Source organism: Adiantum capillus-veneris, chromosome 13 (genome assembly GCF_014529385.1).
Source record: "Adiantum capillus-veneris isolate H3 chromosome 13, ASM1452938v2, whole genome shotgun sequence".
Taxonomy (NCBI): Eukaryota; Viridiplantae; Streptophyta; class Polypodiopsida; order Polypodiales; family Pteridaceae; genus Adiantum; species Adiantum capillus-veneris.
The window spans coordinates 152,746,904-152,891,082 of NC_140943.1; the positions used below are offsets into that span (position 1 = coordinate 152,746,904).

General features: G+C 44.4%; 2 protein-coding genes and 1 pseudogene across 3 annotated transcripts; 2 read left to right on the plus strand and 1 right to left on the minus strand.

Annotated features, from left to right (window-relative positions):
- Positions 1-6,023: 6,023 nt before the first annotated feature.
- LOC147445104 ((S)-coclaurine N-methyltransferase-like) lies at positions 6,024-9,213 on the plus strand. The gene is made up of 8 exons (XM_086527582.1): positions 6,024-6,260; positions 6,656-6,764; positions 6,949-7,173; positions 7,264-7,363; positions 7,479-7,589; positions 7,742-7,825; positions 8,582-8,640; positions 8,714-9,213. Exons 1-8 carry the CDS (start codon positions 6,089-6,091, stop codon positions 8,901-8,903), a joined length of 1,050 nt encoding a protein of 349 aa, XP_086383708.1. The 5' UTR covers positions 6,024-6,088; the 3' UTR covers positions 8,904-9,213.
- Positions 9,214-21,321: 12,108 nt separating this feature from the next.
- Positions 21,322-121,208, plus strand: LOC147445105 (putative mitochondrial import receptor subunit TOM20). 2 transcript variants are annotated; one of them, XM_086527584.1, is made up of 6 exons: positions 21,322-21,479; positions 21,798-21,876; positions 22,081-22,250; positions 70,842-70,889; positions 70,994-71,092; positions 120,287-121,208. In XM_086527584.1, exons 1-6 carry the CDS (start codon positions 21,372-21,374, stop codon positions 120,416-120,418), a joined length of 636 nt encoding a protein of 211 aa, XP_086383710.1. In that variant the 5' UTR covers positions 21,322-21,371; the 3' UTR covers positions 120,419-121,208. The 2 variants fall into 2 exon arrangements, with proteins under 2 accessions (XP_086383710.1, XP_086383709.1); XM_086527583.1 differs by lacking the exon at positions 120,287-121,208 and adding an exon at positions 71,544-71,783.
- LOC147445106 (uncharacterized) lies at positions 83,607-109,355 on the minus strand (annotated as a pseudogene).
- Positions 121,209-144,179: the final 22,971 nt, after the last annotated feature.

Consider the following 144,179-nt stretch of genomic DNA (forward strand, 5'->3'; position numbering starts at 1 on the left):
TCCTTGCGGGAAAGGGTCAAAAAGGGACTTGTTGAGTGTCACTCTTGCTTTAGCATTCCCCAGTAGGGTTTGGACGAATTTAATCACCTTGGGGCCGAACCCCATCATTACTAGATAGTCGAGTAGAAAAGACCATTCCAGCCTGTCATAAGCCTTATCAAAATCCACCTTGACAAAAACAAAGTCCTTCCTTGACTCTTCAGCATATTCAATCCCTTCCCACATTGCAATGACTGCTTCCATTATTCTTTTGCCTTTGATGAAGCCCTTTTGTTCTGAGGACAGCCATTCTGCGAGTGTTGTCGATATCCTTGGTGCAATTACTTTGGCAAAGATTTTGTAAGCCGAGTTAAGCATAGTTAGGGGTCTCCAGTTGGATATCTCTTCTTTTGAACCTTTCTTATGTAGCAGTTTGATGACACCAGTCTTCATCTGGACAGGGAGAGCGCCATAATTGACTGATTCCTCCCAGATTATGACCAAAATGGGGGCAACCACATCTTTAAAAGTTTGGTAAAATTCTGCAGGGAGCCCATCCAACCCAGGGGTTTTCTTAGGTTTGAGAGAGTCAATAGCCCGTTTAATTTCCCATATAGAGAGGTCAGATTTGAAGTGGGAGGCCACTTGAGGGGGGATAATTTTGCTCTTGTAGCTTCTGATGGTTTCTCTAGCAGAGGAAACAACCTCTTTGTGCTTTTCAGGGGGGCTGAATAGGTCAGAGAAGTGGATCTTGGTGATTTCCAGGTTTTCCTTCTCCGATGTGGTTGTACCGTTGGGGCCAACCAGGAGAGGAATGGCTTCCCTTTGATTCTTTCTTCTGAGGTGTCTAAACATCTCCTTAGTGGGTTTGTCCACTTTCGTTGCCCACCACTCCCTAAAGAATTCTGCAGTGTGCTTCATGGTAAGGTCCTCTTCCACACGAAGCTGATGGCGTAGTGTGGAGATTTTATCATGGGTGTTAGTGTCCTCTCTATTGGAGGATTCTAGGTCGATGAGGTCATTGTAGATGTTGTCTTTCCTTCTCCTTCTAATCTCCATGACTTTTTTCTTGTACCTTATAAGGGTCTGTTGGGTGTTGGAGATTGCCCCCGCCCAGACTTTGATTGGGTTGAAGCCTCTTGAAAACTCTTGAACCCAGACAGATTTAACACTTTCTTGTACTTCCCCTAGTTGAAAGAGGGAGGGGTCTGTGTGGAACCAATGGTTTTGAATTTTGTTACACTTGTCGTCCAGGGTGATGATTAGCGGATAATGGTCGACATACACGAGGTTAACCTGGGTTTGACTTTAATCCGGTTAAAATTCCAAGTTAGAGGAACACTAATGTAGCATCTATCCAGCCTAGCTTTTCTAGCGTTCTCCCCTTTTGAATAATTTTGCCATGTAAACTCCCCAGATGTACCTGCATCCCATAATTCTAGCTTGGATTTGAGGAGCTCCCATTCTTTATGTTCTGTGGATGCTATAGTTTGCCCCTTCTGCTGATCTCTATCTTTCGTGGCTTCTACCATGTTGAAGTCCCCAAAGAGGATGACATTCCATTGTAAGCAACCAAGGTGGCTCCAAAGTTGAGTTCTGTCTTTGAAAAATCCACCTGCATACACTGAAACCAGAAGGTCGTGGTCACGGGCTTCGATAGCCACAACCAATCAATACTCTCCTATTGATGAGAGTTGAGGATTAACCTTCCAATTTTGAGGGATCCCTATGGCAATGCCACCAGAGTCTCTAGTGTGGGTTGAGCAGTACCAACTGTGTTCCTTAGAAATAGTAAGGAGCCTCTGGTCTAGCCACCAGAGTCTCTAGTGTGGGTTGAGCAGTACCAACTGTGTTCCTTAGAAATAGTAAGGAGCCTCTGGTCTAGTTCCGCCCCCGTTGTCTCGATCTCTTAGAGGCCTATAACCTCAACCGGCTAGTTGCTAAGACATGCCTTGATTTTCTTGGCTTTGTTAGGGTCAGACAACCCTTTTATGTTCCAAGATAGACCTTTAATCTATTATTGCGACGATCTTTGTGATTTTTGCTCTAGGTATGAGGTGATGCCTGCATCACTGAGTTTTGAGTCCTCTTCTTGTCCTTGTGTACGTCCATGGGGAAGGGGCTTGTCTCAGAGGTCCCCTTTTGTTTCGAGACCACATTTTCTTTGTTGTGAGGGATGGGAGAGGCTTTATTGAGGTCAATAATAGTCTCTCTGTCTGCCTTATTTACTCGTGTCTCTAACTGAGACTCTGAGTCCTCCTCCCCACCCGAGTCATGACCGATTGAATCAGCAACCTCCGAGTCTTCCCACTTAGGTAGAAAAGCTAGAATAACAAATCTATTGGGAGCCCCGGGCTTATTTCTATCATAAAATATAATATCTAACTTTACCAAATGATTTTCTCATATTAAATTGATCAATATGGGAAGATAAAAGGGGAACAAGAGTTAGGATATATATATGTGCTTCTAGACCTATCTCAACAGGGGACCAAAAGGAGAAATGGTTGCATCTCAATAGGGGTCCAAAAGGAAACCATCTACCAAAGAGCAATGTGCAATAAGTGCTTCTAGATCTACCTCAACAAGGGACCAAGAAGAGAGATGGTTGCATCTCAATAGGGGTCCAAAAAGAGGTAGTCTATCAAAGAGCAATGTGCATCTAATGAAGATTAAAAGACCTTAGGGTTAGCTTCATTAAAGACCTCCAAAAGTTAGTGTTAAAAAGTCCTTTGACCTTAGGCAAGCTAGGGTTGACCTTGAGGTGGGAATCCTACTCAAATATGAGGTGCTTGTCGGCTTGCTAACTAAAGTGCTTAAAGTATTTGTGGGAACCTTGCCCAAACTTGAGGTGATTCTCATGCTTAAATGACTAAGGTTCTTGAAGTGTTCAATTCAAAGATAAACTCTCAAGAGGCATAAACCGTTTCCATGCTTAATTGACCAAGTGCTTGAAGTGTTCAATTCAAACCAAATGACTTAGGACGAATAACAGACACATGATGTGCTTGAATGCTATTGGATAGGCTTTAAAGGGGTCCAATGAGAATTTAGATGCACAAAAATAAATAATTAAGTTCTTTCTCTCAAAGAGGAAAAAGAGGACACATGTTCAAATGATATAATTAAACAATAAGAGAGAGAGAGAGAGAGAGAGAGAGAGAGAGGTGGACCAAGCATGAGAGGGGGTATACTCTCCCACACACACACACTCTCTCTCATTGTGTGAAGTGCAAAGTGCAAGAGCTCCATCTCCTTCTCCAAGCTTGTTAAGAAGTTGAGAGACTACACCAACAATCTTGGCTATGGAATGCAAATCCAACCAAGAGATCATGATTCAATGCTTAAGCTTGCCATCTTCTTCATCTTCATTACTATGCTATTATGCTATGCTAAGCAAGAAGAGTGATGATAAGTGAGGAACTATTTCTTTCTCCTATGAATGATTCTTCTTCCTCTTCCCTACCCTCATTCCCCGCTAGCTCTCTCCACCTTCGAAGGTGTTTGAAGCCTTGGGACTGAGGCTTGGGATAGTTAATGCTTTTTGCAAAGTTTATGTTATGCTCGGGTGATGCATGAAGCTTTCCATCTTCAAAGCATCACCAAGGTCATAAGGAACACAAAGATTGTATTGTACCAAGTCTCTCTTGATGGGAGAATCTATAATACAAAAGCCTTTTGGAAGGGGGACCAGCTCCTAGTAAATCCGGTCCTCAACTGTTGTTATGTTCTCTAATACTCTCTCTCTTGCAAAAGTATTGTTCATGCCAAGTTAATGAAGTACTATGTTTATGTTGCTACCATCAATTAAGTTCACCCTCTATGTTCTCAAAGTGATCTCACAAAAATGCTCACTCTAATTCTCTTAATTCTGCTATTCTCAAAGTTCATAGGCCGTTTCGATTACAATTTCTCTCGTTGGATTGTTTCTCAGTCGGAGGATTGTAGTCCTTAGCTGGTTGGAGGAGGGTCGTCGATGGGCCTGTAGACCTCTACTTGTTGTCTGTTTCTACTGGGGTGGTCGGTTTTTGAGCTAGTTTGGGATTCTTGATCGGACGAAGTGCCCCTTAATGCCACAGTGGAAGCATGCGTTTGGCAGATATTTGTATGAGAGTGACTGAACGAAGTATTCTCCATCGTCCACCGCTATCACCATCTCTTGTGGGAGGTCCACTGATGTTTCCATCTCTATGAGAGCCTGCGGATGCCAAGCAGGGATGTAATCGCCCCTGGGTTGCCCCCCTAGCACCTTTCTGAGTTGAGCCCCTATAGCCCGAAGGTGATTATGGAAGTGCAGAGGGAGGTTAGGGAACTCCACACAGACAGGGAAGTTTGAAAGAGCATCACGCTCTGCGTTGTAGTCCTTGTGCCACTTGAAGAGGCAAAGAGGGAGGTTCGAAGCTGCCATTGGCTAGAGCTAAGGACACATAATGCCATATCAGAATTTTTGAATACAAATACATATTGATTTTTTGGAAGGGCTTGGATGGTCTCTACCTCTACCCCTATGGGACCCTAGTGGTTCCTGATCCACCCTCTCAAAACGTCACAGCAGGGTGCGGGGACCAATCTAAAGACCTATTAGAGCTCTGTTCTCTAGATCTGCTTGAGTCTTACGAACTTGGGTAGCAGGAAGGATAACAAGAGGCTTATCGTCTGAAGTTTGTCCAAAGCCTTCTGCATCAGCAGCACTTCCGCTTCCTCCTTGGTGAGGGTATGGGGGAGCTGTAGTGGCGGTTGGAGCGATAGGGCCCTCATCAGTCGAAGAATGAAACCCTGCTGTTGGGTTGGAAGCAGGTGTCTGAGAGAAGAATCACGCACCATGTCGAATGAGACGGGTTGCTTGGAGCCTGCTCACTCAAGATATTCGCCTCCGTTTAGCAGCGCGGTTAAGTGGTTGTGGTGGGTTAGCACTTCATGGTTTAGACCATTAACTCCCCCGATGTGGGCGACAGGGGAGTTATTGTGCACGAGGGAGTGGTGCGGGGGGTCTTGAGTCGGGGCCTAGTGCGGGTGAGAACACGTGGGAGGTCATCTCCCCGAGGGAGCAGTTGAGGCGACGAAGAGGCGGAGCTTTGTAGACCTCACGCCATCGCTCTTAGGGTTACTTCAACTTAGGCCTGTGTCACATTGGGGCAGGCGGCCACCTTTTTCTCTCTGACCCACCAATCAGGTGTCGCGCCCAAGGATGCCCTTGTCACACTGGGTTGTTGCCCATGGTTGCACGGCTGACCTGGCTCTCCACCTCAGCAGCCAACTTTTCCATGAAGTGTGTCGGCCTCCTTTGCCCGCCCAACCTCAGCTCCAACACTAAAGCTGCAATTTGATTCGTTGTGCGTTAGCTTTTCCAGGTTCTGAGACTCCCCCAATGTGACACCATTCCCAATAGTGGCTGGAAGCCAGCACCCTCTCATGCACGACTATGGTGGTCAGGCCTCAGGACTAAATAACACATAGTATTAATGCGGGGGGGGTAAGGGGATCGAGGGCAGAGAAGTGCGCGCACGAAAATCGGAGAGGTTGCAGCCGTAGATGGGCACTTAAAAACTAAACCCGGCCACAGACTAAACCCGACCACAGATTAAACCCGGGCAACGCCTATATTTTAAATATAAAACCCCAAAAACCCGGGCCATGGGTACAACATGTGCGCGCGGGTGGGATGGTTACCCCATGCATCACAATCTGGGCGACGAGGCCCTGGGTTCAAATCGAGTCGCCGCCCGGGTTCTTTTTCGCGTTGACTTGCCGCGCGTCCGGGTTTAATCTGCCTCGAGCTCCCCGCATCCACTTCCGCGCCGTCGATCCCCTTACCCCCCCCTCTTTAATGTTATGTGTCACTTAGTGTCGTGGGTGGTCAGGGGCCATCCACCTCAGCAAAGACGTGCGGCCTAATCTGAAAGGGGCCGTAGGGTTACCTCTCGCTTGACGTGACGCGTCATTTTAAAGACGCGTGTTCTTTAGACTTGGGGTCCCCGTGGGAGATAGGGGGACCGGACATCGTGTCAAAATTATTACGTGGAACATCCAAATCTAGAAAGCGTTTTTGCTGAGATGAGCTCTGTGAGTCTGTACTAGGCCTACAGTAGCCTACTGCAGAGTGGGCAAAATGAACCTCTACGATGCTCTGGTGAAGGTGGGCTTTCGCGCCCACGAGGCCAACATGCTACCAGACTTCATCATTCGCCAAGGCACCAGGTCCCTCCTCGCCTCTCGCCTCCGTTGCTCCTCCAAGCCGTCCGCTGAAGCCCAATTGCAGGATCTTCGCGACTTCGTGAAATGTAAGCTCTCTCTCTCTCTCTCTCTCTCTCTCTCTCTCTCTCTCTCTCTCGCTCGTGCTCGCGTGCACACACACGCACACTCGCTGCCATTCATTGTGGACAGAGATGTTTGAAGTCCTAGACACCATATGAGTTCCACTAGTTGTTAGCATTCAGGAGTTTCCCTCCTTTGTCTCTCGTGTAAATGTACAATGTGGGTTTATATCTGCACGCTTTGACTTCTAAGATTGGCACTTAAAATTTCTCTATTGATGTTTTAACTACATAAGAGAATCACCTCCTCTCTGCTCTTTTCCTTTTTTCCCTTCTTGTTCCGCAAACAAGTGCTGCATAAGTACTACAAGATCATTTTATGAATGTGAACTTCTAAGTATGGATGTTGTATTATATGGAAGCTTTGAAAAAACTTCCAATTGCGATCCACACAGAGGCTGCCAATGAGCAACACTACGAGCTCCCTGCCGAGTTCTATCAGCTGGTCCTTGGGAAGCACCTCAAATACAGGTCTCTAAGTCATGTTTTTATTGAAACTCTTTAATGTAGTCGCTTTAAATTCTGTACCTCACCTGATTAAACCATCAAAATGTATTGTTAGCACACTAGATCTTTAATGACTTAAGTGTTGAATCAGTATAGAGCATTACATAAACACGAGGTTTTAGAAGTGTGCTCGTGTCTCTTTTCGCAGCTGTGCACTCTTCAATTCCAAATTAACTACCCTTGATGAAGCAGAGGAAACAATGCTAGCTCTTTATTGTGAGAGGGCCTGCTTAAGAGATGGGCAGACAGTATTGGACCTTGGTTGTGGTTGGGGATCCTTGTCTCTATACATTGCAAAGAATTTTCCAAATTGCAACATTACAAGTGTTTCCAATTCGACAACACAGAAGAAGCTGATAGAGGATGAGTGCCGGTGACGTAATTAAAACTGCTTTTTGACTAGAAGGTCATTTTAGAATGCTGAACACATTTTAAAATACTGAAACGGGATTGTTGGCTGCAGGCGGAATGGTTTTCTCAATGTAACTGTAATCACATGCGACATAAACTCGTTTGAGGCAAATGCTACCTTCGACCGCATTTTTTCCATTGAAATGTTTGAGGTTATGAGAAATCCTCTCCCTATGAAGATTACAGTGCTATGCCCACTTTTCTACCCTTTACACGAATGCACTAACAAGTTGGTATAAACCTGGTTTGTTTGTTTGATATTTTCAGCACATGAAAAATTATGAAAAGCTTCTGTACAAAATTTCAACCTGGATGCATTCAGAAAGCCTTCTCTTTGTTCACATTTTTTGTCACAAAACCTTTGCATATCACTTCGAGGTAAGACTTTTAATCGTCCATATGTCGTAGCATTGTTCTTCTTTTTTCACTAGAGGCAAGTTTGTTGCTGCATTTTTAATCTTTGTGGCTCTTAACAATGTATGCATGGTGAAAGCTGCATGCTTATGCTTTAAGCCTAACAATTTTGACAGGATAGTGGTGAGGATGACTGGATGGCAAGGTACTTTTTTACTGGAGGTACCATGGCTGCAGATAGTTTACTTCTTTATTTCCAGGTGTGCTTTGCGAGACCAATCATGAAATTGTATGCAACTGTCTGTTGTTTGATAGAAGTATGGAGGTTTTCCTTGAGGCACTGCCTGTGTACAATTCGAAATCAAGGCTTGGATAGTTTCATGTCAAATTTAGAATGGATGTTGTGGCAGGTTGCATCTTCATCTTGAGGTGTACTTTATTTTTAACACTTTGAAAAGAACTCATGCACTCCATATGGTATGCACAGATTGTCAGGCCATTCGCAAGTGGTGTGACACCATAAGTTTGTGGATTTGTGAGTTTGTAATTCTCGTAATCATTTTTTCAAGGGAGTATTAACATGCAAGGCTTACAACTAATGTGTGTAAGCAATTTAATGGCCTGTTTGAACTGTAATTGTAATTTCAGCTTTTGAAATGAAGCACCAACTTACTAGTTGTTAGTGACTTCATAAAATTGGGGCAAACACTTTATGGTTCTAGTTCTAAAGGATCAATCAGTCGGGCAGAAACGGGAAGAAAAACAGAGTTGATTATCAACTTTAGATTTTATTTTTTTTGGTTCAGGACCTTCAATATTTAAAACTAAAAAAATTGTGTATAGAAATAAGATGAAATATAACCTAGGAGTTGGGAAAGACTGAAAATTCTCCTTTGAAATTGAGACTGTAATCCCTGCATGAGCCACAAAGGCTTTGATTTTTTGATGCTGTGGGCCTGTAATGCTGGTTGCTGTGGAAGGCTGCTTGAAAGTTCGTTTTACTTTTTTCCTGGCAGGATAATGTGAGTATAGTGGATCATTGGCGTGTGAATGGAAAGCACTATTCGCAGACAAGGTATTTGGGAACACGGATTAGAGTTGTGGTATTATTTTGTTCCATAGCTCTTTTTGATATGACCTTTATGTAGCGAGGAGTGGCTGAAAAAGATGGACTCAAATACGAAAGCAGTGAAATCCTTGTTCGAGAAAACATATGGGCCTGCAGCAGGAAAATGGTGGGTGTATTGGAGGACATTTTTCATTGCAGTTGCAGAGCTATTTGGCTACAATGATGGGGAAGAATGGATGGTCTCTCATTATTTGTTCAAGAAGAAGTGAAAGGGTTGCCAGCTGTGAACCGTGATTTACAAATTTTGGCACTCAACGCGATCGTTCTTGATTTCTTTCATATCACTCAAATGAAAACAGTTGTTCATAATCAAACCTGATATCTGCCATATAGGATGGAAATGAACCGGATGAGATTTTTCTTTACCCTTCATGCTATTCTTTAGAGGACTATCCAAATGATATGACCTTCAAAACGTTGTACATTTGACTGATTGGTGTAAGCATCACAAGTCATCTAGAAAGAAGACTACATATTGCAAGTCCTAGACAACAATCAGATTATATCCTTTTCTGCCAATCTTACAAGTAAGTTTGTCATTAAAGTAGATGTCAGTTTTTGGAGGTTACTGGTTGGAATAACACTTGATGAGAGTTTAGTTGTTGAAGTTGGATGTTCTCAAGGAGACGATCTCTAACCATGGGATTTGTGATGACTCAGGCCAAGGCCCACATGTCATTGATATCTACTCATTTTCTTGCAACTTTTTCCGCCTTTTTCAATGGTTGGCTGCTCTCCCTCTACTTTGGTTGCAACTTTTTTGCTCTTTTCCTTTGTTGTGCACTGTCAATGATATACTCTTGTACGCCTCTTTAGGTATCATCTTGGTTTTTCTGACCACCACTTAGTGCATTGCCTATGATGCTCCTCTTCTTACTTGGCTATGGCCGAGCTTTTGGGATTCTAGAAGTAGAGTGGTCTCTCTGCCTTTGTACTAGCTTGTTTACCTCATGTTTGTGACAGTAGAGTTTTAGTAGTGCTGGAACAAACACCAGGATGTTCCGTGAGTCATTCTCTCGCCGATGTCGTGACTGTTCTTGCAGTTTGGGGTGTTGGGAACCTATTGGTGGCCTTTAGTATGGCTGGGTGCAGGCACATCAAGCTGGCATTTCTTATGTGTGTTGTTGTTGGGGGGTGGGGGGTGGCGGGTTGTTGGGACCTCGATATAGAGAAACTAGTCTTGCTTGATAGGTGTTGCTAAAGAAAGGTGTTGGGCTACTGACATAAAAGAGCGGATTTAATAATGATGAAGGATTTAGTAGACATGAAATTGAGGACATTGTAACAACCAACAAGCAATCTAAAATATATATATAATTTAGAAGTACTTTAATAGAGTCGATGATCTCTTTGATCAAAATTAAAAATAAACAAGTATGCTAGTGCATAGCTCTATTTAGTAAAGTAGTGATAGGAAAAAAAATACAATTGTATTGATGGGTGTGTGGACTTGATTTGTTGCTCTTTTGGTGCCCATCGTTTTTTCCTTTCTGCATTTCTCTTTGGATTTGCTTATGAATGATCACATTTCCACAAAGTTTTCAAAACTCTTAATGTAAGTGACTGAGCAGCAGCCTGTAAGATGAAGCAACATCATTTGCTTTTCAGTCCAGATGCTCTCATGGTTATGGTTGAACTCTAGATTGTTTCCTTAAGGCATTGTTGGTATTGTCTGCTTGCAGGTAGTGATCTGGGCGTGGTGCCTATCAAAATTGTGTACATATTGTTTAGGCACTCTTTTAGGCTTTTTAGTCTATTTTTTAGGCTTACTAGTTAAAATAGCATATCTTTCTCTCTCTCTTACTCTCTCGCTCAAAGCAATCAAAAGCAGCGTTTTGAAAACTTTCCCAATCCTCGACGTCCGCTCAACCTCCCTCTGCAAAGCATAGGCCACCAGCACCTCTTTGAGCTCCCTCTCAGCCTATGCACGGGGTGCTCTTTGAAGCCGTACCCAGCCAGCTTGCTCTCTCTCTCTCTCTCTCAGCAAGCAGTGCCGTCGTCTGCGCGTAAGTGTCGGCATTGTTCTCCTTTAAAAGGTCATGAAGTCTTTTCAAAGGCATACGATGATTATCATTAGTAGGTACATAGGCACGCATGGAGTGCACATCATATCATGTAGTATGTTTTATACACTAGTATATACATCTTCAAGTTGCTCATTTTGTTGAGTATACACGTTGTCTGGAATGGTGATATGATAAAATTCTTCAAAATCCAAAACTAAAAGGATGTGAAAAGAGTAGAATAACTACTTACGACAATAGAAACAAATCAATTTAAAAAGGGAGTGAAAAGAGTGAAATCTAACAGGACTTTCACATGATCAATTAATTATATAACGATTGTTGCATAGTTGTTTCCAAAATCATGGACGAATTGAAAGAATTATGCAGACCACAATTTGAAATGATTCTATAGAATTACGTGGACAATTTTGAGTGGAATAAGGTGTAATACATCTATATATTTGGGGTGCGCATGGCAAGAATTGTAAGGTTTTGACAGAGTCTATGATTCGTGACAACATCACATGAATAAGACTTGGAGCAAAGACATCTGTAGAAGGACCCAATTGAAAAGTCTTGTGCCTTGTGCTTTGTGTCCAATCATGGTATATGCCCACCGAAGTCTATTTGTGCTTGGTTTGACGGAGTGCTATTTTTTTTCTAGTGCATAAATTAAGGAAAGTAATGCACTTATGCTTGATCTTTTGTTGGCACTGCCTGCTTGCACTTGCAGGTAGTGATATAGGCATGGTGCCTATCAAAATTGTGTACATATTTTTTAGGAACTCTTTTAGCCTTTTTAGTCTATTTTTTAGGCTTACTAGTTAAAATAGCATATCTTTCTCTCTCTCTTACTCTCTCGCTCAAAGCAGTCAAAAGCAGCGTTCTGAAAACTTTCCCAATCCTCGACGTCCGCTCAACCTCCCTCTGCAAAGCATAGGCCACCAGCACCTCTTTGAGCTCCCTCTCAGCCTATGCACGGGGTGCTCTTTGAAGCCATGCCCAACCAGCTTGCCCTCCCCCCCCCCCCCCCCCCCCCCCCTCTCTCTCTCTCTCTCTCTCTCTCTCTCTCTCTCTCTCTCTCTCTCTCTCTCTCTCTCTCTCTCTCTCTCTCTCTCACAGCAGGCAGTGCCGCCGTCTGCGCGTAAGTGTCGGCCTTGTTGTCTTTGCCATCCCATTGATAGTGCTCACATCGATTGCTTGCTAGGTCAGTTATCATGCAACGATCGCCAATTGCAATTGAGTCCAGCTCCTTGAACTCAAGGTCTACGCGCCATTGTTGGAGTGCTTACGTCTCACATTTCTCTCATCTCGCCTTGTGTAATTTCAACCTTGATTATACGACTTATTCAAGGCAAGGGTGATGTAGTGTTATTCGTCTCATCTATGAGTACAGATTATTGTAGTGGAAGGATTGATATAGTCATGTACATTTGCTTCATTTATAATACATGCGCTCAAGGTATAGTTGATTTCATGCACTGTTGGGTTTGTTTCACAAATGATGGTTAGGAAGTTCAGCAACTCGGGGTCATTTGTTACTCTACGTAGCGAAACTCTCCCAAAATTTCCATACAATACATACTCTTTGAGGATGCACACACAAATCAAAGAATATTGGGTGTAAGTGACCTCAATCATTGTCTTGAAAGTAGAAGCTCAGAAGTCATGTTGTCCTCCCAAAAAATCACTTTACATCGAGAAGTCAGTGAAGCCTCTTCCTTGTCTTATTGGGTGGGGAGGAGGATTGTGTTTTCTTTATTCTATATGCATTTCGAAACCTCTCTTAGACCATACTTTGTTGATGATTTTGATATTTGTTGTGATATAATTGCTAGCACTAAGAGGGAAAGAGCCACATGAGATTGTGATAATTAGAATTGTATAGATACTATAGTTTTTACATAAAAATTACCAACATTACCATCACAATTTTATGGAAATCCCCAAAATACCCTTGAAATTTCCAAAAATGTCTTATATCAAATTTTGAATGAAAAATTAAGGAATTGGGACTTAAGAATAACGCAATGAAGCTTAATCCTTATACATGGCAAATATTAAGCTATACTTTTTAGGGAAAAAATAACGACATGGATCTTGGTTATTGAGTGATGATTGTGACCAATGATTTTTTATATATTAGGATATGACACATACTTCTTATTCTAATGGTATGTGACATAAAAATATGCAATATCATGGTCGAGTAAATGCTTAAGAAAATTACATTTAAGTTTTACTTTAATATATTAGGTTTTGAATATATCATCTAGAGTGAGACTCAAAAACAATATGAACCCATCATAATTTTCCGCCACATGACACTTTTGGTTCTGTATTGGACATTTGATGTTGTTCCTATGCAAGGCTTGAGGCTGCTCTTGTAGAAAACATCTTTCTTAGAATGGTCAGAACTTAATGTCCTTCATATGAAAATATTGAGAATACTCGAACTCAAATGTGCCGTTGATTGTCTGTTGCTTGTATGTCTGATGAAACTCTACAAAGAAATGTCTTGCAGAAGCCAGCCACTCTTGGAATGAGAAGCTAGGGTTAAATATTGCGTTCATTTCCTACTCCCACTGCTCAAACCCAAATTGGTAGAGAAAGCGGAAGAGCTTCTTCTTAGGTGCTTCCTTTGAGCAAGGCAGCTTCTCCTCTATCTCGATCTAGAAGGGATCCACTTGTGGAAGGAGGCAAAAAAATCTTCAAAGGCAAGGACGGGAGTAAGAAGGATTTGGCTAGGACTAGGAGGGCAAAGAAGAATCTCATATTTATAAGAATTTCATGATGTCATTTTAGCCGCTCTAATAAAGGCAATAACATCGATGCATTGAAAACATCACACAGTCCGAGGCAAGCTCAACCACACCATGACACGTGTCTGGGTTGGGTGAGCATCGTGCTTATATAAAGCACATTGAGTGCGCAATCCTAGACTCGCCCACATCTACACATATCGGGTATGGAGAACAAGAAGAGCGGTAAAGAAGCGGCTCTCTCATAAGATGATGATGGATATAAAGGAGGTAGAGAAAACGCTAGCCGAAGCAAAAGCAATTCAGAAGGAGCCAAAGAAGAAAAACAAACCAAACAAGAAGGGAAAGTCTTTGGGAGAAAGCAATGCAAATAAGAAACCATTGAAGATAAAGGAAGAGGGAGATTAGTAGGAAGGGATAAACGAGATAGTGTATCGATCACCTCTTGAGCTTGTCTTTCTTTGAAATTACATAATTGTTATACTATCTTGTTCCTTTACCTGCACCTCTATATTTCATTTTTGATGCTTGGTAATAATGTCAAACTTAGTGTCAATAAGTGTCGCGACATAACGCAAGGAGGAGGTCTACATTCCGCGACCGCTCACTACTTAGCGTTGTGGCATGACAACTATTTCTGTGCCACTATGGATATTCACATAAGCTCTTTACTTATTTATGTCATGCCAAAATACAAGACTATGTTGTGCTTACGAGAGAGATAAATGTCATGCTATAATGCGAATAGTGCATGAGGCCACTAGTCGCCCCTCCATATCACGTTGTAAGTGTCGCATCACAATGTGATATGGAGGGACTTCCATCGTAGCCAACCCCCATATCGCGTTGTGGTGTGACAAAGTGTCAAGTGTCGTGCCACAATGCAATATGGAGGGACGTCCATCTTAGTCACCCCCCATATCGCGTTATGTCGTGATACAATGAGATATGGGGGGATGCCCATTATAGTCACCTCCCATATCGTGTTGTGGCACGACAAAGTGTCGTGACACAATGTGTTTGAGGATTGAACGAACGGGCGTCCACCTGGCCGGACACATAGCTGGACACCACATTTGTAGTTTATTATTTTGATGAGCTAGTGTAGTGATACTCTATGTAAATCTAATTTTAGAGTAGCAGGTCAATTCCCTGAGTTATAATTCTGTCATGACAATTGTAAAGGTCCATGTGAACCAGCCACCATTGGCCATTTAGAATGTCCTAAGTATAAAGGTCAATAACCTTAATGTGAAAGAAGGCTTATCTTTAGAAAAGAAAGAGCTCTACTGTACCTACGCTCAAGCGACTATGAAGCTCCAACTTGTAACCATCGCAGCTAATGATTGGGTAATCAGATTTTAGTTTTGAAACTTGCACTATGTTCTTCTTTTTTTGCTCTTTTATTTAAGTGTAAGCATTGTTAGTTTTGCTGTGGTTCGCGACTACGCGTTTGTGAGCCTTAATTGCAGATTTGAGTGCTTAAATTACTATTTTTAGTCATTTTGACCATAGGAGAGTGTTCTTAGACCATATGGCGACATTCCTAATATGTTTTGTTGCAATTTTCAGGACCTTTTTCACGATGGATCGTGATTTTGGTACCTTGTTGGATTGCAACTAGGCTTGGTAGGATAGTGTCCCTAGTTGTCCTAGACCTCCTCCTAAAGTTTTGTTGCATTTCGAGTCCGTTCGAGTGTCGAAATGGCGTGATGACCTAGAGCTGTGAGAAAGGACATAGGCAGATTTTCCTGATCATTGAGTGTTGGTTTGCTTGTTGAGTTGGTGTGTTTGCTTGTTAAGGTTCACTTCTTGAGATTGACGATCTCAAAGAGTCTCCGTGCCCCATCCGAGTCACTTCCCCGAGTATTGACATTATGTTTGTACCAAAAAGCTATGCTGTAGACGTCTGTCGCAGCAACCCGCTAACACAACGCGATATGGGAGAATGTCCATTGTAGTTTCCCACTGTTGACCCGTGGGTCAACAACACGACATAACTTAACAAAGCCTTATTTTTTAAGAGTTATGAAATGCTACGGATTATGGTTAGAAACATCATTTAGCTAGTCTAGTTGCAGAAGCCAAGGTGCAATGGCACTTCCAGATTGTAAATACAAAGCCATTTGACCCCTTGAACTCTATTTTAGGTTTAACATATGGAGGTCATTTTGTAATGGAGAACTTTTATCATGATCAAGTTTTAAGCTGCCGTCGACTGTGTGTGAGAGAGAAAGAGAGAGAGTGTGAGCTTCTTCCTGACGCAACTCCCTGCTCGTTCATCACATTGGAGATCCGACAACACCATCGTGCTAGGCTCGGCAAGAGCTATGTATGCGTGGGATAGTCTCAGCCCGACAAGCTAAAGACATTGCCTCTGTGCGCCTATCGGGTCATCTGTGTCCTAGATTGACATTATGTTGATCTAGGTTGTGTTGCATGCACCTTATAGGTGTTGTCATTCACTCCCACAACATTGGCGCCATTGCCGGGGACACAAGGGCTTGAGTAGTTAGTCCTACTAACACTCGTGTGATGGTTGCTAGCTTTAGTTTTGGTTAAAGAAAGCATTTTTCTTAAGTGGATTGGGAAGAGGTTATTTCAAGATCAAGTGGATAGCCAGGAAGCCTGTGTCTTGCCGAAGGTCTACGATTAGATAGATTTAGTTAGGATTTGTAGTATTAGTGGTAGATTAGAGTAGTTGCTAGTGGTTGAGTGATTTGTGAGGTGATAAAAGTGTTTGCTAGTTCGTGTGTGGCATTGAAGCGTTTTTCTATTCATAAATGCAAAATCCCATATGATGTGTAGGAGTAGCTTTAGGTAGGACATGTTGATTTTGATCTAGAGCTATTCATCTCATTGATTTATTTGCTGAAGTATTGTTTACATTTAGAATCTCTGAAAAGTCTGCTTTTGAGGGAAAAAAGCAATAAACAGTTTTTTGTTGACATTTTTTGATGACTGATTGGTGTTGTGCATATAAGAGGGCATATGCAAGGGTGTTGTGAAGAAAAACTGAAATTCTGTAAACTTGGACTTCATACGTGTATGCTGTCTCAACAAGCATTTGGAGACCAAATTTGAAAAATTTGACTGTACCAGAGGGTTCATAAGGAGGGTTTTATCCTAAGTACATCTTGAAACTAATGTTTTGACCAACCCTGGACACCCAAAAGACAAAAGACGGAGTGTCGAAAACACAAAAAAGAAAAACTTGTGATTCTGAGCACATTTTTGCATGAAAACTGGTAGAAGTGCTTGAAAAGCAGTGCTAGAGGCTTGGGGATGCTTGTGAATGAATTCTATAAAAAAATTCATCAGCAAACATCATATGCATATGATGTCTGAGGGGTGATTCTGACAGCAAATTTGAATTTTTGACTTTTTACCTATCTTCTGCATGTTGTTGTGTTGAGTACATACACCAAATTTCATATCATTTGGGCTTATAGATTGAGTTTTGAGGAGATTTTACTCTTTGAGGGGATTTCCTTGTCAAAAGTGATGATTTTGTGCATTTTTGAGTACCAAAATTTGCTATGAGCACATATTCTTGCTGTACACATCAAGGGGCACCTTGGGTAGAAACAGAAGTCCATTTTGAGCAGATCTGAGGTCAAAAGTTACATCTGAGTGCACCGTTGTGATCTACAGCATTTAGAAAGCAAATAGGCCAAATTTCATTAAATTTGAAGCATTTTTGGGTTTGCAAAGACCACAGACAGATCTAGGCAAAGTGATTGCTTGGAGTGATCATAAATTGCACAAAAAGTGGTTAAATTCAATTTTGAAAGTTGTTGTGAGTTGCCAGTGTAGTGAGGAACCTCTAGAGCAAATTTCACTTCAAACTGACCAGTTATACATCATACGCGTATGATGTCTAAAGGGCACTTTTAGGGATCAAAATTGAGATATGAGCTTACCAAGGTGTTAAGCACCGCAAGACAAGCTTAAAGACCAAGTTTGGGCCAATTTTGAGCACATAGACATCATACTCGTATGATGTCTCAAGGCCAGATCTGACAGTCCAATTGCACTTTTGACCACACAGGGGGTTGGGGAATGAGGAGGTTAAGCTTGCTTGCAAAATTTCATCTCATTTGGACACATGTTTTTGCATTTAAAGAGATTTTTGCAGATACAAAAAGGCAAGGTCAAAAAGTAGTGATTTTGAGCAATTTTGACATCCAAAATTTGATGTGATCACATATTGTTGTATGTATCAAGGAGTACCTTGGGTAGAAGCATAAGTGAAATTTGAGCAAAAAGACATCATACGCACATGATGTCTTAGGAACCAAATCTGGGTATCCTAGTGTCCTAGAGCATAAAAGAAGACCATTGCATTTGGAGCACATTTGGGCTAAAAAGTGCCAAAAGGCAGAAATTGGACAAGGTTCTGCTTGTAGTGACCATAAATTGCACAAAAAGTGTTCAAATTGAAATTTGAAAGTTGCTAGTTGCTTGAGTGATAAGGAGTTAGTGGGACAAAAATCACTTCCTTTTGTACATCATACGCGTATGATGTCTCAAGTGCCAAATTAGAGGTTAAAAGTTACATCTAAGCTCACAAAAGTGTTTTCCATCACAAAATAGGCATAGAGACCAAGCTTCATTATATTTGGATCACTTTTGGCTTAGTAAACCTTCCCGAGAAGTTGCAGACAACAACAAACAGAAAAAGGACTGATAGACTTGTCTAAAAGTGTCAGAATCACAAACTGAGACTGGTTAAGACTACATCAAGGAGAGTCTACAGTTAAAGTTTGGAGCAATTCTGAGCCAATAGACATCATACGCGTATGAAGTCTCCAGGCACATATTGACTATTTTAACCATAACTTGAGTATCCGATATCGGATTTAGAAACTTTTTTTTATCAAAATGAAGCTCCAGAGTAGCTCTACAAGATTTAGTGTAAACCCTGGACAACAATTAAAGACCCTATGGGTGAGTGTCAACCCTGAACAACAATTAAAGACCCTATTGTTGTTCAGTGTCAACTCTGAACAACAATTAAAGACCCTATGGGTCATTCATTATTGGTTAGCGCCAAAAAAACTTCGTTTAAGGCCTCAAAGTTCATCCGGAAGTTAAGGGTGTCTAAAATCAACAATTTGAGAGAATTGTGAGAAAACGGTCGCGGTTTTGGACATAGTTTCAACTTTTCCATAACCAATGCACTTCAACACTTTGGAATAAGCCTTCTTACATCAAGCTAGATCTGTTAAGACCAGAGATCATGTTCTCTTTAGAGTCAAACTCACCTTATACAAGCTTCGAAATCCCAGTGATAGAGGAGCATCCACCCACAATGGATCTTCCAAACTTGCAGTTGATAAAGACCAATTTTGTTGAGAGAAGTTGGATGAACGATCATGAGAGTGAAGGACTGAATAGATATGTTCGACGACAATGAGGTCAACCTTTACATGTGCTCAGAGCCATACCCAGAAGAGTTGACAACTTACAAGCTCTTATATGTAGATACATACGAAGTCGATCATCAATGGAAGTCTATAGTTGTTGACAAGTATGGATGAGAATACAGAGCTGTAGAAAGCACAAATCCATGGACTGCATTAGACATAGGTGGATATTTGGTCAATAAAGGACCACAAATGCCTTCACCAAACATGAAAATTCCTATGAGAATTCCAAAAAGAGAGCCACCTGGATTCCCTTCTAGAGCGATAACGAGAGATCAAGTGATCATAGAGATGGTAAACATGCCTTCTCAAGGACTAATTTCCAACAGAACGACTAATCCCTTCGAGGAAGAACCTAGGCATAGTAGAAGAACTGAAGCGAGAGAAGGATTGGGAGAGTCTATGGTTAGACTTGTAGATAATCGGTGAGTTAGACCGTCCCAAGTCCAGAAATGGTAAACAAGAAATACTCCGGAGATAAATACCCGAGAGATCACGTAGCGGCTTTCAGAAGAGTAATTACTGAGCAGAGGACGTTTCAGATTTTGTGACGCAATTTGCGGGATTTGAACTGACTCTGGAGGATGAGCGGCTACATGGTTTGTTGACTCAGTGGAAAGACCTATATGTCTAAAGTTCCATATGCTGCAGCGGTAGGTTCTCTAATGTATGCTATGGTCTGGACAAGGCCAGACATTTTAAGACTCTAGACAAGCTGTTTGAGGAATTCATCGAAGCATTATCGCAAAAAGGCATAGCTCACAATATGGTCTCACAAATCCACAGATTCAAGCAAAAAGAGAGTGAATCAATATGCAAAGTGGCATTAGGGCTCAAGAAATATGTCAAGTTCTGACCAAGAGCGGGACTTCCTACGCAAGCATGGTTGATGCTGATCTTTATCGAGGGAATGATGCATGTGGGTCTTCAAAAGGATCTACATATGATAAGGAGCAAGACGCTAAAAACGAATTGATCAAAGAAGCTCTTTATCTGGTGGATAACTATGAGAAAATTACGGCTCAAAGATATATGTCAAGTTCTATCCAAGAGCGAAACTTTCTATGCAAGCACGGTCAATGTTGATCTTTATCTAGGGGATGAGACATGCGGGTCTTCAAAAGGATCTGCATATGATAAGGAGCCTGACGTTAAACGAATTGATGAAAGAAGCTCTTTATTTGGTGGATGAACAACAAAAGTCTGCTGATTTAACCTTATGCGCTCCCTGGTTCCAATCCTTGAATGCTTTCACCTATTGAGGAGTAGGATTCTCCTCGAGAAACATTGGTGCATCTTCATGCTCACATTTGATGTACTCTCAATAACCTTTACCTATTAGGAAATTGGTCATTCAAAAGTCTAAGCATGGAAGTCGTTCTTGGTTAGCTTCTCACTGACATTACCATTGATTCCATCATTGTTTGATTTGTTTGGAGAAACTCAAAATTTTGCACAAAATCCAAAAGCATCATGTATTTGTCACAACCTATGGCCACACTATGTGTACATGCACCCAATGTATTTGTTTGATTTGTTTGAAGAAATCAAATTTTTTGCACAAAACCCAAAAGTAGCATCTATTTGTCACAATGTATCACTCAAAGCACCCAATGTATCACTCCACACTACTATAGAGTAGTTGTAAAAACTGTATCACCCGCCAAGCTTCGTGCTGCACCAAAGTGGGAGACCTATAGAAAACCATATCTTCGCATTCTTGCACCCGAGCCCACTCTAACTCTTGAGAAGAGGCCAAAGCATGCTCAAAACCGAAAGCTACTTGTTGCAGAAGTTCATTCCTAAAGATGACACAAAATCTCGAGCCACATAATCTCCCATAGAAATACCGAAATCAAAGATTATTGCAATTGCCTCCTGAAAATCCCAGGGGTGAGTGTAGTACCTATGCACGAGGAAGGAGAATGAAGAAACCCTTAACCCCAACCGCTTCTTTTATTGCTCCTGCTTGCTGCCCATAACTCCTTAGCCACAACTAGGCTATGATACCATGATAAGAGATACAGGAGGGAGCTTGAGCTGCTACTTCTTCTTCACTAGAATGACGAATTCTACAAAACATAAGTGGAAAAGACAACAAAATAAGAACTATGTATAATGGTCAATGTGAAATTAATAGTTAGTGAGCAACAAGACAAGAGGCCATCACCCATTGTAGGTAAACCTTGTCAATGACGTCGAGTTGTAGTGTCACTAGCGATGATTCGCATATCCACTTGAAAAGATGCACCAGTGCTTGAAAAAAAACCTAGGTTCAGTACAGTCCAACCTACAATGTTTGAGGTTTACCTCCAAATTTTAAATTTGATATTGAGAAAACCTACAAAACTCAGAGAAATTGAATGTAAACACCTTTAAATATAGCAAATGTTTAATTGAAGAATACAAACTGGGGTGACGTGGCAACGACATACCGCTATTACGCAGGAGGAACGTCAAAGTTCAAATCAAGGCCGTTCATGGAGGACATGTCTTTGCCGGCGGAGGAATACCAGAGGCTTCTCTTCTTTGAGTCTGCTCGCGACAAGGCTGCCGAGACTTATCAACATGCTCCAGAAGACTCTGATGTGAGTGTAGCGTTGTACGGTCTTTCCGGTTTTCATCTGGTTGATTTTTGTTATTCTGCTAGCTCTATCTAATTCTGGAGAGTATCAATGCGCTAATTTCTCCGCTGGAGTAAGCTGATTGATGCTGATGCAATGTGGTTGTACAATTGGATGTTCACAATGGATGTAATGTGTTTCTGTGGACACCATTGCCGTATTGAGCTTATTTCTTGTACGTTTGTGACTGTTCATTGCATGCTGTTGGGTCCAAAAGCTTGCATGTCCCTTTTTTGTGTCTCTTACAGGGTCATAGACTTACATGGAGTTGTTTTATCTCAGAACTTGACGAGATGGGGAGGAGCTTTGTTGGAGCTATCTCAGATTCAACAAGGCCAGCACTCTTTGGACCTGGTGAAAGGTTATTTTTAACCCTATTGGAAGTTGAGTCCAGCTTGATTGATGGAAATGTATGTGGTATTATTCTTTGTATGAATTTTCACTAACAAATGGTCATATGTATACATGCACATTAACCTTTTTTGCCAGCACTGCCACAAGCTTGTGCTTTAGGTGCAGTTGTTTAATGGGGTGAAAATTTAATACGGGCTGCTCTGCTGTGAAGATGCTGTTTCAAAGCTGGAAGAGGCTCGAAATATAAACCCACTGAAGTCTGACACACTATGGTGTCTGGGAAATGCTTATACAACACATGGTTTTCTTATTCGTGAAGGAAGCTTAGCCAAAGATTACTTTCAGAAAGCATCAGGTTGTTTCCTGCAAGCATTGGAACTGGTACTCAACATAACTATATTGTGTTAATGAATTCTTTTCTGCTTCTTGAGAGAGGAATGTATGGAAAATTTTTCAAAAAAACTTGAGGTTCATTATGAGAAAACACTCTCTCTCTTTCTTCTCCTCTTTTTTGTAAAGCCCATCGGCAGCTGCGAATTGGCTGACTGAAAAGCTGTATCTTTTTGAATGTTTTTTTTCCTGAGAAAAAGATCATTCCATTAGTTAATAAAACTGCCCATAGAGCTACAAACCACCTCTATTAGAGAGAGCTACATCAAAAGCATGGGGAGACTCTCTTAGTGAGTAAACACAATATGTACAATGAGGGCTAAATCACAAAATGGGAGGAGGAAAAAGCCACACTGGTGGCCGATAGTGCCATCTAGGCATAGCCTGGACCATGGTGAAGAAAGGCCCTAGGCACCAGAGTCGTAGGAAAGCCTCTCTGCGCTCCTGCATGCGGTCGGAACTATCCTAGAGTCTCTTGAACTGAGCCTTGAGAGTGTGAATCAGCTCCAGCCAAAGGTTGCAAACAGTCTCTGCCGGTGGGACAGGGTGAGCCTCGAAGGTGCGGAAGCAGCAGGCGGGCCCGCCAAATGAACCAGAGTGTCAGGCCACAAACGATAACATAGTAACTCTCCTCGGCTGCCTGCAATCCCACAACCGCTCCAAAAACTTGAGAAGAACAGCTGTGAGACCCTCCTCCTGCCAACAAAGTGTTGCAGCAGGATGAGCCTCTCTCCGTGCTGCCAGTATGTGATGCCCCAGTTGTCACGTGACAAATCCAACCCTATGTGTCCATGGACAAGCTACTTGATGACAAGGGTTCAGTCCAGTTCAGTCAGTCTAGAATAGGAAGTGTTTTGGCACTTTTGTGAGTTTGTTCGCAGACTGTGCATGTCCAGGCACTTAGAATAGATGCATATCCTCTGGTTGCACACATTATGACCATCAGATTCTAGTCAGAACCCATGATAAGCATTTTTACAGTGCATAGACCCGTTTTTCCTATTTTTGACATTTTTCACTTATTATTTTTAAGTGACTTTTGTTGGGAACTAGGTAGGGCAATTTTGCTAAGTTTCTATTTATAGAAACCTAGCGCTAGCACTTTCTGGCAGAAGAGGCAACAGGAGCGTTTTCAGCACGTCGTCGTCACATCGTCGCCATCGACATAGAGTCAGAATTTAGCAGATAAAGATTTGCAGATTTCAGCCCTTAGCATTTACAGATTTCAGCCCATCTCGTCGTCGTCCTCATCGTCGTCGACATCGTTGGCAAGTCCAAGCATTGTACACCTTGCCATAGAGAGTGGGGCCCTTGGAGGAGGGTTTGACAGCTTCCCGGTGTCATATTCTCTTCTCTCTCTATCTCTCAGTCTCAGCACCTTTACGCACAGTGTCTATCCACTTTGTTTGTGATCACTTGCACTCTCTCATTAAGAAACGGAAGGCTCTCCCTTCCGTAAGTAAAAGGAACCCTTGAGCACAGTTCGGAGCACTCATCTTGAGCAATGTAAGGATTCTAGGTACTAATCCTTAATTAAGTACTTAAACTCATGATTAAGACTTAAGAAACTTGAACTGAACTCAGAAACAAGACTCAGAAGACTCTGTGTCGATTGATTGAATGATTGACTTGTTGAAAACTGAGTACAATAGGCTCCTTATATAGGATAGACATAAATGAAAAGACATGTCTCTTGGTGAAGAGACATGACTTTGGACGTAAAGACACATCCTTTCGGCGAAGAGCTACAACCATTGGGCGAAGAGTCGCACCCGTAGAGCGAAGGGGTGTGACCAGTCGTCGAAGGAGTGTGGCTTTTGGCGAAGAGGCACGACTCTTGAGCGAAGGGCCGTGACCATCTAAGCGTAGGGGTTCTCCATGGCATGGCACTTTTCGTATCTGCAACTAGGAGTAGATGTAATACTTTTAACATAGTCACAATCATGACATTCCCTCCCTCTTTAAATAAAACCCAGGGTAGTTGTAGAAACTCTGGGAGAAGGTATTGTTGTTGTGCTTCTGCATCCAAAGCTCTTTCTGTTAAGTCCCACGTCATGGCACTGTTATTGACCATGACTATTTTGCCAAACTAAAAACTGATGATATCTGCAACTTGATAAGTGCCTTTATTGAAGTCATTTGTAACTTCGAGCTTTATCGAAGAAAAGATTGAATCTGTATCTGCTTCGAGTGAAATTATTGATAAACTGACTTGAGTTTTCTGTTGAGTGATGACTATTGGTTGGAAATTTGTAAGGTATTCCATTGGTTTGTCTGGGACAGTAAAATCCTCCTGAAGGGATGTCTTAGATTGAGGCAGAGTAGTGTTTGGAGGTATATCCATCTGTAAAGGTTTATCAATAGAACAAGTTGTGTCCAAAGATTCATTTGCAGCGACTAAAGGCATGTTGCAAGAGTTTGCATTTGTTTTATCCTTTGCATCATTGAAGGAAAGGAATGAGTCTTCAACTTTGAAGAATTATCATTCACCATAGCATCTGTTATCTGTTTAGAGACAAAGACTGTATTCTTCAAGGGCAGTGACGAGGCAACTTTTTCTGCTTGGATCACGGCCATAGAAGGGGTCTTGTGCTTGTACGTTGTCACACAAGAACTGGAATCTTGTGAATCTTCAGCTTTCTGAGCGGGTATTAAGGCTTCCAATTTAAAAAGGGGAGGTCGAGGGAGCTGTTGCCTCTTAGACCTCTGAAGGATCCTCTTGCACAAGGAAAGGATCAATAAATCTTCGACTTTACCACCATCAGATAAGAAAGACTTAAATATAGGGCATGGCTCGCGAGGGGGAACTTGTCCAGCGTCGTGGCATTCACGACCGAGTACTCGACTAGGGTCGGATATATGTGCCACTAAGTAAGCCCATATTGATATCACTGATGATCCTTTGGAAGCTTCATATTGCTAGCTTTTGTTGCTGATGATTCCAATAAGAAGTTGGCTACTTAGAACTGTAGCATTTCCAAGAATATTCATGATGAGACTTTTGCGGCGTCGCACGAAGGTACTTTGTGTCTAGTTGTCTCTGAGAAACCATGCTTTGGGTGAGAGAATTTGAGTTCCGAAGCCTTTGATTTGAGTGGTTCTTCCTGGTCGACCACTGAAGCGTCGGTAGAAGATGGTAGAGAAGTAGCATTCGTCTGAGAAGCAGTAAGACGACTTCGGAAAGCGTTTTGCGTCTTCATCTGAGGTGACTCGGCCAAGGATGTACTCAAAGTGCGGCAAATGGAGTGGTTCGCACGTCAAGTAAATATGCCACACCACCCACGTCTGGAACGGGTTTTGGTTATGGTGAATCTGGAATCACGATGATGTCGGGTTCTGGAGTATCCCGCATAATGATCACCTCGCGTGGAGGGTGGTTTAAATAGGCTCTATGTACTTGATGTAGAGTACATGAAGTCCGCCATCGGCCATGTTGCACATAAAGGGAGAGTTCCAGAAAGTTCAGCACTGGAGAAACGAAGGAGCGCATGCGGGTTAGCTAGCTGAGCGTGAAGGATTACCATTCGCTGGAGTTTATTTGTTTTTGTTAAATGTTTTACGCTTTGGAGCTGTTCACATTATTGAGTAGTAAGTTGAAAGGCTTTAAAAATTTAAACCCAAATTGTATATGGGCTGGCTGCCAGCGTAAAAAATGTCCAGCGTTAAGGAAAAGAAGATGCGCTGCTGGTTTTAATAATTGGGTGTTGCAGATGTTTTACGTGAGGAGGCCACTAAAGAAGTATTAACGAAGGGGTCTTCTGAAGAGGTGCTATTGGATATGCTGCTGGCCGCAAATGTGCCGTTGTGCGCTGCTGGCTGATTGGCCGTATTGTGCTGATTGAGAAGGGCACACTGGCTGCAAATTACCCCATGCTGGCTGCAGGGCATAGGTGTGTGGAAAACCGCTAGGACGCCAATTGAAGGAGGGTGGGTACCCGGGTGAAGAGGTACGAGGTGGTGTCTCTTCACATCAAAGTGTGCGAATCAGTTCCGAAAGGACACATCCCGATGAAGAGGTTCACGAATTGGACTCCAACGCATACTCTGGGGGTATGCCATGCTTCCTTTGCCATGGGGTGTGTGGGGAAGGGTGCCACGAAGGGGCACATCCTATGTGCAACCCTTGAGGGGGCAGGGTGCCTTCTCAGTGTACAAGGTTTTCCGGGTACGCCACGCACACCCGTCTCTCGTCTTTATATGTGTAGAGTATAGAAGTGAACAAAACAATTCAAGTTACCTCATGCTCGTTTGTGTGTGTGTGTGTGTGTGTGTGTGTACCACCTTTCTTCTGCTTCCATGCAACTTCGGAAAGGGGGTAGAGTGTAGTGGCAAGGATGAGAGGCTCAAAACCTTCGGGTCCTGGAATTTTTTTTGCTCTGATACCACTGTAAGGATTCTAGGTACTAATCCTTAATTAAGTACTTAAACTCATGATTAAGACTTAAGAAACTTGAACTGAACTCAAAAACAAGACTTAGAAGACTCTGTGTTGATTGATTGAATGATTGACTTGTTGAAAACTGAGTACAATAGGCTCCTTATATAGGAGATGAATAGACATAAATGAAAAGACATGTCTCCTGGTGAAGAGACATGACTTTAGATGTAAAGACATATCCTTTCGGCGAAGAGCTGCAACCATTGGGCGAAGAGTCGCACCCGTAGAGCGAAGGGGTGTGACCGGTCGTCGAAGGAGTGTGGCTTTTGGCGAAGAGGCACGTCTCTTGAGCGATGGGTCGTGACCATCCAAGCGTAGGGGTTCTCCTTGGCATGGCACTTTGCGTATTCGCAGCTAGGAGTAGCTGTAATACTTTTAACATAGTCACAATCGTGACAAGCAAAGTTCAACATTCACTTCCGCTGCACCTTACACCAGTTGAACTGTGTACTGGAAAAAGGAGATCCCAGGGTGATCGGCTGAAGAGAAGGGAATCGGGATCCCTCCAGAACCACTTTCCAAGATCCCATTGTACTCGTGCCAGAGGGCAGCTCTCCCAAGCCCAAAGCTGCGAGTGGCTTGTCTCAAGGTCTGCTGGGTTGGGATCTATAACACAAGTTCTCCCACAAACGCCCACAACTCGTATCCTCTTAAAGCAACACTCTACAACCTGTGGAGCCTCTACCGAGACTCTGTGAAGGCGACCCTCTCCTTGAACCTCAAAGAACATGTGGGGTACGGACTTCGAGCAAGCTTGAACTTCGATGAGGACCTCCAGTCGCGTGAAGCCCCCATCCATCTAGGAGTTGTTGCCTCTAGAGGGGTTAGCCACTCAGGTGGTAAAGCCTCTGTAATATCTTGACACTTGCTCTACACCCCCCTCATGCTCGTAGTTGGATGCTTTGAACCTCCTCGGACAATCCTGAAAACTGAAGCCAGTCGCTGTGAGTGCAGGTTGGACCCTCTGCCATATGGGACCCCAAGAAACATGAGACCTACTACCAACCAGGTGGCCTTTCTCAGTGCTAACCATGGGGTTCCACAGAAGAGGCTGCCTCAAGCGCTATTTCGTGCAAGTGGGCTGATGCTGCTCCAGGCCACTCCTCAACTGCTCGCAAGACCTAAGCAGGCTCGCAGCAAATTGATCTTCCAACCTCTTGCTCAGACCAGCTCTGCACATCTCTGTAAAAATCCACTCGATGGAAGGGCTCCTAGGGCCGTCCGCATGCGGAACTCGAGCTCGAAGCCAGTGATAATGACTCCTTCCAGGGCTCCTAAAACCGGCCCGTAGGGCGGTAGACGTAGGCTTTCACCTGAAACTTTACTTTAGACTTTAGGACACAGAGAAACTTCACGAATAAGCCTGTGACTGGAATTCAACACTGCAAGACCACGGCCTGGCAGCTAGAGCGCTACCAAGCAGACAACAACACCCTATTGCCCCCAAAGAGTGGCGCCCCTTTCGGTATTTCTTTATTCTTATTATACTTGAGAAAACCCTGTAAACTTCTGTCCCACTTTTATCAAGCTGAAATTCCTTTACTCTAACCCGATTTCGGCAACATAACCACAATTGAAGTCTCCACGTACAAAATCCCAAGTAAACATTGACTTTCCACGCACTTTAGAGCTCTTTGCAAAACGTGGCGAGAAATTGCAGCTCGCTGAATTCTCTGTTTTGCGCTCCGATCCGCGTGACGATCACTTTTTTGGGTAGCCCTTGAGCTCTCGCACATGTAGGGTCACTCGCCTGTTGAATTAGACGAGATTCCTCACGGGAAATCTCTCTAAATTGTCTTGTACAAGCACCCAATGCTTTCCCGAGGCTCCCCTAATAAATAAACGATCCGAACGCTTCCACCTAACGCTCACCAAGCTGTCCAAACCTGTCCATGGCTGCAATTGCAGGTGTTTGACCCAATTTCGCCAACATATCGACGCAAATGGTTCGTCCCTTTCTGTAGTCAAAGTCGCTTTTCTCGCCCGATAGTCGACCACGGCGTTGTTCTCATGGTACGAGGGAATTCCGAGGAGGACATCGCAACCTTCCAAGGGCATTATGTAGAAGTCCTCGTGTCTCAAATACCCCTGACACTGCGACCGAAGTTTGCCAATGACAGGTGTAATGGCTACGTCCTTGCTGGGTGCCGCTAGAATTGCCTCTGCTAGTGGTCCTATCCGATCGGGTGTAATCTCGAGCCGCGCCGCCAATTCAGGTGAAATGAAGTTGGCCTTGGCTCCTCCATCAAAGAAAATCAGGGCTTCTTGATCTTTCACTTTCTCCCAAGCTCAACAAAAAAGTTATGTACTCTCATCAATCGTGCTTGGGTCAGTACCCATGAAATCTGGAACCAGTCCTGCTTTCATCTTGCCTTACCGTCCACGTTCCTTAGCTGCTTTTGAACTCTCTGGCCTTTCTTCATCTTGTTCTCTCTGTGCCTTTTTAGGGCACTTCGCAGAGATGTGTCCTTGTTGCCCGCATTCAAAACACTTCCCCTCTTTAATGTAGTTGGCTCTCTCCCGAGGAGTGGGCCGGGGTCGTGCATCCTTATCTTTCTGATCTTGGGGGCTCTTCTTCTTTCTACTTTCATTTTTAGAAGTCTGTTCTGTTTTCTGCGTCATGATCTCATCTGTGGGGTAAGTCAAACCGCTTGAGTGTATGGCAAAGCCCGTTTCTCATGACTCATTAGTTCTTGAATAGAATCTGACTTTTGCTCTAAGCAGTGATCTCGGATCTCCGTAGGAAGTCCCAAGGTAAACTGCTCAATCTGTTCTTTAAACGAGATCTTCTTAAATGAAGAAGCGGGTAGAAAAGAGCTTCAAAATCTCTCGCAATATGCGTCCAAGGTATCTTTCTTGGTCATTTGGAGATGATTCCAAGCAGTTCGTATATCACGTTCGTACTCTCGAGTCAACCAAGAAGGAATAAAAAGCCTCTTGATTTTCAGCCATTTAACTGGCGTTTTCTTGTTCAACAGAAGAGTGGACCACCATGTTCAAGCATTTCCCTTGAAGTAAGAGGTAGCCCTCCGAATCTTGGGGTGCTCTGAGTAATGCCCTCTAGAGAAAGCTATATCAAACTGCTGTATGAAGGCCAAAGCCCTCGAAGCATCTCGAAATCCAAAACAAGTGTCAAATTTAATTGACTGTCCACCTTCTTTAGATTCTCGAACTTTCTTGCTTTTATCCTCCAAAAAGTCATACTGGTTGGCTTTACAAAAATTCTTCTTCTTTCCATTAAATTTGTGATCATCGAAGTCCGAACTGTCTAAAGACGAGTCCTTTGTTCTTTGCCTTTTTCTTACCCTTTCCAAAGCTTTGTTTTTCGCTTCGCTTTTTCCCTTTCCTGTCTTCTTCGCTCAAGTCAGAAGAGCTAGAAGACTGGTCAGAAGAAGAAGAATGAAGAAGAAAAACTGGATACTCCTTCAAATCTGACACGCTTCTTGTGTTTTCTTGCCGAGGCAAAAGCAGATTGATGACCCAAATAACCCGGGAAGTCAGTTCCTTTCTTCTGCTTTTTGTCGTGCTTTTTGTCTTTGTTGGTTGCGTCAAAAAGCTGGGTAATCCGTGTATCAACGACCTCTTCTAATTCTTGCTCTGTAAACATCCTCGGAGTAGGAGGTTTCTTGAGTGCCCATTTAAGGGGTAGTTTTAACTTTTGTGGCCTTCCGCCACTGAGAGTGCACTTCGTCGAAGAATGTGTGCGTCAAAAATTTTGCAAATTTGGGATCCTTCGCAAGATTTATCATCTTTGTCGCATCGTCAACCAATCGTCGACGCTTCATCTCTTTAATCTCTGCCTGAGTAGGCCGTGGCGGGCCATACTCCTCGTGAGAATCTTCTTTGCGATCTCTTCTTGCATCCGCAGATGCAGAGAAAGTCGATTGATCTCTGTTTGAATCCATAAGTGTCGCGAGAAAAGGATCGGATTTCCCGGTAGAAGAGAAATTGGCCGTGCTCTGATACCATTGTAACGAACTTGGACACTCCAAGTCAAGATTCTATCGTGACATAGCAGAGATTCACTTCAAAACAGTTCACAGTTCACAATTGATTTGACACGGCCTGGCGGAGTTCCGTGCCTAGAGATATTGGCCCCAAAGATTGGCGCCCCTTTCGGTATTTCTTTTTTGTATTAATCTGCAAGTCAAAGTACAAGGAGTGGGAGGGGTCTCACTCTCAGACTCTGCGTCCAGATGCTCTGCAGAGTGGGAGCCCAACCACTTATTTAAATGTTTTACAAAGGATGCCAAAAGCAGAACTCCAAAAGCTGCCATATTTTAAAAGCATTTAAAAATAAAGCAATTTTTCCCAAAAAGCTGCCCAAAAATTGCGTAGATTTTCAGCCTTGCCTTGTGTAGAAAAAGCAGGTTTTCCGTACAATTTTTGCTACATCAGCAGTCCGTACGTTCTACCGCAAATTGCATCGTAAATCATGGGGGTCCGTACAAGTCACGTCAGCATTGCAGCGCGTTTTCCGGGTTTCTGCAGCCAGCCAGCCAGGGGGTGTGTGTTTCTGCTTCCCAAATGGCCACACCACGTCACCGGTTTGTGACAAGGATTGTCTGGGTGGTGCTCTTGCATCCTCTGTAAGGAACCAATGCCCCGTCGGAGACGCTTCTCCTCCTCCTTGGCTGTAGCTAAGTGAGCTACAGACTCTTGGACGAAGAAGCGACTAAGCGTAGCAAGTCCAGAGGCCACTCTACCAACAGGGGTGTCCTACGTGTCCAAACTCTTTGTCCAAAGAGCCACCACCCGCTCTCTAAGCTTTGGGTCAAGCACGCTCTTAGGGAATGCCAACAACGTACTCCCCCTCCTCTGTCGGTCCGTCGCAGTGACAATCACTAGTGCATGGTCGGAAAAAGCATTCCTTGCCAGAATGCAAACATATCCACGCGTCACAGATGTGGTCACTGACGTAAAAGCAATCTAACCGAGATAGATACACTCCTACTCTGCGATCAGAGCGAGAGAAAGACAAGCTGTTTGGGGACGCACAAAGCCTGTATGCTGCTAGATATCAGAAACTCTCAAGGTCATACATAGACGCTCCCAAGTTCCAACTCAGCCCCGTGCTCAGTAGCATGGCTACCTCCAACCCTGTCTGAGGGGTCCTCCAACATGTTGAAGTCTCCCCCAACACACCACTACTCTGCATGCGGCAAAGACTCTACAATATGTGACCAAAACTCTGATCATGCATTTGCCACTATGGGCGTATATATGTTCAGGAAGCCCATGAGGCAACCCTGGACCTTCATAGTAATCCACTGAGCCTTGCTTGGCACAATAATACCTCTGCCCACAATGGCCTGCTGCCATGAGTCCGCAATAGTCATACATACCCCTCCCTGGATACCTCCAGGCCCAAATGCAGCTAACCAAAATGTCTCATAACGACCACGCAAAATCTGATCACATCGTCTAATGCGGCTCTCACAAAGATGATGCTCTTGAAGCATAAGAATATCAATCTCACCACCCACAAGGCATCACTGAAGCTCCTGACGTAAGCGATCCCGCTAACGCTGAAACAAGGGTCCACCTAATCCATGCACATTTCATGAGACAATTCTCATGGAGTTAGTGAGAGAGAACCGATGCTGCAACCGCAGCCAACCTCACTATTTCTGAGGCTTGGATGGGGAGTAATCCGTATCCGAGTGACCCGAGATAGTCGTGACTGTAGAGACTGTCCAACCTAGGCCCAGAAAGAGCGTTTCGTCCGTCAGACTACCTCTTCTGGGAAGGAGTCCTCATGTACATATGCTTAGCATGGTGGACTCTGCGTGTCAACAAAAAAGTGTACCACAATGTGTCTACATACTGATTTGTCCGGAGGTGTCACCGAGAACTTTGCCAACGGCCACAGAGTCTGTACCAAATCTGTCACCCCCAAGTCTCCCGTGTGATGAAACTTGAAAGAACTCAAGAACCTGAGCCTGAAGCTAGTTCGTCACCGAGTCCAGAGTCCACTCAGTCTGGTCCCCGCCACTATCCCTCTAGCTGCTATAAACAGTACACGGAGTCTGAAGCAAGCCGCCTGAAAGTCTGGTGTAGAGTCGCCGAGGAATAGTGTGAAGTCGTAGGCGAAGAAGTCCCACCAGCGACGGATGTTGAAACTCGTCAATCCTCGAGGGGCTGCGGAAAAAGGTGACGTCTGCACAAGAAGGGGGGTCCGCAGGTAAGTTTGCTCCTCTCTCACAGGCGGCTCGTGGCAAAAGCGTTGCCAAGAGACCTCCTAGCAGGCGATGAAGGTCCTGTCCCTTGAGCCAGCTGTGAGGTAGGAGCGGGAGAAGTTGATGGAGCACGGGGGCTAGTGGGTGGAATGGGAGGAGAGGGGGCGGTAACTGGGAATGGGGGGAGGTGGAGGTGGGACGGTGGGTGGCGCGGTAGGAGGAGGGGTTGTTGGTGGTGCAGTTGAGATGGAGGGGGTATTTGTGGGCTCGTCCTGTTGTAAGGGGTCGAAACGGTACCTTGTGGGAACCCAATGCTGCTGGCTTGGTGTAGGACAACCACTAGGTGGGGCAAACTGGCGACGTCGACCACATACCTGCTGCCAGCTCTCCTCTGCCTGGGCATCAGGCTTAGAGGAACCTGCCTAAGCTCCCTGTGTCAGTCTGCCGTGTCTGGGCCCAGCCTTACGAGGCTGGGTCTGGGTCTGTGCCGAAGGTTTGGGCCTCCTTTGTGGACAGGCCTTCGCTAGATGACCCATCTCTCGACAAATGAAGCACTGATTCAGGAGGCCTGAATACGCCACATTCTGACGGAGCCACCCACTACTCACCTGAGGTAGTAAAACGACCTCAGAAGGGTGTGGGTGTCCCGAATTAGAACACGTACTGTAGGTATGCCATCAGCCTTGGCAGCTATTGAAGTTGCGGTGTGAGGTGTCTCCAAGACAGTCCCAATCTCTGAACCAATCCTGGAAAGGAGGGGGAGGTACTCTCTCCTTAGGTCTGGGAAGTAGACTGAGATGAGTAGGTCTGCCTCCTCGACGAGAGCATCGGTAGCCGGATCAAACCCATGGCGCCACTGTAAAAAATGAGCTCTAGCTGCTCGGATGGCGAGGGGGCTCATTGCAATGACATTGGACGCCATCTCGGAAGTCTCAAACTATATCTGATAGTAGTCTTGGCCGAGAAGCTGAACGTCAATGATCTTGCCCACCTCTGCTAAAAGGCGGTCCTGGAGGAGATCACTCACCTTTCCTCTGCTAGGTCGGGTGCCCATGATCTTGCAGATGACGGATGTTGCCTGGAGGTGCTCCACCTCTGTTGCGAGGCTCGCTTGCTCTGTCGGCGAGAGAGCAAGTCGGGTGGTGGGCTTTGTAGGGTTGGACGAGGGGGATTATTGAGAGTCCCTTTGGGACGGAGCATGAGCCTGCATTTGTGTCTACTGCTGTAAAGGATAGGGGGTGAGTGAAGATAACCCTCTGAGGAAGCAGCGGCGAGCAATGTCAGATAACCATCATTGTCGAGGCAAAGGCAAAGCGTAGTCTCCCGGGGGGGGAGGGGGGGGGGATGGACGATTGGGAAGGAAGCGGGCGGGCAGGGGGGCAGTGAGGGGGGAAAACAGCTAGGGCTGCATGCTGGCAAGGGAGAGGGTGGGCTGAGGATAAAAGGGCAGCAGCGGGTGAGCTGGGTGGTGCAGCACGAAGGGAGAGGGAAGGGGGGGCAGCGCAAGGGGTTGGAGAGTGAGCAACGCGAGGGGGACTGTGGGGCGGGCGAAGCACAACAACAGCGAGCGCGTAAGTTGCGTTCCATCTTTTTGAATGTTGAGGAGAGGTGGAACTGGTCTGTCATTTGACTTATAGCATGGACATGTGCTGTCTAAAATATTTTACTATGTGCGAGTTGTGACCAGTTGATACCGTAGATACTAATCTGGTAGTGAAAAAACCCCTGGGATATGACAGGATTACACTCAAAGGGGAAAACCCACAAGCGATGCAGATGGATAAAAAGGCAAAGCTAGAGGCAAGGGAGTCATGGAAGATTGGAGAGAGAGAGAGCTGTAGTGGACACAGGCAACCCCAATCTTACAACTAGGCAGCCGAAAACTCCACCAAAGAATCTCTAAGAGCAGACTCCAATCTCCACCACACAAAAGCACTACATCAAACACCCTTGCTACAACCACCGACTCGGTATCACTCGAAGGAGAGACTTCATCAATCTGTATAAGCGACAACTTATAGCAGGGCAAGTTGATGAGAAGAACCCACCCCACCCCAAAACCACCCAACCCCAACGCCAACCCCATCTCTTGACAAGCCACCATCAAATAGGGGAAACAAAAGCAAAAAGAAACAAGAAAAATGGAAGAAACAAAGAAATCAAAGAGAAGAGAAACACATCCACACCCACAAACCCAAAACATAAAAACATACAAGGGAAACACAAGAAAAGGCAAAACGCAGAATGGCCTCTATCAAAAGAAAATGAAATCAAAATGAAAAAGGACGACAAGACAAAAGTGTATAGTAGCCCAACAAGAAATTTGGGGGGGGGGGGGGAGGGAGAGCAAACTCTAACAGCTAGGATTGAACATGGCAGGCATGCGCAGGCACGGCAGTATGCACTCTCGTCACTGCATAAGGAATCGACATGGGTGGAGGACAGCGTGGGTGCTAAGAGGAAAGGTCGTTGTATACATGACAACATTCATGTGGATAGGTCGCTTTTGTCTATTGACTCTCTCTCTCTCTCTCTCTATCGCCCTCCTCTTGTCCCCATCGTCCCATCCTCCATTGCAAAACATTGATAGACGAGAGGGTTCCTCCACTACGCTATCGAGCTGGCTCTGGTGGGGGACTACTGTCACCAGCGTGTGACTACTATCTATCCTTTTTGTTGATTTCTTTCTTATTATCTATTTACTTTCACTTTTTGGAAACACCCCTCGAGAAATCTAACTGCCCTGCATTGCATAGCTAGTGTGGAACTGTCCAGAGGGAGTCCAGGCCTGAGGGCAAGAGAGCACTAAGGTTGGACAAGGACTATGGTTAGCCAAGTGGGGTCATTGACTAGCCAAAGTGGAATCCTTTGCTACAGAGGCTACATTTCAGTTCTGGATGTGGCCGCAGTGTACAAAGAGGGTCGGATGACCTAGAAAGATACAATGGCAGCATCTCCTAAAATTTAGGGAACTGCTATTTTGGGACCTGAAAATGTGTTGACGTCATTACCTCCGGAATGACAAAGGGAACATTTTCTTACTCTGCCGTGAAGTCAACTGGGCAACCGGTTGGGAGATTTTTAGGCGGCAACCCCGAAACGGGAAAATGCTTATAAATGTGCCAAGTGGCACCTTTTGGTGCACTTGCCTCATGCAACAAGAAGTGGCGCTGAATTTAGGAGGGGGAGAGCCTCATTTTCAGTTTTTGTCACAGGTTAAGAGCTATGGAGTGCTTGCTTTCCCTCTTATGCACAGTGCGGTGCCAGGAGTGATGCCCGACACGCTACGCACTGCCCTCTCTCTCCCCTTTGGCAGTATGTTATGCCCCTCTAGTGGGCTCTTCATTTGACCAATGTACAGTTGTGTGGGTTCATGCGCGATTGCCGAGGCAAGAGCCTCTTGCACAGGTACTGGATTAGCTAGCGGCTAATTCCCCCGTAGGTACATGTGAATTCGGAGAGGTTTCACGCCAGAAATCTCGTCCGATTCAAAGGGCAAGTAGCCCTACAGGTGCGGGAGCTCGAGGACTTGCTACGGATGCGACCGGCACGCGAAACGGAGCCCGAAACAGTAAATTACAGCCTGCTGTGTATTTTTGCAGGTTTAGGGTTTTGGCCCTAAACGGACCCTAATACCCCCAAGAGGTTCGGGGACGCAAGGGGACCGCTGTACAGGTGATCTGGCGCATTTTCAGGGCTGAAAACAGAGAATTCAGCGTGCTGCAGATTCTCGCCAGGTTTTGCAAAGTGCCCGTATGCGTCGGGAAAGTCAGTCAATGCGTGGGAATACTGACTGTGAAGGGTCCTAGTACAATTATGCTGCCGAAATCAGGCCGGAACAGTTGAAATTCAGTCAAGTTTGTGCGGGGCAGCTTGTAGGGATCCACAACATTTATTCCCTCTTTTAAAGAATAAAGAAATACCGAAAGGGGCGCCTAAGTTAGGGGCCAATCTGGTGTCAGTCTTCTCATACAGGTGCATTCTAGCATCTGTATCCCATTCCTCTCTCTTGTGTCTTGAAAGTACAGGTAAAATAGACGACTAATAATGGGTGAAAGCTAAATCAAGGTTTAAAGTAAAGTCTACCGCCCTTTTTGGATTGAACAGGCCGGTTTCATGGTTCCATCGACGGGATTAAATCACTTTTTCCCATAGAAGTGAGCCTTGGTTAGTTTTGGGCTTGAAGACACAGGGGATCATAGACCAGACACAGGGAATTGCAATTATGGCTGACAGACCAGATGATGTGACTGAAGAGGTTTCCTCTTCACAGGGTCAACAGACACATGAAGTGGGTGAGTCCTCAAGACCACCACAGACAGATGACGATATATTCAGGACCCAGTTGGCTACTGCTGTGGCTATGTTCACACAAGTAAGGCAGAACCTAAGGTTTTTAGCCTTTCTGCAACCTCCTGTTCCGTCTCAGCAAGTTGGGTCACTGGATCATATTCAAAAGCCTGTTAAGGCTCGAGCACAGGTGATTCATACCGCACAGTCAATGGAAACACCTGTACACTTGACGGAGAACATGCAGTCTCCACAACCTATGCCTAAAGTGCAAGAACCGGTGGCTGAGATGCCAGTCTTTCAAGCTGTACCAGTTCAGCTCGCCACCTTTCAGCAACCTATAGCTGGTTCTAATGGGCAGGGAAGCAACTTACAGGCTATGCAACAGGTCTTCCCACCACCTTCAGTACACCCTGGCTATTTTGGAGGTGGATCGGTATTCTAGAGCATGGCTGGTCATGCACCTGGAAATCAGTTTTACACGCCAGGAACAGTGTTTGGGGGTGCTCAAACGATGATGCCTAACCCCATGTACAATGTCATGGGTATGCAACCAGGGTTTCAGAGCACTCAGGGCCAATTTGGGATGCCCCAGGCAAATTTTGGTATGGCTGGAATTACAAATCAGCAGCCAAATATGGCATTTCCAGGTCAAGTTAATAGCGGCCAAGGAACACAGATGAACCCTAATAGTGTTCCCATGTTTCAGTCACTTCCATATGACAATTTAACGCCGCTGGAGAGGCCAACTCCGTACAAAGAAGGTGGCAAAGGTGTGTCATTCACGACCTTTACATGGTTTGATGACAGGAAGAAGGCTCTCTCATTCCTCCAGCAGTTTGACAAGGCCTATGCAGGGGGAAACTTTACAGAGGCTTCAAAGGTCCGCAAGGCAGCCACTTTCTTGACAGGGAATGCGGGACAATGGTGGACAACTTTATTGCTTCAAGGGCAAGCTCCGTCCACATGGATTTACTTTAAGCAGATTTTTGCAGCAGCATGGTTATCTGATGACTTTGAAGCAGATGTCATGACAGAATGGCACCAGCTAAATGCTGCCACTTGCAGAAATCTGGATGATTACAATCGGAAGTTTTGGAAAGCTCTACTTCCAGTAACTTCCTATAGGTTTGTGCCATTGACAGAACAGATTGAAAAATACTGTTGTGGCCTACCCAAAGGATTGAGAAAATACTGCACGAAGACAAAAGTCACTACTTTGACGCAGCTCATCGAGGTAGCAAACACTGGCAATGGTTTGCTCAAGGGAGAAGATTGTGAATTTAACACTGGCGTCAAGGCAGGATCAAGCAAGAAAAATTCAGCCAAGAAGCACGTTCCTAATGAGGCTTCTAAAGGGACTCAGGAGGCAGCCAACTCAGGGAAAGACAAAGCTACGGCTGAATCAGAAAAAGGACCAGCAAAGAAATGGAAAAGACGTTTTCCTCGCAAGTCAGAAGAGCAAAAGAAGGTCCTGAGGACAGAGAACAAATGCTTTATATGTGAGCAGCGTGGCCACATTGATTACAATTGTCCTACAAAGAAAAGGCCAGCTGATTCTGATGACAAGGAAGACAAGAAAGGAAAGAAGCCCATGGCTGGTCTAGTGCCAGATATGGTGGGCGACAAGCCAAATTCAGATGCAAGTGAGCTTTGCAGAGCATGGGGAAAGGTCAGGGATCAAACAGTGCTTATCTTCTTTGATCCAAGTGCCAAAGCCAACTTCATTTCCCCAGAATTGGCTTCAAAGTTGGGAATCAGACCTGAAGAGATGGTTTATACAGCAGAGGCAGGTTTGGCATGTCCTGGCCATACAGAGACTGTGACACCCATCATTGGAAAGTTGCGTCTACATATCCAGTCCTATGTAGATGTTGAAGAATTTTACATCATGCCACTGGACGGATGTGATGTGTTGTTAGGTATTCCTTGGTTGTTTCGTGTACAGGGAATCATGGATGCCTACAACAAAAAGATCACTGTACAGAGCAGGGGAAAGACTCATATTTTGGATGTAAAGCTTAAAGGGGAGTCTATTCCTACTGTATCAGCTTCTACTATTACTTTTGTAATGAAAAAGCATCTTTCTGCGTACTTGGTTTTTGCACGTGAAGTGTCAGATTGTGATGAATCAAATTTATCTGTGCTAGATAAAGAAAGGTCAATGTTTTTACAACAGTACAGTGACTGTTTTTCCGATTCATTACCGTCTCAATTACCGCCAGAGAGACCCGAGGACCACGCGATAGATTTGGTGCCAGGCAGTAGCCAACCAAATAAGCCTCGGTACAGGGTTAGTGCAGCTCAGCAGAAAGAGATAATGGGCCAAGTACAGGAGCTGTTAGAAAAGGGGCTGATTCAGCCGAGTTCATCTCCATTCTGTTCTCCAGTGTTGTTGGTGCAGAAAAAGGATGGCTCATGGCGTATGTGCATCGACTACCGTGCACTGAACAAGAATACCATCAAGAATAGGTTCCCTATACCTAGAATTGATGATATTATGGACAAATTAGAAGGAGCAGCTATGTTTAGCAGGATAGATCTAAAGAGTGGGTACCATCAGATCCGCATTAGATCAGAGGATGTGCACAAGACTGCTTTTAGAACGACGTTTGGCCTTTACGAATTTTTAGTGATGCCCTTTGGTCTCACAAATGCTCCTGCTACGTTCAATAGGATGATGGACAGAATTTTCCGTCCACACCAGCAGTTTGTTGGTACATTCTTTGATGACATGATAGTCTACTCAAAGAATGAAGAGGAGCATAGGCATCACTTGGCCATTGTGTTCAAAGAGCTACGCAGTCATAGGTTGCTCATCAATGCAAAGAAAAGTGAGTTTTTTCTGGAAGAGATTCACTTTCTGGGACACATTGTCTCAAAGGATGGTGTCAGAATGGTTCCTGCAAAAGTTGAAGCGATCAAGTCATGGCCAAATTTGAAGACGGTGCATGATGTCCGAAGCTTTTTGGGACTATGCTCCTATTACAGAAGGTTTATCCGAAATTTCGCTGAGATTGCTTCACCTTTACATGCTCTTCAAAAGAAGGCAGTCACCTTTAGATGGACACAAAAAGAGATTTCAGCTTTTAATCTCTTAAAGGAAAAGATGACTTCGGATCCAGTCATTGTGTTGCCAGATCTTAGGAAGTCATTTGTGGTCCAGTGTGATGCGTGCGGTAGTAGCATTGGTGCAGTGCTAATGCAAGATGGAAGGGTAGTAGCCTATGAGAGCAGAATTTTGCAAGGGCCAGAGATGACCATGCAGGTCTATGAGAAAGAGTTACTATGAGAAAGAGTTACTGGCTGTGATTCATGCGCTCTTAAGTTGGAAACACTACCTGCTAGGTGCAGATTTCGTTGTCCAAACGGATCATCAGACCTTGCGATACTTCTTGACACAAACAAAGTTATCTGAGAAGCATATGCGATGGGCAAATATCTTGTCCATGTTCCATTTTTAGATTGTGCATGTGGAAGGCAAGAAGAACGTTGTGGCTGATGCCTTGTCAAGGAAGCCACAAATTTCAGCTGTGTCGATTCCTTATCATCATGAACTTGATGATATGAGAGAACAGTATGCAAATGATGAAGATTTTGCAAGGGTCTTCGAGCAACTAATGGATGGACAACGTCATGAACACTATCTTCTTAAAGACGGGTTCATGATGATGCATGGCAGATTGTGTGTCACAAAGCCATTGCGACGCAAAGTTATGGAAGAGAGTCATGTCCCACCGTATGCAGGGCATCGTGGTATCGATGCTACAATTAAAGCAATTGAGACATTCTTCTATTGGCCTACATTGAGAAGGGATGTGGATGCCTTTGTGCGAGAATGCCTAATATGCCAAAAGGTCAAGTTTGACAGGCAAAAGGCACCAGGGTTATTGCAACCACTACCTATTCCAGATAAACCATGGGAAAGTATTGCTATGGATTTTATCTTTGATCTTCCGAGAACGCAGACAGGAAACGATGGTATTTGGACCATTATTTGTAGATTCAGCAAACAGGCTCATTTTATTCCTGTCAGGAAGAAGATAAAGCCAGATCAGATGGCACGCTTGTTTATGAGCAATATTTTCAAGTATCATGGCATGCCACAGTCGATTGTTAGCGACCGTGATCCACGCATGACAAGTTTGTTCTGGAGAGGCTTGTTTGAGAATATGGGCACAACGCTCAAATTCTCTTCGTCATTTCATCCTTAAACAGATGGGCAGTCAGAAGAGGCAAATTCTATTGTCCTAGATCTGGTGAAGTGTTATGTGTCAGACCATAAAGGAAAGTGGGAGCAGTATTTGCCATTGGTGGAGTATGCATACAATAATACAGTGCATTCATCAACTGGCAAGGCACCTTTTGAGATAGTTGAAGGTGGCAAGAAAGTTCCTCCCATACTGCATACAAAGGACAAGATATTTGAAGCAGATAAGTATGTTCAGGACATGGATGAAATGTACAAGAAGGTCAAAGTGGCCTTGGAAAAGACTCAGGCAAAGCAAAAGAAAGCAGCTGATCGTCACCGTCGTGAAGTGGTATATTCACTTGGTGATTGGGTGCTTTTACGCTTTGAAAAGGCAAGGTTAAAGAAGATGAAGGGCAAGGAAAGACTGTTTCCAAAGCTCAGCATGCGTTACTATGGGCCTTTTCAAGTATGCAACATAATCAGTGATGTTGCATATAGGCTGAAATTGCCTGACAGTTGGAAGATTCACAATGCGTTTCATGTGAGTCTTCTCAGACCCTATGTGGGTGATGTGCCAGAAGATATGCCAGCTGAAGATCAGCCGGAAGTCGAGGAACTTGACGAGATCTTGGTCCCTGAACAGATTTTGGCACACAAAGAAAGGAAAGTGAAAGGCAAGGTTGCTAGGCGTTACTTGGTAAAGTTCAGAAACTATCCACCAATGGATGCTAAGTGGATGGAAGAAGGTGAACTTGCAGAATCACCAACTGTGTTATCACTTTACCTGGAAGCCTTCGATTTGCAACCTACCTTGACCCCTTGAGTTTCAAAGCTAAATGGATTGTCAGTGTGACAATGGCTTCTGAAACAAATGATGTACATGGTATTTAAAGTGAGCTCAAATCAAATACCTGTTACATGAATGTTAGAGCTGTACAGATTGTCAGTTTGGCAATTGCTCTTATGGAATGTCCAAAAGTTTGGTTAGTGCTAGAGAAGTGAGTATTTCTTGTCAGTTTGTCAAGGATACAGTGATTGCTTCTATTGAAGAGTACATGTGTAACTGCATTCTTAAACTGTCGGTTTGGGTATGCTTGAAAGTGTTACGGGATCCAACGTGTACTATAAGACAGTGGCAAAATGTGCAGCTACCATTTTGTCATTGGAAAGTTAGTGACTCAAAGCAATGGCAGAGTGCGAAGCTACCACTATGTCATTGGGACAGGGTTCACACGCAAGCAATACATGAGTCGACGAGGTGTTGAATACACCAGGGTTGACAATGAGCATGTATGTGTCGTACATGTGTCGACAGGTGTTGAATACATCAGTGTTGACTAGGAGCATGTACGACATAGATGCAAACGAGGACGTTTGAGATTTCAAGAGGGGGGTATGTCACCAGCGTGTGACTACTATCTATCCTTTTTGTTGATTTCTTTCTTATTATCTATTTACTTTCACTTTTTGGAAACACCCCTCGAGAAATCTAACTGCCCTGCATTGCATAGCTAGTGTGGAACTGTCTAGAGGGAGTCCAGGCCTGAGGGCAAGAGAGCACTAAGGTTGGACAAGGACTATGGTTAGCCAAGTGGGGTCATTGACTAGCCAAAGTGGAATCCTTTGCTACAGAGGCTACATTTCAGTTCTGGATGTGGCCGCAGTGTACAAAGAGGGTCGGATGACCTAGAAAGATACAATGGCAGCATCTCCTAAAATTTAGGGAACTGCTATTTTGGGACCTGAAAATGTGTTGACGTCATTACCTCCGGAATGACAAAGGGAACATTTTCTTACTCTACCGTGAAGTCAACTGGGCAACCGGTTGGGAGATTTTTAGGCGGCAACCCCGAAACGGGAAAATGCTTATAAATGTGCCAAGTGGCACCTTTTGGTGCACTTGCCTCATGCAACAAGAAGTGGCGCTGAATTTAGGAGGGGGAGAGCCTCATTTTCAGTTTTTGTCACAGGTTAAGAGCTATGGAGTGCTTGCTTTCCCTCTTATGCACAGTGCGGTGCCAGGAGTGATGCCCGACACGCTACGCACTGCCCTCTCTCTCCCCTTTGGCAGTATGTTATGCCCCTCTAGTGGGCTCTTCATTTGACCAATGTACAGTTGTGTGGGTTCATGCGCGATTGCCGAGGCAAGAGCCTCTTGCACAGGTACTGGATTAGCTAGCGGCTAATTCCCCCGCAGGTACAGGTGAATTCGGAGAAGTTTCACGCCAGAAATCTCGTCCGATTCAAAGGGCAAGTAGCCCTACAGGTGCGGGAGCTCGAGGACTTGCTACGGATGCGACCGGCACGCGAAACGGAGCCCGAAACAGTAAATTACAGCCTGCTGTGTATTTTTGCAGGTTTAGGGTTTTGCCCCTAAACGGACCCTAATACCCCCAGGAGGTTCGGGGACGTAAGGGGACCCCTGTACAGGTGATCTGGCGCATTTTCAGGGCTGAAAACAGAGAATTCAGCGTGCTGCAGATTCTCGCCAGGTTTTGCAAAGTGCCCGTATGCATCGGGAAAGTCAGTCAATGCGTGGGAATACTGACTGTGAAGGGTCCTAGTACAGTTATGCTGCCGAAATCAGGCCGGAACAGTTGAATTCAGCCAAGTTTGTGCGGGGCAGCTTGTAGGGATCCACAACATTTATTCCCTCTTTTAAAGAATAAAGAAATACCGAAAGGGGCGCCTAAGTTAGGTGCCAATCTGGTGTCGGTCTTCTCATACAGGTGCATTCTAGCATCTGTATCCCATTCCTCTCTCTTGTGTCTTGAAAGTACAGGTAAAATAGACGACTAATAATGGGTGAAAGCTAAATCAAGGTTTAAAGTAAAGTCTACCGCTCTTTTTGGATTGAACAGGCCGGTTTCAACTACATCTACTTTTGGGACAGTACATAGAGATCTTATGCGGAGGAGACTCTGAGTCGTAGCACAGGAATTTTGCAACTGGTGTCCTTGCCCTTGCTGAGAAGATTAGAGACCCCTTTCGATGGGAGTTTGCTTGCATCCTTGAAGCTTGGTTTGTGCGTGTCTACAGAGGATTTCTTTGTGACCTTGTGGCACTGAAGAAGTAGAATGTTGCGGAGAGTTCTCGTGATGGGGACACTGAAGAAGATTTTGTAGATACAATCGATGATGCTTTGGAGCGTTTGCAAAAGTTTACTCATAGCAAGGAGTTGCAACAGTTACTTGAGAGGAAGATTCCGGTGTTGCCCGTGTTTCTAGTGGAGGCGGTATATGAGACCAGCGACCTTATCTTGATGGTGCATGGCGACATTGAGCGGCCAAAGGCTCCTACAAATAGGTCCTGCAAAGAGGTTGGAGAAGCTTGTAGAGCTTCATTGGGCGTGAGATCAGCTTAATGCAAGGATCATGTCTTTTATCTTTCTCAATTATACTTGGACATGTTCACTGTTCAGAGTAAGACTAATGCTCGAGAGATCTTGAACCACTTGGAGAAAGTTTAGAATAGGATGATGCCTATGAAGAGAGCGCACTTGGAGGTATAGTTGTGGACTTTAGACCCTCGGCGGTCGAAGTCCATAACGGATCACATTGAAAAGATGTAGGAGATGGAGAAGGTGATTTTTCAGGCAGGGAAGGGGATCCCTTCGAAAGATATGGCTATAATCTGATGATGCATTTGACTGTCAAGTGTAGTGCTTTCTATTCAGATTACTTCGGGGAGAACTAGCGATTTGACATGGGAGGAGCTTGTTCCCATAATGTTGGATTAGGAGGACCAATTATGGAGGTCCAGATTTAGAGGGGGCCGAGAGGCCTTTACTAGACAATGGTAAGAAAGGAAAGCAAAAAGCAAAAGGCATAGAAGGATGATACTTCTGGTATTGATGAGAGATCCAAGGAGGTGATATATCGTAAGTGTCTAGAAAGAGGCATATTCAATGGCATTGCCTGAAGAAGTTAGATTTGGATTCGGGGGTCTGATGAGGTGGTTATTGTTGCACTTGTTCCGTCTTTTATACACTTGGTTCAGCTACCTTTGTCTTTGTCAGGGACTTGCAAAGACTTGCGGTTGGATACACTCTTGTCAAATTTCTTTCTTAGTACCAACTTTAGGCAGTAGCTCCTACTTGCTTGGCAGAGCCTGGAGGATCTATTCAATCTATGGAGGATGGCATAACAGACGAGTCAAAGATTGCACATCTTTGTGATACTCGAGCATGGGATATGTGTATGTTGGCTTCTGGTATTATAAGTTGGACTTTGGAGTAGGATGGCTTGACTAGTTCGAGGAGGAGGGGTCTCCAACTTTTTCTAGAGCTTTATTGATGACATGCCCACACATCATGGTACACAGGCGGAGGAGCTCTAGCCTGCACGGTTGACATAGACTGCCTGAGCCCGGCGGACACTGGTGGTGGTTTCTCTAGAGAGGTGTGTTTGATGCAATGGTGAACTGGACTTGGAGATTCCTTCTTCACTCTTGGAGGCTGCAAATCCCTGGTCATGTGTACCAAGGATCTGAGAGGGGGTGTGAGTTTTGGAGGTCATCTCATGGGTTTTCCCATCTAGATCTTGTGAGTGAGGGCTTCTATGGCTGTGCCAGGCCTTGCCTTGTGAAGCTTTTACAAATTCTAGGTATATTTTTTTTGGAGATTTTGTCCGTCCAGTTGCTTGCGGCCTTTCTTGTAATGCTTAGCGGAAGTGATCTATGGTGAATGATAAGGATGACTGCCTTGTGCGTGCTCAAGGTTCCTTTTAGTTCCTTATACTTCCTTTTATTGAATGAGAGAGTTCCTTTTACTTCGTGAGATAGATGCGCAATAGACTAGAGAGAGAAGAGAGAATGATATTGTGAGTGAAAGAGAGAGAAAGGAGATTTAACACCAGATAAGGTTCCAAAACCTCCCTCCAAGGGCCCCCCTCTCTATCGCTAGAGAGGTATTTGCTTTAGGTTTCACAAATGCTGATACAATGGTCCTAGATGCTGAGGTGGTGGTGGATCTGCAAGGCTAAGGCCTGAAAATGCAAAATGCTAGGGATGTTGAATAGGATCTGCAACTGCGATGAGGCTATGGGCTCATTTGCTGTCACCGATGTCGGTGATGGGCTGAAAACTGAAAAAGGTTGGCTGATCTAAGGGCTGAATCTGAAAACGTTGGCTGATCTGCTCTCTTGGGCTGAAAAATAGTACTGATGGCTGGATCTGCGAAGGTGCGGCGAGGTTATGGCTGAAAACTGAAAACGCTGGTGCTGATGGGGTGATTTGGTTCAAAACACCAGAGATGTTGAGGTCTTGCGGATACTTGGTACTGGTAATGAGGGTACTTACTTATGTTTGAGAAGTCACCCCTAGGGTAAATTATATACGGGATTAAAGCTGGGTCGGGCAATGCCAATAAAAATCCCACGATTTCTAAAAATGTCACTTATTAATGACTTTATAAACTCACTTATAAGAGCTGCTTCACACACAGATAAATACCTAGGCTGGGTACTGATGCAAATGTATGGGAACACTCTCCAATGCCTACACCTAGTAGACATTGGCTGTGCTCATGTCCAATTAGAGGGTATGCAACTACTCTAGAGTGTCTTGGCATGCAAGTCTTGCGTATAGGCTCACAAGGGTGCTAGAACACTTCCTAGACTGTCCTTAACCCTAGAAATAGGCACATAGGGTTAGATATGCACGTGGCATTTCTGGTGGGTGCCCTATTTTTTAGCCTATTTTCCCAAAATTATGAGTCATGGGGTTTTTAGGTTGGGTAGGGCATTTTTGCAGGTTCCTTGCATAAGGAGAGCATATGTCACGTGACACATCCCAACCCTATGTGTCCGTGCCACCGTGGACAAGCTACACCACAACAGGGTTCAGTCAGTTCAGTCAAGTCTAGATTAGCAGTGATTTGGCACTTTTGTGAGTCTATTCGTAGACCGTGCATGCCCAGTCACTTAGCAATAGATGCATATCCTCCGGTTGCACACAGCATGATCATCAGTATTCCCTTCAGAATCCATCAGATTCAGTCAGGGGAATTTTCCAGTGCATTTAGCCTATTTTCCTATTTTTGGTTATTTTCACTTAATATTTTTAAGTGACTTTCCAACAAAAGTATAGGGCAATTTTGCTAAGTTAATATATAAGCAAACCCAAGTTAGCACTTTCTGGCAGAAGAGGCAGCAGGAGCTTCCTGCTCAACAGGCAACTTCTCAGCAGTAACCCCCCCTCTCAGCACCCCTAACGTTTTCAACCCTAGGCCATCCTCTCATTGGCGTTTTCTCAGCATTAGCATCGCCACCAAAGTCCCCCCCTTTCCTAGCGCTTGTTCCCCCTTCAGGCAGCCCCAAAGCCTAGCGTTTTTGGGATTGCAACTATCAGCAGGTATCAGCGTTTTGGCCTCAGCTTTTCAGCCATTAAAACGCAGCCTTGACTGCAGTGCCTCAGCGTTTTTACAGCAGATTTTCAGCAAGGAAAAACGCAGCCTTTGCTAGCGTTTTATCAGCAGGTATTCAGCCCTAACCATCAGTAGTTCATCAGCAATTTCAGCAGGATCATAGCCACAAAAACGCAGCCAAAGCTTGGCTTAATCAGCGTTTTTATTCAGCAAAAGCCCCTTGCCAAAGACAGGAAGTTTCAGCCATGAGAACCAACCCCAAGATCACCCCGAACCTCAGCATTTCCCCCTTTGTGGACAGCAGATAGAAGAAGACCCAAACCAGCCCTAAAGTCATCGTCGTGATCGACATAGACCCAATTGCATCGGTCCATTGCATACGCATTGTACACCTTTGTGCAATCAATGTAGACCACTCTCACCAACGAGAGTGGGGCCTTTAGAGGAGGGTTTTACAACCTCTCGGGTGTCGTATCTCTTTTCTCTCCTTCTCTCAGTCTCATCCACTTCACGCACAATAGCCACTCACTTTGTTCCTGATCATAACACTCTCCATAAAGACGGAAGGCTCTCTCCTTCCCTAAGAACTAAAAGGAACCTTGAGCAATAAAGATCACGAATCTTGAGAAAAAACAACATTCATTCCGTTGCACCTTACATTGATATGAGAGCTTTGGAAGCGTTTTGCATTACTCAAGGAAAGAACCACAAGAACCACAAGAATTTTTTTTGCTTGTTGCGGTCGCACGAACCCAAGTTCACTTGGGCGTGTCGATTCCTAATTGTGTTTGTTGAAGAGTGATAGGAATCCAAGGAAAGAAGGGCTTGTCCAGCCTCCCCTTGTGTCTCTTTTCACTCATTGAGAGCGGACCGTGCACTTAGCGGCCAGCCAATCAACGTGAGGTGGGAAAAAGCAACCTTGGTGTGAGCGCAAGGCCGCCAAGGGGTGCGCCTCGCAGAAAAGGGTAGAACTCGGGTGAAGAGAAGATCCTTCTCCAACGCGATATGCAAGCGAAAGAAAACCTCAAGACCCTCAAGAACTCAAGAACCTCAAGAACCTCAAGAACCCACAACCCTCAAGAATCAAGAACCTCAAGAACCCAAGTTCCTCGCGAACTTAAGAACCCAAGATCGTAGTGCATGGTCGTCACCCGAAGCGGAATGGATACTTCGCATACAGGTGGTGAGCATGAGAGAGGTGACGGAGATTCGTCCCCACCCGGAGATGATTTCTTCAACCCTCCCCCTTCGCCATCTACGCCACCAAGTGCACCAAACCCTATGGAGGCAATGGTCAAGCAAATGATGGCCATGATGGATAGACAAGAAGCAAATCGCCTTGCTCAGGAACGTGAGCGCGATGAAAGAAACGCAAGACTTGCCGCAAACAAGAAGACAATCGACTTGCTTTAGAACGTGAGCGCAACGAACGCAAAGAAAGGAAACAACTCTGGAAGGCGGAAGAGGCGGCAAGAAACGCGGCCTTGGAGACCGAGCGTGAAGCTCAACGCGAGCTACGCACTCAAGAATTGCTTCGACAAGCACTAGCCTCGAAAACCGAACCACCCAAAGATCGTGGGAGTTCATCAAGTGGCGCAAGCCACGATGCGGATTCCAACCATCCAGTCACAGAAAAGTTGACTTTCAGTAAGTATGGCGGTAAGATGGATGCTACAGTTATTCATTCTTGGTTTCATCAATTTAATGCTTATTTTGCGACAACTAAGAAGACAAGAAATAACAAAGTTTTGACGGCAGCTATGTACCTTGCCGGTGATGCCATTAATTGGTACCAGGTATGACAAGAGGCACAGCTAGCCGCGCACCTAGAGGCAGCCGATGATTTCACGTCCCCCTCTTTTAGTTGGGCTGATTTCCAAGACAAGCTCAAGGCGCGGTTTATGCCACCTCAGTACCTTGCACGATTGAAGGACGATTGGCGCTCTCTCAAGCAAAATGGTATGCCAATTATGTCTTTTTCTAATCGTGTTTTGCAACTAGGCACTCAATTACGAAAATCGGATGATGAGCGCAAAGAGGCTTTTCTCTTTGGATTGGACGAGTATATCAAGTACGATGTCGAAGTGCTCGATCCAATCGATCTCAACAAGGTGGTAGCGATTGCTCTCGCACAAGAGATGAAGCACAACAAGGGAAAGCCTAAGGAGAACAAGACTTCCACAAGTACCTAGCAGACTTTTTAGAACCCTCCGAGCGGTAAGAACGGTAAGAATGGTAAGAATGATAACTCTTCTAACCAATCTTCCAACAGTCTCTCAACAAAGAATTCTTCCAATGAATCTAAGGGTAAGGCTAACACAATTGCTAAACCTAAGCTTACTCCATATGAAAAGGTAGCACAAGGAATTGTAGGAGGATACATCACGTCGGAAGAACAAAGCACTTATTCTAAGGAAGGTCGTTGTTTTCATTGTCACATTAAGGGTCACATAAAAAGAACATGTCCTAAGCTTGAATCGAATGAATCTAAAGAACCCACAACACCCACTACATCTGTCAATGCAATGAATGATAACACGATTGTGCCCATAGTTTCTCAGAACCCTCCCATTGATGATTCTCTCATTAAATGTTATGGTCGTACTTGGGGCACCGTTTTGTCATATTGTTTGACCCAGGTAGTATGCATGATGTGATCAGTTCCTCTCTTGTTGAGAGAGCCCGCCTCGAAGTTAGTCCGAGATCTCCTATCGAGGTCTTTGGCTTTCGTCCTGGTATGGACGCTCTCATCACGGAGGAGTGCCTTGATGTGTTGTTTGCAATTCAACAGACTGCCTTCACTAGACGATTTGTTGTTTCTCCTCTCTCAGGATGTGATATGATTTTGGGCATTCGATGGTTTCGTGATAATGACGCTCTCATGAAATTTGCGGCTAACACTAAAACTCTCAATGCCGACTGTGATTCTCCTATTGTCATTCATGGAGAGGACATTACTCGTTCTCCATCTCTCATTGCTAATATGCAGGACAAGGTTGAAAGGATTCGGGATACGGAGATTCTCTTAATCTCTTTTTCTCCACAGCATGACACACAGGATTTGCATGATTATGAGAAGCATGATGATTTGAAGGATAATGATTTGCATGATGATTTGGATGACAGTGACAAGCATGATGAGTTGCATGAAGATGATGTGATTGTTCACAAGGATGATGTGTTAGTGGATGCTTTTCCTAGCGAAGCTAACTTCGTAGTAGATTCGATCAATCACGAAGATCCGATCTTGGCTTTCGAGTCGAGATCCAAAGAACCCCCACAGGACGATTCGATCATTCAGGACGAGCTGATATTGGCTCTCGAGCCTTGGTCCAAAGAACCCTCACGGGAAGTATTATGTGTTCGCATGATTGATATACACGCATTTTCGAATGTTTCATTTGTGATTGTTTCCTGTATTTTAGTCAGCATCGTTATGTGATCCCTTTTCCTAGGCATGACATATTGTATGTTGAGCACGTTTCTCTCATGGATGAGCACGAATGTATGCGGATTTTTCATGAAAAGTTGAAAAGTATGTATTCAAGGAAGTCACATTCCATGTCTCTTCCTTGGCATGACATAGTACCCGGAAGAGCACATGACACTATGAGCACCAAGCATGGGCATTTCCATTGTGATTTGCCACAGTTGATTGCTTTCGATCAAACAGAAAAGATTCGATTTCCTTGTTTGCATGTATTTGATGAACGGGTTGTCACTCCATCTATTTGTTCATCTACATTGCATACACAGTCTTTAGAGAAGACAAGATTTTTTTCCTTCACTTTACATGGAATGGGTATGTTCATGGTTTTGTGTTGGAGATGGTTTCAGGAATTTTCAGCCATGGAGATTCTTGTAGACGAAAGAAGCAAGACTCTAGATGAAGTTGAAGCATCGAAGGAGCCACAGAAGACTTTGTGTCGCTTTCGGCGCGGCCCAACGAAGCAAGCGTTGCAGACCTTTATGAAGTTCAAGTACCGCACGACCCACACATCAGAGTGGGCCGGCGAAGAGTCCCTTCCAGGATTCCGGATGCTGTTGGCGATCTCCCTCGAGGCCATACAGTTCGGTACCAGTACCTCACTTTGAAAAGGAGGGGATGTCACGTGACACATCCCAACCCTATGTGTCCGTGGACAAGCTACACCACAACAGGGTTCAGTCAGTTCAGTCAGTTCAGTCAAGTCTAGATTAGCAGTGATCTGACACTTTTGAGAGTCTATTCGTAGACCGTGCATGCCCAGTCACTTAGCAATAGATGCATATGCTCTGGTTGCACACAACATGATCATCAGTATTCCCTTCAAAATCCATCAGATTCAGTCAGGCGAATTTTCCAGTGCATTTAGCCTATTTTCCTATTTTTGGTTATTTTCACTTATTATTTTTAAGCGACTTTTCAACAAAAGTAGGTAGGGCAATTTTGCTAAGTTAATATATAAGCAAACCCAAGTTAGCACTTTCTGGCAGAAGAGGTAGCAGGAGCTTCCCGCTCAACAGGTAACTTCTCAGTAGTAACCCCCCCCTCTCAGCACCCCTAGCGTTTTCAACCCTAGGCCATCCTCTCATTGGCGTTTTCTCAGCATCAGCATCGCCACCAAAGTCCCCCCTTTCCTGGCGCTTGTTCCCCCTTCAGGCAGCCCCCAAAGCCCAACGTTTTTGGGATTGCAACCATCAGCAGGTATCAGCGTTTTGGCCTCAGCTTTTCAGCCATTAAAATGCAGCCTTGACTGCAGTGCCTCAGCGTTTTTACAGCAGATTTTCAGCAAGGAAAAACGCAGCCTTTGCTAGCGTTTTATCAGCAGGTATTCAGCCCTAACCATCAACAGTTCATCAGCAATTTCAGCATAGGATCATAGCCACAAAAACGCAGCCAAAGCTTGGCTTAATCAGCGTTTTTATTTAGCAAAAGACCCTTGCCAAAAACAGGGAATTTCAGCCATGAGAACCAACCCCAAGATCACCCCAAACCTCAGCATTTCCCCCTTTGTGGACAGCAGATAGAAGAAGACCCAAACCAGCCCTAAAGTCATCATCGTCGTCATCGACATAGACCCAATTGCATCAGTCCATTGCATACGCATTGTACACCTTTGTGCAATCAAAGTAGACCACTCTCCCCGACGAGAGTGGGGCCTTCGGAGGAGGGTTTTACAACCTCTCAGGTGTCGTATCTCTTCTCTGCTTCTCTCAGTCTCATCCACTTGCACGCACAATATCCACTCATTTTGTTCCTGATCATAGCACTCTCCATAAAGACGGAAGGCTGTCTCCTTCCCTAAGAACTAAAAGGAACCTTGAGCAATAAAGATCACTAATCTTGAGAGAAAACAACATTCATTCCGCTGCACCTTACAGCGTAGTTGTGCCTCACAGGGCTTTTCTACTCTCTCTCTCTCTCTCTCTCTCACACACACACACACACACACACACACACACACACACACACACACACACACAAACACCCCCCCCTCGGTGTGTTCCCTTGTCACCACACCTTCCACTGTACTTTGATAGAATCAACATGATGAATATAAAACACAGTTGTGCAGTAGACAATTTATTGGTGTGGCAAGATTGTGGACAAGATGTGCTCCAAAGTTCTTTGTCTTGAAGAGTTCAATGAATGGGGATTTTTGCATGTAGTGTGGTTTACAATTTAAGTATCTATAAGGCGATTGATAACAAGTTGATGGTTGCAATATCCGAGGTGTATCCTATAGGCTATATTGCAGGTACTATTGGGTTGTCCATGGTGGGTTCTTTTGTGGTCTTCGTGCATATGTCCAATACGGGCTACAAGGAGGGTGTTAAAAGTTATGCATCTCAAATGAAAGCTCAATTGATCCTATTTATTAATTTTGTCATTTTTAGGTATTGTTAATGATGAATTGGGTTGGGCAAATTCAATTGAGAGGTATATAAGCCCCGAGCTCCCATCATGGGTGATTTTGTCAGTTTTGAATCTCTCTCTCTCTCTCTCTCTCTCTCTCTCTCTCTCTCTCTCTCTCTCTCTCTCTCTCTCTCTCTCGTAACCCTAGCCTTAGCGCCTTCTCTTCGGGTCGTCCTCTCCAACCTCCCCCTGGGCGAGGGGCCGCCTTGTGGGAAGGGCGCCAATGCATAAGCTCTGCCCCATCCAGACGTACTGCTGCTACCCGCCAGCCATTCCCTGCTCGCGATTATCTGCACTACATCTCTGCCTACAACTCTCGGCCTCCTACTCTCCAGCCTCAACTTGGCGGCGCGACTCCTTGCCCCCTACTCTCCAACACCGACCTGAACCGTCGACTGTCTGGCCCCGAAGTGATTCACAGACTGGCCCCAAAGTGAGCCTCTAGCTCTAACATCAATCCCGAGTCCCACCATAAGAAGCTACAAACACACAAGCATGGCTACTAGGGCTTCGTCCCGCAGCAAACTCACCTTCTCCAGGGTTGTGGCAACGCCCCCAAAGCTAGACAACATTGCCTGCCTCCAAAGTGAAGTTGAAAGACTCCGAAAGGAGAACGACGAAGAATCGTTGCCATTGAGGCTCGGCTCACCACAATGGAGAAAGACAAGAAGGAAGAGAGAGAGAAGATGGAAGCCAAGCTCAACAAAACAAAGGTAGAAGTAGAAACCACGCTCACAAAGGCTGTCAAGAATCAAGTGCAAGAGGTCATCTCGCGAACGACCAAGACAAGAGGATATCGCCCTCAATGTTCGCATTGGCGGGCTTCCAAGCGATCGGAAAGGGGAGGAGGACCTCAAGTTCCTCGAGTCCCTTGCTCGCATCCAAACGACAACCCACATGATACAATGGGATCTAGCAGCAATTACCTCTCTTAGACACAAGCATCGCACCAACCATGCAATCCTTGCTTTCAAGACAAGGCGGACCGAATTAAACTCCTTGAGCAATCGAGGCTTCTGAAGGACACTAAAATGTGGTTTGCAAAAGACCTTACACATGTCCAACTCAAACAGAAGAAGGCAGAATTACAAAAGATGCGAGAGGCACGCGCGGTAGGAAAATTTTACCGAGGAGGTAAAGCCATTATCCAGGAGTTCCAAACTCTCAAACCAGCTTCCCCCTTACCCACCCCTCTTTAGGTTTTCATATTTTCTTCTCACACACCTCGTTGGACCCTCAATTCTTAACTGAGATGTATTTGACAATCCCGAACCCTTTGTAATGTTTTACTTTCGGTCCCATAGGTCATATCTGACCTTTGTGGACGATAATTCAATCTATCTATCAATCTATCTCTTTGGGGAAGGGCTCCTTAAAGGAACATTGTTGCTAGAAACAAATCAAAGAAATTTGTTTTTATGTGTCACACAGCATGGTACAATTAGATAATAGCATTCCTTTCTAAAGGAAAGTGGGAGATCAGAGGACCCGACGGCATTGTTCTATGGCAGGGTGGACGCGATCAATCAAGTAGCTTTCCAAGATTGAACAATAGAACTTGATCTTATGACTAAAAGTCCCTAACTAGCGGCCATGCCTCTGAAACATGGGGAAAAAGGTGACAGTATAGGATGAACCAAGGGGGACAATTGTTGTGTGTAATGTACCCATCACTAACCTAACCCTAAATTGTAATAATTGAGCAATTAATGGACTCGAAAAATTAAAAAATCTCTGAATGAGAAAAGGAGAAAATACCTGGTTTGTTGATGGTATTTACCGAAGTCTTTGTCGTTGGCGAAGGTGCTTGGATTCTCCCTTAGTTTTGGGCGATCCTTGTCACTGCGGAAGTGTCCGGTTTCATGGCAATCATAGCCTCAATTTTTCTTCTAATCATTGGTCCGAGAGGTCTTGCCTTTGCCAAATTCCTTGAATTTCTTCTGCGAAGACTGTGAATGCTGACTCGAAGCTGCTGATGTTGCGAGACGCTTAAAATTTGATGAAGAGGTGCCACAGTTTGAGTTATCTCCCACCGTTGCGCCGCTTGCAGAAACAGCCAAAGTGTTGTCGTAATTCTTTTCGAAGTTGTGGATGCCCTTGAGTGATGTGACGGGATTGCGTTTTGGTACGCCATCGGCAATCCAAAAAGATATAGAATTTGTAGAGTGACTTTTGGATCCTCCAAGGCCTTCATTTTGTGGACGAGGTTGAATTCTTGAGAGTAAGCGCCCAAAGCTTTCTTTCCTATCTCCAATTTGAACAATTTCTTGAAGCATTCCATCTTACCCATGTCAAAGGTGCGGTGGAAAAGGGTGAATCAGGTGATGATCTCATTTGCAACCGCGAGCAAACCTCCTCTCGAGACTAGCCAATAGATCTCGGATAGATTTCCTCAAACACGTCGTCCTATCGCGTACTGCCCATCGAATGAACACTGACAACAAATTTGCAAGATAAGCTGTAAAAAAGGGGGGTGTAACAGGCTTGGACACTCCAAGCGAGAAATCAATAGCAACACACGGACATAAACTTCAAAATCATTGAACTGAGAGAGAGAGAGAGAGAGAGAGAGAGAGAGAGAGAGAGAGAGAGAGAGAGAGAGAGAGAGAGAGAGAGAGAGAGAGAAAAACCCTACTGCTTGCATCCTGCCGCAGACGCGTACCCCCCTACCTGCAGCCTGCCGCCGCCGCGTCTCCTGGCTGCAGCCCGCCGCCACGCGCTCTGCTGCCTGCAGTTTGCCGCCACGCGCTCAGCTGCCCTGCGCGTCACACCCTGCGAGTACCTGCAGTTCCCCTCCTCAACCCCTTCTTTCGTGAAACCCTAACCCTAACAGTCCCATCTGTCAACCCTAATTCTGTGAAACCCCAATACCCTGAAACCCTAATTCCCTGAAACCCTAAAAGTCCGCCAACCCCACCTGTTTCAAACCTTCACCATGTGCATCTTTCTACTGCCTGCAAGGGAAGGAGAGAGAGAGAGAGAGAGAGAGAGAGAGAGAGAGAGAGAGAGAGAGAGAGAGAGAGAGAGAGAGAGAGAGAGAGAGAGAGAGAGAGAGAGAGTGTTCAATCTTCACTTCGGGTCTTGCTTTTCCCGTTTGCCAGTCTCGCCCATTCTTCATGGCGGCTTTGCCGGTCTTGAGCGCTACACACGGCGCTCCATCACCACTTGCCTGTCGCGTGGATTGTACTGGTGACCTGTTGACACGCATTGACTCCAAAATTCAACACTTGGCACAGCATGCCTTGGTTGGACGGATGATTGGACAGCCTCCACCTCGCTCTTCTATACATGATTGGTGTCAGACTTCATTGGGCACTACTCAGGGACGGGTCTCGGAACTTACATTACTTGGCAGAGGCATATTCATGGTACGTCTTTCAGATCCCGCCACTGCCTCAACTCTCCTAGCTTGCTCTCCGATACTCTCTGATCGCAGAATGATATACTTGACGAGGTGGTATCCCGAGTTTACTACTGAGGAGTTTGACAGTCGGCATCTTATTCCCAGATTCCCTCTGACACTTTCCTTCCCGGATATGCCTCTCCATTTTATTGATGAGCATCTCCTTCAAATGATTGCTGCTCATTTTGGCACAGTAGTTCCAGGATCCTGCATCTTCTCATCTGGTCCACCTCGCATTCAGGTCCTAGTGTTTGGGGATACTTCATTACCAGATACAGTTACTGTGGCTGTGCGTGATCGAGATTATTCTTGCCGAATGGTAGTCACTGGCCGCCCAGGACAGTGCTTACGTTGTCACGAGATGGGACACTTGGCACGCGATTGCCCCACTCAGCCACGCCATCGGCAACAACAACAGCCGGCTCGTGGCACCCATGCTTAGCCACGTGGTCAGCATCCACAACCGGTTCCTACTACTACTACTCGAGCACCTCAGCAGCCTAAGGGTGCTCCCAGAGCTTCAACCCTCCATGTTCCTCCCTCTGCTTCAGTTCCTACTGAGAATGCATGGCAGACAGTAGGTCGTAACCATTCCTTCCGTCCTCGTCAGCAACCCACCCCGCATGCAACCCCCAGTGTTAACTCTCCTGCTCCCTCTCAAGTTTCAGCCACTCCCTTACCCCTAGCTTCTCCTCGCCATTCTTCTTCTTCAGCCCAGGATCACTTACCTCTGCTACCAGCTCCTCCTTCACTTGCCATTCCCCTGCCCGCTCCTTCCCCTATTCCCGAGGTCCCTATTCCCATGCAGATGGATCATTCACCGCTACTACCTCTCCCTTTTCCTCCCCTCCCTCTCACCCTTACTCCCCCCCCTCTACCTTCTGGTCCACCCCCTCCCGCAGCCGCTCATACTTACGTCCCACGCAGTTTTCTCAGCTCTTGCCCTCTTTCTTGGGGCACGCATCGGGCTGAAATGTGCGGTGACTCAGAAGGACCATTGCGGGTGCAGTTTTACCTTATGCATCACAAGCCAGGTTGTGTTCCCTCTTTAATAGGCAGTTGCTCTCAGCCTACCCATGCCTTTTTCCTTCCATTCCATGCAGCTCAGGAATGGTCCGAGGATCAGGTTCTGCATTTTGTGCATGCACAAACTATGGCTCAGCTTAATTTATGGTTGTCTACTTCCGCTCCAGATGTATTGTCTCCACACTTCCCTTCATGTATTGGTGCAATGGAATGGAGTGATGTTTATGCTTGCTATTCATTGCCTATGATCATTCATATATCCTCAGATGTGGTGCTTCCTATGTCTATGCGCATTTGGGGTGTCAAAGCTGCAGCATCGGTAATGCAATGTAAACAAGCCGAGGTCCGCAGTTGGTGCAATGAGACACCATATTTTAGAGAGGGCTTGCGGGTTGCTTTCCTCCCGCCAGAAGCTCATCCCTTGGATGGCGCAGCTGCCTCCAAGAAGATGCGCAGTTAGTCAGATGCTTTACCAATTCTTTCATGCAGACTATGGATTTACATGTAGTTTCTTGGAATGCTAATGGTTTACAGACTTCTCGGGTAAGAGGTTCACGTAAGCTTTTACTTCGCAGAGATTTACACGCTCATGTAGTAGGCACTGTGGATATATTACTAGTACAGGAGCATAAGATTGCCACTCCCTTTGGTAATCTCATGCCCTCGGGCGCTCACACTTTTTGGGAGCCTACCCTGGGCATTCATGGACAGAGTTGCGGTGTATGCATTTCAATGGGGCCACGATACTTGGCATCAGTTCAACAGCATGGCACCCTTGTCGCTGGCATAGCAGTCTATGTTTCTATCCGGATTCGGGACTCTATCATTGGTTTTATGTCAGTATATGTACCCACTACTCCTCGGGAGAGAGCTACTTTTTGGTCCTCCTTGATTGCTGCTCTACCTGCTTTAGACTCTTGGGTTGTTGGAGGCGACTTCAACAACGTCGAGAGCGATTCTGACTGGTGATCGATCACTCCTCCAGTTCTATCATCCATTTCTCCAGATGAGCAGCCAGCTTGGGATCGATTTCTTCTAGCTATTCAAGGTGTTGACGCCTGGCACATACCCTCTTTTGGTCACCACCCTGCTACACTTCATTGCTCGTGGGGGTTTCAGAGACAGCTGGGAAGATTATTAGAGCGACTTGATCGTTTTTACATTGGCCCTTGGGCAGCAGCTCTAGGTGGATTTACTACTATTTGGCGAGGGACCAGCCTCTCAGATCATTTACCCATATCATTGTTTATCTCTTTCACTAGATCCGTTGCACAGAGACGAGGCTGCCGCATCCCTGACAGTGTTCTCACCACTGAAGTTTTGCAGCAGCAGATTCATGACTTGTGGTCCACGGGTGCTTCTTATTGTGGTCCCCCTGGAGAGTTCCTTGCCCATTGCATTACTCAGTCTAGTATTTACTGCCGTGATCAGACTGCTAATATTCATCGTTAGTTGAGAGTACGCGAGTCTGACCTCCACATTCCTCTTGGTTCCACTCAGCGCTTGCTTGAGGAGTGGCCTCAGGTTGCTTATCTCGCTGCTAGACAGACAGAGCTCACACAGGAAATTCGTCGCGTACAGGAGGCTAGGTCTGAGTTCACTCATCATGCTTCAGTATCTCATTGGATAGCTAAAGCTGATCGAATGAATAAGGACTTCTTCGCTGCGCATAAAGAGCGCCCTCCTGGCACCACCCTCAGGACTTTGTGCGATGCTCAGGGAACACTTCATATGCATCCGGATGTTATTCTTGATTTGTTCACTGCTGATGTATGCACTACTGAGGTTTTACTTGCCCGTGAGCAGATCTGGCATCACACCCACCGTTGTTGTACAGACACTATGGCAGAGATCTTGTTGGCTCCATTCACACTTGTAGAGCTTCATGCTGCTATCGAGAGTCTAGATCCATCTTCCTGTCCAGGCGAGTATTGCACTGCTTCGCGGTTGTCAGGACATCTTTGCATCAGGATATATGCATCCGGATCTTTGTTCAGGTCTTATATCTCTTATTCCGAAAGGGGGTGAGACCACTCAGCTCCGCCAGTGGAGACCTATTACCCTACTCCCTTCGGTCTATAAGATATTAGCGTTACTGATCAGCCATCGCTTGCGACCGTTCTTACCAGATATTATTCATACTTCTCAGACAGGCTTTGTCATGGATCGATGCATATTGGATAATATCTTCACTTTTTATGAGGCAGTAGAGTAGGCCAGATCATCTTCTGAACCTCTCGCTTTTTTCATCCTTGACTTCGAGAAAGCATACGATCGTGTTGAGTGGGAGTTTCTCGAAGGATCATTAGCCAGGATGGGTTTCCCTTCGAGATGGATCTCAGGCATTTCCGCTCTCTTCAGGACTGCCAGCAGTGCTATTACTATTGGTGGTCGTGTCAGTCGCAGTTTTGAGCTCTCTCGATCTGTCCGTCAGGGATGTCCTTTAGCAGCATATTTGTATCTGTTTGTAGGAGAGACTATGTCCGACTTTCTTCGTGCTCAGAGTCATGCATTTCGTGGCTTGACCATGCCAGTACCTTCAGCTCCGGACCTTATCGATTAGGAGTTTGCTGATGACACTATGCTGATGTTGCGCTATTTGCTAGCAGCTCTTGATGCCATGCGGGGAGCTCTGGAGGTTTTTTGCATTGCCAGTGGTGCACGCATTAACTGGCATAAATCCTACGGGTTACTGGTTGGCAGTGATGACATACCTACTTGGGGGGTAACTGATGGTTTCACATGGCTACAGCCAGGTCAGACATGCAGATATCTGGGCTTTCAGGTTGGATTTGACGTTTCCTCACAGCAGCAGTTTGCACCCGTACTACAGTCTATTCGCAGGAAGCTATGTCATTGGTCTTCACGTCATTTGTCGTTGGCTGGTCGTGCATTGGTTGCCAACCAGGTCATTCTGGCTACAATATGGTATACGGCCTCCTGTTGGATGCTACATTCTGGTGTGATAGCTCAGCTCCACAGACTCGTGCGGAACTTTTTATGGAGTGGCACAGATGGGACTACTAATACTCGTGCTCGAGTTCGCTGGTCCACGATTATTCGTCCTAGGTCAGCGGGTGGCCTTGGCATTATTGATCCAGAATTACAGAGCCTCGTCCTTCTTACCAAGCTTATTGTTCAGGGTCTTTTTCCCGGCCAAGAACCTTGGAAGATGCTTCTTCAGGACGCTCTTTCCACAGCGACTCCACGCCTCAGCACTAGAGATGGCCATACTTGGCAAACAGGGTATCGTTTTCTCTTTACAGATGCCCCCTTATGCACCAGCACTCTCTCACCCTTCATCCGATCACTCCTTCAGATTTGGGTATCCATGCGACGAGCTATCATACGCTCACCTCCCTCATGCCGTGAGGAGATTGAGTGCCAACCTCTCATTTGGAATGATGCAGTTCTTGATTCTTCGGTTAATCCACCCCGTCAGCTTGGAGTTAGGACTCACATTGACTGGGTTGCTTGGGACACTGGCCCTGCTGCCTCTTTGCGGTTGTTTCATGAGACACGTATGCTGGATGTAGATTTTGTGGCAGAACATTATGACATTGGTCGCGGGGTAACAGACAGACTGCTTGAGATTGACTCTGCCATTCCTTCACACTGGGACGCAGTCATGCGAGGCACGGTTTAGATGCCTCCACATTGTGGCTGGGAAGGCCTCTGCTAAGAGCACTCTCTTATTAGTTCATTTAGACACCATGCTGTTCACAGTTGATACTGACTACTCTTCGGGGATGCATGCTAGATTGACATGTGCTACTACCTCTCCGCACCTTGTCTACCTCGGCGCTCGATGGGAGGCCATACGAGTAGTTGGCTCCAGCGGGAAGCGTCGTTGTGTTGACCCCTGTTTCGCTTCCGCTGATGCTGCACTTTGGAGGCTTTGGGTGTGGGAGGGTCGTGCCCTATCTCAGCTTTATTGGGACCCATGTGAGGTCTCTCCCATGCCTATCTACAGCAGTTTTGGTCAGCCATCTGGGATTTACGTGTGGCTCGTCGTATTTCCTTTATCCTGTGGATGATTGCACATGCAGGACTTCCAGTTGGGACTTGGTTAGCTTCTATGGGGCATGATCCGTTATGTACTCGCTGTTCTTTGCACCTACGTGAGTCACCTGCACACTGTCTTTGGTCATGCTCGTCTTCTCATATAGTGTGGCTAGCAGTTTGCTTTTTACTTAGCAGAGCTCGTGTTCAGCATGGATTTCTCACTTGGGGATCTGTTTCCTGGTTGATGCCGATGCCCGGACCGCATCTTTTCTACGAGGGCTCAGACACAGATCCAGCTCTTATGCTTACCTCGACTGGTTACCGGCGAGGGACTTTGGCTATGTTACCACAGATTGCTAGGCAGGGGGATCCTCAGACACGTGATGAAATTTTCTCAGTCATCACTAGCATTGCACTCTGGAATGTTTGGAGAGCTCGTTGTCTTCACGTTCTCAGTGCGGCTCCACAGCTCCTTCCGGATACCCTCACTGCCATTTGGCTGGACATCATTCACACCCTCATTTGGCAGTGGGATTCTTCCTCAGGTACATCTAGAGCAGCCGAGGCTCGTCGATTTGACTTCCTTCGGCGTTGGGCCCGTTCTCCACTCTTCTTCACACTTACCGGTGGACAGATTACATGGCATTATGCACCTCCTCAGTGGTTTCTCCTCCACTCATCATACAGACCACCATGAGATTGTTCTAGTCGAGTTGTCACTATAGTGGCTCTCAACCTTACATTCCGCTTGTACACCCCACGTGATAGGCTATTTTGGCATCCGCTGGGGATTATATTGTACTTAGTAATATACAGCCTTGATTTTTCCAAAAAAGAGAGAGAGAGAGAGAGAGAGAGAGAGAGAGAGAGAGAGAGAGAGAGAGAGAGAGTCGACACTGCACGACGGAGTTTCGTGCCCAGAAGCAGTGGCCGCAAAGATTGGCGTCCCTCTCGGTATTTCTTTATTATTGATCACATCAAGGTACAACTCTCGAGGGTCTTCCTCTCAGACTCTACGTCCAAATGCTCTCCAGAGTGAGGCCCCAAGGGCTCATTTAAACATTACAAGGGGTGCCCAAAAGCAGAGCCCCAAAAGCTTCAGGTTCAAAAGCATCATGGCCCAAAAAGGCTAACGCTAGGGCTGCGAGCGCAATAGGTGGAAATCCGTGCGGCCTGCCACGTAGGCAACGTAAAACACGGGCGTCCGTACAACTGCCACGTATTAGCCTTCACACAGTTCTTTTGTCGCTTGGGCCCCATCGGATAGGACCCCATAAGTCTATCCTTTAGGTCATGCCATGTCATCACTTTGTGACATAACCCCCACTTGAAAGAATTGTAATCGCCCTCGATTACACATGCAAAACCAACATAAGCCTTGAACCACTTTAGTAGACAGTGACTCTAAGTATCGACGCACTAGACAACACATATCTAGTACTTGCACGAAGACGACAATCACTAAACATTCACATGATCCTCGTCAAGATCTTAGATGAGAATCATGATCATCGCAACGTATATATCAATCACATCAAGATCTCACTTATCTTTAGCGGATGTCGGGATTGACTAAATCTTGTGTTTCATATCTTTTCATTTCACATTCCAATCAAGCAAAGCGTGCCCATGACCATCCCCACAAGACAGTGCATCCACATAGCATACAGTTCACAAATCACACACTTAGTTCACACTGAACACGTGTTTCAATCATTCAATCTGGGCATCTCATCCTTCCGGAACTCTTGATGCACTAGAATTTCATTCACTTAGGCATCACATCGAGATCTCATCGATCTATAACAGATGTCGAGATGCACTAAGTACTTAGCCATCACATCTAGATCCCACCGATCTATAGCAAATGTCTAGTTGCACTAAGTTCAAATCATTCATGAGACAAAATGCTGCAGACATTTCACCTTTCTCTACATGTCTCTAACGCATGAAAGAGCACATGTTTTCAGTTCAATTAAAGAAATTTCCAATTCAGTGTCCTTTAACTTGTTGGTAGGCTTGCTGGCCTCCCTATCCTTGGCACCTCAATTTGGATCTGTGGAATTCTTTGATCTACCAGCTGATTCCATTTCCTTTCTTTCCTTTTCCTTTCTTTCCTGGTGCCGTAGGACCTATGGGTAGCCTCCCTAGATGCCCCTATCCATCAGCAGGTCAGTCTCAATCGTCGGGATCCCATTTGTAAGTATTTTTGTTCTTAAAGTCATACAACAGCATACTGTCAGCCCATCAGTACCCCTGAAATATGAAAAGAAATCAGTGACTCTAATCCATCTGGGTAATCTGATGTGGTATTTGCTTTTGATTGCGTAAATGAAATGTACACACATGCAATACCTCAAGTGCAGACTCTTCTGACTTGAACGATGACCTTCGCCGCGGTAATTCCTCAAGACGAGGCACCTCCGGGGCTGATTTGATGCACCTTTGGATCCTTCTCGATGTGGGATTGCGGATGGCCACCAAGGGGAAGATCTGGGGCTGATTTGCAATCCCGATGTGAGAGGAATGAAGGGCTAAAATCTGGCTGCAAAAACGTAGATTTGCGATGTAAAACACAACAGATCTCTTGTGTAAAGCAAGGATGAAAATGCAGATCTTGATGACGGTGATGATGGACAGCAGTGCAACACTCGATGCCGGCGAGGGAATGGCTGAGGGGAGGCTCGATGGGCTGCCGAAGTGCTGGACTGCAATGAAGAGGCTAGCGATGGCAGATCCCGTGCACTTCCGGTGACGGGAGGGTTGAAAACTGAAATCTCTGGCTGATCTGCTGCTGTGAGGATAGCGCTAGGGCTGCAAACTGAAAATGCTGGCTGCTTGGCTGCAAAAACGCTAGCTGCTGCTGATCTGCAAAATGCCAAGGCTGGTTCTGAGCGCTACCTCATCTGATGGAAAACGCTGGGCCTCTTGGTCCCTTTATAGGCTAGGATCATGGCTTATTAACTGGTTTAGGCTTAGGTAGGGCAATCCATCCACCACACCCAACAAATAAATGATTTATTAATAAGTTTGGCTAGGTAGTTCAGTTTTGAGTAAAACTGTTGCACATCTGCCCACCTGGGAATCCGACCGACTCGGGGAATGGCTCGTTGGATTCCTCTAACCTAGAACTCCATGCACGTCATGTTAGATGCCCACCATAGTGTAACAACGTCTGTCAAACGCGTATACAAACCATTTATGCAAGAGGGTTTGAAACTCGGAAAACCTAATCTAATGGACTTGTCCGGACATGCAGGTCCTGTGAACAGGCTCACAAAATTTCTGGTACTAATCCTCCTAGGATTCTAGACACTCCTATCTAGGAAAAAGGGGAAAATTGGCTCTGGCAGACGATGAAGCATGTCCACGTGGCACACAAAGCGATGTGTACGTGACACGATCTCTAATGGACACTGCATCCTCTATGAGAATCACCTCCATGCCTAACTTGCATACCTTGTGCACAAACATAAGACCGAGGTTTGGAGCCTAAAGAACCTTGGAGATATCCATACCCCCTTTGCCATATGGAATCAACTCCACTATACCTGGCTATGAACAAGAATCTCCGATTTGTCACCAATGAAAATGGGACCATAGTGTCACCATACGTTGGACAACTTATCTTTTGAAGGTGTCATGTGCCATGTAGCACCACTATCAAGAATCTATTTCTCCCATCTTGGACTACAAGACTTCTGTCAACTTTCAATGTCTGTGGAGAATCCTCTGAAGTTAGTATCTTCAAATGAACGAAGGTTGATGAGCGTACTACTACTGTAGAAGTAGAAGCATTGCCAACTCGCTTTGGACACTCTTACCAATCCTGACCATCTTACCCACAATCATAGCAATGCCAATTTGCTTTCAAAGCATTCTTTTTAGCATTACTCTTCTTTGAAGTGTTGTTGCTTTGCCTCTTATCCTTCTGCTTGTTGTTGTTGGAAGAACTGGCCAAGGCTTTGGGCCCGACCTTTTCCCCACATTGAACCGCTCCGTCCAACACCATTGAAACAATCGCGTCTTTAGAAATAATATTCAATCTGCCTCTCATAATCAGCAAAGAATAGAAATTGGAATACTGAGGAGGTAACTCAACAAAAAGTTGTATAGCCATATTCTCTAAACTTATCAGCTTTCCCATTTGAAGTATCATGTGTTGGAGTCCTACATCTTGTTGATATGGTCCCTCATGAATGATCGTTTGGCATCCACGGTTTGCAATTGCACCTTCAAAGCAATCGGTTTCATTGGAGAAACTCGATCATATAAAGATGAAAGACAAATCCCAAATTTGCTTCGCGTCCTCGATCAATTGGATGTGATTGATGACCGATGGTGTACTAATGAGAACAATAAATGATTGAATCTGAGCATCACACCCATAGCTTCGCTCTTGCACTGGATCCTTTAGCTTTTGGAAGTTACTGTTGACAAAACCTCCAAGAACGTAAGAGTCAAAAACCTTTGTCATGGTGGTTGTCTAATGGCATAGTTCTCGCCATTCAATTGTTGATATGAGGGAAAGGTAGGCATCTTGATTGTTTAATCACCTACGGCACATACCAATTTCCCCACTTCTCATTGACATGTGCTCCATCATGAACTTCCTCTTGTTGTACTTCTGCATCATGGACAAGTTAAAATCAAAATCATCATCCCTTGACATTATCGAAGCAAACTTGGACATGTGACGAAGCTAGGATAGGATGGATGAAGGGAAACCTTCAAAGCAGCCCAAATCAGCACCAAGAGGGTGAAAAACAGAAAACCGTCTCGTTTCCGAAGTTTTTGTCACAAAAATTCAGCACTGAATACTTGGACATGTGTTGCTAGTGAATGATTACAGTCGCCTCACTTGGTTATTATTTCTGCATCACAAATCAAAGGCATTTGATCTTTTGAAGAGTTGGCGTGCTTTTGTGGAGAAGGAACATAGCAAAGCGTTGAAGACAATTTGATCGACAAAGGTAGGGAGTTTACCTTCACCGCTTTCATTCAATTTTGTGCAGACCATGGCCTCTAGTGGGAACTTGCCAATACCAAGTCGCCCACAGAGAATGGAGTTGTGGAGTACTGGAGTGGAAGAATAGGACAGTGTTGAGATGGTGCGGACTATGCTCAAGCATCGTGATTTGCCAAAGTCTTTGTGGGTGGAGGCGGTTGCAAACCGATATTTGACGACTCTGTTTGAGGCTTACTTTGGTTTTTTGGATGTTTGAGAGCGATGCATACGTCCATGTATAGAAGAAGCAAAAAGGGAAGTTTGACCCCAAGTCCAATAAAATGTTCTTTGTCGACTACAATAGTCTTTTTGAGGGATATTCACTCTATGATCTAGTGAAGATGGACGTTGTACTAAGCCGCGATGTGGTCTTCAACGAGCAAATCCCTTCAGAGGAGGCTTCTGCTCCCAAGTCTTCGACGACAACCCCATATTTGCCGATATGTGGAGATCTCGATGATGATGTTCCTCTTGAGGTCGATGAATTCTCTTCTTTAATCCTTGTCTCTAAGGCTCTGGAGGAGAAACCGCCTATCTCTGATGATGTAGATGACAGTGGTTCTCACCATGGTGGTGATGTCCAAGAGGATGTACTAGTAGCTCCCTCTTCCCGGGGTATACCTGACAAGTTACCGAAATGGCTATTGGAGACTTTGCGAGATGCCTTCAGATTTTTCACCAAATTGGCATGATGCCCGACGCAATGTTCTCAACGAGTTCGGATTTCTAAGACAGATTAGACTTTATTGTAGGTGAACTATGCTTTGATGTCTACAATGATTAGAGACACATATCCTGTCACAACCAAAGTGGAAGTTCGCTATGCAGAAAGAGCTTGATACACTTCGGAGTTGGTTCGACAACAGGCCAAGTAGGGGTCTTCAAAATCAAGTACAAATCTGATGGTTCTTTGGATAAGCACAAGGCATGAGTCGTTGCCAAGGGATTCTCTCTTAGAGAGATGGTGTGGACTACGACGAGACCTGCACCGGCTGCGAAATTGGCAACCATTTGGATGGTTTTTGCCCTTGCTGCCTTTTTGGGTGGCTCGTCTTTCAGATGGATGTTGTCTCGGATTTTGTTAATGTCAGCTGAGAAGAGCAGGTGTACTTGGAGCAACCTCTAGAGTTCTTGGATCCAAATTTCACTAACATGGTATGCAGGTTGTGGAAGGCTCTTTATGGCCTGAAATAAGCCTCTAGAGGATGCTACCAAAAGATAGACTCTTTCTTCCTACGACACTCCTTTCGTCGTTCTTCTACAGACCCAGATTTTTATATTTACAGTGACGAAGGATTGCTGATTCTTATTATCCTCTATGTGGACGATCTTGTGATTACAAGTAGCCATGTTTAGCATATCCGTAGTACTATGGAGACCTTGGCTAAGGAGTTTGAGATGAGTGATCTCGGCTTGCTTCATTACTTTCTTGGATTGGAGTTATGGCATATAGAAAGGGGCATCTTTCTCTCTGAGCAACACTATGTCCAAGAGTTGTTGGAAGCATTTGGTATGACTGAGTGCAAACCTATCTCATCCCCTATGGATCTAAACCAGAAGTTGTCACAATATGACCCGTCAGATATAGCAAATGCTACAAATTATTGGAAACTGGTAGGTTCTCTTATTTGGGTACTCTTAACACATGGTTTAATGTCAGTTTCCTAGTGGGACTTCTCAGTTCGTGTATGGAGAGACCCGGCAATTCACATATGGAGGAGGCTGTGTGGACTCTACGGCATGTAAAGTAGTCAAAGTCGTTAGGCATTTTCTATGTAGCTAGAGGTATGGACTCCAAGATCATTCTTCGAGGATGGAGTGAGTCAGATTGGGGCGGAGATCCAAATGGGGGACAATCGACTGTAGGTTACACCTTTTCTTTTGGCTCAAGAGCAATTTCATGGAGCAGTAAGAACAACCTACAATTGCCTTGTTGCCTTATCATCGACAAATGTGGAGTATAGGGTTGTTTGCAATGCTGCATGTGAGTTAGTGTGTAGGTTACACCTTTTCTTTTGGCTCAAGAGCAATTTCATGGAGCAGTAAGAACAACCTACAATTGCCTTGTTGCCTTATCATCGACAAATGTGGAGTATAGGGTTGTTTGCAATGCTGCATGTGAGTTAGTGTGTAGGTTACACCTTTTCTTTTGGCTCAAGAGCAATTTCATGGAGCAGTAAGAACAACCTACAATTGCCTTGTTGCCTTATCATCGACAAATGTGGAGTATAGGGTTGTTTGCAATGCTGCATGTGAGTTAGTGTGGTTACGGAGGCTACTTTCGAAGATTGGCTTGCCGCAACAGACAACCACAATGTACTTTGACAATTAGAGTTGTACAATATATATATATATATATACACAATCCCATTTTGTCTGTGAGAAGATAAGGATGGCTCTATTCGAGTAGTGTATGTTCCGACTTCTGACCACTCTGCTGATATTTTCACCAAATCTCTACTAGAGGTGGCATTAATCCTCTCATTTTTGCTCCCTTGGATTGGTTCCCCGTCCAGGAGCTGAGAGGAGCTGAGAGGGGATGTTAAGAGTTTTAGATTCCTCTCTGGTGGTGCCTTTGGTATCTTCCAGGAGCAGATTAGGGAGTGGGGGCTGCCCGGGCGTACCTAAGGTAAAGGTGCATTCCACTGAATTTCTCACTCGGTAGGCTGGCATGAGGTGGAACCCCTGTTCCTAGGGTTTCCTGGGGTCAGAGCCTCGAGTGTTTTGCATTTTCCCTATTAAATGTAGGTAATATGTCACTTTCAGTGACTTTACATATTTATTAGGGGCTAGACTTATATTCTTGGTCGTGGGGTTTTATTAGTGGGTAGGGCATGTTTTTGCAAGGCCTATATATGCAGGTACCCCCCAATGTATTGTCATATCAGTTAGCAGATCAGCCAGTGTTTGGGGCCAGCACTCTGTCTAGTGTTTTTCTCTCTCTATTGTTTGTGCTATCTGGCATTTTCTCTCGCTAGCGGTTTTCTCTACACCAATGTTTTCTCTCTGCAGCGTTTTCGTCTGCGGTCTCTCTCCCTCTCTCTAGGGCTCCTACTTTCCACTGCCCCCCCTTCCCAGTGTGCAGGTTGCATTGGAGATTGGCTACCCGTGCCCGTTCATCGGCGGAGCACGATAGGAGGATGATTCTGTGGAGATAGATCCGAGATCCATTGGCTGCACAATCCAGAGAGGAGGTTTGCTTGCAGTTGCAAATGAGATCATCACCCAATTCTCCCTTTTCCTCTGCACCTTTGACACTGAAGTGTCATTTAATGATTTTGTTTGTCTCATAACAACAATTTTATCAATTAGATTCATATATTGTACTCTTGCCTGCTTTCCTGTAACCTCCAATATAAGTGGACCCCCAATGTCAACAAAGGGCACGGCTTTTGTCAGTCATCTCTGAGTGCATCTGTATCTGCAATATAGTTTTGTTTATCTTCTTTTGAACCTCCCTTTTGTCCAACCATCTGAAAATCCCCCAACCTTGATGTGTGTTTTGATCCATCTTTTCCTTTAAGTGCTGACATAACCTCTTTAACAATTTTGTAGAAGCTACCTTCCCTAAGGTGTCTTTGTGTTTTTTCTCCTCAAACAATGGGGTCTCTTCTTGCTCTCTTTGAATGTTGTCCATACTTTGCACTTGTGCTTCTAACATTGTGATTCTTTTCATCTTTCTGCCTGATGTCTGTTTTCATAGATAGGTCCATGTGTCTTGTTTGGTGAATGTGTTATATTAATGCTGTTTGTGTTACTGAGCACGGGTCTTGTACAGGAACCAAACAATGAGCTGTTTCAGAAGGCATTAGAAATGTCAGCAAAGGTTAGCCTTGCCAGAATGCTTTCAAAATTTTGTTTGTCTGGATGCCGGAGTTGCTGTTTCTCTAGGCTCTGCTTGCTGTTGACTTCTTTTTGTTGAAAAATCAGGCTCCAGCTCTCCATGAAAAACTTCAATCTCAATTGACTGCTCAACCAGACCATTTTGATGCAGCAGCAGGAGTTCCTGAGCGTGGACACACTGTGAAGGTATGAAACCCAAGGATGCTGCATGGTGCAATTGAAGCCTGTCATACGTGATTTGAAATTGCTGAGAACCAGGCATGCACGATTTATACGCAAAAAGGAAAGAAGTGTTAAGACTGCTGTATTGATGTTTGTGATCTACATGGATTATTGGTTTGATGTCAGGGTTACATAACTTATGAGAAATAGTGCTTGAAGAGCATTTTTCTTGATTGGGTATTGACCATTTGTAGATAATGTTTTCACATATTGCTGATATTTGGGTCTTGCATGGATCTCAAATACCATCTCAACATGAAATTTACCTGCATGGCATGCTCTCTCTCTCTCTCTCTCTCTCTCTCTCTCTCTCTCTCTCTCTCTCTGCGTGACCATGGCGAAACCCTAAGACGTAGAGGGCTGACCGTAAAAACAGCAGCACGAACCCTAATTTCGCCTGCGCGTGGTGCTGCAGCTGTGCACGTCACCTCTGCTGCAAGAATCGCCCCCAGATCTGCTGCGCAAACTGCTCCTGCCTGCCCCTCTGCGCATTGCCCTGCTCGCAGCCAGTTTAGGGTTTGCTACCGCAGTCATTACCCCTTGCTGCCTACAAGTGCTGCAGATTTTGTCCTTGTTACAGGGGCTCACAACAGCCTTTTGCAGCCTACTGCTAATAGAGGCTCTTCGAGTTTTGGGCCCTTGCTCACAGCTATAGGCTGCTCTCGATTACCTGTGAAATCCCTCTACAGTCGATTTAGCATATGCATTACTTTTAGAGCATGCAAATGCAGAGAGGGAAAGAAGTCCGCCCGCCTGTTGTTGCCAGGTGCGTTTCGCTCCTGAAGCGATATCTAGTAAGTGCGGGTTGGAGCAGCAGAACCCCATCAGTGTTCAACAATGTTACTAAACACGAGCAGAACTGAGGGCCTGCGCTTCAGAGGCCGTTATGATGGAGGTCATGAGCGCTTCACGAGTTTGCAAGTCCCGTACGAAGGCAACCTTCATGCTCACAAACAAGCGGAAAACACAAGTGGAAAGGGAGATGAAGGAATGGAAAGCAGAGATGAAAGGATGGTGGAAAAAGAAGGCCAACCTTCTTCAAATGTTCCTCAACGAAGGCACGCAATGGAGGAAGGAGAAAGAGGATCGCACGCAAAGATACAAGCACTTAAGGCGGATTCATAAGCACTCAAAGAATAGGTCTCAGCCCTCAAGCAAGAGCTTGTTGATAGAGCAAGCAATGGACTAGAGGAAGGTGAATTACAGCCCTCGGTGATAGAGGAAATCAAGGTCATCAAGGAACATGTACGGATATCAAAGAGGAAGAGAAACAGAATGTGGCAAAGACGTCTTCATGGGTGGATGGGATTACGAAGACATAGAAGAAGGCGGACGATGCCGATAAATGGATAGAAGTCGCTAAGAAAGGGAAAGGGAAAGAAACCACATCTATTTCCACTCCTACAATCATCAACATGACTTTAGAAGAAGAGCAGCAAAGGAATACTAGAGCTTTGCATGTACGAGTAACCGGTCTAAAAGACCGAGATGATGTGGAAGGGGAAGTCAAAGAACTTCTCCACATGATGGGTAGTGAGGCTACTCATACAAAGGCATGGAGCGTAGGGAAGAAGACACAAGGAAATGGGGAGACTTCAAAGGAGAGAGCTCTAATCATGCGTTTCCCATCCATGGAGGCAAAGGACTTCTTGAAGAAGCGTCCTGCATTAAAGAAAACGGGTATATTCCTTAAAGATGACCTCACACTCTCACAACTTGCTCATATGAAAGAAGTTATGCTCGAGATAATGATAGCTCGAGAGAAGGGAAAAGTGGCCTTCTACAGGGATGGACGAGTGGTTATTCTGGAGAAGCGCCCCGCATGATGGGAGCAGAGTGGCTACATGGAATTGTAATGGATCTTTGCGCCTTGATGTAGAGGCCTTTGAGGATAGTTTCACAAGGAGAGACATCATTTTCTACTCTGAGACGCATTAGGCCCGGGGCAGTCCATGCCATATGTGAGCGGCTACAGATGGGAGACAGCTTGCAGATAGGAGATTCGATCAGAGCACAGAAGACGAGGTTCAGGAGGAGTGGCAGTCTTATTTAGAGAGGAGCTACAGCCTCTGATACATATAGCTCGGAGGGATGAGCATGCTAGGTACATGTGGGTGAGACTGAAGGCAGAGACATGCAGATACCTTTGCATCGCTATTTGCTATTTCCCTCCTAGTACGTCGGTATATGCATCACCTAGAGGACAGTCTCCCTTCTCTATTTTGGATGATGATATATGGGAGTTTTCCTGGGATGGTGACATTATTATCTTGTGGGATTTCAATGCTAGGACTACCATCACCAGACAATATTCTATGATACCTTAGAGGAGTTGATGTGGAAGCTTGATATTGCAGAAATGGGACTGCCTAGATTATCACAGGATGAGGAGCACATTGAGTATGGCAGATACTTGATTGATATGGGGACATCACATGGATTGGCCATTTTGAATGGCCTATAGAGATTCCCTTCAGTAGGTGGTTTTACATGCTTTCCACATCGGCATGGCGCTAGTACAGTGGACACCATGGCATGAGGATCTATTGTAGCTTTGTGGATTTCCGCAAAACCTTTGATACAATGCCACAAGCGAGACTCATATGCAAATTGCAGGACATGGGGGTGCCCACAGAGCTAATTTGGGGATCTTAGCTTTATATAGGATAATGATAGGACCGGGTACGCAACACTCAGGGTATGTTCGACATGGTTCACTCCACCATTGGGGTGAAGCAGGGATGTCCCCTATCTCCGACTCTCTTTGGGATATATATAAATGAGTTTTCAGATTATGTACAGACAGAGGGTGATAGAGGTTGTCAGCTTGCAGGGACATGGATTTCGTTGCTATTATATGCTGATGATGATATTGTGCTGATCTCAGATTCACGATAGGGGATGCACAGGAGAGTGGATTGTCTGTGAACCTTGGTAAGACCAAGGTAATGGTGTTTAACACTACGGCACAGTGGGTAAGGAGGTCCGCTTCCACTTTTACATATGGTCGAGAGACTGTGGAGTATGCAGATACATACACTTATCTTGGGGCGGTTTTCAGTGGTCCAATATTTTCCCTGAGATGTGCAACAGATACGCTATTGACCAGAGCCTATGCAGCATTGGGGAGACTTGAGAGGATATGTGTGCAGGTTCAGTTCCAGGCACCTCAGACAAAGCTTTGGTTCTTTGACACTTTGGTCACTTCGGCCATGCTGTACGGAGTGGAGATATGGGGTCGATAGTTGGCCAATGTGTGAGGATTAGTGATGCTAATCCTATAATTAAGACTTAAAACTTCATACTTAAGATCAAATCAAGACTCAAGTGATACAATGTGTGTTTGATTGATTGAATGAATGCTCTTCTTATATAGGAGACGAAGAGACACAAATGAAAAGACACGTCTCATGGTGAAGAGGCACGACTTTAGACGTAAAGACACATCCTTTCGGCAAAGAGCTGCAACCATTGGACGAAAAGTCGCAACCGTAGAGCGAAGGGGTGTGGCCAGTCGTCGAAGGAGTGTGGATTTTGGCGAAGAGGTATGTCTCTTGAGCGAAGAGTCGTGACCATCCAGGCGTAGGGGTTCTCCTTGGCATGGCACTTTGCGTATGTGCAACTAGGAGTGGATGTAATACTGCAACATAGTCACAATCGTGACATTCCCTCCCATTTAAAATGAGAGCCCGTCTCAAAGAAATGACTTCTGATGTTGATAGAATTCTGGAAAAGCATTGAATCTTCGAAAATCTTTAGTCTTTGAGTTATTTGAAATCTTTGTCTTGAACTTTCGCTTCTTGCGAAACCTTTTTGCTTTGACTGCTAAATCCAATGTCATTGCATTGTTCAAATGTTTTTGAGAAGCTTCTGGCTTAATTAGGTTGACTGCAACAAGAGATTGACCTTTAAAATCTCTCATGCGATGTAAGATTTCTGGTTTAAAATCTTCCAGTAACTGTGAAATATTTGGGGAAGAGGAAATCTTCTCAAGGTATTCTTCAAAGAGAGTAACTTCATCTTTACAAATCATTGGAGAGGATTTTGGCTTGAGATTGTAATCATCTTCCAATAATGAATTTCAAAATTCTTCAGAATCATCTTCAGAAATTGCCACTTCATGACTTGCAATTGGCATATCATCATCCAACAAAGAATCAAAGAAAGCATAGTCGTCTTCAGACTCAGAATCTGCAACTATGTCCTTATCTTTGTCTGGTAGCGAAGTATCACTTGGGAAAACTTCTTCATCAATAATAATTTCTGCATCTGCATCGGAGATCATATTTGTTTCATAATCCAGTGTATCATGCTGTTTGACTTGTACACGTGAGGCTTGAATCACTCGTTCCGCATGGTAAAGGCCGTGTAAAATCTGTTCACGTCCATCTTTGAACAAATTGATAGTATGTCCTCGAAAGCTAATTGCGGGATCGTACTGGAATAACCAATGCTGACCAAGAATCATGTCGTAGTAAGATAAAGGCAGGACTTCGAAATCCAATTGATGTGCATAAGTTTGAATCTCGAACTGTAACTGTCGAACTGTTTGATCACAAGTCAAAATTGATCCATCTGCTAATTCCACGTCATATAAGTGAGATGTCTTCTGAGTTGGCAACCAAGCTGTTGAACTATTTGAGTGCTGACGAAATTATTAGAGCATCCGCTGCCACCAAAATGTTGATGGAACGACCGTTGAGGATCCCAAGAAGACTCAAAACTTGCTTTGAAAGACGCTCCAAAAGTGAAGAACCACATTGAGCATGCTTCATAAGAATAGTTGTATCCTCTGAGACACGAATTGTATTGACCATAGATTTTCCTCTTGAGCAGAAGCCGGTTGTTCATAAATTCGATGATGTTTCCGCGTTGGAATTTCTTTTCAAATTAGACGGATTTGGTTTTTTTGCACAATGATACCATCAATGGTCACCACCGCAAATTGTACATAATCCTTCCTTCTTTGAAGTCGAAGAAGCATTTGACGAAGAGCCTTGCTGAGTATTGGAACACCGATCTTGAGAAAAATCACGTCCTTTACCACGATCAAGTGGAGCATTTGAAGATCTGCTTTGAGATTGTTGATCTTGAGAGTAGAACCTTGAAGTTGAATAAGACGCTGCGGCTTGCTGTCTGAACAGAGATTGTTGCTGTTGACTTCGGCTATAGCTTTCTCTGCGATCGCGCTGTGAAAAGAGAGCGCTATTTGAAGATCTATCACCAGGGAGAAAATTCCTTGTAGGCCGTTGATTATCGCCAAGACGCTCCACATAGGCAATTGCAGCATCCAAGGTGGTAGGGTTGTATTTGTGTACATTGCCCTTCAGGTTAGGGTTCGAGTCCGTCGATAAAGCTGTGAATTTTATCAGAGGGGCTGAGATTCTCTATCTCCTAAGTCAATCTCTGAAACTCTGTGATATACGCGGCCAAGGAACTTGTTTGGCTCAGGCGGCGAAGACAGGACCGGGCATGAATATCCGCATTGGTAGGTTTGAACGCCTTGCGAATAGCACACTGGAATTTATCCCAAGAAGGTGTGTGTTTACCATCAACAACCCGTCGTTGCCACCAAAGAAATGCTGCGTCCTTGAGTAGAGAACTAGCAAGCGCAACTTTTTTACTCTCTACTAAGTCCGTGTTGGATTCCATTTTGAATAGCCATTGGTTGAGCACGCGCTTGTCGCGGCAGCCATTATACGGTTCCGACAGTTTAACATCAAGATTTTTTTTCTATGTAGCATTAAATTTTTTATAAAAATTGAAGTTCACGATTGTCTATCTCATCAGTTGGATCTGGTTCGTTTGGTTTGTCTACTGAAGCTTCGGAAGAAGGTGTGGAAGATGCTGCATGTGTAGTCCGAGAAGCAGTAGGACGAGTTCGAGAAGTGTTTTGCGTCTGCATCTGATCCAAACGAGTGTGTAGTGATGCGAGGCTTGTGGAAAGTGTGTCCATCTGTTCCTTGATAAGAGTAAGGGCATCGTCAGATTGACCACCTCCGTCTTGAGAATTTGGCATGGTTACGCCTCAAAGGAAACTCGAACATGTGCAGGTTTTGGGTCCGGAACAGGTTCCGAGACGGGTGCTCCGAGAGTTGAAACTATGTCTGGAACGAGTTCGGGCTTTGGAGTCGGAAAAAAAAATCGGAGAGAATGACCACTTCGGATGCAGAGGTTTTTCCGGGAGAACACCTTTGGGAATCTCGTCTATGTACAAGAGGTACGGCACGGGCGCGTCAAAGAATTCGTTTGCCATCTTGCGCGCAGAGTGGTTGGCGGAGAGTGTGCCGCTAAGGGAGAGGGAACAAATCGGCTGCCGCTCGTCATTTTGTGATTTTTATAAGTATCAAATTATTGTTTTGTCCACATTTTATTAAATTTGGGGCGAGCGGGCCAATTTGGGGATGACCGGCCACTTTAATTAAACCTTTGTGGTGAATTTTTTTTGTTGAAAGTCTTGAGTTGCTGGTGTCTTACATAAAAACAGCCAGTGCTTCAGCTCAGCGATTTAAGCAATTCAGCACGTGTGCAAAGAGGCAAGTTACAGGGGAAAATTTTTGACGCTAGGGCAGCACATGGCACATGAAGGCCATCAATACTACCGCGAAGAGGCACCATCTGGTTGACGCCAGCGAAGAGGCACGCAAAGGGGCATGTCTCCAACGAAAGGTTTGGAGCGAAGGGGTGTGTGAAATTTTCAGCAAAGCAGCCCAGTGATTGCAGCCCATTGATTTGCACAAAGGGGCATGGCTCTTCGCGAAGAGGTGCGAGCACCGGCGAAGGAGTGTGCTAAGGGGCACGTCTCCTTGGGGAGGGTGCAAGCAAGGGAGAGAAGGTGTGGCTGCCAGCCGGGTCAGTAATGTCTCACATGAAGGGGTGCAAGCACACTGGTGCGAACCTCTATGCGGTTGTTTCATGAGAGGCGTATGCTGGATGCAGATTTTGTGGCAAAACATTATGACATTGGTCGCGGGGTGACAGACAGACTGCTTGAGATTGACTCCGCCGTGCCTTCACAGTGGGATGCAGTCATGCGAGGCACGGTTCAGATGCCTCCGCATAGTGGCTGGGAAGGTCTCTTTGCTCATAGCACTCTCTTATTAGTTCGTTTAGACACCATGCTGTTCATAGTTGATACAGACTACTCTCAGGGTATTCATGCTGGATTGACATATGATACCACCTCTCCGCACCTTGTCTACCCTGGCGCTCGATGGGAGGCCATACGAGTAGTTGGCTCTCGCGGGAAGCGTCGTTGTGTTGACCCCCGTTTCACTTCCGCTGATGCTGCCCTTTGGAGGCTTTGGGTGTGGGAGGGTCGTGCCCTATCTTAGATTTATTGGGACCCAGGAGAGTGGCATTGGCCTCACTCTAACCCCACCGGTGCACCTGTATCATTCTTTGAGTACACTGTCAGAATTGGAAGATTAGCATTGATGAGACAGCACCCAGAGCAGCCCACTCGTATGTGTTTCTGGTTACATTCAGGTCTCTCCCATGCCTATCTACAGCAATTTTGGTCAGCCATCTGGGATTTACAATCGGCTTGTCGTATTTCTTTTTTCATGTGGATAATTGCACATGTAGGACTTCCAATTGGGACTCGGCTAGCTACTATGGGTCATGATCCGTTATGCACTCGATGTCCTTCGCGACTACATGAGTCACCTGCACACTGTCTTTGGTCATGCTCCTCTTCTCATATAGTGTGGCTACCAGTTTGCTTTTTACTTAGCAGAGCTGGTGTTCAGCATGGATTTCTCACTTGGGGCTCTGTCTCATGGTTGATGCCGATGCCCGGACCGCATCTTTTTTATGAGGGCTCAGACACAGATCCAGCTCTTATGCTTACCTCGACTGGTTATCGGCGAGGGACTTTGGCTATGTTACCACAGATCGCTTGGCAGGGGGATCCTCAAACACGTGATGAAGTTTTTTCAGTCATCACTAGCATTACACTATGGAATGTTTGGAGAGCTCGTTGTCTTCACATTCTCAGTGCGGCTCCACAGCTCCTTCAGGATACCCTCACTGCCATTTGACTGGACATCATTCACACCTTGATTTGGCAATGGGATTCTTCCTCAGGTACATCTAGAGCAGCCGGGTCTCGACGATTTGCCTTCCTTCGGCGTTGGGCCCGATCTCCACTCTTCTTCACACTTACAGGTGGCCAGATTACATGGCATTATGGCCCCCCTCAGTGGTTTCTCCTCCACTCATCACACAGACCACCATGAGATATTTCTAGTCGAGTTGTCACTATAGTGGCTCTCACCCTTACATTCAGCTTGTACACCCCACGTGATAGGCTATTTTGGCATCCGCTGGGGATTATATTGTACTCAGTAATATACAGCCCTGATTTTTCCCAAAAAAAAAAGAGAGAGAGAGAGAGAGAGAGAGAGAGAGAGAGAGAGAGAGAGAGAGAGAGAGAGAGAGAGAGAGAGAGAGATGATGATGATGTATTATCGTCCGCGGGGGGCCAAAATGACCCATGGGACCCATAAGAATTACAAGCGGTCTCCCCTCCTCTAGGCGAGAGGGGGGGTGTCATGGGTGTCTTGTAGTAGTTGTGTATGGAGCTCGAGTATTCGGGCAAAGTACATGCCTAGAATGGTTGGAGAGGGTTGCATGCGGCTAAGGAGGTCCTCTAAAGTGGTGCATCCTTGTATGAGGGGTCCAAAATCCCCTCGTATATGCGCATAGGCATGACATTCTAATGCTACATGTTCTTCGGTTTCTGGTTTCCCCATATCACAATTATGGCATAACCTCTTCTCCTTATCAATGTGTTGCCACCATAGTCACAAGGGGACGCATTCCGGGACGGGGAACGGGGGACGGGTCTCAAATGGATTTTTAGTGTAAAAAAGAGGGCGGGACGGCAAAAGGGGACGGAAAAGTGGGGACGGGAAGCCCGAAAAAGGGAGTCCCTTGTGACTATGGTTGCCACCCTCCTGTTTCAATTCTTAGCATGTGCGATCTCGTACGCATTTGTGTAATGGCTCTCCGTGCTTGCCACGGCATGGGTGTTCGGATATGGGTTTGCGCCAGGGGGAGTGAGACCTTGTAATTTCCCAATATTGCGGGTTGATATACCTGCAATAGTATACTATTTTGGACTTGTGCCTGGCTGCTTTCCACTTCTCATGTAGCGCACCAAGGATGTCTATATCAAAATTCAGCAAAGCATCAGCTTCTCCGCCCTTGGGTATCTGCATAGTTATGTATTTGTCCACCTTCCACTTTGCAAACCATCTCTTGATATCCTGTACCCAGCTTGATGAAATGATTTTGCTTTTGTATGTTTTTTGAAGTAGACACCTCTCTTTCCATGTGATGTGGGGGAGACGGTGTGTAGGCATTAGAAGATATTTGAACACTCGTTGGAGGGCTGAAATTTCGATCGGTTTCCTGCCTGTTTCTAGTAGTAGCACCGAGTATGGAGTGGTGTTCTTTATCCCCATATGTCTACATAGAAACCGTTTTTGTGTCTTCTCAATGTCATTCCATGTGTGAGCTGAAATACTTCCTCCACATACCTCGACTCCGTAGAGTACGGTTTGCACAACACATGTGTCGAAAATGATGGACTTGAGCTCCCATCTTTGCTTAGTACTTTGATGGCACAAGTTTTCAAATTGGTAGTATTTCGCCTTCCCCGCATCTATCCTTTTTTGTGCGCACTTCCCCCATGCATGGTTGGAAGATATATCAATGCCAAGGTATTTACACCTGTCCACGACCTCAAGTTCGCGTCCGTTGTACATGATAATGGGCTGATTCCCTGTGTGATGTGTCTTGATGACCATGACTTTGGTTTTTGTGACATTGACGGCGAGTCCACTAGTCTTGCAAAAGTCGGACACCGCATTCATCATATTCTGTAGTGTATTTGCATGATGCGAGAGTAGGACGACATCGTCTGCGTATATGAGAAGTAAGAGGATGATGGTTCCAATCTGTGGCATGTCTACCTCCTCTCTCATGCATTGTGTTATAACCTCTTCTAGTTGGTCTATGCATAGCCCAAAGAGTGTTGGCGGGAGTGGGCAGCCCTGTTTAACCCCCATGTTACTCATGAATTCTCGAGAGTACCCTTCTTGGGTCTTGATTTTACATCTAACCTCGCGGTACATATGTGCCACTGCTCTACGAAGGTAGGTAGGTACCCCGAGCCTTTCCATTCGAGCCCATAGATTGGCTCTCGGAATTGTGTCGAAAGCTTTCTGGAAATCTACGAAGCAACAGTACATTGTTTGGCCCTTTAGCCTACATTTCTCTGTTATGACTCTGAGAGTAATGAGGTGGTCAATAGTGCTATGCTTAGGTCGAAAGCCAGCCTGCCCTATGGCTCGCTTGTTGTTGTTTTCAGCCCACTTGCTCATTTCTCGTTCCACCATACTTCCAAGCAATTTGTTCATGCATGCCCCAATCATGATCGTGCAGTAGTTTGATGGCTGATTTCTGTCCCCACCTTTGTACAAAGCTTTTATCCAATTTTCTTGCCAATCACGAGGTATAGTCAATAGTGCTATGCTTAGGTCGAAAGCCAGCCTGCCCTATGGCTCGCTTGTTGTTGTTTTCAGCCCACTTGCTCATTTCCTGTTCCACCATACTTCCAAGCAATTTGTTCATGCATGCCCCAATCATGATCGTGCAGTAGTTTGATGGCTGATTTCTGTCCCCACCTTTGTACAAAGCTTTTATCCAATTTTCTTGCCAATCACGAGGTATACCATGTGCGACCGCTTGGTTGAGTAAGACATGTAGCCATTTTTGCGCCGTCGGGCCTGCCCATTTAAGCATCTCCAAACATATGTGTAGCGTATCCGGTGCTTTCCCACTGCCCATCTTTTTGAGACTTTTTGCAATGATCTCTGCATCAAAGGTGTGCGCTAAAATGCATCCCTCTACTTCACCCATGTGGGTTGCATTTTCTTTCATGTAGAGTGACTCCACATACATTTGAAGCTCTTCTTGGTCGAAATTCCCCATCACATCCGTACGCTTGCCTTTGATATTTTTCCATGCTCTCTTCGGATTTGTTTTGAACATATATGCATCTTGTTGTTCCTTATGTGTTTCATAAAGGCGTCTTTTTTTCCGCTTCATGAGGGTGTATGCTTTAGTTGCGTCTACCCATTCCGCCTCATTACATTCGTTGATTTAAGGCGTTTTTTGGCCTCCTTGCATTCGTCATCGAACCAGATGTTGTGTGGAAGTCCTTTAATGTGTCCCTTACCTCTTGATTTGGTCATTGTGATTTCTGTTGCTTCACATAATGCATCCCGAAAGATCTTCCAGCCTGTTTCTATATCATATGTGATGTCTCGACATTCAAGCAGAGTGTCAAGCATTCGAGTATAGGTGCTTCTCTTTTTGTAATCCATTACATATGAACTACTTGGCGCGCGTTTCTTTTGCGACCGTGTCTCCATTGACGCAAGTAGGCGTACATGTATGGGTATATGGTCTGAGTTGGGGGATATACTCCCAATCTCGAATGTGTCTATTATGTCCAAAGCATCATGCGCTACCAATGCATAGTCAATGGTGCTAGCCCCTTTGTTAGATGTATAGCATGTAAAATGCCCTGTACCCTCAAAATGGCGAGTGCCATTTAAAACTAGCATGTTCATAGAGTGCATCATACTAAGCATGGTTAGTCCTTGGGCATTGACTGTTTCATCAATGGATCTTCTATCCCATGCGGGGTCTAAGGCTATGTGTCCATCTTTGTCAAATGGTTGTAGCCCATGATCCCATATCTCTGTTTGAGTGTGAGCAATCCTTGCATTCATGTCTCCCATGACCATAACATTGCCACATTTTGCATACATGTCTATGTCCATACATAGGTCCTGGAAAGGATTCGTTTTGTCCAAACCATGGCTGTCATAAAAAGTGGACTCTCTGTGTGAAATATAGCATCCGGCAATGTATATAGGCTTGGCTTGAGTGTGCACCTTTGCCCAAATGTACCTTTTATGTGTATCCACTTTACATACATCAATGATGTCGCGTAGTTCTTCCTTGTACATAAGTGCTATCCCTCCTTGCCCTCGTATTCTCATACTGGGCAGCCATAGAGAATGTGTCACATACCCTTCAATGCATGGTATACGGCGTGCATCATGTTCCCATGTTTCTAGTAAGAAGAGGATGTCCGCTTGCCGTGATACTTCCATGAGGCCTTCCCCTTTTTTCCATGGGAAACCACGGCAATTCCAACTAGTGATGTGAATTCGCTTGGTCCCATGGGTCGCGTATCCCTACGTAGTAGTGCCGGCCGTTTTCTTCTTGCGCTCCTCATATGCACGTTGTCGTATTTCTTGTTGAGCCGGTGTGAAGTCTTCTTTGATGTGGTATTTATTGTTTTGCAGATAGAATCTTGCATTTTCTAACACAATAGCTCTTTTACGTGCGTCTAGCATGGTACATACCACAGCGCGATCACCTTCCTTCTTCTTCCCTACGCGGTGTGCAAGTATACCACTACATCTTGCATACCAAAGTGTTCGGTAAAGAAGTCTGATATGCTTGCATTTAGAGTGAAAACGGTTTCATTGTCCTCTTCGCTAAGTCCTCGAATCATGACATTCATGACGCGTTTCTCCCGTTCATTCTTTTCATTTACATCCACATTAGCCTTTACGTGATGCTCCTGTGCAATGTGATCCATCGCATTCCCATTTGCATTCTGGACAATGTTGGCCCATGTCCCTACATCTGTTGTTGTTTGTTCACATAGGTGAGTAAGCTTCTCATCTTGTGTGAACAAGCGGTCTTGCGTTGTGTTCGTCAAACTCTCGAGCTTGTCTTGCATTGTTTGAAACTTGTCTTCTTGTTGCTTGAGGGCTATTTCTTGTAGTTGTATCTTATGTTCCATGCTTTGATTTTTGAGCGTGAGATCTTTGATGTCGGTGGCTTGTTTCAAGATCGTCTCATTCTGTTGCATAACCATTTGCTGTAATGATGTGAGCAGCCCCCATATATCCTGTGTGGTGCATTGCATTTTCCCATCGTTATGTGTTGACGTTGCCGACTGAGAAGGAGGGGTTTTGGAACCCATTCGAACGGGTGAGGAGCTCACCGTAAATCCGCTCCTTGAGGTGCGTTTGTTGAGTTGGTCACTGAGCATATGCGCTTCTATTCCTGTAATGTCTCCTTAACCAATCAACCTTGGCAATGAATTAACTGATGCTTGTACAATGGGGGCAATGGGTTGCATATATACCCATCTAAGTGAATTGCCCAACCCAGACTTTGACAAATAAGTAAAATAAATACCTAAAAACCAAAGAAAATAATGGGATCACATTGGGCAGTTCACTTGAGATGCCATAACTTTAACACCCTCTCTGTAGCTCAATAGTGGACATAAATGGTGAAGAAGCTACATGGACACCCCAGCAGAGGATCCTTTCCATTGGATACACCTCCGTTATGCTACCCTCAATTTTGTACCTCAGAAGAATGCCATCTTGAGGCATCGGTTGCCTCGTAGAAAATTTGAACTGTGGACCATACATGAATTGTGGAACACATCACGTCCAAAATACTCCAAGATAATGAACTTTGAAACACATCTTGTCCATAATCTGGCCAACAGTAATGGATTGGTGCACTCATCCATAGTGTTTTAGATACGTCTGATTGGTTCCCTGTCAGATGCACGTGCCTTGAACGACAACCCACAAGTTCAAGCACGATAAGTTGAACTCTAACACAAGGGTCCAAATTGATTATAGGGAGCACTGCTTGCCCCTCTGTGCTACTCACAAGCCTCTCTCTTGTTGAAGCTAGTGGTGGCAATGGCTTCATGTCACAAATTGCTGACGTGTCAAGCCACTGAAGAACGGCGCCACTATGCAGATCCCGACTGAGGGGCCTAAACCCTAAGAAGTAGAAGGAGTTGAATGTTCCCACGAACTTATGGGACCTCGTCTGCCGATGGGGCCCAAGTGACATAAAGGCATTAAAATAAAGCAAGGTCACAGACAGGCGTAGAGGTGCATGACGTGGCAGCTGTAGGATCTCCGTAATCTGCGATGGACAGATGACGTGGCAACTGTACGGAATTCTAGATTTTCCCTTGGGCCCTGACTACTGACGTGGCTGAACTGTACGGATTTCCGCGTTTCACGTTGACTGTGTTGACGTGGCAGCTTGTACAGATTTTCGTGATTTAAGCTGGCTGATTTTCAATGCTAGCTTTTGATCTAGTTGCTTTTGAGTTTGAATAGTTTTCATGTAAACTGCTGTTGGGCCTAGGGTCTTTAAATATCACGCTAGGGCTCATTCTTTGACACACTTCTAGGAGAAGGTGCAGAGCATGGAGTACCGACTTGTATTGTGTTGATGCAATATAAAGAAATACTGAAAGGGGCGCCAAGGTTTGGGGCCAATACTCTTTGGGGTGGAATTCCGCCTCTTCGTGTCGTGTGTTGTCTCTCGTTCAATTCAATTGTTATTGAAGTACAAAAAGTCTGTTCAGTCTGTTCTTTCCTATTGGTCCGGCTTGTGGAAGTGGTATCAGAGCATGAGGCGTGTGCTTTTCACAAAGCATATCGGTCCTACAAAAGAGAAGACAGAGCAAACCAGAGACTAATGGAATTTTGTTTGAAGTATCTTCGAGCCCCGACCACCGGACTTATTAGTCACTCCTACCCTTACTTCATAGCGCATCAGGCGTGCTCTCGTCTTCACCGCTCTGTGTTACAGGGCATAAGCCATAAAGAACCCAAGACATGGTGTTCATGTATTCAACAGAATATTTGCAGTTTCTTCTCACGAGCTTCACGACATTCTTTCACGGCATCCTCAGTAGAATTTTTCGATGTTGCAAAGTTTTCAACAATTTTTGGAGTACATGTTACCCCCTCTGATGCCCCAGGTTGTACCTCCTTCTCCGGCACCAGAAAGTAAGAGAGCTTCCAAGCGGCAACCTTCTCAACCGTCTGTTCCCATCGGGGGAGTCTTCAGCAATATGTTGCAGACATCTGACCTTGATCCAATGCAACCGCCTTTGCCACCGCCATTGCCCCCACCTCCCCCACCACCACCGCTACTAGGCTACAATGGTTAGAGCCAATATGGGTATATTATCCGTACCCGGGATACGTGCCTAACCAACCCAACGATTTCAAGGATGGCAGCATGACAATCAAATTTTTCACTTTTTCCGGGGTGAAAGATCGGAAGAAAGCATTGCAGTTTCTAAAGCAATTCGACAACATCTATGCTTTGGGGAACTATACAGAAGAATCCAAGATTTCTCGAGCAACGGAATTCCTTAAAGATAATGCTATGCAATGGTGGCGTTCAATCGCAACACAACCGCATGCTCCAAGGACCTGGCAAGCTTTCAAGATAGTTTTTGCACGCAGTTTCATGACTTCTATGTTTGAAGTCCGGATTTTGGCAGAGGGGGGCAACTTGAAAATGCTTGCCACCGAAACCATGGACGACTATAACCAAAGGTTTCTCGACGTGTACCTTCCGGTGTCCTTCTTAAGGTTCGTTCCCTTGGAGGCCCAATGCGAGCGATACACCATCGGACTACCATCACTGTTGCAGATTGTATCTCCAAGCAAGTCTCTACCATGGAAGAACTTATGGACAAGGTAGGATCCGTACGTACGTATCGTACCGTACGGATTCGTACTGTACGGTTTTTTTTGTTTTGTTTTTTTTTGGAGGCGGTGCTGTGGGTAATGTGTGGAAAAAAAACCCTATTGCGTCAGCAATTTTTGGTTTGCCCTTCTTTAGCCTTATCCCAACGCCTAATTTTGTAGACATTTCGACACAACTTGCATCTGTAGAGCATACACAAATGTCATTGCGGTGGTGAATATAGGAGGGCAAGCACGATCAGGAACTTGTATGAAAGCTTTGCTTTGGTTTGCAGAATAGTGAACGAACATCCTTGGAGTGATACTTATGAATTTTTTATCAAGTACAGACCGTATTGTAGGTTTTTGGCTTAAAGAAAAAAAAACATACGAATTTTACGTACCTAACAACTCTATCCATTCGGTACTACGTACAGGTCGTACCAAATATGTATCGTACCTTACCATCTTGCTTATGGACCATGCCACGGTCAACTACAAATTGATGAAGGGAAAGCTAGTGTTTACCCCGGAAGAACCTTGCCACAAAGAACAAATTCTCGAGAGTCTCGTGAAACTCAACCGCAAAGGCCTCGTTCGACGCCTCAACAACGAGACACCTTACTACAAGAAGGCCGATGTTTTGGATGCTTTCAAACAAGACAACTATTTTGGTTGTCCCCAATGCACTGACAAACTTGCGGAGCCGACGTCCACGCCGACGGTCAACAGAAACCCAAGACCATCTCTAGCCAAACAAGCGAAACCGGCCATTGGATTAGTACCTGACATCTATGGCATACGCCTTGAAAGTACAAATAAATTGTGTCGAGCATATGGCAAAGTCAACGGTTTGAAAGCCCTAATTTTCTTTGACCCAGGAGCTACATAGAATTTCATCCATCTAGAATTCTTGAAGCAAATGCACTTTGATTATGATGCAGAGGGTGGAGAAATTGACGTTGAGCTATTCACAGGTCAAACTCCGAAAGTGGTACCGCTCATTGGTGCTCTTCCAGTGACCATCCAAGATTATCATGGAAAAGCCGATTTCCACATTATGAAGTTGGGCAATTGCGACATTCTCTTGGGCATGCCTTGGCATGACAAGAATGATGTGACTCTTCAGGTTCGGAACCGAACCATCATCGTGATGCAGAAGGGCAAGCCAATCGTCCTTAAAGTTCGGTTGTCCGAACAAAACCCTGAATGAACTCTCTAGTTGTTTTATAGTTAGATACTTTTGAACGTTGTTTGAGAAAGTATTGTTTGAAAATTCTCTAGTTGTTTTATAGTTAGATACTTTTGAACGTTGTTTGAGAAAGTATTGTTTGAAATGGATGGTATCTGTTTAAAACCTGTCTTGGCGCCGATTTGAAATGTTTGACTGTGGTTTTAATACTGGTTTCAATGATTGATGATTTTACTCCCGGGTGGAGTAGTGAGAAATGATGCTTGAGATTGCTTGTTCATACTCATGGCCCGGACCCTTGTGGTTATTTGCAAGGGGAGTACTGAATGATTGAAAAGTGCTGTTTTTACTCATGGCCTGGACCCTTGTGGTTATTTACGGGGGGAGTATTGTTGTTATTACTCTTTGCTCGGACCCTTGTGGTTATTTACGGGGGGAGTATTAAGAATTCTGAGTAGTGGTTACTCTCTGTAACAAACTGCTGACGTGTCAAAGCCCTGAAGAATGGAGTCAACTTGCAGATGTCGGCCGAGGGGCCTAAACCCTAAGAAGAACAAGTAACAGAAGAAGAAGTCCTACCAAGTTATGGGGACCCCGTTCGATGGGGCCCCAAGTGACAAAGGATTAAAATAAAGCAGGACCTGCGCACACACACAAAAACTGATGCCGTGGCAGAATACCGAAAATTGCGTTGACATGATGACGTGGTAGGCTGTACGGATTTCCGCGTTTTGCATTGGCTGATGGCGTGGCAAGCTGCACGGATTTCCGTGATTTACGCTAGCAGCTTTTTGGCTTTGCTTTTGGACCAGATGCTTTTAACTTTGAAGGCTTTTTTACTGTAAACTTGTTTTTAGGCCAAGGGCCTTTAAATATGAGGTTAGGGCTCATTCTTTGGCATGCTTCCTGGAGAAGGTGCAGAGCATAAGCCATAAAGAACCCAAGACTTGGAATTCATGGATTCAACAAAATATTTGCAGTTTCTGCTCAACGAGCTTCACGACATTCTTTCGCAGCATCCTCAACAGAATCTTCTGATGCTACAAATTTTTCAACAATTTTTGAACTACATGTTACCCCCTCTGATGCCCCAGGTGGTACCTCCTCCTCCGGCATCAGAAAGTACGAGAGTTTCCAATGGGCAACCTTCTCAGCCGTCTTTTCCGATTGGGGGAGTTTTCAGGAATATGGTGCATCCATCTGACCCCGATCCAGTGTAACCGCCTTTGCCACCGCCATTGGCCCCACCACCACCACCGCCACCAGGCTACAATGGTTGGAGCCCATATGGATACCCTTATTATCCATACTCTAGATATGCGCCTAACCAACCCAAAGATTTCAAAGATGGCGGCACGACAGTTAAATTTTTCACTTTTTCTGGGGTGAAAGATCGCAAGAAAGCATTGCAGTTTCTACAGCAATTCGACAACATCTATGCTTTGGGAAACTATACAAAAGAATCCAAGATTTCTCGAGCAGCGGGATTTCTTAAAGATAATGCTATGCAATGGTGGAGTTCGATCGCGACACAACCGCATTCTCCAAGGACCTGGCAAGCTTTCAAGACAGTTTTTGCACGTAGTTACATGACTTCTATGTTTGAAGTACGGATTTTGGCAGAGGGGCAAGTTGAAAATGCTTGCCACCGAAACCATGGACGAATATAACCAAAGGTTTCTCGACATCGGTGTCTTTCTTTAGATCTGTTCCCTTGGAGGCCCAATGCAAGCGATACACCATTGGACTATCATCACCATTGCAGGAATATTGTCTATCCAAGCAAGTCTCCACCATGCAAGAACTTATGAACCATGCCGTAGTCGGCTACAAACTGATGAAGGGAAAGCTAGAGTTTACCACAGAGGAATCTCCGGCCACTAACCACAACTCTCGGCAACAACGAACAAATTCTCGAGAGTCTCGTGAAACTCAACCACAAAGGCCTCGTTTGACACCTCAACAACGAGACACCTTACTACAAGAAGGCCGATGTTTTGGATGCTTTCAAATAGGACATAACTATTTTGGTTGTCCCCAACGCACTGACAGACGTGCGGAGCCGACTCCCTCGTCGACGGTCGACAGAAACCCAGGACCATCTCCAGCCAAATGAACTAAACCGGCCATTGGATTAGTACTTGACATCTATGACATACGCCTTGAAAGTACAAATGACTTGTGTCGAGCATATGGCAAAGTCAACGGTTTGAAAGCCCTAATTTTCTTTGACCCAGGAGCTACAAAGAACTTCATTCATCCACAATTCTTGAAGCAGATGGACTTTGATTATGATGCAGAGGGTGGAGAAATTGAAGCTGAGCTAGCCACAGGGCAAACGCAGAAAGTGGTACCACTTATTGGTGCTCTTCCAGTGACTATCCAAGATTATCATGGAAAAGCCGATCTCCACATTATGAAGTTGGGCAATTGTGACATTCTATTAGGCATGCCTTGGCATGACAAGAATGATGCGACTCTCCAAGTTCGGAACTGAACCATCACCGTGATGCAGAAGGGCAAGCCAGTCGTCCTCAAAGTTCGGTTGTCCGAACAAAACCCTGAATGAACTCTCTAGTTGTTCTATAGTTACTTTTGAACTTTGTTTGAGAAAGTATTGTTTGAAATTTGTTTAAAATGGATGGTATCTGTTTTGAACCTGTCTTGGTGCCGATTTGAATTGTTTGATTCTGGTTTTAATATTGGTTTCAATGATTGGTGATTTTACTCCCGGGTGGAGTAGTGAGAAAAGATGTTTGAGAATGCTTGTTCATACTCATGGCCCGGACCCTTGTGGTTATTTGCAAGGGGAGTATTGAATGATTGAAAAGTGCTGTTTTTACTCATGGCCCGGACCCTTGTGGTTATTTACAGGGGGAGTATTGTTGTTGTTACTCATGGCCCGGACCTGCATGGTTATTTACGGGGGGGAGTATTAAGAAGTCTGAGCAGTGGTTACTCTCAGCACCTCCAAACGACGCAGGCTGCGGTCTAGGGGGCGTTTGGTTGTAAAAGGCCTCTATATCTCATGGCCCGGACTTGTATGGTTATTTGCGGGAGGAGTGTTCATCGGCGGCTTTATGTTTCTATGTCTTGTAATTTGCATATGTGCGCATTTGTGTTGCATTGTGATGTGCCAATTACTGAATATTCCTAATTGGATGAGATTGCCTGGGTATGTAATTTTTTAGTGCATCAAGACACCCGTGGAAGATCAGTATGGTCTGGGTGTGATGGCTAAAAGGAGTTCCGATCTGGACAAAAGGAGAAGCTAACTCCTTGATCAAAAGAGCAGAAAGGAGAAGCTAACTCGTTGATCAAAACAACCGAAAGGAGAAGCTAACTCCTTGATCAAAAGAGCAGAAAGGAGAAGCTAACTCCTTAATAAAAAGAACAAACTGATTGTCCCTCGGAATGTCCCTCGGAATTTTTTTATAGCTAACTTGAGTTGTTTTGCAGATATGCTGTAATCGCGGACGATTACTCTCTTTCAAGAAGGGGAGATGTAACAAATTGCTGACGTATCAAAGCCCTGAAGAATGGAGTCAACTTGCAGATATCGGCCGAGGGGCCTAAACCCTAAGAAGAACAAGTAACAGAAGAAGAAGTCCTACCAACTTATGGGGACCCCGTTCGATGGGGCCCAAGTGACAAAGGATTAAAATAAAGCAGGACCTGCACACCCATACAGAAACTGATGACGTGGCAAAATTCCGAAAATTGCGCTAACATGATGACGTGGCAGGCTTTAGGGATTTCCGCGTTTTGCGTTGGCTGATGACGTGGCAGGCTGTACGGATTTCCGTGATTTACGCTAGCAGCTTTTTGGCTTTGCTTTTGGACCAAATGCTTTTTACTGTAAACTGCTTTTTAGGCCAAGGGCCTTTAAATATGAGGTTAGGGCTCATTCTCTGGCATGCTTCGTGGAGAAGGTGCAGAGTCTGGAGTACCGGCTTGTACTGTGTTGATGCAATATAAAGAAATACCGAAAGGGGTGCTGAGGTTTGGGGCCAATGCTCTCTGGGGTGGAATTCCGCTACTCTGTGTCGCGTGTTGTCTCTCTCTTTCAATTTAGTTGTTATTTGAAGTGCTTAAAGTTGTTCAGTCTGTTCTTTTCTATTGGCACGTGGTGCCCTTCTTGTGACACTCTCAGCACCTCCAAATGAAGCATGCTGCAGTTTGGGGGACATCTAGTTGTAAACTGCCTCTACATCTCATGGCTTGGACCTTTTTAGGTTATTTGTGGGAGGAGTGATGAGGGAGTCGTTGAACAACTCATTGCTCAGACTTGGATGGTTATTTGCGGGGGGGGGGTTCATTGGCGACTTTATGTTTCTATGTCTTGTAACATGCATATGTGAGCATTTATGTTGCATTGTGATGTGCCAACCACTGAATATTCCTAATTGGAGGAGATTGCCTGGGTATGTAATTTTAGTGCATCAAGACACCTGTGGGAGATCAGTGCGGTCTGGGTGTGATGGCTAATTTTACTACGCCGGAATATCAAGAGTTTCAATATGGAGGAAAGGAGAAGCCAACTCCTTAACAAAAGACACCAAAGGAGAAGCCAACTCCTTAACAAAAAGAGCAAACTGATTGTCCCTCCGAATGACCCTCGGAAATTTTTGAGCTAACTTGAGTTGTTTTGCAGATGTGCTGTAATCGCGGACGATTACTTTCTCTCAAGAAGGGGGGATGTCACAAACTGCTGACGTGTTAAGCCACTAAAGAACGAAGCCACTGTGCAGATCCCGGTTGAGGGGCCTAAACCCTAAGAAGCAGAAGGAGTTGAAGTTCCCACCAACTTATGGTACCCCGTCCGCCAATGGGGCCCAAGTGACATAAAGGCATTAAAATAAAATAAAGCAAGGCCACACACACACGCGTAGAGGTGCATGACGTGGCAACTGTACAAATCTTCGTAATCTGCGTTGGATTGATGATGTGGCAATTGTACGCAATTCCGGATTTTCTATTGATTGCTGACGTGGCTCGATTTCCGCGTTTCACGCTGACTCTGTTGACGTGGCAGCCTCTACGGATTTTTGTGTCTTACGCTGGCTGATTTTCAGCGCTAGCTTTTGGGCCAGTTGCTTTTGAGTTTGAATACTTTTCATGGAAACCGCTTTCGGGGCTAGGGCCTTTAAGTATGAGGCTAGGGCTCATTTTCTGACACACTTCTGGGAGAAGGTGCAGAGCATGGAGTACCGGCTTGTAATGTGTTGATGCAATATAAAAAAATACCGAAAGGGGCGCCAAGGTTTGGGCCAATACTCGTTGGGGTGGAATTCTACCACTACGTGTCGTGTGTCGTCTCTTTCTTTCAGTTTAGTTGTTATTGAAGTACAAAAAGTCTGTTCAGTCTGTTCTTTTCTATTGACATGTGGTGCCTGTTTGTGACACTTCATGACTAGGAATTTGGTGTAGTGGCCATTGTGGTCGCCACCACGTGTGCCATGTGGATATCACCATTATCTTTGTCCATCATGCCTTTGCCGTCGTCTCTTTGTGTGTTCTTGCTGTTGTCTTTGGCTTCAAACCCCCGAGCCAAACAAAGTGTCATGTCACACATATTATTGAATGTTGGATCGTTTCTTCAATCCACCAAGCCTTTACAAGAGTATTCTTTAATGAAATATTATAATAGCGGTTGTCGGACCTCGTGGGTACCGAGGCAGCTGATTGAGTAATGGTACTGCTGTCCTTGTCAAGCTTGCCTTTGCCTTTGTCCTCTGGCGAATTCGCACATTTGCTTTTGGCTTCATAATCTCGAGTCAAACAATTGTCCGTTTCCTTGAGAACTTCGCCTGTGCATAGGCCGCTAACTGAATGGTGGTCGATTTGCTATCCATAGCCTTTTGTTGGGTCTGGTCGTTGATAACCGTGACGCTCGAGCAAGGGGGGACCATATTGTACGTACGAGAGGACTCCCAAAGGGAGTTCTTCTATACCTTTTTGCCGTTGCCAAAGGGACTCCCAATAGCTGTCTTCGACGCTTGCTACAATAGCGTTTTAGAACGCTGTCGTAGGTGCAGCGGCTAGTTGTAGGGCAGAAATCGGGAGAAAAACAAATGCCCACAATGTTGATAGCGTTTCAAAACGCAGGCTACAACAAGGGCAAAGGCCCATGGGTAGGCAACAACGGATGAACAAAAGCGCTCACATCGCCATAGCGTTTCAAAACGCAGCGTACAGAGGATAAGGGCATGGGAAACTCCGACAAGCGGCGTTTTGCAATGACGGCTGCAGAGGGTGGAGGGGAAAGAAGAGGAGCGCTGCTAGCAAGGGAGGAGGTTCTTCACAGGTTCTCTTCATGGGCCGTCTTGCTCCACCAAGGCTCAGATACCATGTCAAAGTCGACAATGCAGAAGCATAGAGACCAAGGGAAGAAAAGACGAGAGAGAGAGAGAGAGAGAGAGAGAGAGAGAGAGAGAGAGAGAGAGAGAGAGAGAGAGAGAGAGAGAGAGAGAGAGAGAGAGAGAGAGAGAGAGAGAGAGAGAGAGAGAGAGAGAGAGAGAGAGAGAGAGAGAGAGAGAGAGAGAGAGAGAGAGAGAGAAATGAAATGTTATATTAACGTCTTCAAAAGGCCAAAGTGACCTATGAGACCAGAAAGTTACAATGTGGTGGATTTGATACAAAGTCAGAGTCAGAGTAACAAGATGACAAAAATGAAAATGAAATGACAAATGTCACAATAAAATACTATGGAATCCTAAACTACTAGGTGTGAACTAAGCAGCTAGCTGGGATAGCTAGATCACAAGAGATCCAGCATCGGTCGCTGGCGGATCTATCAATCTCCTCCATGGTCAGTAGTCTGACCGGGCGTCGTGTATGTCGAGCCAAAGTGATCCAAATCCTCTGATGCAGCCTCCGCCGATGCTGTGTAGTCCTCCGCAGTCGTGGGCGTCTGGATCTCCCCAACTCATTCGCTCGGTCGATCAGTGTGCCTTTGGTGTGAGACGACGAGCTCTGCTATGGTAGTAACTCCTCCGGGTGTCCAGTGGCAGCTCTAAAGAAATCTGTAATCTGTCTCTGAGACTGGCTAGCCTCTCCTCTCATTAGGCTCTCTCTGTGTCTGCGTAGCTCGAGCAAAAACAAACCCAAGCATCTCTGATCCTCGTATTGCATGACTCTGGAGAATGGTCCAAAGCCCTCCCTGAACAAGCAATGGAAGCGGCCTCGTATCTCGTAGTAGACGGGGCACTGACATGTGTAGTGCAACTCTGTCTCAGGCTCGATGTCACACAGGGGGCATGTCCTAGCCTCTGCTGGTACTCCGCTGTATCTCCCTGTCTCGATTCTCAGCTGGTGTGAAGATGTGCGTATCTGGCCGACAGCACATCATATCCCATGAGACAAGTGGGTGTCCATGTATCTGGGCTTCGTCACAAAACCATCTACCGTAAGCTGGAGGAGATGCTCTCTATAGAAAGCCATCTTCGTGCCCAGCTCCTGTGCTGGCTGTATCCATGTCCTCCTGGTGTCTAGCTGAGTCAAGTCCTGGCGGATGAGCATGGTGATCTCGGACTGTGTAAGAGTCAGAGAGAGTGCATCCAGTGAGTATTGGAAGGGAGGCAATCTGTCTATGCTGAACCCATGCGCCTAAAACCATGATGTCATCTCCCCATGCGCCTGAACCCATGCGCCTGAAACCATGATGTCATCTCCCCATACCAGCATGCTGTATCTTCCTGCATGGTGTATCTTCCTGCATGGCTAACTGTCGAGAGGACTCAAGTGCAAGGCGGGCATATCTGTCTCTGGTAAGTTCCCACATGTGGTGTATGAAGGAGACAGATCTGGTGAGCGTCTCAACCACTAGTGGGGGGGCAGCTAGCTCTGCTCGAACAATAGCACGTGGTACTGAGGCCTTGGCTCTAATAAGCCGCGAGATCATAGAGACCAAAGGCTTCTCCATGTCCCCCCATCCATCACTGCGGCCTGTCCTCCCGTGATGATCCAGTGAAGGTCCCCAAATCTTAGCTCCATAAAGCAATGCAGAAGGCACCAGAGTGTCAAAGAGCCAGAGCTTCGTCCGAGGCTCCTGAAACTGAACTTGTGAACACATCTTTTCCAATCTACCCAATGCTGCATGGGCTCTGGTCAGTCTAGTCTCTGCTGCCCTCCTCAATGAAAATGCTGGCCCACTAAAAACCACTCCGAGGTAAGTGTACGCATCTGTATACTCCACAGTCTCCTGGCCGTATGTGAATGCTGGCGCTGACCTCCTGATCCACTGTGGGGTGGTATTAAATACCATGACCTTGGTTTTACCAAGGTTGACGAACAAACCACTTTCCTGAGCAAACCTATTCAAAACATCCAAGTGACGTTGCATCCCCTCCGGAGAGTCGGAGATCAACACAATATCATCAGCATATAACAATAATGGAATCCATGTCCCTGCCAGCTGTGCACCTCTATCACCATCTCTCTCAATGTAGTCAGAAACCTCATCCACATACATACCAAATAGAGTAGGAGAGAGCGGGCAGCCCTGCTTCACCCCAATAGTGGAGTGAATCGGTGTGGATAGACCCTTTGAGGTGCGTACCTACCCCACTACTGACCTGTATAATGCCATGACCCCCCAAATGAGCTCTATGGGTACTCCCATCTGCTGTAATCTGCGCATCAATCTAGCTCTAGGCACTGTGTCAAATGCTTTGCGGAAATCCACAAAGCTACAATAGATCCGTCTCCCACGCGATCTACCCTCCTCAATGATGGCTCTGAGTGTCAAGATATGGTCAAGAGTAGAAAAACCCCTCCTTAACCCTGCCTGCCCGGCTGCTCGTATCCCCTCCCTCTCTGCCCATCTACTCAACTGTTGCTCAAGAATAGATGTGTACAACCGTGCCAATGTGTGTCCAATCATGATAGTGCGATAATTCCCAGGCTCCATAGGGTCTCCCGACTTGAAGATAGGTACAATAGTAGATAGGCTCCAAGTATCAGGCAAGCCCTCACACATGGCACTATTAAACATCACTGCTAGAAGCTCTGCTAGTAGATCTCTGGCATGCGTGAAATGCTCAGCCACTAAACCATCATGATCGTATGCTCTCCCAGTCCTCATCCTGTCAATGGCCTTCCTCACCATCTCCGCGGTGAAAAAAGCACATGTGTGTGGGCATGGATCGAGAGGGTCGGGAAGGGGGGGTTGCTCAGGAACTGGCCCCAGTCCTCTGTAGAAGTGATGGCGGGGGGAGGAGAGTGCTCCTGAAAGAGCCGCCATGCCTCACGTGAGTCCTGACTCAAGAATAGCTGATATAGATCTTACTCTAGCTGAGCCAAAAATGCCCTCTTCTTCCGCCTGTGTGCTACGCTAAACTGAAAAAAGATGGTCATTGACACAAGAGCATGATCCACTGCCACACCAACAGGTCTGTGTCCAACCGTGAGATCCTGGATACTAGAGATGAGGCTTGGCTGTGCCATGACATAATCCACTGTGCTGGCTCCATGTCTGTGTGGAAAGCATGTAAAGCCCCCTGAAGCGGGAAATCTCTGTAGGCCATTCAAGATGGCCAATCCATGTGCAGTCCCCATGTCTATCAAGTGTCGTCCATACTCAGTGTGTTCTCCATCTTGTGATAGTCTGGATAGGCCCGTCTCTGTAGCATCTAGCTCTCTCAGCATCTCCTTTGAAGTATCATAAAATACTGTCTGATGATGGGCAGTCCTAGCACTGAAATCCCCTAGAATGATGATGTCACCATCTCTAGAGAACTCCCATATGTCATCATCCAAAGTAGAGAAAGGGGACTGTCCTTTGGGTGGTGCATACACTGACGTGCTCGGGGGAAAGTAGCAAATAGCAATGTAAAGATATCTGTCTGTCTCTGCTGTCAGTCTCACCCACATGTACCTAGCTTGCTCATCTCTGCGGGCTATATGTATCAATGGCTGCAACTCCTTCCTGAATAACATTGCCACTCCTCCTGATCCCCGCCCTCTGTGCTCTGATCGTGTCTCCTGTCTATAGGCAGTCTCCCATCTATATCCACTAATGTGAGGCATAGACTGCCCAGGGGCCTGATGTGTCTCAGAGTAGAAGACGATGTCTCTTCCCCTGAAACTATCCTCAAAGGCGCCCACATCCAGTCGCATAGATCCATTACAATTCCACGTGGCAACTTTGAGGGTGGTCCCATGGGTCTTGCACCGTCATGTGGAGCGCCGCTCTACAATCACAACCGGGCCATGTCTGTAGAAGGTCGTCTTTCCGTTCTCCCTTGCCGCTTGAATCTCTGGCATTACCTCTCTCATATGCGCAAGCTGTGTGAGAGTGAGGTCATCTCCAAGGAATATGCCCCTTTTCTTTAGTGTAGGACACTTCTTCAAGAAGTCCTTCTTTGCCTCCATGGATGGGAAACGGATGATTAAAGCTCTCCTTTTTGAAGTCTTCCCATTGCCTTGTGTCTTCTTCCCCACCCTCCATGCCTTTGTATTAGTAGCCTCACTACCCATCATGCAGAGAAGTTCTTCAACTTCTCCTTCCACATCATCTCGGTCTTTTAGACCGGTTACTCTTATATGCAAAGCTCTAGTTTTCCTTCGCTGTTCTTCTTCTAGAGTCATGTCGATGGTTTCTTTCCTTTGCCTTTCTTAGCGACTTCTATCCACTTCTCGGCCTCATCCGCCTTCTTTTGCATCTTCGTGATCACATCCATCCACGAAGACGTCTCCTTCCATCATCTCGGTCTTTTAGACCGGTTACTCTTATATGCAAAGCTCTAGTTTTCCTTCGCTGTTCTTCTTCTAGAGTCATGTCGATGGTTTCTTTCCTTTGCCTTTCTTAGCGACTTCTATCCACTTCTCGGCCTCATCCGCCTTCTTTTGCATCTTCGTGATCACATCCATCCACGAAGACGTCTTTACCATCTTTTGTTTCTCCTCCTCTTTGATCATCCGTACCTGCTCTTTGATGACCTTGATTTCCTCTACTACCGAAGGCTGGAATTCCCCCTCCTCTAGTCCACTGCTCGCTCTATCAGCAAGTTCTCGCTTAAGAGCTGAGACCTCTTCTTTAAGTGCTTTGGAGTCCGCCTTAAGTGCTTGTAGCTCTGCGTGCAGGTCCTCTTTCTCTTTCTTCCACTGCGTGCCGTCGTTGAGAAACATTTGAAGAAGGTTGGCCTTCTCTTTCCACCATCCCTCCATATCTGCTTTCCAGTCTTTCATCTCCCTCTCCATTTGTGTAATCCGCTTGTTTGTAAGCACAAAGGTTGCCTTCGGGTGGGGCTTACACACCGGCGAAGCAGTCATGACCTCCATCAAAAATAGAGAGAGAGAGAGAGAGAGAGAGAGAGAGAGAGAGAGAGAGAGAGAGAGAGAGAGAGAGAGAGAGAGAGAGAGAGAGAGAGAGAGAGAGAGAGAGAGAGAGAGAGAGAGAGAGAGAGAGATGAAATGAAATGAAATGTTATATTAACGTCTTCAAAAGGCCAAAGTGACCTATGAGACCAGGAAGTTACAATGCTGTGTATCTGATATCAAGTCAGATTAACAAAATAAATTGAACTAGACTAGGGATAACAAAATATAAATATTGCGGAATCCTAAACTAAGCGGATAGGTGTGAAAGGCGAGAGGCGTGAAACGTGTGAACTGAGCTATACAATGTGTAGACAATTTGGGAGGGAAGTAGAGATCTATCTGCATAGAGATCCATCTTCATCTGCACTCTGGACGACGAAAAAGTATGGCTCGAATCCTTTGCTGTAGCCTCCTTCGAAACTGTGTAGCTCCTCTTCTCCATCGAGGTCGTCTAGATCTCCCTAGCTCAAATGCACGGTCTATGAGAATGCCAGTAGTGGGGGTAGACCTCTCCATTGTTGGTTGCTCCTCTGTCTATTCTTCTGGGTGTTCAGTATCTAGTGTAAAGAAATCTGTGATCTGTCTCTGGGGTTGTCTCTCTTCAGCTCTCCTCAGTAAAGTTTCTCTATGCCTGTGTAGCTCAAGTAGATAAAGCCCAAGAAATCTCTGATCCTCATAACTCATGACCCTAGATAGTGGCCCGAAACCTTCTCTGAATATACAATGAAAACGGCATCGTATCTCATAGTACACTGTGCAATGGCATGTGTAATGTACCTCTGTCTCTGGCTCTAGAAGGCATAAGCGGCTTCTGCTGGTGTCCCTCTGAATCTGCCAGTCTCAATCTCGAGCTGATGTGAGGACGTTCGTATCTGGCCAATGGCACATCGGACACCATGAGAAAGATGCTTGTCCATATAACTAGGTCGAATCACAAACCCATTCCCTGTGAGGTGGAGAAAATGCTCTCTATAGAAAGCCGTCTTTGTGCCCAACTCCTGTATCGGCTCTATCCATGTCCTCCTTGTGTCCAGCTGAATCAAATCCTGACGAATGAGTCTATTAATCTCTACCCGCATCAAAGACCTCAAGGGTGCCTGTATAGAGTATTGAAAAGGAGGCAATCTGTCCATGGTGAAACCATGTGTCTGAAACCATGATGCCATCTGTGCATACCAGCATGATGTATCCCCATTAAGAGCTAATTGTCTGGAGGACTCTAGAGCCACCCTGGCATATCTGTCTCTGGTAGTATCCCACAGACTGTGTACAAAAGAAACTGATCTAGTACGTGCCTCAATCACCATAGGGGGAGCAGCTAATGTCACAAAGTGATGATGTGGCGGACAGCAGAAACCCTAATTTCTGCCAGAAACCCTAAAATTTCTGCAAACCCTAATTTTTGCCAAAAACCCTAATTTCCGGAAATCGCGGAGGCTGATTTTTTTTTTTTTTGGGAAAATGATGAGCGACGCAAATTTCGCTTTTTCTCTACTTAAATGAGAAAGAGAGAGAATGCTTTTGCTTTCATGTTTTGACTCTCTGTGAGAGAGAGAGAGCAATTGCTTTTGATTTGAAGCTTTTGGGGCTCTGCTTTTGGGCATCCCTTGTAACCTTTAAATTAGTGGTGAGGGCCTCACTTCTCAGAGCATCTGGACGCAGAGTCTGAGAGTGAAACCCTAACCGCTCTCTTGTACTTTGATGATTGATTAATATAAAAAGAAATACCGAAAGGGGCGCCAGTCTTTGGGGCCAATATCTCTAGACACGGAACTCCGCCGGGCCAGTGCAAATCTATTGTGATCTGTGAATTGTTTGGAAGTGGTTATTTGGTGCTGTCGCGGTTGATTCTTGACTTGGAGTGTCCAAGTCTGTTGCAGTGGTATCAGAGCACGGTCGATTTCTCTTCTACGGGAAATCCGATCCCCAAATTTTTTTTCCACGACACCTATGGCTTCAGGCAATGATCAGTCGACTCCCTCTGCATCTGGAGATGCGGGCTGGGATCACAACGAAGATTCAGGCAGAGAGTATGGCCCGCCTTGGCCTACTTAGGCGGAGCGGCGAGAGATAGAGCGTCGCCAGTTGATCGGCGATGCAACAAAGATGATGCTCAATTTTGCCAAGGACCCGAAGATGGAAAAATATATGAACCAGACCTCTTTGGAAGAGGTACAGATGGAGTGGCAGAGAACCACAACACCACTCCCGAAACCCGCTCTCAAGAAACCTTCTGCCTCCAAGAAATATACGGAGAAGGAACTAGAGAACGTGGATGATGCACGGATTGCTCAGCTTTTTGACACGCAAAAGAAAGCCAAAAAGCACAGCAAAAAGTAGAAGAAAGGCACTGACTTCCCGGCATATTTGGGTCGTCGGTCGACATTTGACAAGGCAAAGAAATTGAAGAAGCGCGTCAAGTTTGAAGACCTACCCAGTTCTTCTTCTTCTTTTTTTGACAGTTCTTCTAGCTCCTCGGATTCGAGCGAAGAAGACAGAAAAGGTAAAAAGCGAAGCAAGAAGCAACGCTTTGGAAAGGGCAAGAGAAAGGCAAAGAAGGCTAAATCTCGCCCAGAGACTGACAGTTCTACTGAGGACTCGTCTACAGACAGCTCAGATTCCGATGACGGAAAGTTTTATGCGAACAAGAAGAATTTTTACAAAGCCAACCAGTATGACTTTCTCGAAGATAAAAGCAAGAAAGTCCGAGAGTTTAAGGAAGGTGGCCACTCGATCAAGTTTGATACTTTTTAGGATACTCAGATGCTTCGAAGGATTTGTCTTTTATACAGCAGTTTGACATCGCTTTCGCGGGAGGACGCTATTCAGAGCACTCCAAGATTCAGAGAGCTGTCTCTTAATTTAAGGGGAATGCTCGTACTTGGTGGTCCACGCTTCTATTAAGCAAGACTGTGCCAGTTACATGGCTGAAATTCAAGAGGCTTTTTATTTCTTCTTGGTTGACTCAAGAGTTTGAGCGAGATATATGAGCTGCTTGGAACCATCTCCGGATGACCAAGAGCGATACAGTGAATTCTTATTGTGAAAGATTCTGGAGCTCTTTTCTACCCGCCTCTTCATTCAAGAAGATCTCGTTCAGAGAACAGATTGAGCGGTTTACCTTGGGTCTACCTACAGAGATCCGAAATCACTGCTTGGAACAGAAGTCAGCTTTTGTTCAGGAGTTGATGAGTCATGCAAAGCGGGGCTTTGCCATTCACTCTGGCAGTTTGACCTACCCCACAGATGAGGCCATGACACAACGAGCCGAACAGACTTCTGGGAATGAAAGTAGAATGAAAAAGAGCAACCTAGAGAAAAAAAAGGATGCACGACCCAAGCTTACTCCTGAGGAGAGAGCTCGCTTCATCAGAGAGGGGAAGTGCTTTGGATGCGGGGAACATGGACATATTTCCGCAAAGTGCCCTGATAAGGCACAAAAAGAACAGAATGATGAAGACGACGACAGGTCTGAGAGTTCGAGAGCAGCTGAGGAATGTGGCAGAAAAGGCAGATAGAAAAGCAGAATTGGTACCACATGGCGTGGGACCTGCACCGAATCTAATGAATGAAAGTACAAACTTTGCCGCTTTCGGGGCAAAGTGAAGGATCAGGAAGCTCTTTTGAGGAAGCTCTTTTGAAGGAGCCAAGGCCAACTTCTTTTCACTTGGAATTGGCGGCTCGATTTGGAACTACGCCCGACAGATTGATGCCACAGGCGGAGGTAGTTCGACTGGCACCCGGATGGGATGTTGCCATTACACCGAGCATTGGCAAACTTTGTTTGCAATGACAGGGGTGTTCAGGGCACGCGAGTGACGTTCTACTCGGGATCCCTTGGTACCACAAGAACTACGCCGTGGTTGACTACCGGGCCGAGAAAGCGACTTTGATAAATGAAGGGCTTAGAGATTGTACTTGATGAACTTCAGTTTTCTTACTCATTCTTTTGGGAGAACTGAACGATGGATAAAAGTTGAATATGTTTTGACCTGAAGAAAAGAACGCCAAGATTTTTTTCTCCACGCTCATGCCGATTGCTTTTGAGAGGGCTTGAAGATCATACCATTGATCTGATATCTGGAAGCACGCCACCGAATCGGCCACCTTATCGTGTGAGCCGAGTACAGAATGAAAAGATTATGAACTCAGTGAAAGACCTCTTGGAAAAGGGTCTTGTCCAGCCTAGTACTTCACCGTATTGCTCTCCAGTGTTGTTGGTTTTGAAGAAAGACGGATCTTGGAGAATGTGCATCGATTATAGCACTCTCAACGAAATCACCATCAAGAACAGATTTCCGATTCCTAGGATCGATGATATACTCGACAGGTTACAGGGATCCTCGTGCTTTAGCAGGATTGACTTGAAGAGTGGATATCATCAGATCAGGATAGCGCCAGGAGATGTCTACAAGACAGCTTTTCGGACGACTTTTGGGTTATTTGAGTTTTTGGTGATGCCTTTTGGCTTAACCAATGCTCCTGCGACATTTAACCGGACGATGGATAGGATTTTTCGAGAGTACAGGCTATTTGTTGGCACTTTCTTTGACGACATCATTGTTTTCTCCAAGAATGAGACAGAACACAGAGATCATCTGCTTCAAGTCTTTCAGGCATTACGAGATCACACATTAGTGATTAATGCTAAGAAAACTGAATTTTTCCTACCAGAGATACATTTTTTTTGGGACACATTGTGTCAACAGCAGGAGTGCAAATGAACCCGGCCAAGATAGAGACTATCCGTGATTGGCCCGATTTGAGGAATGTCCATGAAGTTAGAAGCTTCTTGGGACTGTGTTCGTACTACAGGCGGTTCATACGAAAGTTTGCAGAGGTTGCTTCCCCTTTGCATACCTTGACACAGAAAGGAGTACCTTTTTCGTGGGGACCCACAGAGGTGATTGCCTTTCAGACATTGAAAGAGAAATTCACTACAGGACCATATTTGACTTTGCCGGACTTGCAGAAGTCATTTGAAGTATTTTGTGATGCTTGTTGTCGTAGTCTGGGTACGGTCTTGATGCAAGAAGGCCATGTCATAGCTTACGAGAGCCGTTTGTTCTCTAGGCCGGAGATGACAACACAGATCTATGGGAAAGAGCTTTTGGCGGTTATCCACGCTCTTACTCAGTGGCGGCATTACCTACTCGGAGCGGATTTTACTATCTTTACAGACCATCAGAGTTTGCGCTACTTCTTGTCACAGAAGCAGCTTTCGAAAAAGCAGATGCGGTGGGTGAACATCTTGTCACAGTTCCACTTCCAGATTGTCCATGTGCAGGGACAGAAGAATGTGGTGGCAGATGCTTTGTCTCGAAAACCGTTGGTTCTGGCTATTTCCGCGATACATCATAGGAGCTTCGAGGATATGGTCGATCAGTGTGCCACAGATACAGATTTTGCAGATATTTTCACACGGATACGGGATGGGGAGACAGTAGCTGGATACTCCCTTCGGGAAGGCTACTTGATGAAAAAGACTATGTTGTGCGTTACACAGCCGTTGAGAGAAAAGGTTATGACTGATTGCCACTGTCCACCTTTTACGGGTCACCGTGGCATTGCTACCACCATGAAAGGGGTAGAGAGATACTTCTTTTGGCCGTGACTCAAGAAGGATGTGGAAGAGTTTGTGCGCAGTTGCTTGCTATGCCAGAAGGTCAAGTTTGACAGGCATAAAGCACAGGGATTGTTACAGCCTTTACCCATACCCACCCGCCCCTGGGAAAATATTGAAATGGATTTCATTTTTTTGATCTCCCGAGAATACAGAATGATCACGATGATTTTCCGATTACATGGCACGTCTGAGACGATTCTCTCCGACAGAGACCCCAGATTTATGAGTTGGTTTTGGAAGGCAATTTGGGAGAACATTGGCACGCAGTTGCAGTTCTCGTCATCGTTCCACTTGCAGACTGACGGGCAATTTGAGATTGCCAATTCAGTGATTTTAGATTTATTGAAGTCTTGTATCTCGGATCAGAAGACTCAATGGGAAAAGAACTTACCTTTGGTGGAATTTGCCTATAGTAACACGATACACTCTTCGACGGGGAAGACGCCATGTGAGATTGTTGAAAGTGCTGCGAAGGTTCCATCCTTCCTGAGCACGAAAGATTAGATATTTGAAGCGGATGAATATTCGCGAGACTTGGATACGGCTTTTGCCAAGGTTCGCGAGACTTTGCAGGAGTCTCAAGAACGACAGAAAAAGGCAGCGGATCGCCATCGTCGCGACTGGAAACTGAAGGGGATGATTGGGTGCTCTTACTTTTGAGAAGGCACGCCTAAGAAAGAAAAAGGGAAAGGAGAGGCTTTTTCCAAAGCTTAGTATGTGATACTACGGACCTTTCAAGATTACTGACAAGATAAATGATGTCTCCTTCCGATTGAAACTGCCAGATACTTGGAGGATTCACAATGCATTGCATGTGAGTCTCTTGAAACCTGTTAAGGGTGATGTGCCTGATGATGGGGAGCCTGATGAGCAACCCAAAGTAGAAGAAAACGAGGAGATCCTTGTTCCTGAACAGATTTTGGCACATAATGATACGTAGAAAGGTAAAGTCCGAAGGCGGGTTCTTGGTTAAGTTCAAGAACTTTCCTGCATTTGATGCGAAGTGGATGGAGGAGGAGGACCTAGCAGATACTCCTCGGATTGTGAAACTTTACCTCGATGTTTTGGTTTAGCATAGTCTACTCCAAACGGAACCCAGAATTCAGCTTGGCCGGAGATCTGGTGCAGTGGGATGCACAAGAGGGGAGTCACTCCACTCCCTTGTGAACAGATGCCTCGATTTTGATACTAAAGTCACTGATGTCTCTTTGAGCTTCAGGGATACTGAGAGCTGACAGTATTCTACTGGATGACTTTATGAAATGGAATTCCTGATTATGATACTGATTTGTTCTTTACTTCTTGTGAGTGCAGGAACTGATAGCCGAAATGACTGCAGTATTTTGGTCTGATTGATCTCGAATAGACATGGTTGCAATAGGGGTTAGACAATCGGACATCGTTGAGATCCCGATTGGACCTAGATGTGATTGCTAGCTACATTGCCGATAAATCATGGTCTAAGATCCGAATGAATGTTGAATGTCATGTGATGTCTGGTGATGTCCTGTGATGTCGTGTGATGTGACTGTCGATTTTGTACATGTGCTAGATGTGTGTTCCTAGTACGTAGGTACTAACAGTCAGTGTCTGCTAAGACGGTTTATGGCTTTTGTCGGTTTTGTAGGCGTAATCGCGGTCGATTACAATGCTTTCAAGAGGGGGGTATGCCACAAAGTGATGACGTGGCGGACAACAGAAACCCTAATTTTTGCTAGAAACCCTAAAATTCCTTCAAACCCTAATTTCTGCCAGAAACCCTAATTTTCGGAAATCGCGGAGGCTGAAATTTATTTATTTATTTATTTTTTTTTGGAAAATGATGAGCGACGCAAATTTCGTTTTTTCTCTACTTAAATGAGAAAGAGAGAGAGAATGCTTTTGCTTTCATGTTTTGACTCTCTGTGAGAGAGAGAGCAATTGCTTTTGATTTGAAGCTTTTGGGGCTCTGCTTTTGGGCATCCCTTGTAACCTTTAAATTAGTGGTGAGGGCCTCACTTCTCAGAGCATCTGGATGCAGAGTCTGAGAGTGAAACCCTAACCGCTCTCTTGTACTTTGATGATTGATTAATATAAAAAGAAATACCGAAAGGGACGCCAGTCTTTGGGGCCAATATCTCTAGGTACAGAACTACGCCGGGCCAGTGCAAATCTATTGTGATCTGTGAATTGTTTGGAAGTGGTTATTTGGTGCTGTCGCGGTTGATTCTTGACTTGGAGTGTCCAAGTCTGTTGCAGCTAATTCCGCTCGAATGATATCATGTGGTACGGAAGCCTTGGCTCTAATCAGCCGAGAGATCATAGATACCAGGGGCTTCTCCATACGCCTCCAACCCTCCTAGCCTACAGAAGGTCCCCAAACCTGCACCCCATATAACATAGTAGAGGCAACCAGAGTATCAAAGAGCCATAACTTTGTCCTAGGTTCCTGGAACTGAACCTGCGAACACATCCTCTCCATTCCTCCCAGAGCCGCACCAGCTCTGGTTAGTCTAGTCTCTGCCGCTCTTCTCAAGGAAAATTTCGGCCCAGTAAAGACTACCCCCAGGTAAGTGTATGCATCTGTATACTCCACAATCTCCTGACCATATTTGAAAGTAGGTACTGATCTCTCGACCCATTGCGGTGTGGTGTTAAACACCATAACCTTGGTTTTACCTAGGTTTACACACAATCCACTATCCTTTGCAAAACTGCGAAGTGCATCCAACTGTCGTTGCATACCTTTTGGTGAGTCGGATATTAGCACAATATCATCAGCATATAGCAACAATGGGATCCACGTCCCTGCCAGCTGTGCACCTCTGTCACCCTCTCTGTCGATGTAATCAGACACCTCATCAACATACATACCAAATAGAGTAGGAGACAATGGGCAGCATTGTTTTACTCCAATAGTAGAGTGAACTAGTTCAGATACCCCTTCCGGAGTGCGTACATGTCCCATCACTGATCTGTACAAAGCCATAATCCCCCAAATCACCTCTATGGGCACCCCCATCTCCTGTAATCTGCGCATCAATCGAGCTCTTGGTACCATGTCAAATGCTTTACGAAAATCCACAAAGCAACAGTAGATCCGTCTCCCATGTGCTCTGCCCTCCTCAATGATGGCCCTGAGTGTCAGAATATGATCAAGAGTGGAGAAACCCCGTATATAATGATGTCGCATATTGGCCCCACACCTCAGGTGAAGTAATCACTGGGGGAGGGGAGTGTTCATGGAAGAGTCTCCATGCCTCTCCTGAGTCCCTACTCAAGAACATCTGATACAATTCTCGCTCCATCTGAGCTAGGTAAGCTCGCTTCTTCCGTCGCACAAGGTGTCGGAAAGCAATCCGAGACTGTCTGTAATTGATGCCTCCTAAAAGAAGATCCCTCTGAAGCAGGGCTCTCATCTCTCTGCACTCCTCATCATACAAACTATTCTGGGGCATGCTCCCAGAATGTCGTCTCTTGCCCGGCTGAGTGTGTGGGTATGCCACTGATGCAGCCCCATGCAGTGTCTTAGACAGTAGAGTGGTGCACCCTTCCACTGAGAGGCATGTACCATTTGTGCCAGCTGTGCCTTCCAATAGATGGTCCCAGATCTCCTCTGAATAAACGAAATCAATCTCTGGTGTAAATGTATAGCGGGTGTGTGACCTGCCTCCTGATGTCTGGGTTGTACTATACTGAAATTTAACGGATAGTGTCAAGAGAGCATGATCTACTGCTATGCCCAGTGGCCTGGCTCCCACTATGAAGTCCTGAATGCAGGGTACAAAGCTCGGTTGTGTCATAACATAATCCACTGTACTGGCCCCATGTCTATGTGGAAAGCATGTGAAACCGGCTGCTCCAGGAAATCGCTGTAAGCCATTAAGTATGGCTAATCCATGTGTAGTCGTCATTTCCATGAGGTATCTCCCATACTCCGTTTGCTCTCTGTCATCTAAGCATCTGTCAAGTCCCAACTCGCCCACATCCAGCTCTCTAAGCATCTCATCTGAAGTGTCGTAGAAGACTGTTTGCGAGTTGCCCGTTCGGGCATTAAAGTCCCCTAGGAGAATGATATCACCATCCCTAGAGAAATCCCAAATGTCATCATCTAGGATAGAGAAAGGCGACTGCCCTCTGGATGCGGCATACATTGATGTACTGGGAGGAAAGTAACATATGGCAATATATAGGAATCGACCTGTATCAGCTCTCAGTCTCACCCACATATATCTAGCATGATCATCTCTTCGTACAATATGCAGTAATGGTTGTAGTTCCTCTCTGAATAGCACTGCTACTCCTCCTGAGCCTCTACTCCCATGCTCAGATCTCGCATTTGTCCTGTGAGCTGTTTCCCATCTGTATCCCACCACATGTGGCATTACCTGTCCAGGGGCCTGATGAGTCTCTGAGAAGAACACAATATCCTTGTCTTTGAAACTCTCCTCAAATGCACCCACGTCCAATCTCATAGACCCATTACAATTCCAGGTAGCCATCTTTAGTGTGGTCCCATATGTCTCGCACCGTCATGCAGTACGCCGCTCTAAAATCACCACCCGTCCATCTCTGTAGAAGGCTATCTTTCCCTTCTCCCTTGCCGCTGTAATCTCTGGCATTACCTCTCTCATATGTGCGAGCTGTGAGAGAGTCAGGTCATCACCGAGGAAAATACCTGTCTTTTTGAGAGTAGGCCTCTTCCTCAAGAATTCCTTCTTCTCTTCCAACGAGGGGAAGCGTAGTATGAGAGCTCTCCCCTTTGAAGACTCTCCCGTGCCATCACTTTTCTTACCTACCCTCCATGCCTTTGTGTGCAAAGGCTTCTCTAGCCCCATCATGGATGTAAGGCTTGTGACCTCTTTCTCCACATTGTTTGTCCTTGAGACCGGTCACTCTCACATGCAATGCTCGCATCCGCCTTCTTTGTTCCTCTTTGAGAGTCATGTTGATAATCGTCGGTGTACAAGGAGTTTCTTGACCTTTCCCTTTCTTGGCGACCTCAATCCATTTTTTAGCCTCGTCCGTCTTTTTCTGTGTCCTTGTTATCATCTCCGCCCATGAAGATGTCTTTGCCACACTTAGTTTCTCTTCCTCTGTGATCATCCTTACTTGTTCCTTAATTTCCTTGATTTCATCTATTACCGAGGGTTGAAATTCGCCTTCCTCTAGTCCATTGCTTACTCTATCAGCAAACTCCTGTTTAAGGGCTGAGACTGCTTTTTTGAGTGCCCGTATCTCGGCGTTTGGGTTCTCCTCTTTGAGGGCTGAGACTTCTTCTTTGAGTGTCCGTATTTCTGCTTTAAGGCTCTCTTTCTCCTTCTTCCATTGTGCGCCTTCATTGAAGACCATTTGAAGGAGGTTGGCCTTCTCCTTCCACCATCCTTCCATCTCTGTTTTCCACTCCTTCATTTCCCTCTCCATCAGCGCCATCCGCTTATTCGTGAGCATGAAGGTTGCCTTTGCTCTTGGCTTGCAAATAGGTGAGACATTGGCGGCTTCCGTGTCTTGTGCAGGGTCTTCTTCAAGTGTGACAGTTTGTGCAACATCCATCAAGCATTCATGGCCTTGACGTTGATCCATTACGGTGTGGCTCAAAGAATCATTTTCCATTATAAAATTATAAAATTATAAAATTCAAGCTGACTTGCCGGGGCTACGCGCTCTGTACGTCCTTAGTCATTGCAGTCCGCCATGTGTTCAAAGATGGGCGCGCTGCTGCACAAAGAGAGGGATTAAAGTCCTGACGATGCTCCTGCTGTGGTGCCGCGCGAACAGAGGGAGGCTGGGCTGCTGCTACAGTCCCGCGAGGGAGGTTGGGCTTGCTGCTACAGTCCCACGAGAGAGAGAGAGAGAGAGAGAGAGAGAGAGAGAGCCCGGGGGAGGGGGCACGAGGGGTGGGGGGGGGGGGGGGGGGGGGGGGGGAGAGAGAGAGAGAAGCAGCCGAGGGGGTGGGGGGGAGCGATAGGGGGGGCAGGAGCGATAGGCGATAGAGTGAGGTGGGGGGGGGGGGGGGGGGGGGGGGGGGCGAAATTTTGAAAAATTTAAAAAGGGGGGGGGGGGAAGTGGGCGATAGACTAAAGACAATAAATCAAAACTTAAAAGGCTGAAAATTAGCCCGCGATAGACAAAAAGGGGGGGGGGGGGGGGGGGGGGGCGTGCGATAGACAGGGGGATTAACCCGCGATAGACAAGGGGGGGGGGGGGGGGGGGGGGGGCAGGTGGACAACGCGAGAGATGAAATGAAATGAAATGTTAGCGGGAGCGCAGGGCAGGGGGGGCGATAGACAAAGCGGGGGGCAGCGCGATGGAGAGAGATGGAGCGGGAGAGAGAGAGAGAGAGAGGCAGCGGGCGCGGGCGGATGCGAGGGGGTGCGGAGGCAGCCTGCGAGAGAGAGAGAGAGAGAGAGAGAGAGAGAGAGAGAGAGAGAGAGAGAGAGAGAGAGAGAGAGAGAGAGAGAGATGAAATGAAATGAAATGTAATATTAACGTCTTCAAAAGGCCAAAATGACCCTATGAGACCAAAAGGTTACATGTGGTGAATCTAATACCAGGTCTGGGTACGAAAAGTACAAAGAACTGAAAAGAAAATAGTGGGTAGGGGTGGGATGAAAGCTGATACAAAGGGAAGGGAAAGGGTGAGCTGATACAATGGAGCTCTCTAACAGTCGAGGCATCATATACATATACATCAGTATCCGGGACGGCTCCTGTGTCGCGCGAGTATGGTTAGATCCTCTGTCGCAGATTGCGTCGATATCGAGAGGGCCCTCTCATCCGTGGGCGACGGCACCGCCCCAACTCTATCGCCCGATCAAGGAGTATGCCTCTGGTACCTCTGGTGTTGTTATGTTGTGGGGGCTGCTCGAATTCCTCCGTCTGTGACTGCAAGAAATCTGTGACCTTCCGCTGTCGCTGGATCTCTCTCATTGTGCCCCTCTTCAAGAGGTCCTCTCTGTGTTTGCGAATCTCCAGTAAGTACAATCCAGGCATCTCTGATCTTGCTATCTCATGAGTGTAGAAAGTCGCCCAAAACCCTCTCTGAATAGACAGTGAAAGCGGCCTCGTATCTCATGGTATACTGGAATTGAACCTGCGAACATATCCTCTCAAGTCTCCCCAATGCTGCATAGGCTCTGGTCAATCACGTATCTGCTGCACGCCTCAGGGAAAATACTGGACCACTGAAAACCACCCCAAGATAAGTGTCCTGAACCAATCAACCTTGGCAATGAATAAACTGATGCTTGTACAATGGGGGCAATGGGTTGCATATATTCCCATATAAGTAAATTTCCCTACCCAAACTTTGACAAATAAGTAAAATGAATATCTAAAAGCCAAAATAAATAATGGGATCACATTTGGCGGTTCACTTGAGATGCCATAACTTTAATGCAACACTCTTGCTACAAGGCAAAGTTCCCAAAACATGGGGTGAATTCAAGCGACTTTTTGCATCTATGTGGTTGAAACCATCCATTGAAGTAGATGCTTTCTTAGCATGGGACGAGTTGCTACTTGAAGAGGAAGATACACCTAAAGATTGGTTAGAAGTTTTGGAAGATTTATCTTCATGTAGCTTCTTTTCGACTAGTTGGAAAAGTGTTGTGGTGGACAGCCTATGGAGCTCAGAGGTTATTGCCTAGAGCAAAAGGTTACAAGCATCCAACAAATGGTGGACGATGGTGAGGATGTGTACAATATGCTTGGGTGAAAGCTTACTTTTTGAGAAATGGAGTGTTTTTGGCAAGAATAATTCCTGCACATAAAGAAAAGACCTTTTAAATGATTGCTAAGCTCAAGGGCCAATCAATCCAGTTGTATCCGCATCGGCAATTCAAAGTTAATGATAGTACACGCCAAGATACATCAAGAACTCTTATGGGGTCAGGTATTTTTGACAAAGAATATTCTTTTGGTGAAAGCAACAAACAATGCGAGTGAAGGACAATCATTTTCTTTTGAAAAGGAGTAGGATGGATCTAGTAATTGATCTTTAGATACTAAGTGGTGATATGCTTTGAAGTATCTACGAGTCAAAGGAAAGGTAAAAGGATAGATCCTTCCGGATTATGTGGAGGTGGGCCAAGTATGACTTGATGATGTTGAATAATTTGGATGGAGTGGAGGGTGAATTGGCAGATAACCCTTAGGTTTGGGATCTATACCTTGAGACCTTTGGTTTTGGAGCTTCCACAAAGAAAAAAAGCTCAATCGGGTCATTTCAATAGTTGATCTGGTGCAGTGCCTGCTGCATAAAGAAGAGCTCTCCACCCTCTTATCAGCCAAGTTAATTGATATGAGAACATAGTACTTATGTTTGTGTTAGTTTTAACACACCCAAGGCTGTGAGCAGATAGTACTTGGTACACCTTGATGGATTTGATGTGAAATGTCAACTCTAGGTGAGACTTCTATGAGGGATGTGTGTCTGGAGCATATCATATTTGGGTACCTAGTCCATTGGTACACCTTGATGGGTTTGATGTGAAATGTCAACTCAAGGTGTGATAGCTAGTTACTGACCTTTGGATGAGTCTAATGTGAAATGTTGGATCAGGATGGGAAGTCCAATGTGAAATGTTGGACCAGTATGAACTTGAAATGTTGAGCCACTATATATGTTGATAGTATTTGTTTTAACGAATGCATTATGGTGTGTAGGCCATACTGTGTAATGATGCATCGGCATGATGATTCGCATACATGTTTGTAGCCATGATTACTAAAATTCTATGTTGTCTACACGTGTAATCGACAGGTACTCTTCTTTTAAGGGGAGGGAATGCCACCGATTTGGCCGTTGCAAGGCTGATCTGCAACTATCGCCGATTCGGCCCATAGCCATGGACAAGGATGAATATCTTCAAGTGTTGATTGCACTAATATGCTTGTTGATTTTGCAAGAAGCACTTGAGAAGCTGCAGTTTCTGAAGCTCCAAGTGCTTGACGTGTGCAGGTGGCCATGGAGAAGGGAAGCTCGCATAGCATGCAAGATGACCCATAGCCTAGCAAAGGATACAGAGAAAGGAGGAAGGCTACTAGCGCCTAGCATCTAGTAGAGCATGCAGGGCAGGTGGACACTTGGATGGCTCATGCAAGTTGGTTGGCGTCCATGCATGGCAGGTAGCCGTCCACGCAAGTCAATTGGAGTCCATGCATGGTAGATGGTAGTCCACGCAAGGCAATTGGAGTGCGTGCATAGGAGGCTGCAGTTCAAGGAGAGCAAGAGCCAAGAAACCCTAGGGAGGGTTAATTCAAGCATAGGAGGAAATAGGCGACCCTAGTGAAGGGAAGTTCAAGCATGGTAGGTGCATGGCAGCCTTCAAAACTTCCATTTTCAGCCAAGAAGGCACCTACACAAACAGATGGGGAATTGGCCACTTGTCCAAAACAGCCCATTAGAGGCTCAGACAGAAGAGGAAAGTGCACACATTTGGGACTTGGGACTCTGTGTAAACACGCACATATACACACACATCTCTATTTAAAGGGCTGATTTAGCCAATTGTAAGGACTATTGCTGGCACACATGCTCTCTCTCGCACTATCATGATTGGACACACATTGGCACAGTTGTACGCATCCATTCTTGAGCAGCAGCTCAGTAGATGGGCATAGAGGGAGAGGATACGCACAGCCGGGCAGGCAGGGTTCAGGAGAGGCTTTTCTACTCTTGACCATATCTTGACACTCAGGGCCATCATCGAGGAGGGAAAATCCCGTGGGAGACTGGATCTACTGTAGCTTTGTGGACTTCCGCAAGCGTTTGACACAGTACCCAGAGCTAGATTGATGCGCAGATTACAGGAGATGGGAGTACCCTCAAAGCTCATTATCATGGCATTGTACAGATCAGTAGTAGGGCATGCACGCACCTCAGAGGGTCTATCTACACCGGTTCACTCCACTATTGAGGTGAAGTAGGGCTATCCACTCTCTCCTACTCTATTTGGTATGTATGTGGATGAGGTTTCTGACTACATTGAGAGAGATGTGGATAGAGGTGCACCGCTGGCAGGGACATGGATTCCGTTATTGTTATATGCTGATGATATACGTCACTTGGATGCTTTGCATAGGTTTGCCCATGAAAGTGGTTTGTCTGTCAACCTTGGTAAAACCAAGGTCATGATATATAATACCACCCCACAGTGGATCAGGAGGTAAGTGCGCGCATTCACATACGGCCAGGAGACGGTGGAGTATACAAATGCTTACACTTACCTTGGAGTGGTTTTTAGTGGACCAACATTTTCATTGAGGAGAGCAGCAGAGACTAGATTGAAGAGAGCCCATTCGGCATGGGGTAGATTGGAGAGGATGTGTTCACAGGTTCGGTTTCAAGAGCCTCGGACGAAGCTCTGGCTCTTTGACACTTTGGTGGCTTCTGCATTGCTCTATGGAGCTGAGATCTGGGGGCCTTCATTGGATCATCATGGGAGGACAGGTCGCACTGATGGGTGGGGGGACATGGAGAAGCCCCTCGTCTTTATGATCTCCCGGCTCATTAGAGCCAAGGCTTCAGTACCACGTGCCATTATCCGAGCAGAGCTAGCTGCCCTCCCACTAGTGATTGAGGCGCTCACCAGATCTGTCTCCTTCATGTGGTATCTCCTTCATATACCACATGTGGGAACTTCCGAGAGACAGATACGCCCGCCTTGCACTTGAGTCCTTTCAACAGTTAGCCATGTAGGGAGATACATCATGTTGGTATGGGGAGATGACATCATGGTTCCAGGCGCATGGGTTCAGTATAGATAGATTGCCCCCCTTCCAGTACTCATTGGATGCACCCTCCCTGACTCTTACACAGTCCGAGATCACGAAGCTCATCTGCCAGGACTTGACTCAGCTAGACATCAGGAGGACATGGATATAGCCAGCATAGGCGTTGGGCACGAAGATGGCTTTCTACAGAGAGCATCTTTTCCAGCTTACGTCGGACGATTTTGTGACAAGGCCCAGATACATGGACACCCACTTGTCTCATGGGATACGGTGTGCCAGATACGCACATCTTCACACCAGCTGCGGATCGAGACTGGGAGATATAGCGGAGTACCAGCAGCGGCCAGGACATGCCCCCTGTGTGACATGGAGCGTGAGACAGAGTTACACTACACATGCCACTACCTCGTCTACTACGAGATACGAGGCCGCTTCCACTGCTTGTTCAGAGAGGGCTTTGGACCACTCTCCATAGTCATGAGGTACGAGGATCAGAGATGCCTGGGTTTGTTTCTGCTCAAGTTGCACCACAAACACAGAGAGAGCCTGATGAGAGGAGAGGCCAGCCAGTCTCAGAGACACATCACAAACTTCTTTAGAGCAGACGTTGGACACCCAGAGAAGCTACTACCATAGAAAATCTTGTCGCCTCACACCAGTGACACTGATGGATTGAGCGACTGAGTTGGGGAGATCTAGACGTCCACGACTGTGGAGGACTACACACCATCGACGGAGGCTACATTAGAGGATTCGGATCACTTTGGCCCGACATGCACGACGCCCGGTCAGACTGCTGACCATGGAGGAGATTGATGAGATCCGCTAGCTACCAATGCTGGATCTCTTGTGACTTTGATTTAGCTATCCCGGCTAGCTGCTTAGTTCAAACCTACCAGCTTAGGATTTCGTTGTATTTCATTTTGTTACTTTGACTTTGTATCAGATTCACCACATTGTAACGCTCTGGTCTCATAGGTCATTTTGGCCTTTTGAAGACGTTAATATAACACTTCATTTCATTTCATCTCTCTCTCTCTCTCTCTCTCTCTCTCTCTCAAGCAGGGCGCCATCTCTCATGAGCATTGTATTGTAACTCTTTACATAAATTAAAGATATACCAAAAGGGGCCCCTATTCAGGGTCCAATATTGTGTAGGGGAGGAACTCTGCCTCTCCATCTCTCCCAATCCCATCTCTACCTCTCAGTCTCTCTATCTCTACTCTGTCTAATATCTAGATTATCAATGTGCCGAAATTCTGGTTTCCAAAGCTGAAAATTACTGTTTTGCTATCCCGACAAGTCACTGAGAAGGCAATGTCATAGACAAACACATGAACTGAACTGAAACAGTAAGTACTGGAACTGAAAGAGAACTAAAAAATTGGGGACAAAGACAGTGGGGTGGAGTTCCCCAGTATTGTTAATCTTTGAATGAATACAACTACTGGGAGTTGCTCTGCAATTTGCAAGCATGCAGTGATCTACAGAGTGCTCCCAAGGTATAGGGCTTGAAAAGAAACTGTTATCAAAGGCTGGCATCCCAAAAGCCGGGAGAAGTCAACGCTTTTGTAACTTGCCGAAAAGTAGCTGGCGTCCATGTTGCCATGTCATCGCCCGGCAGATGGATGCCATTTCAACAATCCCGCAATGTGCACCGCAAATATTGTCAAGTTTCTCGCTGTAGCTCACACGTCGCTAGACTCTAATTTGGGTGTTTGCAATTTAATGATATGGTTATTTTCTGGTCTCTTGCCTTTTCCCTGAGGTTTAGACTAGTATCTTGCAAATACATTTCCTTGGAAAGTAATAGATATGGGATATATATTATGTTTTGGGTTCGTTTCTATACAGTGGACCATTTGACTGTCTTGGTTCTCCTTTACTACCAATGTTTTGGGCTTGCGTTTTGCTCCAATAAATATTTGAATGCAGGAGTTTTACACCTACTGACTATTATAGTCATGACTCAGCTGGATGATTGGCTTGCCAAAGTTCGCTGATTTTGGTGTTTTACAAACTTTCTTTTTGTAAATCAATGTTCATTTGGGGGAACAGGAAAACCCACATGTTTCAAACACACACACACACACACACACACACACACACACACACACACACACACATATTTTTTTGTAAATCTTGTTGATGGAATTTACAAGTGGGAAACCTCAAAGCGAGGAAAAACCATGAAAAACAAGAGATACAAAAAGCGGAGCACCATGAGGCTTCGAGGGCTAGAAATAGTCAAAGTAAATCCTATAGGCATCAAGAGTGATGTTCATAAGCGAAATGCACCACTTGACCAAGCGACAATTTGAAATAGGGAAACGGGTCAACATGAGTGCCTTGAAAAATTAATGAATTTTGGTGGTGCCAAATGGTCCACAAAACCCAAAATCTGACCAATAAAAAAATTACCGTAAATTGAGATTGCGAGAGCATCCCAAAAATCCAAAACCGTTTCTGAAAAGAGTTGGAAGGAAAATGCAGCCAACACTTCCCGAATGAAGGATCTGGAGCAGCGACAACTCCACAATAAGTGTGACACAGTCTCCTCAGCTTCATGGCATATGAGACAATGAGAAGGCGCAATATGCCATGCATGCAATAAGCTACCAACAAATAGAGCTCTTACCAAGCAGCACCACAAGAAAATACGTTCTTTCAGAGGTAGATGACTCTGCCAAATGCTAGACAATGTTCGTTGCCACCACAAGGATGACTTGGAGAGTGACCACAGCTGATTACCATGACGGACAATCCATGCATCAGATGAGGTGCGCCAAATATGCTCCAAAATACTAGACATAAGGGACTGCAAGCACGACTGAGACCAAGATAACAAAGGTAAGTAAAACTGTACATAAGCCATGAGAATGCACTGGACAATCCTGAGACGCACATGTAGTGGTCAAGTGGACAATTTCCAATATTTTAACTTGGAATGTAAATGTTGGAGTACCCAATCCAGTTTTTGCGCAACTGATACATCCAAGCCAACGGATAACCCAAAAGGCAAACCATGATGTGAGGAACAATCTCCCCTGGCCATAATAGCTTATGCCAATATACTCATTCAGAGATAATAACTTGGATTAAAAAAAAATAACTTTGGGGCCTGCCGCCAATCCAAACAAGTGAAGAGTATGCATAATTTGCTCCACATCATCATAATGATTGCGAGGGATAAACAAAGAGTCATCCGTATAGGCCTGGCCGATAAAGTGCCGCATAGATGGTAATGTTAGGCCATGCAATCTACCAATGGAGGTCAAGGAGTCCAAATACGTAAGTAGGGGGTGAGTAGCGATTGCATAAAGCAAAGAATTGAGAGGACATCCTTGCCTTACTGAACATCCGAGAGACCAAGAGCCTATGAGAAATCCATCCAACAAACCTGCAGAAGTGCTATGTGCATACAAGAAAAATACCATGCGGGATAGCTGAGGCCCAAATCACAACTATTACACGGTATTTGCAATGTAGTCCGAAAGAACAGTATCAAAGGCCTTTTCAATGTCAACCTGCATGACCAAGACATCCTGTCGAGTGTATTTCGCCTATTCCATTCCAACGATGGCATTTGCCAGGTTACACTAATTTGACGTCGTGGAATGAAGCCATATTGAGATTGGTGTAAGCCTTCATGCAAAAAACACTTGTATTGATAAACAAGCAGTTATATACCACAGGCATGAGCATCCAATGAGAGAATTCTTCACATAGTGCATGCTTGGGTATCAATTTGAGTAAGCCTTCTTTCCAAGAGGAGGGCATATCTTGTTGCTCTCAGGCCGTTTTCATCATTGTCAGCAATGGAAACTTTAGGTAATCCCAAAAAGACAAGAAAAATTCCACAGTAAGACCATCCCAACTGGGAGCTTTCCAACGGCCCAAATCAAGCAAACTTGCATACAATTCTGTCTCAATGAAAACAACTTCCAAGTCTTGAGCGTGCTGCATCGAAAGAATGGGAGCAACATGCGATGGAAACAATTGACGTGCTTGGCGAGCTTCTTGCGTGGGAGGTGAAGGAGCCTCAAAGATCTTGCCATAATCAGAGTGCAGGGGGTGTGCCAGCTCTTGTAAGGCGATGAAAGTTTAATTCTCTGGATAGCTTGAGACTACTAGAATGATGCAAATGCTAGAAGAATTGTCTAGAAGCATAGCCTTTGTCTGTAAAAGCCTGTTGGTGAGCTCAAGTTTTCCATTTGGCCAATTTCCTCTCATCGTTCGTTATGTCGTAACATAGTGTGAGCAGAAAGTGACTCAGCCATCAAAGTTTCAGTAAGAGAAAAATTGTTAGCCAAGTGTATTAATCTGTGACAAGTATCTTTTACCTGTTTAACTCGTTCTCTCGATTGCGACAAATAATACTTGCCATAATCTTGAATGACACATTGAAAACACACGCGCTCGCGGGCACACACACATGGTTGAAGCTGTTTAAGACTCTCTGCAGATTTCTTGTTTAATTTTTTCCTCCACACACACACACACAGAAACAATATATTTTGTAGACTTTTGGCAAAACCTCACTGTTTCTTGGTCATTTCTGAGGAAAACATGAGAACTTCAAAATTCCCAAAACTTGTAGCATCTCTAGTGGTTATGCAGCCATGTCTGTTTTGTTTTAGGTGTCATTTGTTTCATTCTCACGTTGTGGCACTTCTATGCAGGGTAAGAAAAAAAGAAGGAAAAATGATGATTTCAAGTATGATTTGCTTGGCTGGGTGGTACTTGCTGTTGGTGTGATTGCATGGATCAGTTTTTCCAAGGCGCCCCCAGAAGCCCCAGAAACCAATATCTAGTAAGTAGTCAGCAATGGATGAGGCGAAAAGGCTACCCAGTATATTGTATTGGCATTCAGCTCCTATACATGCTATGGAATCTTCAATAGCGGTGTTTGGAAATGCAATTTTAGTTTGATGTACATAAGACTTACTCTTGAACCCTAATGGGGGTACTGCTGCTGCTTTCACTCTAGGGCATTATTACGTTTTGCCGTGAGCAGCTTGAATGACGCTTAATGGAGTCACCCCACAAAATGTATTTGAAAATTAGATACATTTTGTGATTTGCACATGAAGATACTCGAGTGAAAGCTAGCAAAGGAGCTGGAACTCACGGATCAAGAGTTAAATTGTCTTTGATCATGATCTGCGAAGCTACTCGACAAACTCTGCGACAGTCTGTCGTTCTGCAGAGCTGAGCGCAAGCGAACTCACATGCTGGATCATATTTGATGCTATCATTGACTTCTTGTGAGGCTGAGGTGGCGCACGAGATCAGACATGTCCGCAGACAGAACCCCCCCCCTTCCCCCGGGGCCCCCGCCCGTCCAGGTGGTGAGTAGGAAGACCGATTCCATTAAACAGACAGAGTGCTTCCTTAGCTGCAAATCGGGTTCTCAAGGAGCCCCCGTTAATGTTGGCTACTTGGGCTCGACCAAATATATTTGAAATTTATGTAGAGAATAGCTTTTGCGACAAGAATTGAACATAAATTTGATGGCTAAGTGTGCACTCAACGTGTCACTGATAGATGTGATTATTTTCTTGGGTTGATTAGACTTACCTAATGTGTAGGTCATTTGCTCAATTTTGCACCACGTATTGTCCACACAGTTTCTAAAGCTAATTGCACTATAAGAGTTCGCTTGGGGATTGTGGTCGCTCATATTAGCATCCAGAAATTGTCGCGGCATCACTATGATCATTGGTAAATGTGTCGGGGTCATAATGTCGGTATAGACGTCCGCAGAAGAGCCATTATATACGGTTGTAGATACTTATGTCTATACTAACAATCGTAACTAAATATCCAAATACCAATTGCAATGCAAAACATCATTACACTGTCAAAAGTTGACAATGACAAGAGTATACCATATCATTATCAATAAACAAATGACTCTCTAATTAACCTTATCGCCATTAATAAACATTTCTTCGATCCGATACAACAATAGCAAAATGTCATGTCACAAAAATAAATGGATGGAGCATATTGTGGCAAATGGACACACGATAAGTAAACGACCATTTACAAATGGGAGTAAATCCTATGGAAAATGGATGAAAACCTGCAAAAAAGATGCATAGAGATATGTTGCATGCATCATATATATCAAAGAGAAAGGAATAATCACTTTAAAACATTAAGAAAACCATATAAAAATGAATATAACCCATGTTCTCATATCGAGAAGAAAAACATGACCAATCGACCTATATCCTCATATATGTCTCCATGTGTTGCAAAAGAGACAATAGTCTGTACGAATATCGGTATTCCTCTATCCATGAAGGACGATGTCCCACAACTAACTCTTGTGAAAAACATAAACTACACTTATAAACCCAAGCTGTATACAATTTTGAAAAAATACAACAGCAATTCAAAACTCATGGTGTAAAGTATCATATCCATCACTACTGAGATGAAAAGCACAAACAAAATATAGTTTAGCCGCTATGACTTCTCTCTACTATCTATATCTATCTTTCAACATGATGACCTCAAGTGTCTAGTTATTATCATCTTTTAAAAGATCAGAAGCTCCAAGCATAACTATCTCTATCTCTATTCCAATATTGCCATCCAACAATTGAAGTTCAATTGACTCCACTTTAATCTCATCCAATTCTTTTGTGCCACCCGCATCCACTTGTCCCCAACATTTTCCTCTCTAGGTTAATCCTCCTTCTCATAAACGTCCCCTTAAGGAAAAGTTCTCGCGGTCCAACTTCCACACCCTCAAATGCTTGTTTGTCACGAAGTGCAACTTGAACCACAAACAACCAGTGCATGTCAGTGGGTCTTACCTGAACACCACGTGCTCTAGCCCCCTCTTGTCATTCCACACGGTTGCATTGCGGCCAAACGTAATGACTTTGAACCACTTTGCATCAAAGATAAAGACTTCAAACCTCTCGAAACATATATTTAAGATAATTTGGATTATGCCAATGTATTCAAGCTACTCGACTTGAGTGTTCTTGCCCCATGAACCTGCTATGCTCTCTTGTTCAAAACTGACCATTATGCCACTATAGATCTTATTTCATCAATCTGCTACACTTGAAAATATCGTCCTCTTGACCATATTGCCCCATGCTTTGTAATACTGCAACATCAACCAACAAAGACTCACCAACTCAGGTCATCAAAAGATACATGACGAACAATTAAATTAACTTGCCAATCACAACCCAATGAGAACTCCTCATCCCAAACATCTTCTCCACCGCATTTTGCAAAGGATATTGCATCATGCAATCATCGTTCACTTCGGAATTCTGGTATTGGCGGAAGGTGATCTAAAAATTTCTTTCATAATAATGAAATTTGAGCTAATGATTCTTATCTAGGGGTGAGGAGAGAGAGGTACACAAAAAATATGGTAGAACGGGGGAAGGGGATAGAGAGTCGACAAGAACTACAATAAATGCATTTTGCTTAATAAGCTCTTCAATAGTGTTAGATATTGTACAATGAGGGAAGAGAGTTATAAACGAAGAGAGGTTTTTGCGGGAGGGAAAGGAAAGGATGGGTGAAAATTCCAAGACAATGTACAACAAGGAAAATTAGAGAAAAGTTTTAAGGGAAGAAGAAGAGTACTAGGTACAAAGGTACACAAAAAGGGGTTGTACGTCACTCCAAGAGAAGGACGTTAGCACAAGTAGCAATAAGAGGGATGTAAGGAGATAAGATTTAAAGGAGGTACCTATAAAAAAATAAAAGGTAGGGAAAACCGGCGCGGGGCGGGGGTTGGTGTGAAAAGAGGATGGTCCCAAGAACTTAGGACTAAGGGAGTGGTGAGAGATAGCATTCTTTCAACATTCATAGCATTTTCTCAACAAATCACGGGTGAGGAATCCCAGAGGTTGGAGAGGGGTTTAATTATGGAATTAGAGACTTCAACGTTATAGACGAAGGGTGAAAAGTGTATTTTAATAATTGTGAGAGTCGGTTTGGAAGGGGATTTTTTGAGGAAATGGGAGGGTCGATCAAAATAAGAGATGTAATTACAACAAGCTTTAAGGAGGGGAGCGGGGTGTTGGAATTAGGGTTGCAGGAAAACACACACAGCTTGGAGAAGACGAAGGAAGCTCAAGGCGCACAACAAAGAGTGTATTACTTAGTGTGCAATGGAAAGGTTGATAGCCCTGTGATGGACGTATATACAATGCACATGGGGAAAAACCACATAGTGAGGGAAAAATGCCATGGTGGTCCTAAGTGTATTCACACACATCACTACCACATGTATATGGTAGTGATGTGTGTGAACACATCACTACCACATGCATATGGTAACCCCCCCCCCCCCCCCCCCCCCCCCCCCCCCCCCCCCCCCCCGGGAATGATGCGGTGAATGAGAGGTGGCACATAGAGTATAGGGAAGTGCCATGCCCTGAGGACATGATTGGTCCACAAAGGGGAGTAAGCCCGAAGCTTTGCAGAAAGCTTCGAACTTCTCACAAGAGAATGCCTTTGTGAAAAGAATAAGCCTCTCCCTGACATAGTGGTAATGCACCTCAATGTGCTTTGTGAGAGCATGAAAAATTGGGTTCCTCACAACTGTCAATGCGCTCTGACTGTTAGTGTAGATGGTGTTGGAAGTGTCCTGTCCAATACCCAAATTATCCATAAGGCGTCTGAGCCATACACACTCAACCGTAGTTGGGAAGACTGCCTTGTACTCAGCCTCACAACTAGAAGTGACCATAGTAGGTTGCTTCTTGCTCAACCATGAGATACATGAACTGCTGAGCATGAAACAAAAACCACTTGTGGACACTCGTGTGACAAAACAACCAGCCCAATTTGAGGCCAAAAAAGCATGTAAATTTAGCGGCAATGATCCCCCTTGAGATAAAACAAGCCAAGATGTAAAGTGCCACTCAAGTAGCAAAAAATCCTCTTCATAGCATGTCAATGCCAGAACCCTGGGCTATGCATGAATCTATTGACACGTGAGACTGCAAACTAAAAATCCGGCCTTGTTTTGTATACATAAATAAGGCAGCCAACAATAGTTTGGCAAAGAGTAACATCAGCAAGATCACCAACATCATGAAGACTCAATTTTAAACCTGTTTCGATGGGAGTGACAACAGGTTTTCAATCCTCAACTCCAAACTTACATAGCAATGTCTCTATGTAACTTGTCTGACACAAGGCAATACCACCATCACACTGCTTAAAATGTATACCCAAGTAATAATGCAACAACCCTAAATCTTTCATCTTAAAAGTAACATTCAAAGCAGCCTTAAATTCAGCAATATGTCTCTCATTTGATCCAGTGATTAGAAAATCATACGCATAGAGAACGACAATGAGAGGGACATCACCCTCACAATTTACATATAATGTGCTTTGAGTAAGGAATGTGACTATTTGTGTGTGTGTGTGTGTGTGTGTGTGTGTGTGTGTGTGTGTGTGTGTGAGAGAGAGAGAGAGAGAGAGAGAGAGAGAGAGAGAGAGAGAGAGAGAGAGTGCAAGGTGTTTCATTTACAGGCAAATGAGATTCCTCATTTCATCCCTCTACAATGTTTCTTAGCGAGATGTATGAATAGAGTATTATCCACTTTTCAATTCAAAGTAGATAGACACATCAAATGGGTAGAATTTATTTAATTCTTCATGTAACCGAATTAGGCTAATAACATTTATTGTAGAGGAATTAAAATGATAGTAGTGAGAATTTCATTAAGAGAATTCCTAATGAAAGGAGAGAGAGAGAGAGAGAGAGAGAGAGAGAGAGAGAGAGAGAGAGAGAGAGAGAGGATAGCAACACAAAAATTACACCTAGTTAGCTTTGCATGAACAATACTTGTAAAAGAGAGAGAAACCGAGAAATTGACAACAGTTGAGGACCAAATTTCTTTGGAGCCGATCCCCCCTCCAAAAGGCTTTTGTATTATATGTTCTCCCATAAAGAGAGATTGGGTACAACACACTTTTTGTGTTCCTTTAAACCTTTTTGATGCCGTGAAGATGGAAAGCTTCATGCACCAATATTATGCCCAAAACAACAATTAACTTACTTGCAATAGACAAGAACTTGTCCCCAGACTCAATCCTAAAACCTCAAACACCTTCAAAGGTGGAGAGAGTTGGCAGGGGGTGAGGGAAGTGAAGAGGAAGAAGACTTAGCATAGGAGAAAGAAGTATTTTCTTCACATATCATCAATCTAGAGCATAGCTTGGCATAGTAATGAAGAGGGAGAAGATGATAAGCATGTTTAAAGCTTGGGCTCTTGCTTTGATTTTCATTCCATAGCCAAGAGTTGTTGGTGTAGGCTCTCTACTTCTCAAGCTCGGAGGAGGAGATCACCTGCCATGCATACATGTGTGAAAGAATGGGGGATTGTGAGCTACAAGTGTGATTGAGAGAAATCAACCTAGCTTGAAGCTTATTGGTTCAAGCCTTGGACTAGCCAATGAAAGGCTTAGTTCATTTCAAGCAAGGGGTGTAGCATTGTGACTAGTGTCCTTATTTCCCCCTTTGAGAGAGAGCTTAATTCGTTAGTTAAATGGAGGGATCTCATGGTCAACCGGCCAATAGGAATTTAAGCTTGCACATGGTCTGTTCGATTGTGATTGGACCCTTGGTACTTGTCCAATAGTATTAAAGGAGGTCCTAAATTTTATTGGTTCATTTGATGTCGCATTCAATAAGGTTTAAGCTTGTTTTTATGAAGCTTAATTCTCATTGGTCCTTCACTTTGGCCATCCAATAGGATTCAGGCTTCAATCGGGGCAACATGTCTAGGGGCATGACATGTGTCCTATATGCCTTATGTGCAAGGGGTGACTCTAGAGAGAGAGAGAGAGAGAGAGAGAGAGAGAGAGAGACAGAGAGAGAGAGAGAGTTCTCTCTCATCCCCCTAGAAGGAGGGCTCGCCGCTTGCAAGTTGCAACCCACTTACCCACTTGCAACGTTAGGCTTTGTATTCAAAGGTTCCAAAGTATCTAATGTTGGTAAAAGTCCTACCCATTCATCCTAGGCCTATGGACTTTATCACTATGCTTTGGAGGCTGTAATGAAGCTTACCTTAAGGTCATTTCAAGCTTCATTAGGTGTACATTGGTTTTTAGTAGACCTCTCTCCATTTGGACCCTTATTGATATAAGCTTATCTCTCCTCTTGGTCCCCTACTAAGAATAGATCTAACAGCGCATATCAATATTCTAATTGGTGTTCCCTTTTATCTTGCCATATTAAATGATCAATTTAATATGAGAACATAATTTGGGATATGTAGATATTAGATTTTATGACATTACCTCTCTCTTGAAATCATAGTCGTTCTCGACTATGAGGTAGAGAAGATAATGCCTAGTCATTAGTCCATGATTTCCTAGCGGGTAAAAGATACTATGGTCCTTTTCAAATTCTTCAGCAATCAGATATGTCTTATCAATTAAAGTTGCCCAATCATTGGATCATACACAATGCTTTGATATTAGATTTTATGACATTACCTCTCTCTTGAAATCATAGTCGTCCTCGACTTTGACATGAAGACAAGGTGCTAAGACATGGTAAGGTTATTTGACGACATCTTATTAAGTTCAAGAATTATCCTTTTCAAGATGCTAGATAAATGCAAGGAACTTAGCTTAAGGATAATATGAACCTTGTCAATGCTTGCAATGCTACAATAGAGTAAGCAAATGTAAATGCCCTTTTAAATAAACAATGTTTTTGTCTTATAAAATTTTCTCTCTTTCTTCTATTGTGCATAAATTTAAGCAGTATGCATACTTAGGATCATGTTTGTGACAACAACGTCTCCCAAAAACCAAGTAGAACCTGTCACTCTACCTTGGAAAGTATGATATGAACTAAAGAGAAGACATGCTTATGGAAGCTAAGTCTCTTAAGCACCAAATGGATTTTTCATCCATTTTGAAATGATGTTGTAGGGTAGAAAGGGATCATTTAAAATCTAATATCTACCTATCTCAAATGATTTTCTCATACTAAATTGATCATTTAATATGTCAAGATAAAAGGGAACAAGAGTTAGAATATTGATATGTGTTGTTAGATCTATTCTCAGCAGGGACCAAGACGAGAGATAAGCTTATTTGAATAAGGGTCCAAATGGAGAGAGGTCTACGAAAGAGCAATGCACACCTAATGAAGCTTGAAATGACCTTAGAGTAAGCTTCATTAAAGCCTCCAAAGCATAGTGATAAAGTCCCTAGGCCTAGGACCAATGGGTAAGACCTTTACAAACATTAGGTATTTTGTACCCTTTGAATACAAAGTCTAAGGTTGTACGTGGCAAAGTGGGTTGCAACTTGCAAGGGACGACCCCTCCTTCTAGGGGGATGAGAGAGAACACACACACGCACACACGCACACACACACACACACACACACACACACACACACTCTAGAGTCACCTCTTGCACATAAGGCATATAGAACACATGTCAGACCCTTAGATAGGTTTCCGCCAATGAAGCCTGAATCCTATTGGATAGCCAAAATGAGGACCAATGAGAATTAAGCTTTATTAAAACAAACTTAAACCTTATTGGATGGGCCATTAAATGAACCAATAAAATTTAGGACCTCCTTTATTTCTATTGGACAATGTACCATGTGCAAGCTTAATTCCTATCGATCGGTTGACCATGAGAGCCAATAAGAATTTAGCTTCATTTAACTAATGAATTAAGCTTTCTCTCAAAGGGGGGAATAAGGAAACTTTTCAAAATGCTACACCCCTTGCTTGAAATGAACTAATCCTTTCATTGGCTAGGCCCAAGCTTGGACTAATAAGCTTCAAGCTAGTGTAATAAAAGCTAGGTCGATTTCTCTCTCTCACACTTGTAGCTCATGAGTCTCCATTCTTACACAAATGTATGCATTGCAAGTGATCTCCTTCTCCAAGCTTGAGAAGTAGAGAGCCTACACCAACAACTCTTGGCTATGGAATGCAAATCATAGAAAGGGTCAAGCTTCAAGCATGCTTATCATCTTCTCCCTCTTCATTACTATGCTAAGCTATGCTCTAAGAGTGATTTTATGTGAGAAGAATACTTCTTTCTCGTATGCTACATCTTCTTCCTCTTCAATTCCCTCAATCCCTGCCAGCTCTCTCCGCCTTTGAAGGTGTTTGAGGTCTTGGGATTGAGGCCGGGGACAAGTTTTTGTCTATTGCAAGTAAGTTAATTGTTGTTTTGGGCATAATATTGATGCATGAAGGTTTCTATCTTGATGGCATCAAAAAGGTCTTAAGGAAAACAAAGATTGTATTGTACCAAGTCTCTCTTTATGTGAGAACATATAATACAAAAGCCTTTTGGAGGGGGGATCATATCCAAATAAATCTGGTCCTCAACTGTTTGTCAATTTCTTGATTCTCTATCTTTTTCAAGTATTGTTCATGCCAAGATAACAAGGTGAAATGTTTGTGTTTCTATCCTCAGTCTGATAACAATGTAATAGAATTAGGTTAATAACATTGATTGTAGCAGAATTAAAGTGACAGTACTGAGCATTTCATTAAGAGAATGAGAGAGAGAGAGAGAGAGAGAGAGAGAGAGAGAGAGAGAGAGAGAGAGAGAGAGAGAGAGAGAGAGAGAGAGAGAGAGAGAGAGAGAGAGCTTGATTGAGGATAGCAACACAAACATTACATCTAGTTATCTTGGCATGAACAATACTTGTAAAAGAGAGAGAAATAGAGAAATTGACAACAGTTGAGGACGAGATATACTTGGAGCCGGTCCCCCCTCCAAAAGGTTCTTGTATTATATGTTCTCCCATAAAGAGAGACTTCGTATAATACAATCTTTGTGTTCCTTAAGACCTTGTTGATGCCATGAAGATGAAAAGATTTATGCACCAATATTATGCCCAAAACAACAATTTTGCTTGCAATAGACAAGAACTTGTCCTCGACCTCAATCCGAAGACCTCAAACACCTTCAAAGAAGGAGAGAGTTGGCAGCGAGTGAGGGAAGTGAAGAGGAAGGAGATGTAGCGTACGAGAAAGAAGTATTCTCCTCACACATCATCACTCTTAGAGCATAGCTTAGCATAGTAATGGAGATTGAGAAGATGATGAGCTTGCTTTGGAGCTTAACTTTTGCTTGGATTTGCATTCCATAGCTAGGAGATTTTGTTGTAGGCTCTCTACTTCTCAAGCTTGGAGAAGGAGATGAGTTTTTGCTTAACATACAATGAGAGTGTGTGTGTGAGGGCTCGTGGGCTACAAAAGAGAGAGAGAGAGAGAGAGAGAGAGAGAGAGAGAGAGAGAGAGAGAGAGAGAGAGAGAGAGAGAGAGAGAGAGAGAGATCAACCTTGCTTCCTTACTCTAGCTCGAAGCCGATTGGCCTAAGCTTGGGGCAGCTTGGGACTAACCAATGAAAGGTCTAGGTCAAATCAAGCAAGGGGTGTAGAATTTAGACAAGTGTCCTTCTTTCCCCCTTTGGGAGAGAGAGCTTGATTTATTAATTAATTGAAACTGAATTCTTATTGGCTCTCAAGGTCAACTGACCAATAGGAATTAAGTTTTGCTCAATTTTCATTGTACCCCTTGATAGATTGTCCAATAGAAATAAAGGGAGTTGTAACCTTACTGGTCCTTTTTATGGGCTTTTTCATAAAGTTTAAGCTTAATTCAATTAACCTTAATTCTCATTGGTCCTTTCATAGGCCATCCAATAGGATTCAAGCTTAATTGGGGGCAACTTGGCTAGGGGCCTGACATATGTCCTTTATGCCTCATGTGGAAGGGTGACTCTTGGAGTGTGTGTGTGTGTGTGTGTGTGTTCTCTCTCGTGCTCCTAGATGTAGGGCTCCCTCCCTCCTTTGTAGGATTTGTATTGACTTTTTTGCTCAAGAACCTCAAGCTCCTAAAGCTGGCCAAAGTCCTACCTAAACGTTCTAGACCTAAGGACTTTTAACACTAACTTTTGGAGGTTTAACACTAGGTTGGTAACATAACAGGACATAAAAGTGTCCTTTCAGGGTTTTGAAAAAAACCTCCAAAACCATCGTAGATCCACTTATTTTATAAAATCCTTTCATGAGGTTATAGTTCAAGACCTACTAAACATGGAAAAATTAAGAAACTTGTAAAATTTCTCATCTTTTGGTCACACCAAGCCTCCAAAGTTGATGGACCAGTGAATTTTCATCAAAACAGTCATTTCTAACTTTTTGTTGCATAAAAATAAGATTAGGGATTTTTGTAGGACTTGAGATAAATTCCCTAGTTAACTTCAATGGGTTGGTGATCAGAACATATGATTTCTTCTCACTCACTATTTTTTGTTTTGCCAAAATAAATAGGTACAAAAAAAGTTAAATTTTTACCATTCTGCAAACCTATCATCAAAGTTTCTATAGCCACGCTCAATACAAATAATATATGCATGTTTTCTTAATTCCCTATTGTCCTTTATGTTCATAAGGAGCCATGGAGCATGTCAAAAGAATAATACATCTCTTACCAAGGGGAATCTTGGGGACAAAGATGAAGTGTTAAATACAGCAAACATGAAAAAACTGGGTTGAACATTATGAGTTGTAGAATCCCATAGAAACTATTCAATATCTAGCCAAATTTGATCCTTGTGACTAGAAATGGTTACTACCTACAAAATGCATGTAGTTGTCACAACAAACTAACAATATTGAAAAAGCTATACTTGATATACTAGAATGTTTCGTTTTCTTCCATAATCGAAAAAATCAACCATCGTTGTGTACTATGCAAAATAGGGTATTAGGTGCCCCAAAACTCAAGGAATGTTAGCTTTATGTTACAATATGCGACATAGAAAATCAAAAATGAATTTGGATATCATGAAATCCACCAAAAAAATAATAGAAGAGCTAAAATTGACTAAAAAACAGGATTTGACAATTTTTGTAATTTGGTCATAACTTACAACTTTAATATTTATTTCTCCCTAGAATCATCAGGACATCTTGAGGACTACTAAAGATAGTTCTCTAGCATTATAGACCTCACAAACATGAATTCTAGAGTGGTATAGTTGCAAAAAGTTGAAAAAAGCCAAAAACAGGACCCGTTTTTTCACACAGTTTAGGTTGTGAAATGTTGTGCAAGGACAATGTTAAAGATGGAATTGATATTCCAAAAAAATATCGAGTTTTTTTCAGCTCATGAGACAACTTTCTAGATAGATAGAACCTCAAAATCCATTTTGAAACTCTTGACATAATTCAAGGAAAATGATCACTTCACAGGACATAAAAGTGTCCCATTACCAACCTAGTGTTAATGAAGCTTAAACCTAAGGTCTTTTAAAGCTCCATTAAGTGTACATTGCTCTTTCGTAGTCCTCTCTTCCTTTGGATCCTTATCGAGATAATCTTATTTCTCCTCTTGGTCCCTTGCTGAGAATAGATCTAGCAACACATATCTGTATCCTAACTCTTGTTCCCTTTTTATCTTCCTATATTAAATGCTTATGTACAATGGGTATGGTGCTACCCAACTCCTTAGCATCTATGTACATATCTTTTTTCCTGTACCTAAAGTAGATTTGTCTTTCATGGAATTTATCATTGGTAGCCGTGTGATCAAAGCATGGTGCCCCTAGGATTACATCCTCATGCTTGAGATGAGAGATGAAGAAATCCTCCTTGTCCACATAGCTTTGGACATGGAGTCTCAATTTCCCAACAAAGGGAGTGATTGAGGCTTCTTGCCCCTTGAAAGCACCATTGACAGGTAGGACATCTCCCATGTCATAGGCTTGGATGCCTAGCTTGGTGACCAACTCTGTGGATATGAAATTGTGAGTAGAACCAGGGTCAAAGAGAATGAAAGCATCATGTTCTCTTACCTTTCCCCAAGCATGACATAGGGGAGATCCTTTGTGATGAGCATCCTCTTCTTGAATTTCAACCGAGGTAGCTTTAGGAGGATCATTACGTGTATTTTTGTGGGGGCAAGCATGATAGGCATGCCTTTTTGATAACACTCTAGCTCTTCCTTGCCAGATAAGGATCCCATTGCTTTGAATAACAAAGAAGCTGCTCTTGGTCCCTCTGGTAAAACTGCTGCTTGTCCAAGGACATTGTGTGGAAAAAGATTCTTATGACACAGCTGAAGAAAAGAGGGAACCAAAACCTGAGGAAGTTGAAAAAGGGAGGGAACTAGCGATTGAAGGGGGGGGGGGGGGACAAGAGCCTGAGTGGGAGAATTGGATATTGATCAAACTCCCAATGGTAATGTTTCTCATTGCATAGTTACATCCTCAATAGGATGATTATGTGATTGGATGGCTTCTTATCTTGAACACTTTTGGGAAATCATGTGTAGATCATGCTTTTGTGATGAACAAAAGTAATATGGAGAGGGCATCAACTGCACATACTTCTTTGCCATAGATACCCATAGAAACTGACAAAGGTGTGTTCATCTTTTTCTATACCTTGCTATGTACCAGATTGAGTTCATTCTACCATTATGTCAACAAATGTGCAGCTTGATTGTTTTAGAACAAGAATGACGATCATTTGTTGGAGGTAAGCTTCATAGGCACAACTCTTGGATAACATTAATGTTGAGGAAGAGAATCTTGATGATACCGGGCATGCACTAACTACTGATGAAAAGGACGAGTATGCCTTTACATTGAATCAATATACCCCTAAAATGATGTACCTTTCATTGTTGTCCTCTTGCCATCCAAATCCCAAGCCACATTGTATTCATGCCAACCACGATAATTTGCGACTATCAATACACATTAGTTCTAAAATTTGTCTCCATCATCAATTTACAATTGACAAGATGTTTATAATGTCTCATCATTTGTCACATCCATGCATTCTTTGCTGCATCCATTCTTTTAATGTGTTGTTTCAAGGTGTGTACAAATGTCATAGGAGGCATGGATGCATCTTCAAGTGGATCTAGTGCATCCAAGTGGTGAAGTGGTGCAGGTGAGGACATAGGGCAGTCAATTGGGGACATTGAAGATCTTTTCCTTTCTTGGAGCTTGGATGAGCCATGGTGGGACCCACTACCATTGGAGAAAGATTATAGGTGCTCATCGTAGATCTTAACAGGGTTTTGTTGCACACCATACAATGCAAATAATCAACCCACTCGACGTTTGAAAATTGCAAAGTGAGAACTCAACACTTGTGGTTTACAAAGTGTGTATTCACAGGGGACAGAAGCATTCTTGGATTGGGTGTTCCAACATTTTGATGTTTTCTTATGGAGTTGTTGTGGAGAACAAGAGGCAAAATCCTTGCTTGCCCATTGCTTCTTGAGCCTACATGAGGGGTTCAAGGAAGTTATTGTCTAGGAGAGTTGTCTAGTTTACCCACAACTTTTGTTGACTTTTGGGCATGGCATTTAAAGTACACTTCCAGCAACACAATTATGACCGATGATAGTGCTTACAAGTTGTTCACAATTATGGTCGATGATAGTGCTTACAAGATGTTCACATTTGAGAGGGCCATTTGCTTGATTGTCCCAAAGATTGAAAGCCTCTCAAATGAGGATGCTGTAGAGTACCTAACAACTACATTGTTGACATGCTTGCTGGGTTCGATGTGTGGTGAGAAAATTTGTAGGACATCTCTAAAGTGCTCCCTAAATAAAATTAGTTGTTGTGATGTTTATTGCGTGTTTTCTAAGCTTGGAACATACAAGTAATTATCAACTATTATATATCTCCATCTTTTGTCCATTGTTGGACTGTGCACAATGACATTCCCCCCCAACTTTTTATGGAAATTAGCCATTATTGTACCCTTCTTGACATGTATGTATGATGTGAGAGGATATGAAATAACTTCATCAGGAAAAGAATGGGGTCTAGGAGGGCCTCTTTATTTCGAAGTTTAAGGAAGTCAAACCTTTAGTAGTAAGAAAGTAATCAAAGGAAAGCTTTTGAATTCAAACAGGCAAAACGGCTAGTTTATTTGAATTCAAAGTTCCCCCCAAAATTGAATTTAAATCTAGCGGGTAAAACATATCTATGGAAAGAGCTCAACGCATAGATTGTAGATCTATGATCTCCGCTCAAATCAAATATCATATGTGGGAGTTATGGAAGGCCAAAAATCATAAAATTGACCACCTCCTTTTGGGGGAAAAGTGCATCCTTTGACCACTCTTACACATCTCTTACACAACCACCATTCTTGCACACATGGCGTATACCTATTTGTCAAAATGTTAATCACCTCCATACGCTCATGGAAAATAAAGGGGCCCTTCTACACCCCATCCTCTTCCTAATGTATGATTAGAATTGAGTTGTTGTGACAAGGAACTTGTAATGTGGACAAGAACTACGATATTTACTTGTCTGTGCAAGAAAGTAGAAACAGGGCTTTATGGTAGAAAATGGTTAGAGAATCAATAGGTAGAGTAAAGATTGGCCCCGATTTATGTAGTTGAAACACCAAGTAGACATGCCTGCAAGAATTGAAAGACGGGCAAGAAAGACATACTCATTTGTCAAAAATAGAAAATTTCATTCAAAAGATGACGATTTTCCCCCACATAATGGAAACTACAAGATAACAGTATAAGGTAGATTGTGGTAAACCGCACATATGTGATCATGCATATATCTCAAAATTTAGGAAGATTAGCCAAATCCATTGGAAATTTGATATCCCTCACCAGATGAGAGTAGTGGATTGTAACTAGTTTGTCATGCAACAACTTGTAGTGTCTGTCATCTCAATATTCTCATAGTCCCATCTTGACACATATTAAGACCCCTTTTTGCATATTGTGCCACCCCATGCATCTTTGACTGTTTTGGTTGCCTAAAATTTAGTAGATTGGAGCGTTTGAGAATGTAAAGCTCAAGCTTCTTAGTGTTATCCGGTTTGGCATTAACTGCACAATTCTCACCAACAAATAACAACTCTACGAAGGAGCCTTCACAACCTTCATATAGAGGATCCAATATGGAATGCTCTTCATCATTTGATACAACCTCAGCTAGCTGTAACTTCATGTGAGACCAATTTGAGATGATGGTCTTGTTTACACAAGACCTCTAGGACTGATGCATACACACATTACAATAACATGACAACTTGCAAAGGTTGATCTTCGTGAGATGATGGTCTTGTTTGCACAAGACCTCTAGGACTAATGCATACAGGTATCTCAATAACACGACAACTCACAAATCTTGATCTCCGTGGAATCGTGTGTCGAGAACCCACATACATTGTGCATACTTCGTGTTCCCTGAATGGTTTCAAGTTCAAATGTACGGCTCCTAATGAACATTTCCAACCTTTGATCTCCCAAGAAAACCTATTTGACCTTTTCTTCTCTTTTGGCCCTGATGTGTTGTTTCCAAGTCTCTTTGAGAGAAAGGACACAACATCCCTTGCATTCTTAAGGAAAACACCATCTAGCTTTATTTGTTCCTATGATAAGGCCTGCTTAACCACTACTCCAGCACCATCATGTTCATTTTTCCTTGTCCAAACCCAAAGAAGTTGCAAGTCATTTGCATATTTGTCAGTACAATGTACCTACAAGCATGGAAGGGTCAAAACATCACACATTGAACTATAGCTATATATGTTGATATAACTTTATGTTAGAAGTTTCACGCTAACAATGGACCCATTCACCTACCCAAAAAGTAGAATGGCCTCGATGCTTTGATTTATGATGCAGCACCATCTAACCATACCCATTGCTTGCAGACATCAATGCCTTCATCAATCATCCACCAAAGCATGAAGCAGTGTTGGACAAATAATGTATCATGTTTGGTATCATCTCAGATGTAGAAATGCTACTCCTTTATGAGATGCCTTAGAGCTTTCTTTAACTCTTGATATTTCTTTCTCTGTTCAACTCGTGTCATGGTTGAATTCTTGTCCTGGTATTTAGGTTTTGCTTGAGTTTCCCTTCTCGTTTTTCTCGCTGGTTTAAAGTATATCTACCAGTGATTTTGTCTTTGACACAATCATGTGCATCTATTTGCATTAGAAACTGTGTTCTACTGGAGACTGATGGCATATGTTTAGCTTTCAAGTTTCTTGTGTCTCTTTTTCTTGTATACCATTTTTGTCTTCTCGATTTCTGGTTTGGAAAGTCAAAAAACATTTCCTCCCCTCCTTTCATGAGTAGTTTAGCTATCATATGTTCTTTTTTTGACCCCGAATCATCTGAGGTAGCTGAATGTTCTTCTAACTCATATGTTGCATCATAGTAGAGGTCTAAAAAGACTTGTCGAGCTTTCATCAAGTCCTTGGATTCTTGAATTTTGTCTTCAATGTGAAGGGTTGCGGTCATTTTTATGGGAATTATGTCGTAGCCGTCCTCATTTTGCAAAATTGAGTAGGCATAGACGTATTTACACATACATCCATTGTTGCTAAGATTTGAGTCCACTCAAATGGCTCAAACCTTTGCTTTGGAAAGGGTTCAGGTACATAGGCTTCATCTGTGCAATCCCTTTCTAAGATACATTCTTCTCGTTTTAAGCTCCCGTTTTCTGAGGCTCCGCACATCCAAATAGGTGTGTCTTTGTTCAACCATGATGGAATTTTAGTGTCAGCCGAAGAGACTGAATCAAATTCTTGTATGCGTGTTTTCACAACATCTCTATAAGTGTGATCTTTTATATTAACCATTGTTAATGATCCCACTTGCTTCAAGTACAAAAAATTGTTTCCCCAATCCTGGATGAGTTGTACTTGTCGCATGAAAGGTCTTCCCAAGATGACTTCATAATTGAGTTTGTTTCCAAAGTCCACTATTGCAAAAGTGTGTTGATAATACATCCCATAGGAATTAACTATCACTTTTTCAAGCAGTCTTAAGGGTCTTTCGATGTGTCCATCAGCTAATAGCAATTTTATTCGATTTTGTCTAATGGTTGGTTGTCCCCATGATTCCCATACTGCTTTCGTGGATATGGCTATGCGTGCCCCATTATCTAGTATTGCCATGGTTTCTATATCATTATATCTCACTGGAAGGGTTGTGTTTCCTTCTTCCCCTTCGTAGTATTCTTCGATTTTGTTCATTGGGATAGATCGAAGCTGTTTGTTATCCATTTCATGTTTCAATTTTCCCAATTTTTTTGCGATTAGCCCTGTTATCCCCACCTTCTCTAGAGTTTCTTAAAGATCATTCCATATATATGGTTTGATTTTTAATAGTTCTCCTAAAGTAACAGTGCATTGAATGGGTGTAGACATGATTGAATGGATGTTGTCTACCTCTAGGGTATGTTTCCCTCTCTTTACTTGAGTGGTTTTACACGCTATGGATTCATCTTAATTATCTCCCAAGTAAGAGAGTAATGTTTTCAGAGTCATTAGTTTAGACATTCCTGAAGCTTGAGAGCTGCAATCCCTATACAAGGATTGTACATCCATGTCCATATCAGGAGGTAAATTGTCTAACCAAACTTCCTCTATAGGAGCTGACTTCAAAGTTAAGCTCCAATCATTAATCTCTCTAACTTTTTTTCATAAGTGTCCCGACCAGTCTTCTTCTGCAAGTGGAATTCTGTCTAAGGCATCTTCATTGTCAGGCACTATGAATTCTGGCTCTTTAGTTTCAAGGTGGGGTTCTACCGCCACTTTGGATTTCTCTTTACTGGTTCCTACCACAAGCTCCTTAGGTTTTGCCATACTCTCGAGATTTGGTTTTTGTTTTTCTAGTATCTCTTGAGTAATTCTTACCAAATTTTGAAAAGCTTCAAGCTTAACTGCTTCCATATCTGGAGAAGAATAGTTTTTCCATTTGTTTTCCATGTTTTGGCCTGCTTTAAGTCCTGCTTGGTAAGCTTCCAAGGCTGTGTTGATTGGCTAAATTTTTTTTTCTACAAGGTCGTTTCCTTGATTTCACTTCCAATTTCTTTCACTTTTTCCTGGAATAGTTTCTTTGCTTTCTCCTCGATTTCACCTCTCTGTTTCTGTTTTCTCATCTCATACCTTTTGCTTCTGCTTCTGCTTCTCTTGGTCTTTTGAGATGAAATTTTAGTATTCTCCGAATCATCAAAGGAGTTATTGTTTCTTTTTCTTAGCCTGGGCTTTGGTGATTACCTTAGGGCTAACAAGAGATTTCTCAGAAGTTGATCAAGAAATTCCTTAGGCTAAACTAAGGTATAAGGAGTTATGGGATTGATATTAAAAAACCCCAATAATATTCTATAAACAATTAAGCTACCCCAGGATCTAAGCAATTATGTTAAATCATGGAAATACGTTGTAGTATGGTCAAAACTAGTTTTTTGATTATTTATCTAATAAGTAGAATGGTAAAAATTAGGTTTTTTATAATTTACCAAAGAGGACCCGGACAAACCCTCAGTCTGATGAGGAGGATAATTTTCCAAAGAGGGTCAGAGCATCTCACAACCATGAGGCCGGGCCCAGTAGTAGGCCTACAAATGAAGGCATTCGGGCCCCATAACTACAACAAATACCGACCAGTCTCAGGTGGGTCTTCATTATAATTAAAGTTGAATAATTCAAGTTCTTTTTTAAGTAATAACATTGCATACGTAAAGAGTGGGTAAGGATTTAGGAAATATGAAATTGGATGAAAAACAAAAGGCATCTTCCAAGAAACCAATGTACACTTATTTGTAAAGTAGCAAAGAATTGTTTGGGTTAAGGCTGGTTGATTTATGAAAGATATGATTGATCATCCTTTAGACAACTTGTCTCAAGACACCTCCGGCTCCTTGGTATATATTGATGAATAATGATGGCTTTTCAGCCAACTGATAAGGCGGTTACCCCCGTGAACGATGAGTCCTTACTCCATCATGTTTTGATGTTTCTACATAAGTTAGGATATAGTTTCTTATCCTACGGGAGCCACCCGGATGTATGGGCAACTGGTTTGGTGTATGGGCACCCCGAACTTTGGTGATATTTTCACCCCGAATTTTGAATAAGGAATGGGTGCCATTTTTCATCCTTACATGTGCTCGAGACAAGTGGGTACGGGTCAGGGTTGTTAAGAAATATTATAAGTGATCATACCTTAAGTCTAAAGATGTCTGTTTGTTAAAATATTGTTTTTAATGCTGATTTTCAATACTTGTTCTAAGGAATCATTGTGTTGGGAAGCTAAAAGAAGTAATATTCTAAATGTTAAAAGAGCATAGTAGTAATTAGAAAACAAAGAATCACGTGTGAATGGGAGGTGGTAAGTGGGGATTGACTAAGGTTGTCAATCAAAGATGGGTGGACCTGATTATTCAAGTAACTATCCATCCCTATGCAATAAAAATGGTAAGAAAACTTCTTCAATTGGAAGAGGAGTCCACCAGCGGTTGTGTCCTCACATCTGTTAGGGGGAAAAAAGTGTTGGTTGAGGATACCTTCGCCCAATTGTAGAAGTATTAGGGTCGAAAAAGTTTCGGATTTTTAGGATTATGCCCCACTTCCGCTCTGGGATAGGACTAGGTCTTCTTCTAGGGCTATATAGTCCCAAGCCATTGCCAATGGCAAATGTCTACTCATTGGACCCTTCTTTTTAGAGACTCCAAATTTTAATAGGCGTAGAGACGTTTCAAGTACTTTATCTCGACCTTGGAGTATGGGCGGTTTGGGGATCTCTTTGTTTTGTTGCATTTTTTGCAAGCTCTCTAACTCAACATCTTGTCCTGTGGTCTGTTCTAGTGTCTTTGGCTCCTGGTGGCTGGGCTCTTTTAGTAATGCATAGGCCTCCTCTAGTGTATATCCGGTGGCCATAAGGTCCTTGATTACTTTCTTACCAATTTATTCATGTGTCAGAGGCAAGGTTGGAATCTTTTCCCAGTCTAGAAATTGCGCTGTTAGTACTTTGTGGTGAGGAGGCAATGGTGTTGAAGTCTTTTGGCATTTGGGATGCCTCTCATCTCTTCCCTTGCTTGTTCTTCCATACGCAGTTGAATACTCCAAGGCCATGTGGAACTTAAATGGATTTGTTGAAAAAACAGGCTCAGGATCCTGTAATGTGGTCCATGTCAACGATTTTTCTTCCAATTTGTACATGCTTCTATGCCCTCATCTTCTTTGGAGTGTCCAACCCTATAGCAAACAAATGATAAAGATCGAATTTTTAGTTGGAGTCATTAGATGTCATTCATTTGTGTTGTTAGTTCTTTCATAGTTAGTTTGATCAATAACTTGAGTTCAAAATGTTCAATTTTGGCATATGAGGTGTCAGTTTAGGATCCCTTGATGGAGGCTACATGCTAATACCATCCTTAACAATTATGAGCAGATGGAACCATTTGCAATAGCTGCCTTTTTTGTCAGTTGAGGATGATATTTATACATTTTGGTTCTACTTATCCTCTTCTTTCCAACCATACCCTGTTTGACCAATTTGGATCTCAACAACCCTGTTTCCATGCCAAAAAGGATCTTGGCTCCTAGGTATTTGGCCCTGTGTGAAATCTATTGCCTGGCATACTTTCTTGTGATTCCAAGCCCATAGGTGGGGTCCCTCTTTATTGTAGATCAGTGGACTACCCACTTGCTATAGCTCAAGTGTCATTTTTTATTGCCAATTGCCTTGCTTGTCCCTGTGACACCAACCGCGGTAGCTAGTTTCTGTGACCAATCATCAAGAGAATGGTGCCTACTGGTTATTTATGTATAGACTCCTTTTATGCTATGCACCATCTTAGAAAATTTGATTTGTGTTCCTTGGCACAATTCTTTCATGTTTCCAAAGGTACTCAGCTTTGCTATGGTCTTCTTGGTTTTTTTGATCAACTTCAACTCTTTCCTACTTGTTACCTCGATCCTTCTTAAGATTCCCGTCGAGAAATTCCCATCTGTGTTCTTGAGATTTAGTTGATTGTAACTTGTTTGGTGAAAAATGCACATTTTTCCCCAATTTGAATTTTATGGCAAATTTTGCTTAATGTTGAATGGTATTTGCTTCTTTTGAGTACATCTCAGCTTATGGTATCAAAATTTGGGATATGCCCCTTCGTTTTCCCTGTTTTTTGCCATTTCTGGCTTTTTGTCCTTGATTTTGCAAGATTTGGTGCTTTTTTCCTTTTTGGATGGTCCATTTGGTGATTTTCAAGCATGGGAAACCTATTCCTAGTCTAGGGAAACTGTGGAAATCTCTTGCTTGTGCAAATGTCCTTGGTGGCAACAACCATGGTAGCTATCACTGGTGTGATTTCTTGACCAATTAGGTAGCTTCCTAATGTTCTTATGTACCTGCAGGTGCCCAATTTGATCCATTTGGAGTCAAGGTTGGGTCTGGATGGCCTGTTTTGCCCTGTGAAAACTTTTTGCTTGCATTGTTGACAAGTACCTGCTTAAGTTGGGATTTCTTGTCATGCACATGGTCTACAGGCCCTTGTGAAGCTGTTGTAACCTTTTGATGCATTTTTTGGAGTGGTGGCACCGACCGCGGTAGCTGCCACTGGTGATTTTTTTATATTGAGACACTGGATCTTCTTTCTCTGCCCCTTGGTGGTTCTTTTGATCCCTCCCATTCAAGTTTTGGCCATCTATGCAACCGCCAATGTGCATGTTTCTATCTTTAATGTCGATTAGCAGTGGCTAACACAGGCTACACCGGTTATGCATCAAGCGAGAGATATGCTATGGATGTCACAATATTTCCCACTCACTTTGTATAAGTCTTGGGCTCACTTGGAGTTCCAAATTTGTATATGCTAGTTAGAGGGCTCAAGCTTAAACCCATAGTAGAAGGGAGTGTGGTGAAAGCCTTTAGAAGGAAGCCTTTATGCAAGGAGGCTTCATTCTTGAGTATCCACTCTCGAGCATCCACTTTTGAGAGCTCTCTCTCTCTCTCTCTCTCTCTCTTGAGTGTTCACTCTATGGCCTAGCTTTGAGCTTAATGCCCATGCTTAAGAGGCTAGTGCCAATCATTGTAATTAGAATGATCTCTTCTTGATTAATCTAATCCCTATTTTCTCATTAGTCTACTTCTTCTCTACATCTCATTATGTCATGAAGTAGTATTGCACTCCATTATTCTAGATTTGAGAGAGGCATGTACGTCTTGCTATTAACCACTCTTATTCTTCTATAAGCATTCGATTTGTGATATTTAGTATCACTAATTAGGTTGATTAAGTTGGGTCTTAATCTTGTAAATAGTGTGTGTGCCCTATTGTTTGCTTGTGTGTGGATAGTTTTTATGAAACTCTAGCACCATTCACCTCGTGTGTGTAGCTATATTGATGAAGTGCCGTGATTGGCATGTGGTGATTGGAGAGGCCAACACCAATGTAATTAGTGTGTGCTTATCATTAGCGTGCTTGGGATTTCTAGTCTATGGGTAAGTCAGAGTTCAATGGGATTGATGTGTGTAGGAGTTGATTGATTAGTGATTAGAGTATGATTAGAGTTAGTCTTGCCATGGCTAATCTCTACTTACATTGGAGAGGTGTTCTCTTGAATCCTCTATTCCTATTCATCCGATGCTCGTGCTTCCATGCCCTAGCAAGGTTGCCGATCCACAGAGTTGATAATTTTGTGTGGGTTGCGATTAGGTCGTTGCTACAACGTCTCCCAACATTTGGCGCCATTTCTGGGGATCGATAACCTAAGCTAGTGAGTATAGGATGTTTAGAATAGAGCAATTTCACTACTAATTTATCGATTTCTGAGTGTGTGTAACTCAATATTTTTCTTTGCTTGTGCGTGGATAGGTTTTATGAAACTCTAGCACCATTCATCTTGTGTGTGTAGCTATTGATGAAGTGCCGTGATTGGCATGTGGTGATTTGAGAGGCCAACACCAATGTAATTAGTGAATGCTTATCATTAGTGTGCTTGGGGTTTCTAGTCTATGGTAAGTTGGACTTCAGTGGGCTTGATGTGTGTAGGAGTTGATTGATTAGTGATTAGAGTATGATTAGAGTTAGTCTTGCCATGGCTAATCTCTACTTGCATTGGAGAGGTGTTCTCTTGAATCCTCTATTTCTATTCATCCGATGCTCGCGTTTCAATGCCCTATCCGGGTTGCCGATCCATGGATTTGATAATTTTGTGTGGGTTGGGATTAGGTCGTTGCTACAACGCCTCCCAATAGTGTCTCTATCTTGATTTGTGTTTTTAGTGGGTGGGTTAGTATTTGGCATGCATGTACTTGTTCCATATAAGCATCATAGAACTCACTTATAGCTCCGCTTGCATGGGGATGCTTGATCTATGTGTATGGACTCTCCGATGTCATGCATATCCCTTGCTCTCTCCCATAGGGTCGCTATGTGAAATGACTAGGAACTCCCCTCAAATTAGTATATATGCCTAGTGCTTGTGGATTCCCAATTTTCTTTTTGCTTTCATCATTCCCCGTGTATACCTTATATTTTTTATGGTTTTTCATTTTTTGTGTTTGGGGTTCGTATGTCCCAGATATGACAGATTTACCTTTTTGGTTGATCGCCTTCATATTTAGATCAAAATTTCACATCTTCTCTTTGCTTCCAATTTTTTATGGGTGTTCCTCCAGGTATGGTATTCTGTCGTTTGGCTTCACATTTCCCATTTCTTTTTTGGACTTTTTATTAGACTTTTAGAAAGAAAATTCCAAAAAGATACTTAAA

Bases quoted from the DNA above. Each gene is read 5' to 3' on its own strand.
- LOC147445104 (XM_086527582.1), top strand. From the start codon at position 6,089: ATGAACCTCTACGATGCTCTGGTGAAGGTGGGCTTTCGCGCCCACGAG. The intron at 7,826-8,581 runs GTGTGCTTTGCG...TTTTCCTGGCAG, and splicing joins GTTTACTTCTTTATTTCCAG to GATAATGTGAGTATAGTGGA. The intron at 8,641-8,713 runs GTATTTGGGAAC...ACCTTTATGTAG, and splicing joins AAGCACTATTCGCAGACAAG to CGAGGAGTGGCTGAAAAAGA.
- LOC147445105 (XM_086527583.1), top strand. From the start codon at position 21,372: ATGGAGGACATGTCTTTGCCGGCGGAGGAATACCAGAGGCTTCTCTTC. The intron at 21,480-21,797 runs GTGAGTGTAGCG...GTTTTATCTCAG, and splicing joins ATGCTCCAGAAGACTCTGAT to AACTTGACGAGATGGGGAGG. The intron at 71,093-71,543 runs GTATGAAACCCA...GTGGTGCTGCAG, and splicing joins AGCGTGGACACACTGTGAAG to CTGTGCACGTCACCTCTGCT.